The 121,896-nt window shown below is 42.7% G+C and overlaps 1 protein-coding gene across 2 annotated transcripts; it reads right to left on the reverse strand.

The window, feature by feature from the left end:
* Positions 1-41,874: 41,874 nt before the first annotated feature.
* On the reverse strand, positions 41,875-109,670 carry MBD2 (methyl-CpG binding domain protein 2). Of its 2 annotated transcripts, XM_070779093.1 has the most exons (7): positions 108,996-109,616; positions 93,474-93,633; positions 75,441-75,578; positions 51,449-51,539; positions 50,000-50,177; positions 45,072-45,210; positions 41,875-42,344 (listed from the first exon to the last, which is right to left on the reverse strand). In XM_070779093.1, the coding sequence occupies exons 1-6, from the start codon at positions 109,544-109,546 to the stop codon at positions 45,084-45,086; spliced, it is 1,245 nt and encodes a 414-aa protein (XP_070635194.1). In that variant the 5' UTR covers positions 109,547-109,616; the 3' UTR covers positions 41,875-42,344; positions 45,072-45,083. The 2 variants fall into 2 exon arrangements, with proteins under 2 accessions (XP_070635194.1, XP_070635195.1); XM_070779094.1 differs by lacking the exons at positions 41,875-42,344; positions 45,072-45,210; positions 50,000-50,177; positions 51,449-51,539; positions 75,441-75,578 and adding an exon at positions 77,498-91,509 and having other exon boundaries at positions 108,996-109,670.
* Between the last annotated feature and the right edge of the window lie 12,226 nt (positions 109,671-121,896).

Below are 121,896 nucleotides of genomic sequence, written 5' to 3' on the forward strand. Positions count from 1 at the left end.
AAGATCCATCCTGTACCTCGTCTGTGGGCCCCCAGAGCAATCGGGTTAATCAGTATGACAGGACGATTTCATCTGAATCACTCATTAGGCCCTGACACAGCTCCATCATATCAAGTCCTGGCTTCCCAACTTTCATCAACACGCCCCTTTCTTTTTTTAATTCAGCTATTTGCTCTAAAGCTCTCATTTTCCCATTACAAAACAGTGCAGTGCTCATAACAACAATTGTAGCTATAATATTTATTAAATGCTTTCTTGCGTCAGTTTTCAGTTTCAGTTCAGTCGCTCAGTCATGTCCGACTCTGCAACCCCGTGGACTGCGGCACGCCAGGCCTCCCTGTCCATCACCAGCTCCCGGAGTTCACTCAAACTCATGTCCATTGAGTTGGTGATGCCATCCAACCATCTCATCCTCTATCGCCACTATCCTATTTGCTTTACATGTTTTAACTCAAATTTCACAAGTTGATAAAGTAGACAAGGGTAAGATCTAAGAAGTCTGTTTTGTTCACTGCTTTATCACTGTAGATGGTTTCTGGCATACAGTACGTGGTCAGTAAATGTCCCCACTATACAGTTCAGAAAAGTGAGGCATAGACAGTCTCTCGTCCAAGGTCAAAAAGGTATGAAGTAGCAAAGCCCAGATGTAAAATAAGTGTACCTAATGGCTCGTAGTGTTATTCATGGTGACTTCTATTTAGTTATTCTTTGCACGATGCTTTTCAAAACATCCATTTAATTGGGTTTTTCTAACTTAAAATTTCTTTTCATTGAAAAGTTTTAAGATTCTGAAGATATACACAGACAACAACAATAAAAAGATATCCCACTAACTCAATGCTAACCACTGTGAGTGTTTTGGAGGGTTTCAAAATCTCTGATAAATTTCTATGAATGTACTTACTGGATTAAAGGACATGGCCTCCAACGGGACTTCCCTGGTGGTCCAGTGGCTAAGAATCTGCCGTACAATGCAGGGGACGTGGGTTCCATCCCGGATCAGGGAACTAAGATCCCAAATATCTCAGAGCAGCTAAGTCCGAGAGCCACACTACTGAAGCCCATGCTCTGGAGCCTGCAAGTCCATGCACTACAATGAAAGATCCTGCAGGATGCAACAAAGATCTCGCATCTTGCAACTCAAACCCGACGCAAGGCAAATAAATAAATGAATACTTTAAAAAAAGAATATGATCTCCATAATACACATTCTGAGTCTGGAAAATATATGACTCACCAATTTTTATTCAAACATAAAAAAGCGGGGTTACTCTTACCCAGTGATGAAGGAAAAGGTGTGTAGTTGCCAATAATTTACTAAAAGTGCATTATATAAAATGTTATAACAAGATATTACCATTATATAACAATATTACATTGGAGAAGGAAATGGCAACCCACTCCAGTGTTCATGCCTGGAGAATCCCAGGGACGGGGGAGCCTGGTGGGCTGCCGTCTATGGGGTCGCACAGAGTCTGACACGACTGAAGCGACTTAGCAGCAGTAGCAGCAGCAACAATATTACAACTTGTTCTGCCTCACACAAACAAAACTACCTTCCCCTATAGTCAGGACTCAGAGTCTCCCAACAACCATTCATTTATAGGAGCCAGAAAGTTCAGCTGTCAACAGTGACCCACGTAACCAAAAAGACGTGAACTTGGATGGCCAAGTAATTGGGTTCAAGTTACACGGAAATTAAATGGAGGTGTGCCCCCAAATCAAGGAAATACATGAGAATGGCCAAATGAGATAGCCTAAAACAAAATCAGACCAGTGGCCTCCAATTTTTTTTATTTTCACCACAATCAAGAAAGTATTTTAGCATAAGCTTTTAACATAGGGATTTTTATTATAACATATATACATGTATCAATGCATTGACATATTCTAAACCATATGAAAAAATATTTTTAACCAGGTGAAATTAGTTTAAAAAATAAATGTCAATGTTATTTTTCCACACACCAATGGATCACTGCACATCCTGGAATACTTTCACTCTCTTATTTGAAAGCCACTCACGAGTTGACTGAGCAGCCTATGTTTTTAAGGATTGTGCCTGCTTCTTTTCAATTCAAGCCATATCTGTTTTATGATGGTTTTGCTCACCATAGTAAGTAAAGTCTAATCTTTTCTCTGTCCACAATTTTGCCTGACCTAGATCGTTCTTCACACAACAGTAAATAAAAGATGCATAATGCCCACAGTGCTATGCTGAGTCCCACACCACAAACTCATTTCATGTCATTCTCCAAAATCAAGAGAGATTAAGAAATTTCTATTTTCAGATGAATGAGTAAAGAAGATGTGGTGTATGTGTACACCGTCCCCCAACACACACACACACACAATGGAATGCTACTTGGCCATAAAAAAGAATGAAATAACGCCATTTGCAGCAACATACATGAATCTAGAGATTGTCATACTCAATGAAGTCAAAAAGAGAGAGACAAACACTGTATGATATCATTTATATGTGGAATCTAAAATATGACACAGACGAACTTATATACGAAACAGAAACAGGGTCACACAATCATCCTTTCAAAAAAATTGATAAGAATACAAAGTTGTATATGTGAAGATGCCCATCTGAGCATTGTAAGGAAAAAAAATCAGAAGTAATGTAAATGTCCATCAGTTAGGGCATTGTTTTTGGTTAAAACATGTATCCAGAAGAATAATAAGCAGCCATTAAAATTGTTGATGAATACCTATATTTTATTGAAATGGAAAGATGGAGACAATTTATCATTAAGGTTTAAAATAAGGTAGGCATCGCCAGGCCAGATGGGGAACATAAAAAAGGGAAATAAACACCCCAGGAGACTATGCAAGGTGCTCAAGTTGATCTTTGTGCTCCTCTCTGCTTTTTTCATGAGTCAGACCTGGCTGTATACACCTTCCAATATGCTAAAGCTTGATTTTTCTTTTATCAATATTTCCAGGAAGTACATCATGTACTCCAAATAGCTTCCTAGCTGGAAACAATTTGAACATTGAGACCAACAATTATAGACAAATGTAATAATCCCAGATTGGCTGGCAGATTGCCGAAGAACTTGGATGCATGATCAGACAGCTCTTCCAATTATTCTAGCCAATGGCAAGAGGTTCTGTTGTTTGGATAATGGAGATTGATGACCCTAAATTACTGGATAATCCCAAAGATTCTAAATCTGTTTTAGCAAAGGAAATAGTAACAGCCAACATTCTCAACTAAGTGGTGGCAATCCTTTGTGGTATAAAACACAAAAGTCTGAGGAATATTTCCATGTTGGCTCTTAATTAGAACCCTCTAGAGAAAGGGCCTGTCAGATCCAGAGATGTATTTATTCCTGCTGACAAGTTCCCATGGGAAAAGTATCTGTCAATACAAGTCCAGCCTCACCTCCCCCAGATGGTGCAAAAATCAATACCTCTGCTTCCTACCTCCTTCAAGAGAGTGCTGAGAGTATTCAAACAGCCCCTGAAAGATTAGAGATCAACTGTGTTATCGCCGGTCAGCTGCCTGAGCTACATTTCGTAACAATTTGGGTCATCCTCTGACAGCCACCAAAAAAGTTCCCTAGAGGCACAAGCTTATTCTAAAGTCCATGGAATCAAGCAGCTTGGAAGGACCAGAGTAAGAAGATGCTGAGGACCCAGCTGCCCATCTCAGACGCACCCCCTCCCTCCCAAGTCTTAGCCTAGAGCACATGGGCTCATCCTTTACCCACGCATCACGCAAGCAAAAAGGAGACTGACATTCAGGGAATCTATCAAATGTATGTTTAGTTTCACTTCTGAAATGCTCAGTTAAAGGTGGCTTAAAAGTTCTTAAAATCAAAAAAAGAAAAAAGAAACCCAGACCTGAGTAAGGTGAATATTCCCAGTGTCACGTCTTCAAGCGTCAGATTTCCCAAGGGGGAGGAAAAGGACTGCATGTCATATAATTCTAAGAATCACTAATGAAGAAGCCTTACCTTATTATTCTGCTTATTTATTTACTTCTATTATATTTTATCTTGTTCTGTATTCCGTCGTTCCTAATTCTTCTTGCCACCAACTCCATTTCGAAACCCTATGGGATATTGCTTGTTTGCTTGCTCAGTCGCTCAGTTGTGTCCGACCTTTTGTGACCCCATGGACTGTAGACCACCAAGATCCTCAGTCCATAGTATAGAAGAGGCCCCAAAAACCCCAGGCAAGAGTACTGGAGTCAGTTGCCATTTCCCCTTCTAGGGGATCTTCCAGACCCAGGCATCAAATCCTGCGTCTCCTGCCTTGCAGGTGGATTCTTTACTGATTAGGTATGGTATTCACTACTTAGCTGCCACCTTGGGGAGAGGAAGGTATTCATGCTGCCTGGGAAGTACTTGGGGGCCCCTATTTCTACCCAATAGGAGATTCACTTTCAGCTCTACTTATGATCAGAAAGCTAATTTTTCTATCAACAGTAATGAAATATTCTTCTTCCTAGAACTACAGTGAAGATCATAGAAAACACAAGAGCAAATGGCCAAAGCCTTGAGAACACTTGGAGTAGAGGATGAGAAAACTATAGGAACAGACAGCTATTATCTCATTCTTGGGATAATAATAATCAGTAACCAACAGTTTTCTGAAAGTAATATTCATTAGGAATATAGTAGATAAATACTGTAAGTAAAATAATTTGGGACCTCTTCTCAAAAACAGAAACAGTATTTTCTACCAGCAAGGGTCATGATAAAACAAAAGCTCTGGATATACCAATATGGAAAAAGTACAGTATAAAAAATACATTAGAGGATGACCACAGTTGATGTCATAGTGGGAGAGATGTCCAGATTAGACCAGAGCAGGGCCACTTCTCTTCACACTCACTCATCGTTTCCTTTAGAGAAAGAATTAGACCACGGCCCTACTGTATATATACAGGCTTCCCAGGTACCACTAGCAGTAAAGAACCTACCTGTCAATGCAGGAGATGCAAGAGACACGGGTTCGATCCCTGGGTCAGGAAGATACCCCGGAAGAGGGCATGCAACCCACTCCAGTATTCTTGCCTGGAGAATCCCCTGGAGAGAGGAGTCTGGAGGGCTACAGTCCGTAGCGTCATACAGAATCAGACAAAACTGAAGTGACTTAGCATGCCAGATACAACTATATGTATATATATACACTTTTGATTTACTATATATATAATTGTTTTAAGTCTAGAAAACTTGCGTAGCTTTCATCCAAAAGTATAAGTTCAGTATTTATTAATTAATATATCTTCACATATTTATGAATTAATACTACCTCCAGATGGCATGAACAGATATCTTGAATATGGTGGACCCAAATGACTACAGAAGTCAGGATTCTAGTACCTGGTGGGAAAGGTACCAACTACATAAAGAATAATGTTCTAGAATGTCAATGCTTTCTAAAATGTTACCTTGAAAGTGAAAGTGAGAGTCGCTCAGTTGTGTCTGACTCTTTGCGATCCCATGGACTGTAGCTCGCCAGGCTCTTCTGTCCATGGAATTCTTCAGGCCAGAATACTGGAATGGGTAGCAGTTCCCTCCTCTAAGGGATCTTCCCAACTCAGAAATCGAACCCAGGTCTCCCGTACTGCAGGAGGATTCTTTACTGCCTGAGCCACCAGGGTAGCCAAAAAACAGTGGAGTAGGTAGACTAGTCCTTCTCCAGGGGATCTTCCAGACCCAGGTATTGAACTGGGGTTTCCTGCATTGCAGGCAGATTCTTTACCAACTGAGTTACCAGGGAAGCCCATATGTTTCCTTAGCAGGAGTTTAATCTAAGAATCCTCTATGCATTTAGTGAGTTTAATCTAAGAATCCTCTCTGCATTTAGTTTGGTACTTAGATGACAAAGATGAGGTTCTGATTCTTCTTTCTGAGCAAGGCCTAGAAAAAAAGAAATCCTATATTTTAATACCTGATCTGCCTATATGAACAGGTTTTCAGCAAGTGGAGTTCTGTGTACTGGACTAAGAAGTGACTCAGTTCACAAAGGGGATCAGCCCCTGAGATAAACACAGTCTCCAGGAGTAACTGAACAGGCAAAGCTTTTCAATGAAAGAGCCAAAGTTTTCTTCTTCCTCTTCTTCCCCTTCCTCCTCCTCCTCCTTCTTGCCTTTAGTGTCTCCAGTGCTTCACAGTTAGTAATATTCAAATACAGTCACGATTTCTAAGCCAAATACTAATGTTTGTTATCTGATATTTTAGAGGAACCATGTTACTGCTGCCTGTCTGAAAAGAAAGAACCTATCATTGTTTCACTCCCTGGTGTAGAGGCTCTCTCAGATGTCGAATCCCAGCTCCTTTCTAAAGGTATCAATAACTGCAGTTGATTCCCAAATCCTTCATCCAACAAGCTTGTGCCAACTATTACCATGTGCTAGGCACTGGGTGCATAAAGATGAGAAAAATAAAGTTACCATTGCTCAAAACTTTTAAGGAAAAGCATCAAAACCACAGAATGCACTAAAGAAGCGTAAGTACCATAATAGGGGTTTCCCTGGTGGTTCAGATAGTAAAGAATCTCCCTGCAGCCCAGGAGACCCAGGTTCAATTCCTGGGTCAGGAAGATCCCCTGGAGAAGGAAATGCAACCCACTCCAGTCTTCTTGCCTGGAAAATTCCATGGACAGAGGATCCTGGCAGGCTACAGTCCATGGGGTCACAAGGAGTCAGACATGCCTGAGTGACTAACACCATAATAGAGATCTGAACAAAGACATGAGTACACGGAGAAGCTGGTGATCTGAGCAGCTATTCCAATGTGGTTTCCCAATTATAGATAACATTTTTGGGTCTGATAAACAGTTCTGGGCTGTTGCTCATTGTTTTGCAGGAACATATCCACTTTCCCTGTGCAGGATTTTACTACCAGAGAGGATTACAGGCTCAGACCAAGCATAACACCACTATTACTACTCATCGGTATAAAGGGTCATTTTTCTTGGAGTCATCTTTTAGGTGTCTTCTCTGCTAATTCAATCTCAGTGAAGTCTTTGACTTCATAGGGATGTGAAGTGATAGATTTATATGAGTTGGGAGATGAATAAAAAGAAGTCATTCCATACTGTAGACTTAGAGAAATTAAAATAAAATGGTGAAAAGAAATGAGAAGGGTGGTCAAGAGCTCTTTCAGAAATGTATTAATAAGATATCCCCAAACTACTATCTGTGCAATCATGCCTTAATTTATGTATTACATGCCATCTAAGAAATTGGACTGCGAATCAATGTTTGAGTCAAATTCTATTTCAGATGTACCCCCGGGCAATTTAAAGAAATAATTTAGTAAATCTCCTCCTAAAGCAGAGACTGTTTTACAGTGTGAATAATCACTTCCTCATTTTCTGTCTTGTAAGTTGGAGTTCTGTCAAGTCTACCTAATGCAAGGCAATCCACACCTTCTAGTTTATGAGAAAAAAATAATTACTATGAAGGAAATGGTAGCACACTGGCTGACTTTATCTCCAGATGCATTTTAGTCATTAAGTTGGTGAGATCAGCTGTTCTAGTTTTAAATAACTTGCACAAGGTAGACCAGTATCTCAGGACAGAGGCAGACAAGGAAGGGGAAAACTGGGATGCAGACAACCCTGGAAAGAGAGAGAGAGAAGGAAGGAAGAAGATGCAGACAACCCTAGAAAGAGAGAGAGAGAAGGAAGGAAGAAGAGAAGGAGAGAGGGAGGGAGGGAGGAAGAGAGGGAAGGAGGAAGGGAAGAAAGAAAGGCAGAAAGAGGAGCAGAGGAAGGAAAAGGGATGATCTAGCTCATCACTTCTTAAAATGTAATGCATACATGAGTCACCTCACTTCACTTCAGTTCAGTCGCTTAGTCGTGTCCAACTCTTTGCAACCCCACAGACTGCAGCATGCCAGGTCTCCCTGTCCATCACCAACTCCCAGAGGTTCTCAAACTCATGTCCATTGAGTCGGTGATGCCATCCAACCATCTTATCCTCTGTTGTCCCCTTCTCCTCCCACCTTCAATCTTTCGCAGCATCAGGGTCTTTTCCAATGAGTCAATTCTTCGCATGAGGTGGCTAAGGTATTGGAATTTCAGCTTCAGCATCAGTTCTACCAATGAATATTCAGAGCTGATTTCCTTTAGGATGGACTGGCTGGATCTCCTTAGAGTCCAAGGGACTCTCAAGAGTCTTCTCCAACACCACAGTTCAAAAGCATTCTTCAGCATTCAGCTTTCTTTTATAGTCCAACTCTCACATCCATACATGACTACTGGAAAAACCATAGCTTTGACTAGACAGACCTTTGTTGGCAAAGTAATTTCTCTGCTTTTTAATATGCTGTCTATGCTTTTAAATATGAGTTACCTGAATTTTGTTAAAACGTAGATTCTGATTTGGGGGCCTGGGGTGAGACCCAGAGGTTCTGCTTTCTAACAAGTTGCTGGTGATGCCAAGGCTGCTGCTGCCATGAACCACAAGTCAAGCAGCTAGGATATAAGTGAAGTCTCTAAAATAGATGGTTAGAAGCATGCCTTGGAGAAGGCAATGGCACCCCACTCCAGTACTCTTGCCTGGAAAATCCCATGGGTGTAGGAGCCTGGTAGGCTGCAATCCATGGGGTCACTAAGAGTCAGACATGACTGAGAGACTTCACTTTCACTTTTCATTTTCTTGCACTGGAGAAGAAAATGGCAACCCACTCCAGTGTTCTTGCCTGGAGAATCCCAGGGACGGCGGAGCCTGGCGGGCTGCCGTCTCTGGAGTCGCACAGAGTCGGAGACGACTGAAGCAACTTAGCAACAGCAGCAGCAGCATGCCTGATGCTATGCAGTTTATCAGAAACTTGAACCTCCAGGCAAAATGACTTTGAGGTCTTCAAACCATATTAGTGAAGGAAAAAGATCAAGAGAAGAAAGGAACTCACTGTGACAGTATTTCCTGTTCCTCAGGGTTTGTTTTTTCTCTACTGCACTCCCATCCCCACCCTCACTTTGGCTGGGGATGGCTTTATTTGGAGCAGGGAATCTGCTACCATCACATTCTTCTGAAGCATCTTCATGGCTTTTCATAGCAGCCACAAAAAGGCAGGGCACACTGGAGGTGGTCAAAGGTTTTAGCTTTGATCTCACATGATATCATTTCTCTAAGACATCCAATGCTCATCTTTTGAGCAAAATTAATGCAGTGTCTTTCACTCTGGCTCTCTCCCTCTCCTGAGATGTCTCTGGAACAGTAGTGCTGTACATGGTAAGTTTTTCCTTTGAACTGAGGCAAAGGGAGCACGTAAGCCCCAGAACACCTCTGGGCTCTAAGCACAGCATCAACTTGGAAAGGAACGATGAGACTAGAGCTCTATATTTTTTAGAAACACATATTTACTGAAAAAAATTGCAGGTGTGCTACTGCACAAGTTTTTTAAAAGCCCGGGCCCAGAACTTCACTGATGGTGCAGTGGTAAGAAGCCGTGTGCCAATGCAGGGGACGTGGGTTCGATCCCTGGTTGGGGAAGATCCCACACAGGCCACAATTACTGAGCTCGCTTGTCACAACTACTGAAGCCTCTGCACTTAGAGCCAGCGCTCTGGAAAAAGAGAAGCCCATGCACCGCAGTGAAGAGTAGCACCTGCTCACCAGGACTAGAGAAAACCAGAGCGCAGCAAGGCAGATACCAGTGAGCCAACGAACAAACAAACAGAGCCCTGGCCCAAACAAAGGCTTAAAAAGACCCTCCCCTTTCTGGGCCTCAGGATAATTTCTACCCCTTGGTTTCCTCAACTGAGTAAGAGAATTAAACAATTAGATGTGCTTCACATTGCCATTGTAAGGTTTCCATGTGTGCATGGTTTAGAGAATTTCCTAAAGCCACAAAATCAGCCATAACGTTCACCAGGATTTAACGTCCCAGATGGTAGAAGTAAGTTAGCATAAAGGACACTCAAAATCAAAATACTCCCACGTAGAAATGGCACACAAAAATCTTGAGGCAGAAATAAACCAGTATATCAGAACTGTTGCCTCAAATATATATTAAGCAAAAGTATGGATAGGACAGTTGATATTCTTGCAAAATGGCATGCCATACCAGTTAGTTCTACATTCACGTCTTAAAATCTCCTGTGGGATGTATGTTCTATGCTTCAAAGGAAATCTGGGTAACGCAAATCATTATCTATTCCTAAATGCTATTTCCAGATCCATAAAGCCTCTATCAGTGAAAGTACAAGTAAAATCGCCATAAGACTACACACATTCGCTTAGGATAGATATCAGTTTTATATGTATTAATATGCCCTGTGCATGCATGTGCACTAAGCTGCTTCAGTCCTGTCTGACTCTTTCCAATCCTATGGACTATAGCCCGCCAGGCTCCTCTGTCCATGGGATTCTCCAGGCAAGAATATTGGAGTGGGTTGCCAAGCCCTTCTCCAGGGGATCTTCCCAACCCAGGGATTAAACCCGAGTCTCCTGCATTGCAAGAGGCTTCTTTACCGCTGAGCCTCCCGGGAAGCCCGAGAAAGACACAGGAACATAATTTTTATGGTACATTTTGTATTTACCTGGTCTTTCTTTATTGGAAAACATCACCTGAGAGTTTCAATAGCTATGACATACCTGCCATCTGGTGGAAAGGTGGGTTTAGCACGTCAGGCACCACTCTTCCAGATCCCGCCGCAGAAATCTGCCTGCAACAAGAGGGACATCTTTATGGAGCCAGTGGAAGAGTGTGATTCCATCCTGAGTTGATGTCAAAGACACAGCTGGGGATGTCTTTCAGAATAATCGAGTCAGCTCTGCGGAGACAGAGTTAAACAAGAAATGGAAAAATCCTGCATGAGAAACAGCAAATGCTGTGGGAAGCCCACAGGCCCTACACTTGGTCACATGGGGGTGTCCCAATCTGACAGGAGGAAGAACTTTGAGTTCAGCAGAGATCCTTCACTCAGATGGTCTTATGGACCAGGGAGCTCTGGGCTTAGAAAGCGACGTGTTGCTTACAAAAACTGAAGGATCTATTTTCCATATTGTGTGGTGCCGGGAGCTGGCATATTGCATATTGAGTGCATATTGCATATTGAGTGCAGCACTTTCCACAGCATCATCTTTCAGGATCTGGAATAGCTCACCTGGAATTCTATCACTGCTGGGAGCCAGCGTGAGGAACTCCGCCCATGACAAAAGCCATGAGGAAGGAGACTCGGCATACGCAAAGGCGGGATCGAGCCTCAGGAGTCCCCCTGGAAATTCTCAAGCATCTACCCCCAAAACCAGAGTCTGCCTACTTTCTGCTTTGTGCTTTCACCTACACCTCTGACTTTACGGGGGGCTGTCCCCCACTACCTCTCTCTGAAAAAAAGAGTTAGCTTACAGCTCCAGTTAATAATTCCTGGGTGTGACAGTGTTTCAACCTACAAACTCCTTTGGAAATCCTCTAGCCTGCCTGAATAGGTTTTTCTGGCCACATGTGATTGTTCAGAGCCTCCCAACTGTGAGAGGCAGGAGATGTTCTAAACTGTCTAAACACAGATTCCTTTGAGTAGTTAAAAGATTGATTAGAAATTGTATTGGTGAAGGGTTTTTTACTTATTGGGCCAATGTTTGCTGCTAAGTCTCCATACCCCTTACCTACTGTGTCCTTGGCAGTGTATTGATTGATATAATGGGTGTATAGAAATGTAAGTAGTAGCCTCAATGTTTGTAACCTTGGACCCTTGAGTTAATTCTTTTCTTGATTGAGCCCACCTCACCTTTGCCCTATAGGAATGCAACTCTATCCAATGCTTTTTGGAGGCTGGTGCCTGACTTTAGAATAGTCGCCTGACTTTAGAATAATCACCTTTAGAGAAAAATAAGTTTCTTAAAATGTTAACAGGCCTCCGGGCCAGAAGATGATGTAAATCACCTGAACTTTTGCATAGGATAAGTTTGAAAGCCTGGCTTCGATTAGGACCAGGAACTGCTGTCCTTGCATGACTCCACTCCTTCCCCCATTATCCTCTATGCACAACTTAAGGTATAAAAACTACTTTGGAAAATAAAGTGCGGGCCTTGTTCACTGAAACTTGGTCTCCCCATGTCGCTCTCTCTCTCAAATTCTGGCTGAGTCTCCATCTGGAGCGCGGAACCCGCCATGCTTGCTAATTATGCCTGGGCTTCTAAGATCTGACCGGGGAGGCCTCAGTGTCTCCTCTCCTTCGATAGAACGGAAGGACGCCTGCGGCCTACGTGAGTGGTGCAAGCTTCTTGTCTTGAAGTTTTATTGGTCTCCCGCGTAAACCAAGCAACTCAGCCTCTTTTCTCCACTGAATTTTCCTACTGAGCTATCCTCATCCTATTACTCTTTATATCTTTGATAAATATTTAAATAAATAGGTCGCCTATGCCGTCTCTCTTTCGAATACCCTGGATCAGCCGGGGCTGGACCCCGGCAGTGTGGGAAGCAGAAGGTAGCACTGCCTCGGAACCAAGAGGATGTGGCAGGGCGCTAGAGGAAGGTCCTCTCACTTCACCTGTCCAGGCAGCATGGCACCGTCATGTCGAGGGGGCTGGGCATCAAATGGCTTCAGTAGCGTCCGTGCTTTAGCAGAAGGCAACGCTGCAGGGCCCTTTGAAGCTGGCAGAGCACAACTCCAGTCATCAGCAGGTGTTGGTACCCAGAGCAGCCCTGCCAGCAGCAACGCTAGAAACTAGAGCAACACCCGAAGCCTGGGCAGAAAACGTCTGGGTGTGTGTTCAGAGAAGAGACGTGAGGGTGTCTGCAGGGGCTGAAAGGATTCTGCTGCTGTGCTGTGTTTAGCCGCTCTGTTGTGTCTGACTTTTTGCAACCCTCTGGACTATAGCCAGGCTCCTCTGTCCATGGAATTCTCTAGGCCAGAATACTACAGTGGGTTACCATGCCCTCCTCCAGGGGATCTTCCCAACCCAGGTCTCCCGCATTGCAGGCGGATTCTTTACATCTGAGCCACAAGGGAAGCCCAAGAATACTGGAGTGAGTAGACTAGCCCTTCTCCAGGGGACTTTCCTGACCCAGGAATTGAACCAGGGTCTCCTGCATTGCAGGTGGATTCTTTACCAGCTGAGCCACCAGAAAAGCCCAAAAAGGATTCTACTCATGAGCAACATGAGAGTCTCAGAAGACCCCTTGGAATAACTGGCTGTGGGAGATTTTTAAATTGGAGGCTAGGAAAGAGCCAGACGAGTAGTATTTACTACTATCGTCGGCATCTGTTTAAGCTCCAACTGATGTTACATGATAAAGTGACACCAGTCGTGTGCACAATTGAGAACCTTTAGATGATGTCATGGAATTCAGCCTTGTCACGACTCACTGGTGGCCAGCACAAATATTGTTGCTGATAAAACAGAAACAGTTTTGATGAGCGAACCTAGATCAAGAGTGAAGAAGACGGGGACTTCCCTGGTGGTCCAGCAGTTAAGAATTTGCCTGCCAATGCAGAGAAGTGAAGTGAAGTCACTCAGTAGTGTCCGACTCTTTGTGACCCCATGGACTGTAGCCTACCAGGCTCCTCTGTCCATGGAATTCTCCAGGCAAGAATACTGGAGTGGGTTGCCATGTCCTTCTCCAGGAGATCTTCCCGACCCAGGGATTGAACCCAGGTCTCCCGCATTGCAGGCAGACGCTTTACTGTCTGAGCCACCAGGGAAGTCTTAATGCAGAGAACATGAATTCAAATCCCTGGTCTGGGAACCGATATTCCACACGCCTCAGGGCACCTGAGCCCATGTACCATGACTCCTGAAGCTGAACGCCCTAGAGCCCACGCTCTGCAACAAGAAAAGTCCCTGCAACTAGCAAAAGCCCATGAGCAGCAACAGAGAGCCCGTGCACTGCAACAGTGACCCAACACAGCCAAAAATAAATAAATAAGATAAATAAACATCTGCTTTAAAAAAATGAAGGAAACAGAGGCTGGAAGAAACAAGTTTGGTTAAGGATGGAACAACTCAGGCTTCACAGAGGCTAAACCCTAGAGAAACTCCTGTTGCCTAAATCTCAAATACACAAGCAGCCTGTCAGCATCTTCCTTGTATTTAATTGTTCCCACCCCTGGGATTCACGTCTGGTGAGCACATTTCAATAGGACTCTCGGCTCCGGTACCTGATTCTGTAAACTCGATCACCATTCCTGCCTTGCCGGCCCCCACGTTTCCACCTGTAAATCTTCCCATGCTACTTTTAAATGCTGTTTCCTCCGCAGTACCTGGTGCGGAGTCAGGGACCAATACATTTTAAAGAAGCCTATTTTTATGAGTGAAATATTTTTTAAGGCACAGAACGCAAACCATTTGAAAAACTCCCACAGAAATAGGCTTCACCTTCACCCCCACCTCCAGCTGTCCCATCTGTTTCTTTAGAATAAAGAGGCCATCAGGAATATTCCAGGAGTGGGAGCATCAGAATCTCAAAATGCTGACATTTGCCTCCATAACTCCTGCACTATCCAAGTTTTCAAAAGTAAGCATGCAGCTACTATGAACAATGAAAGCAAAAATATTCCAGTTCTCCCAGCTTAATTGTTTTCCCCCAAACCATTTCCATCTCCTTTTTTATTCTCTGTTAACTTGGTGCCACCACCCTCCCAGTCACTTACTGTGGAAACCTTGACTTTGGGTACCTAACGGTTCAGTGGCTAAGACTGCCTGCTCCCAGTGCAGGAGGCCCAGGTTCGATTCAGGGTTGGGGAACTAGATCCCACATGCAGCAGCTAAAGATCCCTCAGGCCACAGCAAACATCAAAAGGTCCAGCATGCCACAACTGAGACCCAGCGCCATCAAAAAACAACACGAAAAAACACTCCTTCCCAAACCTTGACCTTTCCTGGATTCTCCCCATTGCTTGCCTCCCGTATGCAGACAGTCTTCAGATTTCATCTTTTTTTCTCCTCACAAAGTCTGTTGCAAACATCTCTTTCCATTCCTCTGCCTTGTAACACCCTTATGACCTTAGTCTAGACAGTTGCAACTTTGTTTCACCTCTAGCTTAACCCTGCTATATCCTTAAAAAACCACAAAGTTAACCTTAATTTAAATATATACATTTGCTTTGAGCAAATCACTCCACTCAAAACTGTCACCACCTTGAGTAAGTAATCCAGATGTTCTAGTCTGATAGCCCAAGTCCTCCCTCCAACCCGGTTTTCACCTTCCCCTCTGGTTTCTCTGCAGCCCCACTCCACTCCATGCATCACCACCTCCTGGGGACCCTCTGATCCAGACAAATGCACATGCTCCTGGTTCTCTTACACAAACCCCTGGATATTGCACCATCATATTCACACTCACTCCCTCTTCCACACTTCAACATCGTCTCCCACTTCCTCTCCCCTCAGCAAAGCCTCCTCCTGCTTCAAGACCTAAACAAACGGACCCTTTCCAGAGAATCCAAGACCCCCAACCTCCTTATGATTACATCTTCCTCTGAAACTATGACATTTACAGGCCGCATTAAATATCTGACAGGCTTTCTGAGTGTGACCCGGCGTGTGGGGGATGCTCGTGTTTTGCATCTATATTCCTGGTAAAATATTCAATATTTCACTTAATAGTTCTGCCCCCTTTCACGCTCAAAAAAAGTCTCCAACTAGATGATGAAATGTGATCATCCTACTTATCAAACCCACCTTCACAAGAATCTCGCCGAGCAGGACTGTCAGTGACTCAGAGATGAGAATTTTATCACATGCCTCTGAAGTTCAGATGGTAAAGTGTCTGTCTTGTAATGCAGGAGACCTGGGTTCAATCCCTGGGTCAAGAAGATCCCCCTGGAGAAGGAAATGGCAACCACTCCAGTATTCTTGCCTGGAGAATCCCATGGACAGAGGAGCCTGGTAGGCTACAGTCCGTGGGGTCGCAAAGAGTCAGACACGCCTGAGCGATTTCACTTTCACTTTCACCTGACCCCTCTGCAAGTAGGTGCTATCAGATCAGATCAGATCAGATCAGTCGCTCAGTCGTGTCCGACTCTTTGTGACCCCATGAATCTCAGCACGCCAGGCCTCCCTGTCCATCACCAACTCCCAGAGTTCACTCAGACTCACGTCCATCGAGTCAGTGATGCCATCCAGCCATCTCATCCTCTGTCGTCCCCTTCTCCTCCTGCCCTCAATCCCTTCCAGCATCAGAGTCTTTTCCAACGAGTCAACTCTTCTCATGAGGTGGCCAAAGTACTGGAGTTTCAGCTTTAGCATCATTCCTTCCAAAGAAATCCCAGGGCTGATCTCCTTCAGAATGGACTGGTTGGATCTCCTTGCAGTCCAAGGGACTCTCAAGAGTCTTCTCCAACACCACAGTTCAAAAGCATCAATTCTTCGGCACTCAGCCTTCTTCACAGTCCAACTCTCACATCCATACATGACCACAGGAAAAACCATAGCCTTGACTAGACGAACCTTTGTTGGCAAAGTAATGTCTCTGCTTTTCAATATGCTATCTAGGTTGGTCATAACTTTTCTTCCAAGAAGTAAGCGTCTTTTAATTTCATGGCTGCAGTCACCATCTCTAGTGATTTTGGAGCCCAGAAAAATAAAGTCTGACACTGTTTCCACTGTTTCCCCATCTATTTCCCATGAAGAGGTGGGACTGGATGCCATGATCTTCGTTTTCTGAATGTTGAGCTTTAAACCAACTTTTTCACTCTCCACTTTCACTTTCATCAAGAGGCTTTTGAGTTCCTCTTCACTTTCTGCCATAAGGGTGGTGTCATCTGCATATCTGAGGTTATTGATATTTCTCCCGGGAATCTTGATTCCAGCTTGTGTTTCTTCCAGTCCAGCGTTTGTCATAATGTACTCTGCATATAAGTTAAATAAACAGGGTGACAATATACAGCCTTGATGAACTCTTTTTCCTATTTGGAACCAGTCTGTTGTTCCATGTCCAGTTCTAACTGTTGCTTCCTGACCTGCATACAAATTTCTCAAGAGGCACATCAGGTGGTCTGGTATTCCCATCTCTTGAAGAATGTTCCACAGTTTATTGTGATGCACACAGTCAAAGGCTTTGGCATAGTCAATAAAGCAGAAATAGATGTTTTTCTGGAACTCTCTTGCTTTTTCTATGATCCAGTGGATGTTGGCAATTTGATCTCTGATTCCTCTGCCTTTTCTAAAACCAGCTTGAACACCAGGAAGTTCACGGTTCACATATTGCTGAAGCCTGGCTTGGAGAATTTTGAGCATTACTTTACTAGTGTGTGAGATAAATGCAATTGTGCAGTAGTTTGAGCATTCTTTGGCATTGCCTTTCTTTGGGATTGGAATGAAAACTGACCTTTTCCAGTCCTGTGGCCACTGCTGAGTTTTCCCAATTTGCTGGCATATTGAGTGCAGCACTTTCTCAGCATCATCTTTCATTTGCCCCAAGTGGCAGCTCAAACAGCCCTTGAAAATCAGGGTCTAATTGGACAAAGGGCAAACCAGGAATGCCTATTTTGTCACAGACGGTCTGCCCAACAGATCACTCTGTGGGGAATTACCTACTCTACTCACTTCCATACACACACACTCACAGGGACACACACTCACGGTGCGGCTGCAGTACACGTTCCAGCTTCATCCGCAGACCCGTGTTAACGGCACGCCTCCGTCCACGTGGGCGGGGCCAGGGGAGGGGCTCCTATGCGTCCAGGAAAACCTAGGTTTCGATTTTAAATGTCTGTACTAGGGATTGGTCTGAAACCAAATCCTAGCAGTTTGTCACTGATGACGTGTAGTTTCTGTTTTTTAGCACATCCACGGCCTCCTTTGGGCTTCTGTGGTGGCGCTAAGTGGTAAAGAACCCGCCTGACAGTGCATGAGACAAGAGATGCGGGTTCCATCCCTGGGTCGGGAAGATCCCCTGGAGGAGGGCATGGCAACCCACTCCAGTATTCTTGCCTGGAGAATCCCATGGACAGAGGAGCCTGAGTGGCTACGGTCCATAGGGTCACAAAAAGTCAGACAGGACTGAAGCGACTGAGCACACACTGCGTCCTTCATTCGCGAAACAATGGATGAGCATCAGCTCTGTGCAAGGTACCATGCAAGGTGCTATGGACTCAAGAAAAGAAGCAGACCTCCTTCCCTGTAGGAACTTAGAATTCTGGTGGCAGAAAAGACACCCACTCAGGATTCTGTGTGGCGTGTGCTATTGAGAAATGTATTGTGTGCTGGGGGACACAGAGCAGAGAATACCTAATTCTGATTTTGGTCTGCTGGGCTGAGTTGGAGAAGGTTTCACAGAAGTGACATTTGAGCTGAGTAACCAAACAGAGGATTAGGAAGAAAAGCTACACCAGCAGATACTGCAAGAACAATGTCCCGGAAACAGGAACTAACTGAGTGTATAATAAATACTCCAGGCATGAGGGCTGGATATGGAAAGGGGAAGGGCAGAAAACAGGGCTGAAAAAGTGGACTGGAGCCAGGAAAACATGTTCAGAATTTTGGGATTTATCTTATGGGCAAAGAGAAACCAGTAAAGGTTTATTAAGTTGGGGAAAGATGTGATTAGATTTAGGCTTTCCTGTAGAAAACTCAGAAATTCATATACAAGGGGGGCTAAGGGCTGCTTTCCTGTAAGGAGAGGTTGGATATTAAGCATACCAGTAAGTACACTTAGAGTGTATGTTACAGGGGATGGCAGGATGGGAGTGATGGTTTAAGGAGGACTGTGGAGAAGTTAAAGCCCTTCCCCACCACATAATTATCCAAGAGGTAATTATCCACTTGATAATTACCCAAATACCCATTTGCTATTTATCACACATACAGTCTGTGTTACTGGGTGGATTTTGAGAGGACAGCAGTAGGGAACGGGGCAGAGGGCGGGGGGTGAGGATCGAAAAAAACAGAGAAGATTCCAGCTTGGGCTTCCAGGTGGATTACGCTGCTTTTAACAAAGCTGGAGAAGGTAGTAGGCCCAGGTTTGGGGAGGTGTGATGATGCGTTTGGCTTGGGACACGCTGGATGAGAAGTACTTGTAGCATTCCAGATGGGACTATTTAATAGGTTATAGAAATATCAGTGTTAGTGATGGGGGAAGATGTGTTCCAGAGATAGAGTCTGGGGTGTTTTCAGCATCGTGGGAACTGTGGGAAGAGACGGCGTCACCCAGGGAAAGGATGGCTATCAAAATGGAATCAGACTGTAGGAGAGGCAGGACTCAGGCAGGCTGGACGGGAGGTATCACTCATTCTGTCAACTTTGATCAACAGCTGTGGCAGCTGCGAGCCCCACGGGAGGGTGCCAGGACCACAGACAGGAGCTGGCATGGATTCACGAGGCCACCATCCCAGGTTTAGGAGGCTGTGAGACACAGCGGTGCAGAAATCCAATGAGAAAGCCCTTCCGAAAGAAATGTTTGACAGAAGCAAGTCCCCCGGGGAGAGCTCATAGGATCAAGGGCTGAAAAGAGAGCACTAATAGAATCAAGGGCTGAAAAGGGGATGCTGGAGTTCGGACACCTGTGACTTGAGAGCTCTCGGTGATGCAGTGGAGGCAGAACTGAGGAAGGCTGAGGAGGAAATGGAAGGAGTCGTAACTATCTCAGTAAGCAGGGACCACGGCTCAAGATATTCCCAGAATCCTTTGCATGCTGCAGGTTTCCAGGGCTCTCAGCTATCCATCCCCACCTGCCATTCCAGGATGTCCTGTGCATTTCTACCATTCTCTCCCCCATATCCCACACTGCCCCCAGCAGGCCTGAAGACTGAAATATCCTTCAATAAAAAGACAAAAGAAATTAGGACTTTTCAACTTGGAAAGACAAGGGCCCAATTGACAAATGTATACAAAAGAACAGGGCTTCCCTGGTAGCTCAGCTGGTAAACAATCCTCCTGCAAAGCAGGAGACCCTGGTTCAATCCTTGGGTCAGGAAGATCACCTGGAGAAGGGATAGGCTACCCACTCCAGTATTCGTGGGCTTCCCTGGTAGCTCAGACGGTAAAGGGTTCACCTGCAGTGCGAGAGACATGGGTTCCATCCCTGGGTTGGGAAGATCCCCTGGAGGAGGGCATGGCAACCCACTCCAGTATTCTTGCCTGGGGAATCCATGGACAGAGGAGTCCATGGAGTAGCAAGGAGCTGGACACGACTGAGAGACTAAGCACAGCACAGGATACAAAAGGACAGGCTCGCATGCACACACGCACATGCACACACACAAGTTATTTTACTACAAGGTAAAAAGGGGAGTTAAAGTGAGGTGAGAGGACAGCAGGCTTCTGCCCATCCTGGGATGAGGCTTGGAAAGGACAGTGGGCGCAGAGAACCTTCCAGGTCCAAACAGAACAGCTGAAAAGCTCTGACGTCTTTAAAAACAGCACAAATAGTCCTGAAATTCAAATCAGAGCTGCTTTTGATTGCAGATGTTTAAAGTTACATTAAAGGAAAGTGGTCATCAGGAGGACTGTTCTGGAGCCAGGTTAGGCAGGAAGGAATAGGACTTCATTAGGATGGAATAGGGATAAAGCTGTGACTGAAACCTCCAGGTTCAGCTCAGTTGCCAGGCTTGGCCATTTTTTACGCTGCACTGACCCCTAGAGGTTCTTCATTTGCTTCAGAACGCGCTGGGCATTTGGCCCCAGGGGAAAGAAAGAAAGAAAATAAGAGGGAAAGGTTGCTTTACTTTCTTAAAATCAAAAAGGGAGGAGAGAGGAGCGGTAAAGCAGAGAGCCGAACCTCACTGCTAAGAGCCATCAATTCAAATCGCCTTAATAGGAGCAAACTTTGTCAGCGTATTTCTCCTGCCTGGAGCACCAGCAGTTCGGCTGGTCAGACAGATTGGAAACCAGCGTTTGCATTTTAAAAGTGCATCCTTGATTTCCTGCCCCGAGTGGCAGCTGAGACCCCAGGCCGGCTGCTCACCGCGCCAGTCCCTCCCCGCCCAGGGAGGGCGGCGGGGAGCTGCGAACCCGGGAGGGGGCCCCGGGCGGGGTTGGGGGTGACGCAAGCTGTGGCATCGCCACGGGGTGGAGGGAGGCCTGGGGCGTGTCAGGGTCTCCTAAGAATCTTAATGACACACTCTGGCAACTGAAGTTTTAGAATTTTTATTAACACGCAAATCGGCTTCCCCGGTGGCTCAGCAGTGAAGAATATGCCTGCCCAATGCAGGAGACACAGGTTCGATCCCGGAGTCGGGAAGATCCCCTGGAGAAGGGAATGGCAACACACTCCAGTATTTTTGCCTGAGAAATCCTATGGACAGAGGAGCCTGGTGGTCTACCGTCCATGAGGTCGTAAAGAGGTGGACGCGCTGAGCGACTAACACACGTATGGGGAGAAGGACGGAAAGTAAGCACATGGAATATCGAGGGAGCTGAGATCCCAAGTCTGCAGCTCTGAGGGACAGGAGAGCTGGGGGTGGATTGGAAGGTCGCAGAAAGGAATGAACCCCTCTATGGGCAGACAGCCCACACCCATCTTTCCAGAAGGGGATGGGACCCTATGCTAACATTCAAATAATCCTCCGCCAGGGTCAGGACATTTACATAGCATCGCAAATAGGAGCAAAGGAAAAATATAAGGAAGTTTGGAAACAAACAGTTCTGAAACAGTAGTTCCATCACTCTCTAAACATCCTGTACAGCCTCTGAGTCCTTGAAGCAGTGCTGCTGCTGCTGCTGCTGCTACTAAGTCACTTCAGTCGTGTCCGACTCTGTGTGACCCCAGAGATGGCAGCCCACCAGTGTCCCCCGTCCCTGGGATTCTCCAGGCAAGAACACTGGAGTGGGTTGCCATTTCCTTCTCCAATGCATGAAAGTGAAAAGTGAAAGTGAAGTCGCTCAGTCGTGTCCAACTCTTAGCGACCCCATGAACTGCAGCCCACCAGGCTCCTCCGTCCATGGGATTTTCCAGGCAAGAGTACTGGGGTGGGTTGCCATTGCCTCCTCCATGAAGCAGCACAGACCCACCTAAAGGGGCCTTCCCCTTCCAGAACATCCGGGGTTTTTCAAGCAGCTTTGTTTGCACCTGGGCATACTTGGGTGCTCAGGGCCCCCTGATAGGAAGCGGAGGATGCTCCCCAAAGGGCTTGCCAACTAACCTGGACAGGTCATGGCGGTCAGTGAGAGACGCAGCATAGTGTCCACGCCTCGGTCCTCAATTGTCTGGGTCTGAGAAGGCAAGAGTTGGGATGAGGCTTCTAATCGATTTTCTGCTGGGCATAATAGCCTCATCTACAGTATCACTACCCTGAGACTCCTTTCCTCAGCGGTGGTAATCGTTAGCATCTCAAGCAAAGCCAGCCTCTCCAGAGCACACACGGGGGAAGAGGCTGAATTTATTGAAAAACGGTGGGCCTGAGAAATATAATCTCAGATAAATCTCTTTATCCCTACGAATTGTGGAAGAAGGAATTTTAAGCCTGCAAATTACCTGGGTGACTTTTTTCTCTCTTTGAAGAATGAAATACCTGTATAGTATAGCTGAATCACTTTACTGTACAGTAGAAACTAACACATCATCATAAAGCAACTATACTCCAATACATTTTTTAAAATGAGTACCTATGAAGGGGAAGGGGTGACTTCTCTTCTAGACACTTGATTTGACACCAAAAATAGAAACATGGCATGTAATTAAACAATTCATGTTTTCTGGCTAAACCAACTGCCCATTTCCTGAAAATGACAACTGTTAGAATCACTGTCCTTGACACTAGCCATTTGGAATTTCAGGCTTTACTACCAATAGTGTAGTAATTGACCAGGCAGTGATCTGATTTGATGGGTGACTAGCTGAAATAACTGGACTGACAGTTTCCACAGATGACACACCATCTTTTGCACACGAGGATCTCATGCATTTCCTTCAATAGAGTCATACAGCACCGTAATTATTCACAAAATCTTCCAGTCCCCCACCGCAGTTGTCACTCAGAAAGTTATGTCAAGAAGCCAAGCCAAAGAAATACGTAAGTATGTGAGCCTTTGTCAAATGTATCCACCTTCCTGCCAGTCTGAGTTTCTGCCAGTCCCATTTTCATTTACAAGGAGACCTGACACGGTCAGTCCTAAGGTTGATAGCATTAACTGTGCCTTCAGATACATCCCTTTTCCCCATGTGTATTTTGAGTTTTTAAAAAGCATCAGAGCAAGCACCTGCTACCAACTCGTAAGGCTTCATCGCTACATCTATAATTTCTTTAAAAAACTGGGAGAATACTAGTCTTCCCAAGTTACAAGAAGAGGTGATTTATACTTACTTTCCTTTTCCGTTCTTTTTTTTTTTTTTTTTTTTTTAGTTAAGCGCCTTTTGTCCAAGGGAATAAGGCATTTCTAGTTGTTCCCTGGGTTTGGAAGTTTGAGGAAAGTAGAAAATAAAGCTGCCAACAGCGAGGGAAAGCAAGTGTTGGCTGGCTAACTCCTATTCCCATCCCAGCCCAAGGATCCAATTGCTCCTTTAATTTCATCTTTCACCTATAAGTGATAGAATGTCATTTTGTCTGCACCTGGTAGGCTGCAGTCCATGGGATTGCTAAGAGTTGGACACGACTGAGTGACTTCCATTTCACTTTTCACTTTCATGCATTGGAGAAGGAAATGGCAATCCACTCCAGTGTTCTTGCCTGGAGAATCCCAAGGACAGGGGAGCCTGGTGGGCTGCCGTCTATGGGGTCACACAGAGTCGGACATGCCTGGAGCGACTTAGCAGCAGCAGCAGCAGCAGCAGCAGCAATGACAAAACTATTGTTCTTCCACAGCCTATGGGAAAGTAAGAATTCTATTGCAAATGTCTTTCCCTTCACAAAGTTGGGTGAATACCAAATGATTATGAAACAGTAGAAAGCCTGGTAGAGTTTTCAAGATTATTATTTGTATTATTAACACGATCGCTGACTATTGGTCCATTTAGAAGCAATTATCACTGTCTATACATCCTAGTCCAACCAAAGAGTTTAATTTAAAAGATACGAGAATTGCTTGAATACATAATTTCAGAAACACACACAGAACTATTGACTAAATGGTATTAATGCTAAAGGTTGTCCAGAGTGACAGGCATACACTGCAACGCCTTTTATATCACATTCAATTTCCTTCCCACTGTATGTTCTGGGTAGAAATGTAAGTTACCCAGAGGATTGCGAAGATCTCTGGTTTTATGAGTGCAAATAACATGGCTTGGAACTCCCAATGCACAAATGAGACTGGAGGATCAGTGGAGTGTAGCAGTTAGTACTCTCAAACCAGATCACCTGGGTTTGAATCCTGGCCCTGCTGTTTGCTAGATTTATGACCCAAGTTACTTAACCTTTGTGTGCCTTGATTTCTTCATCTATAAATATTACCTTTCTCATAGAGTGCCTGTGAGGATTAACTGAGTTCATAGTGTAAAGTGTTTTATCATTATCAGGGCTGTACAATGTTCTCTGTCTGCATGTTGAATGTGGAGACAGAACATACCGAGCCTGTTACTTAAAGGAAAGGTATTCTGCTGGCAACATTATAGCAGCAAAAACAAACGGCCTTTGGCACATACCAGCCAAACAGGCTCCCAAGGATTATACAATCTTGGTTATTCTTTAGTTGTTACTACTAACAAACACTTGCAGCTGGACTTGTCCTTCACAAAGCCACTTACTCTCTGGCTCCATGTAGATTATACTCTGCAATCGGCATTCTCCACCTACACGCCCTGGTAGGATTCTGCATCTCAAAGCAAAGAAGCTCACAGCAAATAATTTCAGGGATACCAGACCGGGTTGCTGAGCCACATGATCCCAGCTTTTGGCTGTAAACTTGCAGAAAAAAAATATACAACACCTTCCTGAGGCTATATTAATAAACGTCTCCCTAGTCCCCAGGGGAGGGAGACAGTTCTAGCCTGCTGCATACTGCCCTTTGACAGGCAAAGATAAAGCCATTTTTCTATTTCCTCTAAGCTCTGTCTCTGTATTTTTTTTAAATTCAGCTTTGGGGGACAGGGGGTCAAGATTCTGGCAACAACACCCATATGTTAGCCATTAGATCGTAACATTTGTCACGCTACAAATGTGTTAAGAGTCTGATGGAAGTATGCTCATAATATAGGACACAAGTTCTGGCCTAAGATTTCAGCTTGTTTATGAGCCCCACGTAGTTCATGGACTCTAGATAAGAAGCCTTGCCTTAAACTTGAACCAGGTTTACAGTGAAAACATACTGGCACAGTGAACATTAACCTATTTTTTTTAATTTCAAAATCTAAGATGTGTTACTCTTGCCTGGAAAATCCCATGGATGGAGGAGCCTTGTGGGCTGCAGTCCATGGGGTTGCAAAGAGTCGGACACGACTGAGCGTCTTCACTTTCACTTTTCACTTTCATGCATTGGAGAAGGAAATGGCAACCCACTCCAGTGTTCTTGCCTGGAGAATCCCAGAGTCAGGGGAGCCTGGTGGGCTGCCGTCAGTGGGGTCGCACAGAGTTGGACACGACTGAAGTGACTTAGCAGCAGTAGCAGCAGCAAGATGTGTTACCAAGGATTTAGGAAGTCATGGACTCTGTCCCTTTCCCCTAAAATTCACCGGTCCATATGTCTAGACGCAACCCCCTAGTAACCTCAGAATGAACTCATTTGGAGGTAGAGTTTTCAAGAAGTAAATTACTTAAAATGAGGTCATTTGAGCAGACCCTAATCTGATGTGAACTGGTGTCATTATAAGAAGAAATTGGAACTCAGCCATGTCGAGAGGGAAGATTATCGGAAGACACAGGGAGACAGTGGCCATGTGCAGTCAAGGAGGCAAGCCTGAGGAAAAATCAGACCCGCTGACGGCTTGATCATGGATATCTAGCCTCCAGGACTGGGGGAAAAACAACATTCTGTTGCTTAACCACCCTCCCCACAACCCATCTGGAGTGCAGCCCTGGCAAACTGACACATGGGGTAACAGGAACAGGGAGAGCACTGGGGCGTGCCAAACTGGCAAGCTGGAGGGGTTGCAAAGAAAGAGGAAGAATTCTTATTCTCCTACATTTTTTTCTAAAGATTTTGTTTTGATGTGGCTTCCCAGGTGGCGCAGAGTGGTAAAGAATCTGCCCACCAATGCAGAAGACGCAGGTTCAATCCCTGGATGGGGAAGACCCCCTGGAGAAGGACATGGCAACCCACTCTAGTGTTCTTGCCTGGGAAATCCCATGGATAGAGCAGCATGTATCCATGTACTGGATAGACACAGTCCATAGGGTTGCAAAGAGTCAGACACAACTGAGCACACACACACAGAACTTTTTAAAGTCTTTCTTGTATTTGTTACAATATTGCTTCTGTTTTATGTTTGGGTTTTTTGGCCCCAAGGCACGTGGGGTCTTAGCTCCCTGACCAGGGATCCAACCTGTACACCCTGCATTCTTAACCACTGGACCACCAGGGAAGTCCCCCCTTACATTTTGATGTGTGGATATTGAAAAAAGGTAAAGAAAAACAGTTGCTCTTATGAATTCTGCTGAGATCCTGTTTTGAAGCACATCCTTTGGAATTCCTAATCTATCATATCATGTGAGACCCTATGAGACCCTATGTCCAGATAAGCCAGCAGTTAAGTCAGAGCTTTCATATTCAGGTCAATTTAATTATGTAGTAAGAGGAAAAGATTCCATAGGCAGGCAAGTGCATGTAAACATGAATGATGTAGATATAGGTATTCCTGGTTGGGGGACACTGTAGCTGTCCTTTGTCAAAACACTCTTCTTCATGTTTGACCAGAGAGCAGAAATGGAGTCTCCCTGCAGGATAGTTGAACTCTGGCCACACATACTTGAGGGTCACGGGAGAGCTGCTCCCACAGGCAGACAGGACGTGAAGTCACCCCAGATGCTGCTTCTGAGAAAATAACAGCCCAATTCTGTGAGCCAACGCTGGCCATTTTTGTCTCTTTTAGCGCAGGCCCTGAAATGAAACTTTGCATGTTGTGGTGATGACTGATGAGAAGGAAGAGAAAGAGACAGAAAACAAGAGAAAAAGCAAAGAAGGATGAGCAGCCCCATCATGGAATTGCTTCCCTTCGATCCAGCCCGGGCAAGAATTGCTACCAGCTCCGGAGAGGACTCAGGACAAAATTCAGAAAGAATCTGGTCCATAGCACCTCAGAAGAGGTCTCTTGGAAATTCAGCACTTGTCAACACCTGCCTCTTGGAGCACATTTGATTGTAAATGTTTTTTTTTAATTAATTTATTTATTATAATTGGAGACTACAATATCATGGTGGTTCTCGGATGTTGATACATACGCAGGCAATGCTGCTCTTCAGTTTTCTTGAATAAAAACAATTCAGGACCTAGCTTGCATAGATTTTATATATCATTTTTAGGAAGAATGTAGCATTCAGGAAATGTTTTAAATTGAGGACTTATTGCCGAGAGTACAAAAAGCTTCCTATTTACCCTGCCTGGGTCATTACCTCGGCTTGGTCCAACTGAACCTGAGCTATCTCGACAGCCAGTTAAAAATGAAGGTAATGACGCTGCCTCTCCAACCAAAGGCTAGGAAAAGTGAAGCATTAAAGAAATAAAGCAGGCCATTTGAGCGAAGATGCAAAATGCTGAAGAAGCAACATTTTCTACATGGAAACTCTTCTTTCAACATGGAACTCTTCTATTTTTTTCCAGATTTTGACACGGGCTTTTTTCTTTACAATTTTCTTTACCATTCCCTGTTTTAAAACATATACATAAAGTCAGACAGGGAAGGAGAAATATCATAAGACATCCCTTACGTGTGGAATCTAAAAAGAAATGCTACAAATGAACTTATTTATGAAACAGACTTACAGACTCAGAGAATGAACTTACAGTTGCTGGAGGGGAGATATGGGGGGAGGAGATAGTTTGGGATGAACATGTCCACACTGCTGTATTTAAAATGGATAACCAACACGGACCTACGGTATAGTGCCCGGAACGCTGCTCAGTGTTTTGTGGCAGCCTGGATGGGACGGGAGTTTGGGGGAGAAAGAATACGCGTATGTGTATGGTTGAGTCCCTCTGCTGTCCACCTGAGTCTATCACAACATCGCTAATCTGCTATACTCCCATTTAAAATTTAAAAATTTACAAAAAATTAACACAGAAAAAGATAAAGCAAAATATAAGCCTATTTTAATTTCAAGTCATATTTTCTCAACTTTCTCATTCTTCCTTTTCTCATTCCCAGGTCCGCTACTCCACGGAAATCTCCCTGCTTTCAATCGGGTGAGTTCACGCCATTGCTCTCGGTTCAGGGATTTTCACAGGAATGTTGCCGAAAAGAATGTCCTCCCACTTTAACATAATCCATCCCTCTCTAGTATAGGGGCGCTACCTCATGCTTCTTTCTGTGAATAGGCTAACCAGACCCACAGAGACAGAGTGGAGGGGTGAAGGTGGTGACCTCATGGACTCTGGCTCCAGGCTGCCCCCATCTGAGCTCTGGTTGGGATGCTCACCAGCTGGGTGACCTTCATGACTCCTCTAGGACTCCATTTCCCTGTCTGCAGAATGAGGACAGTATCGTCTCTCTCACAGTGGGTACTGTGAGTCTAAAATGAGTATATGAATAGTGAGTGAAAGTTGCTCAGTCGTGTCCGACTCCTTGCGACCCCATAGACTATACAGTCCATGGAATTCTCCAGGCCAAAATACTGGAGTGGGAGACCTTTCCCTTCTCCGGGGGATCTTCCCAACCCAGGAATCGAACCCAGGTCTCCCACACTGCAGGCAGATTCTTTACCAGCTGAGCCACAAGGGAAGGCCGAATATATATATACATCTGTCGTAATGTTTTTGTTTTTATCTTTTGGCCGCCCCGTAGGGCATGCAGGTTACCAGTTCTCCCACCAGGGATGGAACCCCCGCCCCTGGCATTGGCAGCGTGGTGTTTTAACCACTGGACTGCCAGGGAGGTCCCTACATCTGTCATTATTGTGTGCTGTTTCATAAGCTGTTTTCTGAGAGTTCTCCAGCTCAGTAAGAACTGATAAGCCTTTTTCATGGAAATAAAAATGGATTGTAACATGAAAGAAAGTAATGCTTCTCCTGGAAGTGTTTGATCTGTTACTTCCCTCTGTGCCAGCGCAACCACATGGAAAAAGGTCCAGTCTCTGCAAAGCTCATCTCCCTGCTTTCTGCGGCCAGCGAAATCCCCACAGTACGTCGGGTTAGGCCAGAGAATAAAGGGGATATCTAACTCACGCGTTGCTTTTGGAGAGTATTTCATATTTTCATTATTGTATCCAGCACAATCCTGAGCATACAAAGTGCAACTCTCTGAAACAAAACCCCAAATGATTAAAAACAAAAGAATTGTCTCCTGTTGTATTTGACTTACAATGAATTTGGAACCTCACTATATATGCAGAGTAGGAGGCTGCTCTCTTGTGGACTTGTCTCAACCATAAGATGTGTTAAGATGATCAAGTTTTGATACTAAAACATAGTATCAAAAGGAAAGTCCTTCAACAGATGAATGGATAACCAAGGATAAATAGGCATCCATAACAATAAAAGAATGAACTTTCAATATTTATTCTCAAATGCATTATACTAGGTGGAGGGAGCCAGTCCCGTAAGCTTACGCACTGTATGATTCCATTCATGAGATGTTCTGGGAAAGGCAAAAGATTGTGGAGACGGGGAACAGATCAGCGGTTGACAGGTTTGGGGTAGGGACGTGGCTGAGATCAAAGGGACAGCACAAGGAATTCGGAAGGGTGAAGATGACAGCACGTTTCTGCGTCAGCTCTGGTGGTAGGCCTGGGACTTTAGTCCTTTGCCAATTCTCATAGGCCTGCACATCAAAAGGACTGAATATTGGTGTATATAATTTTTAACATAAATAATTTTTTTTAAAAGCAGTGATAATGTAATCTTCCAGGCAAGCAGGAGCACTTTAGAATTCTCTACACACCCACCCATCCACCCACCCCCTTTCACGTCTAGAGAGAGACATTTACCTGAAAGGCAAATTAAAATGCTCAGATATCTCCACATTCTGATGCTCTCTCTTTCCCTCCCTCCCGCTCACCTCGCCATCTCTCTCTTTCTCTCTATAAGGGGAAAACCAAAGACTCTGAGGGGTCTTTGATCTTTGTTACGTCGCGTAAGATCTTTCGTTGCAGCTTGTGTGATCATGTTCCCTGACCAGGGATGGAACCTGTGCCCCCTTCATTGGGAGCATGGAGTCTTAGCCACTGGCTCAGGGAAGTCCCTTGACACTTTATATTTTGGAACCTCAGGACCCCCCAGAGATCGTGACTCTACGGTAGAAATAATATGTGTCAACAGTTGTTCTCCTTTCCTGTACCCTCACTTATTTGGTTTATCTCTTTTACTAGATTTTTATGACCAGCATATAAGATTAGCATCAAGAAAGCACTAATGTGATATAGATAATAGGATAGATTTTGTAAAAGGTCTAAAAATATTAAGGTAGAGGCAGGAAATACCGATGACTTGGTAATTGCTCCAATAATTAAGCATTATTGTTAAAGTTTAATGGAGATTACTGCTTTTTCTTTCCAGGAGGTAAAGTGTTTGCAAGATTACTCAGTCTGTGGCCTTGTTGTTTATTCTTGTGCCATTTATTTGCTCCAGATTAAGAAAAAAGGAAGCAATTACGTCTTAATTACCTTATAACTTGTGGAGAAAAACAACAGAGATACTCCTGCTTATTTTGCATTTGGAGTTCAAGGAAGTATTCCTGTGTCATAAAAGTGGATGGTGCAGTGGTAAGGAATCCGCCTGCCAATGCAGGAGACTTGGGTCCAATCCCTGGATCAGACAGATTCCCTGGAGGAGGAAACGGCAACCCACTCCAGTATTCTTGCCAGGGAAATCCCATGGATAGAGGAGCCTGGTAGGCGATGGTCCATAGGATATCAAAGAGTCAGACACGACTGAAGTGACTTAGCACGTGGATCCTTGTATCAAATTATCAAAACTGAGCATGGTTTCAGGAGCCCCTGAACTTGCAGTTGGTATCAGAAGTGCAGGTGGACTTATGTGGACTGCACCCTCAAACTTTGTAATTAATGCCAGGTACGAAATTGACGAAAGTGAAAGTGAAGTCACTCAGTTGTGTCCGACTCTTTGAGACCCCATGGACTGCAGCCTACCAGGCTCCTCCCTCCATGGGATTCTCCAGGCAAGAGTACTGGAGTGGGTTGCCATTTCCTTCTCCAGGGGATCTTCCTGGATTGAATCTTCCTGGATTGAATCCATGTCTCCCACATTCCAGGCAGACGCTTTAACCTCTGAGCCACCAGGGAAGCCCCAGATTGATGAAACTGACGAACTCACCCCCAAATTCAGTTTGTGAAACTCACTGGTTACATCCAGGAGAAACATCACTTAGTTAAGATGAGAAACACTGGAGGAACACGCCATATGGAGTCACCTACAATGTGTCAGACAGAGTCATGCTACCCAGAAGGGATACATTGGAGCGAGGGAAGTGTTTGGCAAGCATTCTGAAAAGAAATGTGATGTTCTTGGGCTAAAGGAAATACAGGACTTGGACTGACTGTGAAAAAGACAAGCTAGTTTTTACAAAAAAAAAAAATAAGTAAAAATGAAAGCATAAAAGTGGGGAAAGCATGACACAGAAGAATAGCGAGCCATTTGAAGCAGATATTGTGGTTGACCCCTAAGAGCCACATTAGTCCCATATGATTAATCTAAGCCATTTGGGGTAATTCCAACCCCTTTTCTCAGTGACTGGGCTTCCCTTGTGGCTCAGCTAGTAAAGAATCCGCCTGCAATGTGGGAGACCTGAGTTTGATCCCTGGGTTGAGAAGATCCCTGGAGAAGGCAAAGGCTACCCACTCCAGTATTCTGGTCTGGAGAATTCCAGGGACTGTATCATCCATGGGGTCGCAAAAAGTCGGACATGACTGAGCAACTTTCATTTTCTCAGTGACTGGTCTAGAAAAGGGCATATACCCAAATCTAGCCAATGAGGCGTGGAGAAAAGTGTTTGGGGGGCTTTTAAAGTGTAGACATATGGGACTTCCCTGGTGGTCCAGCGGCTGAGACTCCATGCTCTCAGTGCAGGAGGCCGGAGTTCAATCCCTGGTCAGGGGACTGGATTCCACATGCTGCAACCAAGAACCTGCACGCCACAGCAAAGACCTGTGTAGTCAAATAAATAAATAAACATTAAAGAAAAAGAACACACACATAGGAAGCAATAATCTACCTCCTTCCTCTGCCCAGTGTCACATCCAAACAGGTCATCTGGAACAATCCTGCTGCTGAGGGTGAAGATGAAGATGAGGATGAAGCTGACATGTGGACAGGAGACCTGAGTGAGAAGACTACACAGAAGCAGAGCTGGAGCCCTGACGGTCTGCCCTGGGTATCTGTCCTCCACGAGGATTGTCTTTTAGATACCTTTAATGTAATATTTTGTTATTCAAACCACTTAAGACTGACTTTTCTGTTCCTTGCAGCTAACAGTGTGTGACAGACAGAATGACCCCTCCAAAATGTCCATGCTGTCATTGTTAGTAACACCAGTAGATTAGGTTCCATGGTGAATGGGACTTAGCAGATGCAATTAAAGTCGCAGACCTTAAAACAGAAAAAAATTCATCCTCGATTATCTGGGTGGACTCACTCGAATCAAATCATGAAAGCAGAGAACTTTCTCTGGCTGGAGTTGGAGACATGGGGTAAAAAGGGAAATGAGAGAGATCACAGCATAGAATGAATCTGACCTGCTTTTGTTGGCTTTTAAAGAATAGTTATTCATAAACTTTTGGCTGCGCTGGGTCTTCATTGCTGCGCACAGGCTTTCTCCGGTTGCCGCGAGCAGGGGCTCCTCTCTATGCGGTGCCTGGCTGCTCACTGCGGCGGTGTCTCTGGATGTGGAGCCCGGCCTGTACGGCTTACAGGCTCGGTAGTTGTGGGTTTATTTGTCCCACGGCATGTGGAATCTTCCTGGACCAGGGATCAAACCCACGTCCCCTGCATTGGCAGGTGGATTATTAGCCACTGTACCACCAGGGAAGTCCCTTTTGCTAGCTTTAAAGATGAAGGGAGCCATGAGCCAGGGAATGTGGACAGCCTCTGGAAGTTGAAGATAATCCCTGGCTAACAGTCATCAAGGAAAGAGGGACCTCAAGTCCTGTACTCCATGTACCTGAATTCTGTTGACAACCCAAGGGCACCTAGGAGCAAGTCTCTCCTAGAGCTTCCAGACAAAATCCCAGACCAGCCAGCACCTCCATTTCAACCGGTAAGACTCTGAGCAAAGAACCAGCTTGTCACACTGTCCCAGGATTCCTGACCCACAGAACCATGATGTCTGAGCTCATGAAGGGTTTTAGTTGGGAGTATCCTCAGGTAGGGTGTGTAGACTGAGGGCCAGAGGTCATCTGAGGAGTCAGACCTGGTCCAAAAGAATAGAAGCCCACTGTAAACGTGACCAAGAACATCAGATCATCTAAGAGGGACAACCAGTCCATCCTAAAGGAGATCAGTCCTGGGTGTTCATGGGAAGGACTGATGCTGAACCTGAAACTCCAATACTTTGGCCACCTGATGCGAAGAGCTGACTCACTGGAAAAGCCCCCATGCTGGGAAAGGTTGAAGGTGGGAGGAGAAGGGGACGGCAGAGGATGAGATGGTTGGATGGCATCACTGACTCGCTGGGCATGAGTTTGAGTAAACTCTGGGAGTTGCTGATGGACAGGGAGGCCTGGCATGCTGCAGTCCATGAGGTCACAAAGAGTCGGACATGACTGAGCGACTGAACTGAACTGAACTGAAGAGGTATATAAGATCTGGCAGCAACAGCAAAATGGAACAGAACTAGAAAGACAAGAGGCCTACAGAGCAGATAGATGTCACTGTAGGAAACCAGACAGGGCTTCACAAAAGCCTACATATGATTGGCAGCATATGAAACCACGAGAATGAGAAAGAAAACTGGCTGGGGCTTCCAGCGATTAGCTGAATATTAGTGCTCAAAGCTGAGTCTAAAGTCTGGGTGTGCCATGGCTGATTCATGTGCATGTATGGCAAAACCACCACAATACTGAAGCACAAAGGTGGTACCAATACATCTGTTAATGGCCACTGGATTAGCCGAACTTCTCTGTCTGCCCTACAGCACATGTTTAAATAAACAAAAGAGGTTTTCCCTTTTCATTTGAGGATATGAGCCAAGACTGCTATAGACATTTGAATTAATAAACGAGTACTAAGTGGACGTGTTTGTGAGAGGGTACATTTCTTCGTTGTCACATTTATTTCTTCCCCAAATGTCCTCTGAGATATCTCTGTGCCAGGCAGGAATCTCCTCAAGTGTTTCCAGTTATTCTCCATTGTTTAACCCTCACTCATATTTCCTCTTTTCTCTCTATTGGTCTTTCAGGATATGGTGAGGGAGCCTACCAGACCTCACTTTTTAAAATTAATCTTTATTGGAGTACAATTGCTTTACAATGTTGTGTTAGTTTCTGCCGTACAGCAAAGTGAAGATATACGTACACATATTTCCCCTCCTTTCTGGATTTCCTTCCCATTTAGGTCACCACGGAGCACTGAGTCGAGTTCCCTGCGCTGCACAGCAGATTCTCATTCATTGCCTACTTTATACACAGTATCAGTAATGTAAATATGCCAATCCCTATCTTTCATCCCACCCCTCCTGTCCCCGCTTATTAATAGTCCATACGTTTGTTCTCTACATCTGTGGGATTTCATTAAAAGAAAAAAAAATTAGAAGAACAAAGATAGTGACTATTCCCTGAATGAATTTAAAGTTCCAGGAAAGTTGAGTATGTTTTTGACTCTCTGAGTAATACTGCACTTCCCCCCTGCAGTGTCAAGTATTTTTAGGGTTAGGTGACTAATCCATCCTACAGCAGCTTCTGATAAACTAAAATCTGGCCTGTTCCAAAGAGTCACAGTGTTATTTTTTAAAAATAACAGTCATAGCTGTAAGCTTGTGGTTTTCTCATTTACAGCATTTTATCAAGTGACTCTACATTTTGCCAGGAGACAGAGGAAAGAAAGGCTTTAAAATAAGGCATTCAGTCTCATCATAAATAGAATTTCTACCAAGTTGCTATTCATATCTTTAAGTTTCCAAATGTTTCTATTTTCACACAACTGGCTATTGTTGAGTCCAAGGCCCTTGAGTATAAGTCATGCTGTGAGCAACAAGGCACTGACGGCTGGCCCCCAACCTCCCCCGCTCACACACACAAGTCCTCACCTTGGTTCTCTCTAGGTTCAAGAGGTATCTGTCTGGTCACCAAAATTCAAGATAACTACCCCCCAGAGCAGATTCCAATCTCAAAAAAAATCCCCAGGGTGTGTTTAGAGGAAAGGGATTGTTACCATCTATGAAATACAGGCCACATACCAGGCATGTGAAATGTATTTCCCTACTGAGAACTGTTTTACAGAAGCTGTGGATACTAACCCAGGAGAAGAGTACATTGTCACAAAGCTTTGTATTTGATGGCAAGAGATTCCCAGGCTCCTCAAGTCCAGGGTAGGTGAACCCCAGATGAGGAGTCCTGAACTGGAGTACTGGTCTCAAACCTCTTTTAATAAGAAGAATTTAATAATAAACCCTTTTAATAAGCCTGAAATAGTGCAACTCGGACTGGGACTTGAATTCATGGGCTGGGACTCGAACCCATGGGCCGGGACTCGAACCCACGGGCCGGGACTCGAACCCAGCCAAAATCCAGACTGGGATTTGAAGCCACTGTCTTCTGAATGAGATCACACCCCTGATCTCAGGACTTAAGTTCAGGTTCGTTAAGTCTCCTGGCAGAAAGAATTCAGTGTGAGACAAAGTGTAAGAAGTGTAATTTGTAGAGAGATCCACATTCCATAGACAGTGCGGTTTGTCTCAACAGGTGAGCATGGCCTTGGGAGAAACACACTCCATCCACAGACAGAGTGCGGGCCATCTCAGAAGGCAAGAGTTCCAGAACATGGGCTGGTTAGTTTTTCTGAGCTGGGTAACTTCACAGGCTAATGAGCAGGAGGACTGTTCCAACTATTCCGGGGGACGGGCAGGGATTTTTAGGAATTGGGCCACGGTCCACTTTTTGGCCTTTTATGATCAGCCTCAGAACGGTCAAGGCGCAGGTGGGTGTGTCATTTAGACACTGACGTATTACAATAAGCGTATAATGAGGTTCAAGGTCCTCTGGAAGTCACATCTTCTGTCATCTTGGACCTAGTTGGTTCTAACCAGTTTATGTGGTATCCTCAAGGGCTATATGTCATTCTTTCAGAGGTTGTGGCCTGCCCCCTTCCCTCCTGTTTCAAGCCCTTTAAAAAGCATAAGCTCTCAATTTATAGATGTTTACTCACAAATTATATACATGTACTACTCTGATAATATTCAGTTCTTCACTCAGTCGTGTCCGACTCTGCGACCACATGAACTGCTGCACGCCAGGCTTCCCTGTCCATCACCAACTCGTGGAGCTTGCTCAAACTCATGTCTATACTCTGATAATATGTCTTTAATTACTCAAAAATTAAAATCTCAAAAAGATCAGATGGAAACAGCCATGCGGGACCCTATGGAGCCTTCCTGGAAGAGACCCCTCCCCCGTATCCCCTGCTGCAGCTCCTCTCTGAAGGATCTAGATAATAGTATCTGATGCATATTTCCTGAGTTTTTCAGATGCTAAAACCACCACCCAGTGGAAGAAATTAACTACTTAATGATCATGAGCACATAGAGCCCAGATCTACCGGAGCCTAAGGACTGATAACGCTAACCCCTGTGACACAGTCCTGTTAGCTCTGCCAACCAGTCAGAGAACTGTGCACAAGCTGATCACGCGCCCTGGGACATTGCCTTTGAAAATGCTTTGCTGAAACCCACGAGGCATTTGGGTGTTCTGAACACTAGCTCTTCTGGATGACTTGCTTGGCGCCTGCAATAAACGCTGCACTTTGCTTCACCACAACCCAATGTCAACAGATTGGCTTTACTGCCCATGGGTGTGAACGTTGGTTCGGTAACATGCCCACCCCCAGTGAACGCTTATACACAAGCCCTAGAGGCGAGCGCCCCACTTTGCAGCCCCTTCCCCGGGCCCTGCAGTCCAGCTGCATCTCGACGCTGGACTTTTCACAGCAGCAAGCTCAGGAAGCAAAACACTGAAAGTGCTACAGCAGAAGGGAAATGCTAATCCCCTCAGATAAAAATAACTCCCAACATTGTGAGACCGAGAAGCTGCACCCTTTCCACCTCTTATAGAAGATAAATAATAAGTCAAGATTTCTCAGCCGAAGAATTCAATGGAAAAGCTTTGACTGTTCAGTGTGAAAAGAACCAAGCTTCCCCTGAAGAGCCACTCTGCCCTGTTTAAGTTTTCAGGCCACAGTCGTGCTGTACTTGATAAACCAGGCTGTTCTGTTCTCTGTCAGAGAGAGAAAGGCACCTTCAGATGTGAGTGGGGAAGAGTGTTGAAAGGCTGCGTAGCGTTCTAAAAGCAGATCTCTTTCTTCATCTGCTCCCTCTCTGCACCTCACCAGCTTGCGTAAGTCGTTTAACCAGTCTGCTTCTTAAGACTGCTCGACTCTTAAACTGGGGATAGTAGCATGTGTATATGACGTGGTTTATTTGTGCTTTGCAATTCAAACGTGACATTAATGGAGGTAAACCTGTTCCGAACATCATAAATACTGCTCTATAAATGAAAGGAAACAAAAACTTGTGTCCTCCTGCCATAAAAACCAAAGCCAAGTAATTAAGAGAGTCACTTATATGGACTCTTCTGGAATGGCTCAGCTGGGAAAGAATCTGCCTGCAATGTAGGAGACCTGGGTTCAGTCTCCGGGTCGGGAAGATCCCCTGGAGAAGGAAATGACTACCCACTCCAGTATTCTTGCCTGGAGAATTCCATGGACAGCGGAGCCTGGCGGGCTACAGTCCATGGGATTTGCAGAGTCAGACACAGAGCAACTAACACTTTCACTTTTATGGGCCCTTCTGGAAAAATCAGTATGCAACTTGAAATTTTCAAGTCCACCCCAGGGACTTCCCTGGTGGGTCCGGTGGAGGACAGTCTGCCTACCAATGCAGGGGACACGGGTTCGATCCCTGGCCCTGGAGGATTCCACCAGCCTCAGGCAGCTGAGCCCACGTGCCACAACTCCTGAAGGGAAGGCCAGGCTCCGGAACGAGGGGAGTCACTGCAGCGAGAAGGCTGAGCACCGCAACACAGAGTAGCCCCTACTCACCACAGTTAAGAGAAAGCCCACACACAGCAGTGAAGACCCAGGACAGCCAAATAAAAAAATAAATAGAAAAACAAACAAAAAACCACCTCCTTAAAAAAAATAAAGTCCACCCCAGACCTTTCAGATAGGCAGGTTTGATAAGTCATTGCTGCAATTCGCAATCCCGTAGCTAATCCCGTTCTGACGGATGTGACGGCTCCACCTGTGTAGCCACTGAGGCAGATTTCACACTGGGGTCATATATGCAACCCAGCCGTGAAGGCGGGAAGGACAAGGGAGTTGTGACAGTCCCAGTGGAGGACCAGAGGCTATGGCCTCACAAGGTCCAGCGTGGCCACCACCTGATTCTGAGAACCCTTCCAGCTCTTTCTGCTCGCTAGACACGCCGGCCGAATGCTGAGCCAGCGTCTCAGTAACGACGGCAAGCAGGGTCACTGGATAAGCTTGGAAGCTTTGGGGCCCTAACCCCAGTCCGCTGGCCCGCCCCGTGTCCGTGAAACACAGGTCCGAGATTCCTCCATAGATTAAGTCACTGAAGATGACTTACACAAACATTTTTAAAGCTTCGAAATTTATTGCTGTACATTTTCGCATAGCATTGACTATGGAAATACTAATAGTGCAAATATTTATTTTGGACTTTGTAGCATTTGAGGGATCATAAAGCTTTTTGACATCTTTCGCAATCATTAACAAAGATCTACATAGTTCAACTTCAGAAATTCAAACAAGTCATCTTATATTCAAAGAGATTACATAATGCTTTCTTGATCTCCTCTTTAGGACAAAAAAAAAAAAAACTACCCCGGAAGCCAGCAGGGGCATTCCTTTCCATGGTAACACAGACGTCTTGCAGGACTTTTCCAACTGCAAGACTCAGTGTTCACAGATTCATTCAACAAGTATTTACTGACACACTGTTCTGTGCCAGGCACTGACCTGGGCTCTGGGGACACAAACATGGAAAGATGCAGTCTCTGCTTCACGGTGCTTACAGTCTTAAAGTAGAAACAGACATGCAAACAAATTTACAATAAAGTGCTTCCGTGGAGGTATTTACAAAGTGCAGTAGGAGTCTGGAAGAGAGGAAAAGCACATCTGCCTGGAGGGGATGAAGGACAGCTTCACAGAGGAGGTAGACACTGAGCTGCGACGGGACCAGTGCTCGAGAACCGGCCGTGCAGGCAGGTAGGCAGAGGGGACGACAGGGACAAAGACACAGGGGCCCAAGCGGCACTTCGAAGGAGCAGGTGGTGCGGTTTTCCTTGAGCTGAAGGTGCAGCGGGGACAGTGGCAGGATGAGCTAGACAAGCAGGCGGCTATCAGATCCTGAAGAGCCTTTTGATCATTCGTCCGTCTACTCAATGCACCCGTACGGGGTGCTTACTGTGTGCCAGGCACTAGGCTAAGCGCTGGGATTATAACAGGGAACAAGGCAGACACATCCTGGCTCTCAAAGAGCTTACATTCTAAGATAGACAGACCAAACAAAAGTCAACAAATAAATAAAATACAGACTTAGAAGATTTCTACAAAGGAAATGAACAGAGTGCCAAGGTGGAAAATAGAGTATTGGGGGTATTTATAAAGTGGAGGGTAGTTAGGGTTATCAGCAAATGACTCTGGGAAGCTGACACCTGCAGAGCCCGCCACGACACACCAGGTACTGTGCTAACACGTGACAAACAGCATCTCGTTTAGTCCTCACGACGACTCTATGAGGTAGGTATTATTACTATTTCACTGAGGAGGAACAGGCTCAAAGACACTGGGGAAACCTGCCAAGTCACACAAATGGCAAAAGGAGGGTTCAAACACAGGTGCTCTCCATCTCCAAGTGCTCACTAGGTGGGATTCCAAACTGCGTACACAAGACAAGGGGGGATTCTGAGCAGGGACACGGTGAGATCACAGATGCTTCCAGGACCATTACTGATGCCTCCATGGAGGAGGAAAAGGCCAGATGGAGGGAAAGGGGACAGGTGGAAAGCAGAAGGTGCCGAGTGCAGAGGAGAGGAGGGGGGCTGCATGAAGGCGGTGGTTGTGGGAATGGGGAAGACACGCACGGTGACATGTTTGTTTATTGATAAATAGATACGAGAAAGGCGGTTAGTAATGCTAACAGGACTGACAGGTGTTGGCAGCAAGGACAAGAGGGGCCTCTGGGATCACTCCTGGGTGTCTGCCTCGGCGGCGGGATCAGATGATCTGCTATCCCCTGAGTTAAGGGATGCAAGCTGTGGAAGGCTGGGGAAATAAGATGATGAATGTACTTTTGGACATGTCCTGCGGGCGCACTGCGAACACATGGGCTTATGGTTCTCAGCTGGACACCATGGAATGGCTTTCGAACCTTGTTCTCTACCTGAGCAACGCACAGAATAACAAAAATCAACATTTTGTATGTGGGTACATTGTGGTTTTCCTTTGAATACAAAAGTTGCTTATAAAAGCATGTATGTCTTGGTTGGGCTGCTTTGTGAAATGAACCCATGATGGCCAAGGTGAAGTTACCCCAAGCTTAATGACAAATGAAGACTCATGGACTTAGAGGAGTCTAAGAAAAGCCTTCGGGCATTCAGTCTAACTAGTCATGATAGCTTTTAAAAAGAATCAATACTAGCTTCCCACTGTCACCCCAACTGAGGACAGTCAGAAGGGCCTAGGGCAGGGAGCCTCTGCCACCTGTCTTCCCAGAGTCTACAAGTACCTTTATTTATTTGCCAGCAGAAGTACTCTGAGGAAATTGGTGGCCTCAGGCCCAAAGATCAAAGTTGAATGTGAATCAGGAATTCCAAGAAGGTATCATCTATGCAGTCTGGCGTAAGGTCCCGAGAAACAGCAGCTCAAACCTAGCCAGTCACACTGCTTTCACCATTTCCTTTTCTTTCCTCAAGAACTGGAAGGGTGCTGAGGATACTAATTTAAAAACACACACACACACACAGGTGACATTTATAGGCAACTGGTCACATCCTTGATCACATCATTCTGCATCTAATTTTAAAAGAACTCAGAGTTAAGAAGTGCATAAGCCCTTCCTATAGAAAGATATTATTTTTGCTCTTTTTTTCTCAAAATGTACTTAAATTTGCTTAGTTCCATTTCTTGGCATCAGATTACCTTTTTTGTTTTTTAAAACTCATTTCTTAATGCTGTGCCAGTTTGAGCAATTAGATATCAAGGAATTCAAGAAGTAATGAAGTTAATGCTTATGAGTTTCAACAGGAAAAAAAAAAATGTTAAGACTTTGGAGGCTGGGTCGTAATTAGAAAGCGTTACAATCTGGTTCATTTAGCAAGTCTGCCCAGAATGCTGCCTCTCTCTGTGACAAAGGGTCTCACCTGCACCTGTTAACTCTGTAAGCCAGTAGACATTGGAAAATACAAAATGTTCTCAAAAAACAGTCACAGACTTCCAGCAACATCTGAAGGGCACGTGTGTACCTAACTCACACCAGAGGGAAGAAAATGCCTTATTTTTATAGAGGTAACAAAAGTACTCGTTACAGGCAAGGGAAAATAAAAATTACCCACACTACATGACAACTTAGAATTCTGAGCACAATTCTCATGATATTCAGAGGCATATTGCAAACGTATGAACTATTTCCCACCACCTTCATTTCAAACTTAAGGCCCAGGGAAGACAGCTGAATGTCAATCAGAAATCCTAAGAAGGGACTATGCATGGTGTGTGCTCCTTAACAGAAAGAATTCCAATCAGTCTGTGAATATAATCATTTATTTGTCTTTACAGTGATGATGGAAGAATGTACAGGTGTCCTCTTTCAATAAAGTATAAAAATCTGTTTATATACAGTGAAGTCACAATAAGCGCTCATTGGGAAATTTATTTGGTACTCCTGATCTGTTCATATTAAAATTGGGGGGAGAACAAGTATTTCATGGAAGTGCTACATTTCCAGTAGATTGCACCTGGCATCAAAAGCTCAGCTTCATTTTAAGGGTCCTGCTCGATATTACAAAAAGACTAATTTTAAGTCCTGGGACTCAAAATAAACATCATTTTTGAATAATAGATATATACATCAAAAATACATCTAAAAAGGCATTGGTTAGTGCTATTAAAAAGCTCTATGTGCTCAGGTACATTTTTTTCTTACACGCAAAACCCAGTGGAAACGTTTTTGCTCAATTCTAGGAGTTTGCTCTCGGGGAAAGTCGGTCAAAGTTACCTGCAAGAAAAAAAACAAACAGACTTAAGTAATTCAATGATTTCTCAGGTGAGGTCAGCAAAACTTGGAAAAGCAGTGAGAGATCAAATTTCAGGTAGAATAGGATTTTTAAAGCCTTGATAGTATTTAGTTACAGCACTTTGTACATAAAAAGGACTCAACAGCTCCCCTCATTGTTTCAACTTTTTTAATTCTGAAAGAATCTTCACTTCATTTTCAAAGAAATCTTATGGACCCTTTTGTATACTTATGAAAATATTTCTATCATTAAGTAAATCAGCATAAAATGGGAAATCACAGAGCATACAAATGAAAAAAAAATCATAAGATATAGCCAAATCCAAACATATTGAGAAAATTTAGGAAGATTTCTACTAACAATGATTTATTTTATTTCACCATAATTTATTTTACTTCAGAGAATTTATAGATAGAAACACAGTGAAGTCTTATTACTACTTAACTTGGATGAAATTATATTGTACAACTGCCAATTCAATTATTTATGTATTTGATACTCATCTCAATTATAGCTTTAAATCTTAACACTTTTTGTTTTTATAATTATCTTCTTGCAATCACTCCTAAAATGTTCAGCAACCTGGGCCCTCTTCTTGAGTGTAAAATCTTAAGCAACACAGCAAACCTCAACCTGTTACTGACGGGCTGCTTGTGTGTGGGCGCGCATGTGTGTGCACATGCATATGTGTGCATGCATGTGTGTGGTGTGTACATGTGTGTGCATGTGTGTGTGCGTGTGTACATGTGTGTGCATGTGCATGGGTGTGCGTGTGTACGTGTGTGCGTGTGTACATGTGTGTACACGTGTGTGCATGTGCATGGGTGTGCGTGTGCTTGTGTGTGTGTGCAGTCACAAGCTGTGTCCAACTCTTGCGACCCATGGACTTTGTGTGTGAGTATAAAACATCCTGCTAAGAAGGACCATTAGAAAGACCAGCCCTGTCATAATGCAATGAACATACCTAAACAGAACTGCGTGGTACAGAGTGCTGCATGTTACCAGGCATTTGAACATGGCCATGCCCCACCTTTAGTCAAGCTAAGTCCTACCTATTCCACAGTTAATTATGAACCCCTAATTAAGTCATGTGGCCGTGCTCTGGTTTATTAAACACTCTAGGTGTACGTGGAGCTAAATTAATGATTTAGGTAAATTTAGTTTTGATAATTAAGATGTACTTCTAAATCTTCTATAACCCAAAAGTCTAATGGCCTGGTCTAATGCCATTCTCCAGTTTAGAATATGATATATATAATACCAATTTCTCCCTACCCAACATGCTGACGTGTTGGCTATTTTTTAAATGTATATTAACACTTTGATCACTCAGCATTAATTAGTTTGTTTTCCACGTTAACCACCTTTGTGCCAGGCAATGAGCGATGCGCCCTTTATCTGAGCCAAGTACCTAGTCCCTACAACACAAGGTCGCTTACATGAACCAGGGGGCTGCCTTGACAGGGGGTTGACTTTGTCAACCTGCAAAGTAATCTGCAACGTAGGCAAAGGTCTAGTAAAACCTCAACGACAGTACCCTTGATTTTTCCTACATTGTTTTCAGGGGAAAAGTCTGGAAAACAATTAAAAGCTCTGAAGAAGAGGGCTTTCTTGGAATCAGTTCTCAGATTTCCACACTGCGCTGAAGTCTTTGGATAAAAAAAAATACACTTTCAGACTTCCCCCTGAGAGACTTTACACATACAAAGTGTGCTCATCACAGTCCAGAAAACACACCCCTATTGGAACGGCAGACAAGATTCAGCGTCAACACAGCATCATCCTGTCCTCGATACGGAAACCAAAAGCAAACTACTTAAAATAGCACCAAACTGGATTTAAATGGTGCTGCACGGTCAGGAGACTGTGTGGCCAGAGGTCACTGCTGCCGCTGACCAGGTTAATGTAAAAGTTGTCATTATTACCTGATTTCTGTGCCACTGTGGCCTAAGCCACTCTGAATTAAGACAAAAGCACTGAATGGAAGGAAAGACTGAGTGAACAGTGAACTCCTCCCGGCGTGCGACACCTCCAGTCTACCCCTGTCCCAAACAGGACCCTCCCCACCACCCAGCGGGCTCCCGTAAAAACCCTGGGCTTGGTCATCCATCCCACTCTCCCACCCTCCTATCAGTCAGTCACCTGGTCAAGTCAATTCTACCTCCAAATACATCTCAGATTGGCTTTTCCATTTCTCTCTGCATCCCCGACACCAAGACCCTCATGAAGCCACCGTCACCTCTTGCTAAGCTACAAGCTCCTAACTTGGTCTCCCTGCATCAAGTCTGTGCTACAGAGATCAGAGAAGGAGGGGAAAGGGAGGGGTTTTTGCCTACTCTGTGACCATACTTTTATGTAGGGGACAAGAGACCCCTTCACCCCAGAAAGCGACCGTGGCGGAGGCGACGGCTGCTTCACCTCCTGCAGCACCTCTCTCCCTGGCAGAGTCCTTTCCTTCCTCCTCTGCTTTGCTCCAGTGACAAAGAGCCCAGGACCCTCTCAAGCAGCCGCAGGGGGGTGAACATTTTCACATCATGAGAAGAAAAGGATGCACTCTGCTATGGTCCTTAAATACAAAGGGGGCCCGACAACAGCAGTGCACAGGACGCACAGTGGAGCAGGCTCTGCAGGCGCCGCTGAAGCTGGCCGCAAGGGCAGGAGCAAGGAAGCAGAAGCCCGGAGCGCCCCGCGTCCCGGCGTCGCCGTACCTGATGCCAGTCTCAGGCGTCCTCTCCACTGTCCACTTCAAGGTCCACGGCCTCCGCGTCAGCAGCTCGTGACAAGATGTCTGCCATCAGCGCCTCTTCCAATTTCTTACGTACTTGCTGTACTCGCTCTTCCTGTTTCCTTTGTAAAAACAAGAGTAAAAAGACACTAACAGTTTGGCCAGTGTTGGAACAATGATGCTGCCGACGACGTGGTTTATCTTTACTCCAAAGTCAGGAAAATTCCTCAGAAACACACACTTCCTTCTCCTTAGACTTTGCACAAGCGGCCTCTAACCCTCACAAAAACCAGGTCTCGTGGGAGATGAGCTTTGCCCAAAAAGGGGGACATTCGGACAGGAAGGGAAACCCTCATCTCACAGAGAATTCTGGCAGGAGGAGGTTTCTTTCAGGGACCTTTTCTTAAACTTCAAAAACTTCAAATATGTGAAGGTTCAGGGTTATTCCTATAAGGGATAATGTGAAATAAAAGTGGGAAATGATATCGGAAAATAGGAAGGAAAAGAGATGTGCTGGGTGAAGCACTGAGAAGGGCGGAGGAGGTGGAGGCGAGATGGGCCAGTTCAGCCGCTGCCTCTGGTGGCATCGGGGAGGGTAGTCGGAGCTCTCCCCTGGGTCCGCAGCCTGCTGACCACAGGCCGTCACAGAGGAGCCAAGAGCACACAACCCTGTGCACCAAAGGCGGAGGAGGAGCGGACCCTTGAGCTGAGCCGAGTAAGTGAAGAACACGCAAGGTCCTCTGGGTCCTGGGGACTCTCAGGGAACCTCCAAAGTGAGAGTTAAAAACACCACATCACACAGAAGAGGCAGAACCATGACATGAAGAACGGAGCGCACCAATGGTATCACATTTCATCCTTAAAAAGCAGGAAAAAAAATGGAGAACAGCTACCTGACAGGGCAAGGAGAGATTCCTAAAACAGTTCCAGCAAACCAAGATGGCAAACAGAAACTCACCTCCAGAACCCAGTGGGGAGGCAATGGTTGAAGAAACAGGAGAGAAGGGACAAGTGTGGAAGTAAAAGGCTTGGAAAAGAAGCAAGAAAGGAACAGAGGCAAAGGCCCAGGTGGGAGGGCGAGCCTTGACTAGAAACAGGACGAGTCGCCTCCAGAGGCCGCAGGAAAGGTTGGGGGATGGATACAGACTGGAGGGGGAGCAGCCCCGGGATGAGGAAGAGACACAGCGAGGGATCTCGAGGGCTCTGCTGAAGGAAGAAGTGCCAGTTTCTCCATCCATCGTTGAGGAAGACAAATCACGGCACTGCCCCACACCGGGGCAAGCAGAAGGGTAGAGGGGTGATGTTCCAGAAGACTCCACTAAGATGCCCTGGGCATTTGCCCCTTGGGTCCTCAACCAGCTGTGAAGTCACGTTTGCTACAGTCTCATCCCCACGTCTCTTTATCTCAGTAGTCTATGTCCAAGGTAAGCGAAATTAACATGTTGTGTAACCACAAAAACTTTAGATATCATCTTTACCAAACTCTAAAAACAGCACTAAGAGATAAAAGGTTTAGACTTCCACCTTTTAAATGAATGTTTGAAAAGAGGGAAGCAACCACTGAGTCAAGCTCTGTAGCCTCGATCATATTCACAGAAACTAGAGTTGAAGAGATTTTTTTTAAGAGATGTTTTGATCCCTGGTAGCTCAGATGGTAAAGAATCTGCTTGCAATGCAAGAGACTCATATTCGATCCCTGGGTTGGGAAGATGCCCTGGAGAAGAGAATAGGTACCCACTCCAGGATTCTTACCTGGAAAATTACATGGACAGAGGAGCCTGACCGGCTACAGTCCATGGGGTCGCAAAGAGTTGGACACAATTGAGCATCTACCACTTCCGTTTTTACAGTCTTTATTGCAAGTGTTACAATACTGTTTCTGTCTTGTGTTTTGGCCCTGAGGCACGTGGGATCTTAGCTCTTGGACTAGGGATCAAACCCGCACTCCTTGCGTTGGAAGGTGAAGACATAACCACTGCACCGCCAGGGAAGTCCCTGGAGTTCAACAGATTTTCACACAGTGGAGCAGAGTCATGAAAAACAGGATGTTTATTTCTTACAGTCAGTCTTAACATCTGGCTCAGTAACTCCAGGCTTATGATAAATGGCGTTATCGGTCATGGGCAATCTCTCATGCCTCATACCAGAGTGTCTGCACAGCCCCCCTAGCATCACCCCATCGGGAAGATGAAGGAAATGGGAAGAAGAGCGCTTCTGGCTGGAGAAGTGATCTGAAAATCTGACACTGGCCACCGCTGCTCTGCTGTCTTGAGCGCTGCTTCCCCCATTTATGAAAACTGAAAGTAAAGCCTCTGCCGGATGTGGCGAGCAGGACTCTAACACAGCCCCAGGATGTCCCCACGGGCCCCTGGTCACATCCCAGGCAGAATTCTCTCCCCTTAAGGGCAGGAAGGACTTAGGAACACATGATGGGATGTCATTCTATGATCAGGTTACTAATAGCTGACCCTGAGTTAATCGAAAGAGATTATCGTAGAGGGCCTGACCTAATAAGAAAGAAGAGGCTTTCAAAGGGGCTGGGCTCTTCTAGAAAGCAGCAGGAGAGGGAATGTGAAGGGAGCCATGGGGCAAGGAGCTGCTGGCAGCTTCAAGCTGCCACTGAGAACAGCCAACAAGAGAAGAGGGGCTTCATCCCTACTAGAAAGACACGAACTCTGCAACAAGCTTAGGAGGAGCCCAGGCTCCAGAAGGCCACGCAGTTCTACAGACACTCAGATTTCAACTGTGTAAGACCCGGGGCAGGGAATCCAGTCATGCCCACCCGGACTTCCGACCTACAGAACTTAGAGCTACGAACAGCTATTGCTTTAAACGGCGAGGTTTGTGAGAACTTATCACTGGGTATCAGAAAACAAATACGCCTATGAATGAAAATAGTTATCAAGCTGGCTGAAAAAAAACATGTGCTCAATGTTGAGATCCTTAGTTGAAGGTTTAACACAAACACATTATTGGTGACACAACTGGAGAAAAGTGATAATTCCACTTGCAGTCATTTATTTTGAATATGTACTAATTGGAGAAGAAATGTTTGGCTTGATGATTTGTTATGACAATGCAATCAAATGGACAATCTGTCAGACGAGTTTACCCTAAAAGAAAAGTATCCAAATCCGGCTTGGCTGGAGAAGTATACCTGAAAATCTGACACTGGCCACCGCGTCTCTTCTGTCTTGAGTGAGGCTTCCCACATTTATGAAAACCGAGTAAAGCCTCCGCCAGATGTGTTAAGCAGGATTCTAACACAGCCCCAAGATGTCCCCATGGGGCCCTGTCATCAGAAGACCTCAGTCAACACCCTCAGGGACCTAGCAGGACCCGGGCTGATGAACTGGGCACTCATTCCAGGACAGAGGGGGGCTAGCCTCCTGAGTAATTTCCTTCCTCAAGGGTAGGAACAGTCCAAAGAGCAAGCTGATTCCTTTCCTTGATTTCACACTTTTTTTAAAAAAAAAGAAGAATAACACTGATCATAAATTCCACATCATCAAGGCATCCGAATGCAACTGTGAACTGCTCTACATCTTTGCAAAAAGAACTACTTTAAAATTCAGGGAAGGCCTTCCAATTATAAACCTGGCTAGACACAGGCATTTAACAACAGTCTCATACCAACTTTCACGGAATTAGGGAAAAAACAAAAAAACACATGTAATACATATTTTTTGAAATTCAGAAGTGTCATCTGCTGGCTTGGTCTAGGAACAGTAAAGCTTTCGGGTTTACATTCAGAGGACAGAAATAATGAAGTACACATCCTGTCCTGTTCTTAAAGGAAATACAGCATAGTACACAATCATTCTGGGCTTCCCTGGTGGCTCCGTGGTAAAGATCCACTTGCAGTGCAGGAGACAGCCCGCAATGTAGGGGACACGGGTTTGATCCCGGGGTTGGGAAGATCCCCTGGAGGAGGACATGGTAACCCACTCCAGTGTTCTTGCCTGGAGAATCCCATGGACAGAGGAGCCTGGCCAGCTACAGTCCATGGGGTCACAAGAGCTGGACACGACTTAGGGACTAAACCACCACCAAACTACAATCATTCTAAAGAATAATACTGAAATCCATAAATCCCATGTAAGAATTTCTTTGTGGTTTTAGTATCTGGAATAGTTCTGTTTCTCCTGAGCAATGGCTTGCTTATACTCCTTGGGCATTATCTATCTGAGAGATACGGTTCCCCTTCATAATCTGCTGCTATAAACCTAATTCGCGGCCCAGCCGTAGAAAGAGTAAAAGATGTTAATGGATGCAGCTTGTGTCTGCTTCTCATTCTTGGCTGTTTTACATAATAGCTTTACCTTTTGCTTTGTCTTTCTTCTCATTTGCTTCTCATCTGGCTTCACTTGATGTATGTACATATGTGTCTCACTGTGTGTGTGTGTGTGTGTGTGTGTGTGTGTGTGTGTCTCTTCAGAGCCACCTTAAACCTTTACTTGAAACAAAGTGAAGTAGAGATAAATAAATCTCTAAATTGAGTTTATGTGAGATCAATAAAATCAAGATAAGTAAACTGAACTTTGAAAACACAACTGAACTCAAAGCAGCACAGCAATGATCTGCTACTGCAGACAGCAATCAGAACAGGCATAAGTGAATGCACAGACTCTTCAGAGCAGAAAGGCAGAACCCAGATTGCATAAGATACCGCAAAAATCACGTGGAGAGAGTACGACTGCTCTGTCCTTCGGGGATAATCAGGATGATACACCTTATACAATGCTACCTTTTCCAGCATGCATTTGTTTTAAAACATCCTGTATCATCTGTTTTACGCCAGCTTTGCCAAGAAGGGTCATCACTTACTAGGACTGGCACTGAACCTAACAAGCAATAAAAAACGTATCAAGTGTAGGAGACAAGTTTTTTGAAGTCATGTTCTGCTCTCACCTAATGTCTTCATCTGTGACAATGAAAGCCTTGCAGAGGGGTTGAGATGTGTTCAGCCAGACAGCGGGGTTCTTTTCCACAGCAGCAGAGACTTGCCCTGTGATGGGTGCAGAGCTTGTGTGCAAAGCACTGGCGACAGCAGATAAAAGGGTCTCATCGTTACTACCCGGACCAACTCCTGCAATCAGAAACATGCATCAGTTCCAGGACGTTTCTAGCTGTGCTGAGCAAACCTTGTGGAGCCTAAAACAACTGATTATCTTTATATTCATCTGAGATCAGCTATTTAAAACTGACAAGCCAAAGCAGCAAAAGATAACAGCACATTTACTTAGTTATCAAGAACAAAGAATTAACATTAAGGAAATAGTAACCAAATACTTGAGTATTTTAATAAAACTTAAACAGAATTTAAAAATACATTTCCAGGGTATTAAACGTCTTAAAAAGTTGGCTACATTTCCTCATGCAAGGTCAATTATTCTTAATGATCTAAGTCCCTTCTAAAGTCATCTTACATTCAAATATCCCTATTAATGTGTCCCTAGGGTCCTGGAACGTTTCCCCTGTAGCTTGCCATGTCTCAACATTTCTTTCTTGTGCAGGGATTTCAAAGGAAAAGCCAATGCAAGTAGGCTGTACCTACACCTTTAACAGCTTTTTCAACTAACAAAATACCCACATGAATAGGATTAGTAACTGTACCCCTGACTGCACGTTAGGAGGCTGGAACCACAGCTACGTGTAAGTTCACTGCTTCTCATCTGAAACTTGTTAGACCAGCTAAAGCAATCATTTCCAAGGGCACAGAGCGATAAGACACTACTCTAACCAGGAATTAGGAGGGTTTGCAACGTATCAAGATTTGGAAGCCAAAGTTGTAACACTCAAAAACTAATGCTTCTCTAGAACTTGGAGTGAACGTGTGACACCACGAGGCATGCCAGCAGCTGAGTTCTCCACCCCGGATCCCGCTCACTCCTGTTACTGGACCCATGGGCATCTGAGGCTTGCAGCAGCAGGTCACGGAGGGAGAGACAGGATTAGAGATGCTGGCTGTTCTTTTGATAAGAGGAAGGGAGAAAAAAGCAAGTGCTGGGGCCTGACGTGGCTTCGAGCAGGAAGCTGGGGATGGTCTGCCACTTAGGCTACATTTGGGTCTAAACACGTAACATGGATTAATTTACATGACGAGCCTAATTAACCTCAAGCCAAAAGGTACACACAGAAAAAAAAGTTAGGTAAGACACCGCCCGGAAGCGTTCTGCAACCTACAAAGTGTTTCAGGCACACTGCCTCTGGGTTTACTAAAACCCAAGGGGAGCATCACCCATCGAGGCAAACAGTCCCCACAGCAAAGACCTGTCACCCTCATCACGTCTGCCTCCACTGCCTCCGACACAGAGCCTGGCACGCAGCAGGGACTGCTCAACTGAACTCGGAGAATACCTTGAAGACCTTTAGGGAGTTCCATGGTTTTTATAATTTGTTCTGTTACATCTGATGCACTAAGTCCTTGTAGCCTCTTCTCCCAGAAAAGCTGTAAGGCAAAACATCACTGTTAATAGATACATTCTCGGGACAAGAAAGCAGTGCATCGATGCTGCTGGATAATGAAATTGAAATCGTATCAGTAGTTCCCTAATGTCCCCATTTTTTTTTCCTTACAAAGAGCTAAATGATACTTCAAACATGACTTCAACACATCATAATTCTTTCAAGTTATATGACTCAAAAAACTTTGCTTTGTCATTCTAGGCAGCCTATTCACTTGTTACATCTGATAGATTGTTATGTGCTATGCATGAGATACAGTCCTAAATAGATAACAGTCCTTTGGAAGACATAAGGTATCTTCCAAAGAGTATTAACTTGAGTTCTTCAAAGTTTCATTTGGCATGAAAATTTAATGTTACAATTTATCAGGAAAAGGAAAAACTGTATTATGTAATACCTCTTTATCCAAAAGCGTTAGGGAAACAATTTCTCCACCTATGTGGTTTTTCTAAGACACAGAAGTTTAGCCCTTTGGCCTACTTTAAGGGGAACAAACGCCATTTTTTATGGAAACTTTTCTAAAATGTTTTGCATACTTCCCTGCTTTTTAAACAGGATGCCACATTCATGAGTGCCTCTCCTTCCATGGTACAGAGCCTGGGTCTCCTCAGTCACTAGGTGCCCCAGGGCATCATTCTGGCATCAGTGAACACGCTGAAGACTCTTCCTACCCCATGGGTCTAGCGAGATATGCAACTGCTTGTTCATACACTGAGCAGGCCAGGACAGTTCTACTGCTTGATGTTAAATCCCTTCTACACTTAATTCTCTCTCCTAGTCGGCTACTGTGTGCGTGCTTGCTCTATCACTTCAGTTGTGTCCTTCGCTTTGCAACCCTATGGACTGTAGCCCGCCAGGCTCCTCTGTCCATGGTTCTCTCTAGGCAAGAATACTGGAGAGGGTTGCCATGCCCTTCTCCAGGGAATCTTCCCAACCCAGGGATAGAACTTGTGTCTTTTATGTCTCCTGAAGTGGCAGAACTCTTTACTGGGGAAGCCCAGTTGGGTATTACTCGTCATTAATGTCATTCATCCATATGAATGTATTTACTGAGCTCCTACTATGTGCTTTACTTGGCCTGTGAATGCAACAGTGGATAAGATAGAGAGTGTCTTTGTCCTCAAGCCTCATCTCTTTTCTACTCTGTTTCATATTTACTGCAGTCCAAAAAGCAGATAAAGGAATTCCTTAGGAATTTGATAAATCTGTCTTTAATCCTGGATAACCAGGGGCCTGTCATATAGTAAATATTGAAAAAATATTTGTGTGAATGACTGATGTGGGAATAAACGAGCTCAGAGTCAGGATCCTGAGGGACACATGCACCCAAGCTGAAACCCCAGCTATAGACATATGACCTTGGACCAGTTCTGTAACCTCAGATGTTCAATGTCCTCTGTGGAAGAGGCAAGAATGACTGTTACATACAATGATTGTGGAGGTTAAATAAAGCAAAATATACAAACACCTATCACACAGTAGGCATAAGGTTTATTAGGTTTACTTTTAACAGATTTTTGAGCACTCTGAGGGCTTCCAAGCTTATGTTCTAACTTCTGGATACATGAAAAGCGTCAAATAGCATCTTTCCGGACAAATGAGAAGATACAGTAAAATAATTCTATTTATGGCAGAACAGTAATAGCTTAGATTATATAATAACCACAGTGCTAGCACCAAGAGTAACTTCTTTACTGTCCTTTTAAGACCTTTAGTATATGCTAACATCTCCATATACCTCCATATAAATTATATCAGCAGCAGAATATGTGGGCAAGGACATGAATACATTAACCATTAACCATCATGAGGGAGAAGTAGTTAGTTCTTCTAAGTAATAGTTAATGAATGTGATAAATGTCCTGAGAAAGTCTGCCTGCTCTTCTGGGGAAATAAGAATCATCTATGCTTTGAATATCACAACTATAGGGGAGAAAAACCCAACAAAAATTAAAATGCAGTTAATTCCTAATGAAAAAGTGAAGAAGAGAGTCAGTGAGTATGAGATTAGTAAGTGTTTTATATTATATAATTTTATAATTATATAAATTATAATTTTTAAATTATATATATAACTTAGTTTGTAAAATAAATCAACACTACCAAAAACATTATGAAAACTACATACAGAGATGATTAGTAATAAACTACATCTAAAAATCCCAATTCTAGATATCAAAAGTTAAATTTTTTACCTTCTATAATTTTTAATGTTTAAATTTCCATTATTTTGAAGGAAAACACAAATTTGGAATGAAATATTTTGCAAAATAAATCTTGGCTTGAGAAACAAGTATACAGCTCTAGATTGCAAGTCCTGGTATCATCACACATCATCAGACAGCCCTCAACAAAATCTGAAGTTGAGCCTGACAGGTTGATGACCTCTCTGTAAATGAAGCGCTTACACTGTGAAAACGGAGGCACACGTATTTCTGAACGTGTAAGTGTATATACGTGTGTGTGTCTTTCTTCCACCCCCTACTCCCTGGGAAGTGGGAAAGGTCAGAGCAGGAATCCAGGCTGGTTTGAGAAAAGAAGACATTTAACCGGCCAAGGTCGCCACTGCCCTCCCCGCCTCCTCCCCGCCTGGCATTCAGCCCTAACACGCTCAGCCAGGGGAGCTGCTCAGCTGCTCGTCTGACGTTTCAGTGTGTCCCTAACCCACCTTCTCACGTCCATCTTCTCAGGTCCCTATTTGCTCTGTTCTGGAAAGAAGGGGTTCTTCGCACTTTAAAATATGTGTAAAACTTGTATCAAGCAGGCATTAGGCCAAGGGAAGGAAGCCAGTCTTTTACATACCGTATGAATGAATGTGTATGAAAAAGAAGAAAACTGTAAGGGTGGTTGCCAGGAGTCAGGGCTGGGGGGAAGATCCCACTGCAAGGGGTCAGCACAAGGGGATTCCTTGGGGGTGCTGGAACTGTACTTTGGTTTTTTTTTCCATAAATACAAACTTTATCCAGCTGATATAATTACCATTTTCTTTTTTTGTTTTTCCAAGCAAATTGCTCAAAGAACGATCAATTTGCACTATCTCCTTTCTCCCAGGCCCATTTCAACTTTATTATCCTACCCCCTATTCCATGAATTTCCACTACATTTACTCTAAAGGTTAATCAGCCCCTCTCACCAAATGCAGTGACCTTTCCTGATTGTTTCTGGTCACTTTAGAGCTCTGAATGTACTGGAGGGGTTCAGGGAAAGAGAGGGGTGTTCCTCTGCCTGACATTAGAGTCTCAGATCTCCTTGTTTATGTATTACTAGGTAACTGACTGTGGTCATCTGAAGTTCTTCCTATTGCATTAACATTAGAAATTGAGACAGAAATATGGAAAGGACGAGGCTCCCTACATTTGAAAGGAGTCCTCTGTCCAGGACAGTTGTCTTGTCCACCATACTTTCATAAATCCTAACCGAGCCGATGAAAATCTGATTTCACCAGCCACATCCCATGATTTTCTCAGCTTCAGCTTGCTGCCTGGTGTGAGGTCAAATAATCAACGTAATTTAGGGACCAGTGATCTAATATTTGGAGAAACTCTTTAATGTGCTCTCACTCTAAGTGAGTACATCCCTCCCTAAGCCCCACTGATCAGGCCCTCCTCTGATATCACCCTGCAGTAGAGAAGAGAACTGGAGAGCTCCCATATGTACTTTCTAGGGCCAATGGTCTGGGCAACACCCTAACCGGCCAACAAGCTGATGGAGAAGCATAGGATAGGATTAACAATCACACAAAACCAAAAAAGTATCTAAAATGTCACTGACAGGGAAAGTGCAGCTTTGAGGAAACCATCTTAATAGAAAGTGGAGCTCATCTCCACACCTTTGCTCCTCATGACTGTAGGAAGTACCTCTATGACATCGCTGGAAACAACCGCTCTACGTACTTTATCTAAGGGCCCCAGAGGACAAGCGTGACGGTGGACGGTGAAAGCTGCTACTTTGGTGAATGATCAAATCTGCTTCCTGAAAGGACAACCAACCCAGAATACAACTACACCATTTTCTTTTCTTAATGGCTGCATGTTGGACAAATACCTTACAAGTGATATCCAAGATGAAAATGAGGACACAGGGATCTCAAACAACTCATCACAACATACACACACACACACACACACACACACACACACACACACACACGCACGCCCCTGTCTAGGCTGATCGTGTTTATTCAGACCATCTTCCACCACCCTGAGCTTAATAATACATACTCTGAAGGAACCTGTGCTCTTGGGAGGATGTCAGAACAGAATGGTTTACCGGGAAAAAGTAAGTAGAGAATCGATCCAAATTCAGCAGATGCTCTTTTAGTGCCCATTAGATACAAAGCATTTTGCTGGGGATGGTTATTAGGATAGCCGGCAATCACTGTCCACTAGCTGCTTACTGTTTGGTGAAACTGTTTTCTAGAAAAACTCTAGAAGGGAGACGTGTTAACCGCAATAATGAAGATACAATATTAACTTCAATTTGGGAGAATCTGGAAAGGCTTTTAGGAAGAGGCAACTCTGAAAAAATGTGTTAAGAATTCTATAGAAGAGGAAAGACTTCTCCAAGCCAAGGAAACAGCTTAAGCAAAGGCAAGGAGGTGAGACAGAGAGTGTGGGTCAGTCTTTCTAGATGATTTTTACAGATAAGAATAACCAGGGTGGCTTATTGTACAGGCATGTTCTGAGACCTCAGCCCTAAAGATTCTGTTCAGTAGGTCTTGGGTTAGAGAGCTGGTTTTATGTTATTCTACAAGTGTCTTAGGTAACTCTGAGGGACACGGGGGATCTTGGTCTGAGAAAGGCTGGTCTGGTCTGTGCTGAGAGCATGGCAGTGCACACACGAGGCTGTGTACCCCATCACCGAGATCTCCGAGTTATTCCCGATTCTGCTAGATGGAGAAGGCAATAGCAACCCACTCTTGTATTCTTGCCTAGAGAATCCCTTGGACAGAGGAGCCTGGTGGGCTGCTGTCCATGGGGTCTCACAGAGTCGGACACGACTGAAGCGACTCAGCATGCAGCATGCTAGACGATTAAAAAATGTATCACACTATCCTCTTCTAGCAGAGAACTGGAGGAAGATACTTGCTTTTCTGTTTTTCGTTGCAGGAGGATATGTCAAAGCATATTTAAGAGTATACCGAACTGTTCAGGGGTGAGCAGAGACAGGGCTCGCCCGAAGATCTGTTTGTGCCCAGGCGCGTTCCCCTGGCGGAATAAGAGGAGGAGGACGACAACTCCTGCTTACCCATCGAGCCCTTCCCTCCAGCCTGGCACTGTGCTCAGGGCTTCACATACAGAATTCGGTTAGTCTTTCCTACAGTGTTTTGAAGAAGACATTATCAGCACCGACTCGCAGTAACTCATCAAAGGTGCATGACCAGGGGTGCAGCTGGAATTAAAACCCAAGTCAGTGATTAGACAGTCCTCATCTCAATAAATGAAAGCTCTAGAAGAGTATTTACATGCATGGCTCTGTGTTTAACAAGCCCGAGACCCTTCTAGTCATGAAATCAAAGGCAGACGAAAGACCAGTAATTGCTGAGAAAATTATCAGGCTGCTTTTAATCCATTTACCTACGAAGTGATGCTGTGTTAACTGTGCACTGTAGGCGATCCGTGCCGAGGCCACGCTCCTCCTCAAGCAGAATTAAGAAGCCATCTGTGTGATGTTATTTAGGCTAAAGCTGGCATAGACTTTTACAACAATCTCAAAAGAGACGTAGGAGAAGCTCACATGATGAAAACTGAAGAACTGGTATAAAACACATCTTCTACAAATTAGCTTTCTCGGAATTAATTGCGAATATCAATGACATTTGAACACCCCGTTTTGTTTATTTGGTGGATAGAAATTAAAGAGCGAGATTTCTACTCCAAGAAAGCACTTTCTGAGAAGTCACACTAACAATGGAGTGTCAGCAGATGTTTCAAGAAACAGTAGAGATGGAGTGCTTTATGAAGCATATAGAATGGAAGGCTTGAGTTTTTTCTATAATACTGTATAAGGTTACTTTTATGCAAATATTGATTTCTCATAAACACATGGAAAAGCATCTAGATCAAACATACATTTTCATCCACCATTAGATTTCATTTGAAAAGTACTGTGTAGTGTTTTTTAAAAAAAAAATCACCAATGAAAAGAAACTGACTTGCCACGTATGCTCACGACCTCAAGTTCAGAGCCAGCCTGGAGGGCAGAAGACTGAACTTCTGAGAAGCTGAGTGAACTGGGACTGGCCTTCAGAGTCAGACTGACCCTGATTCAAATCCATGCTATGTCACTCACTAGCTTTATAAACTCAGACAACTATCACAATATGCTCTGGCTTCCTGCCCTAGGGAATGGGAGGATAAAAGCAATCTCAATGGTTATGGACAGGACGAGGTTTTATCAATACTTGAAGATAACCATTAGACAGCAAACAGCAGTTTACTACTTGGTTTTTGCCCATGGCATCTAGTACACCGCTGATCACGTCATAGCACCTACTATGCATTAAAATTAATACATATAAACAGAGCAAAGAGAGTTGGCTCTGAAAGGCACGTATCCACAAATGAAGACTGAGGCATGGCCTTTGTTCCGATCTGCTCCTCTGGCCGAGTTTCAGTGGGGGTGCTTTCTTGATACTCTAAGTATCTTAAAACCCTTCCCTTTCCTTTTCTCATGCAAGCCCCTCTGCCTCCCTCTCAGCCTAAGGCTAGCTAGGAGAACGCTATTAAGTAGGAGCAGCTACACAGGTTGCAGGGCTCTGTACAAAATGGAATCAGAAGGTTCTTGTTCAGAAACCCTGATGATCGTTTCACGATGACAGCAGAGCCCCTGAGCAGGCACGGAGCCCTAGGAAGTGAGTGCTTGGGCCACGAGTCCGTGAAGCCAGAAGAGGTGGTAGTACTGAGCAGGCTGGGAAGGAGGCAAGACCAGCAGAGACTGGAGACCCCTGTGCTGCGGAGGGTACCTAGGGAAATGTCGGGGTGTAATCTCATTCTGTGACTTCCTTAAAAGAAGCAGGACAACAGAAAGTCGCTCTGGCCAGATCTACGCAATAACAAATGAACCTTTCCCTCCCTTCTCGTCAAAGCAGCCCAAGGATTTCTCCTCCCCACTGTGGCTCCTCATCTGGACAGCGGAGAGGCCGCCTGCCAGTGACTCAGCAGTTCAGCTGTACGGCAGGAAGAGGGGAAACCCGACGAATGACGAGAATGACGAGACCACAATGGGGAAGGACGGAATCTAAAGACGGATGGGAAGTTTGTTCTATTTAAAGGCCAGTGGATAACATGGAAGCTTTTCCTGAAACTGTAATTTCCTTGTTATTTTTACCCCGTCTACTTCCATGTTGTGATGAGAGCAGAGCCCTTAGAAAAACAGAAAAACTTCAAAAGGGCTCTGAGCTGGTTTCAAGAACAGAAGGTCAGAGAAAACCTGGAAACAAACTACATTTCTGTTCTGCAGTGAAGCAAAAAGGGGGAAAACAAAACCTCAAGCCAGCGGCAGTGGCCTAGAGCGGAGTTTCTCAATCTTGGCATTACTGACATAGGGTTGGGTAATTCTGGGTTCTCGATGTTTAGCGACATCTGGGGTCTATGCCCACCAGATACCAGTAGCACTGTCCCAGTTGTGACAATAAAAAGTGTCTCTGGATGCTGCCAAATTTCCCCAGGGTATTTGTGGTTGGGACAGGGAGGATAAAATCAGGTTTGGCTGAGAACCAGGGGTCCAGAGAAAGAGAAAGGGAACGGGAGAACAGAAGGTCTGCAGTGGCAGGGGCCCAGATCTCACAGCTCAAACAGAAAGGAGACGCCGCCCTTGGTACACAAATCACCCCGGCCAGCTCCTGCCTCCACTTCCGGAGTCTCTGCCCCAGCTCTTGACTCCTGGGCCTTATCACAACCGAACTAAGTGGCCTGGGGCTGAGAGCCCCTTCTGTCACTGCCAGACAGCCAGGGGGTAAGCAAGATAAAGCAGAAGTGGGAGAAACACTTCTTACCGAAAGAGCTGAAATTGAACACGCTTCCTGATAAAAAGATGGCTATAAGCAGTAGTTATTTTTTGCAATAATTCAGACACACTCAGGAAATGCAGGTTCGATCCCTGGATCATCAGGGATGATCCCCTGGAGAGGGGAGTGGCTATCCACTCCACTATTCTTGCATGGAAAATCCCACAGGCAGAGGAGCCTGGGGTCGCAAAGAGTCGGACCTGGCTGAGAGACTAACGCTTTCACTTTCACTTTAGACTTAACGGTCTTTTATGGGCTGGTCTGGGACCCTAGAACCACTTATAATGATCATTTCTACTGGAAGATGTGGAGTTCCAAACGACCGAAACATGATATTTTATATCTCAACCTGTAAGGTGAAAAGCATCTGTGTGTACAGATTTTAGAGGCAGTTCCCTGTTATAACCACAGGATCGGAGAATACACGTGTGTGCAAAGACATCACTGATGACTAAGAACAACACAGCTCCATTCGGAATGACTTCAGATGCTCAAGTATAGGTACAACAAGAGAACAGAGCCATGAGCTGATTTTTACCATTTTAACTTTCGTAAACTCTTAGTATGTAGCTATCCATAGGGCCCAGACAATTCCAAATTAAAAGTCCAGGGAAACAGCATCCTGCCAAACTGAGCCAGATGAAAACTTAAAACTCAGATCTTCATATACGTTTCATATCTTGTCTTAAAACATGACTGTTACCTTTTGAAAGAAACACACCGAGATTTCAATAATGAAACTAAATTCATCTAAAATTGCTAACGAGTCAAACCGCTCTGCCCTGGAGACCACCCCTGGACCACTTCCCCCTTCCGTCACTTCCCTCCTGTCTCCTGGATCCTGCTCTTTCTGAGGCCTTCTCTACACCTGACGCCTCCTTCTGATCCTGCCCATAGATATGCCCAAATCCTTCTCTCACACGTCCCAGTTTACTCCTTCCTCTCCTCGGGCTTCTTCCCCTGATGGGGCAGATACACTGGAACACGGCTAACAGAGAAAGTGTCCTTATTTAACTTATTGTTTTTGCTTGGTCACTAAGTCATGTTCAACTCTTTTTGCAACCCCATGGACTGCAGCCCGCCAGGCTTCTCTCTCCAAGGGATTTTCCAGGCAAGAATACTGGAGTGGGTTGCCATGTCCTTCTCCAGGGGATCTTCCTGACCCAGGGAGAGAACCCATGTCTCTTACATTGGTAGGTGGATTCTTTACCATGGAGTCACCTGGGAAGCCCTTATTTTATTACATCTCCTTCAAACCACCTGTCTTCTTCCTTCCACTAAGGGAGAAACTTTCTTATTTCCTCATCTTCCATTCCTTCCTTCTAACCTGGATTCTACTCCTAATATTATGTTAACTGACCTGCCCAAGGTCACAGTAACCTTCTAATTAACAAACCCAATTCCTGATTCAACCCTCTTCTGCCTTACTTCCCTGCTGCCATCGCCTGCTGTCAGAAAACTTATGGAAGTTTGCCTTTTATGATGGTTTTCTGTATGTTTCTATATTTTCTATCACTGTTAAGCAACAAATTAATACTCCTGATAGTAACTGTCAAAGAAATGGGACTGTAGGCATTTTTTTCTATTGAAAGAAGATACTTAAAATGTGTAAGATGTAATAAACCTTTTAAAGTACTTGAAGACAGAAGTGTTAATACTTTGTAAAGAGGAAACAAAAGTTACCTTTAGAATCTAATCATTACATGAATTTTAACTTGCACAGTCTTCATCTTTGTCAAGAGCATGATGTGAGAACACTCAAATTTTGGGGGATGAATTTATGGCTAAGTATGGGCCTGGGAAGAGCTACCCCACGCTCGAGGTCAGGGGCGGCGGCTGAGAGGAGCAACCCCACGTCCAAGGAGCAGTGGCTGTGCGGGCACAGGAGGGCTGAGGAGCTACTCCATGATCAAGGTCAGGAGGGGCAGTGGTGAGGAGATACCCTTTGTCCAAGGTAAGGACCAGCAGCTGCACTTTGCTGGAGAAGCCCTGAAGAGATACCCCATGTCCAAGGTAAGAGAAACCCAAGTAAGACAGTAGGTGTTGCGAGAGGGCATCAGAGGGCTGCTGCTGCTGCTAAGTCGCTTCAGTCATGTCCAACTCTGTGTGACCCCATCGACGGCAGCCCACCAGGCTTCCCCGTCCCTGGGATTCTCCAGGCAAGAACACTGGAGTGGGTTGCCATTTCCTTCTCCAATGCATGAAAGTGAAAAGTGAAGTCACTCAGTCGTGTCCAACTCTAGCGACCCCATGGACTGCAGCCTACCAGGGTCCTCCGTCCATGGGAGACACACTGAAACCATACTCACAGAAAACTAGTCAATCTAATTGCACGGACCACATCCTTGTCTAACTCAATGAAACTAAGCCATGCCCGTGGGGCCACCCAAGACGGGCGGGTCATGGTGGAGAGTTCTGACAGAATGTGGTCCACTGGAGAAGGGAATGGCAAACCACTTCAGTATTCTTGCCTTGAGAACCCCATGAACAGTATGAAAAGGCAAAATGATAGGATACTGAAAGAGGAACTCCCCAGGTCAGTAGATGCCCAATATGCTACTGGAGATCAGTGGAGAAATAACTCCAGAAAGAATGAAGGGATGGAGCCAAAGCAAAAACAATACCCAGCTGTAGATGTGACTGGTGATAGAAGCAAGGTCTGATGCTGTAAAGAGCAGTATTACATAGGAACCTGGAATGTCAGGTCCATGAATCAAGGCAAATTGGAAGTGGTCAAACAAGAGATGGCAAGAGTGAACGTCGGCATTCTAGGAATCAGTGAACTGAAATGGACTGGAATGGGTGAATTTAACTCAGATGACCATTATATCTACTACTGGAGGCAGGAATCCCTTAGAAGAAATGGAGTAGCCATGATGGTCAACAAGAGTCCAAAATGCAGTACTTGGATGCAATCTCAAAAACGACAGAATGATCTCTGTTCGTTTCCAAGGCAAACCATTCAATATTACAGAAATCCAAGTCTATGCCCCAACCAGTAACGCTGAAGAAGCTGAAGTTGAACGGTTCTATGAAGACCTACAAGACCTTTTAGAACTAACACCCAAAAAAGATGTCCTTTTCATTATAGGGGACTGGAATGCAAAAGTAGGAAGTCAAGAAACACCTGGAGTAACAGGCAAATTTGGCCTTGGAATACAGAATGAAGCAGGGCAAAGGCTAATAGAGTTTTGCCAAGAGAACGCACTGGTCATAGCAAACACCCTCTTCCAACAACACAAGAGAAAACTCTACACATGGACATCACCAGATGGTCAACACTGAAACCAGATTGACTGTATTCTTTGCAGCCAAAGATGGAGAAGCTCTATACAGTCAGCAAAAACAAGACCAGGAGCTGACCATGGCTCAGATCATGAACTTCTTATTGTCAAATTCAGACATAAATTGAAGAAAGTGGGGAAAACCACTAGATTATTCCAGTATGACCTAAATCAAATCCCTTATGATTATACAGTGGAAGTGAGAAATAGATTTAAGGGACTAGATCTGATAGAGTGCCTGATGAACTATGGATGGAGGTTCGTGACACCGTACAGGAGACAGGGATCAAGACCATACCCATGGAAAAGAAATGCAAAAAAGCAAAATGGCTGTCTGCAGAGCACTTACAAATAGCTGTGAAAAGAAGAGAAGCGAAAAGCAAAGGAGAAAAGGAAAGATATAAGCATCTGAATGCAGAGTTCCAAAGAATTGCAAGAAGAGATAAGAAAGCCTTCCTCAGCGATCAGTGCAAAGAAATAGAGGAAAACAACAGAATGGGAAAGACTAGAGATCTCTTCAAGAAAATTAGAGATACCAAGGGAACACTTCATGCAAAGATGGGCTCGATAAAGGACAGAAATGGTATGGACCTAACAGAAGCAGAAGATATTAAAAAGAGGTGGCAAGAATACACAGAAGAACTGTACAAAAAAGATTTTCACGACCAAGATAATCATGATGGTGTGATCAGTCACCTAGAGCCAGACATCCTGGAATGTGAAGTCAAGTGGGCCTTAGAAAGCATCACTACAAACAAAGCTAGTGGAGGTGATGGAATTCCAGTGGAGCTACTTCAAATCCTAAAAGATGATGCTGTGAAAGTGTTGCACTCAATATGCCAGCAAATTTGGAAAACTCAGCAGTGGCCACAGGACTGGAAAAGGTCAGTTTTCATTCCAATCCCAAAGAAAGGCAATGCCAAAGAATGCTCAAACTATCGCACAATTGCACTCATCTCACATGCTAGTAAAGTAATGCTCAAAATTCTCCAAGCCAGGCTTCAGCAATACGTGAACCGTGAACTTCCAGATGTTCAAGCTGGTTTTAGAAAAGGCAGAGAAACCAGAGATCAAATTGCCAACATCTGCTGGATCATGGAAAAAGCAAGAGAGTTCCAGAAAAACATCTATTTCTGCTTTATTGACTATGCCAAAGCCTTTGACTGTGTGGATCACAATAAACTGTGGAAAATTCTGAAAGAGATGGGAATACCAGACCACCTGATCTGCCTCTTGAGAAACCTGTATGCAGGTCAGGAAGCAACAGTTAGAACTGGACATGGAACAACAGACTGGTTCCAAATAGGAAAAGGAGTATGTCCAGGCTATATATTGTCACCCTGCTTATTTAACTTATACTCAGAGTACATCATGAGAAACAATGGGCTGGAAGAAGCACAAGCTGGAATCAAGATCCAGGAGAAATATCAATAACCTCAGATATGCAGATGACACCACCCTTATGGCAGAAAGTGAAGAGGAACTCAAAAGCCTCTTGGTGAAGGTGAAAAAGGAGAGTGAAAAAGTTGGCTTAAAGCTCAACATTCAGAAAACGAAGATCATGGCATCTGGTCCCATCACTTCATGGGAAATAGATGGGGAAACAGTGGAAACAGTGTCAGACTTTATTTTTGGTGGCTCCAAAATCACTGCAGATGGTGACTGCGGCCATGAAATTAAAAGACGCTTACTCCTTGGAAGGAAAAGTTATGACCAACCCAGATAGCATATTCAAAAGCAGAGACATTATTTTGCCAACAAAGGTCCGTCTAGTCAAGGCTATGGTTTTTCCTGTGGTCATGTATGGATGTGAGAGTTGGACTGTGAAGAAAGCTCAGTGCCGAAGAATTGATGCTTTTGAACTGTGGTGTTGGAGAAGACTCTTGAGAGTCCCTTGGACTGCAAGGAGATCCAACCAGTCCATTCTAAAGGAGACCAGTCCTGGGTGTTCTTTGGAAGGACTGATGCTAAAGCTGAAACTCCAGTACTTTGGCCACCTGATGTGAAGAATCAACTCATTGGAAAAGACTCTGATGCTGGAAGGGATTGGGGGCAGGAGGAGAAGGGGACGACAGAGGATGAGATGGCTGGATGGCATCACTGACTCGATGGACTGAGTCTGAGTGAACTCCGGAAGGCCTGGTGTGCTGCGATTCATGAGGTCGCAGAGTCGGACACAACTGAGCGACTGAACTGATACCTCAGAAAATAAACACTGATAAAAAGGGAGGAAGTTCTTTGAAAACATATGCATTTTATTGAATTGCCCGGAGTATTTTCTCATGTTAGGATTTCATAATTTCAATGAATATCTTATTCACTTTTCTAAGGCTCTTGCTAAATCTGATCAAAGAACAAAGGATCTTGTCATGTATTTGCGGACTAAAGCAAAACCCCAAAAATGTTCACTTTATATTCAGTGACTCATGAGAAGCTAAAAATGCAAGACACGGGGTTAGAGCTGCACAGAAGAATGATGCTTCCTGCCCAGAAGGAATTTGCTGTCCAGTTTATAAACCGCTGTATTTCAAACCAACCCTGTATGATATCCAAGTCATCTAGTTTGGGTCAGCAAAAACAGCTTAACTTAAATACCATGGCTTGCAAACATCAAAAGGCAAACATGAGCTACCCTCTTATTTTAGGGGAGTAACCTAGGAAGAAAAGGCCAGATAATGACAAGAAAATTATTACGTAAATCAAGGAAAAGCTTGATTCACGTGGCTGTACAAACTATAGTGAGATCTCTTGCTAAGGCAAACGATAACAATTTGGGCTAAGAGAAGATGGAAGGAGGAAGCAAAAGGCAAAAACGAGGTGAAGAGGATGGAGGTGCAGTAGCTGTCTGCTGCAGCTGCTCATCTCAACTTTGTCATGAACACAACTTACACAAAGTGGGCAGGTAATATACCCGAAAGGGGACTACTGTGCTAAGATGACCATGGAACCAGAATACTCGTTCATAAGGCCCCTAAGCTCTTCATGTGCCACTCCCACAGGAAAAGTTGTAACAATAATCTTATTAATACACAAGAGTTCATATGAGGACACAGGTATGCTCCTTTATTTCTTCTGTGTCACATTTCCACACAGCTCAGATTATCTGCTCAGTGTTTGTCTTCCTTCTTAGATTAGAAGTTTTATAAGGATAGGATACATGACTGAATTACATGTTTGTATCTGCCTGCCAGTGCTGGAGATGCAAGAGACACAGGTTTGATCCCTATCCCCTGGAGGAGGAAATGGTAATCCGCTCCAGTATTCTTGCCTGGAAAAGTCTATGGACAGAGGAGCCTGGTGGACTACAGTCCATGGGGCTGCAAAGAGTCGGACACGACTGCACGACTGAGCACTCACACGCACAGCATCGTAAGAGAAGCAACAATATATGCTGTTGAATAAATGAATTAATGATTTCAAAACCCCATTCAACAACAAGAACTTTGGTCCCTGATAGATAAGGAGCTATCATCAGCTGTTTATCGGAAAAGATGCCCTTCAGAAGAGCTTTCCTGAAACTAATTTCAATAGTACAAATTAATTCCTCATTTTATAGTGGGGCATTAATAGATTCTATTTCCTTTTAAATATCAATAAATCAAGAAATAAAAGTATATACATATTATTTAAAGCATGACATTGAACAACCACTAGAACTAAAATCAGGTTACCAATCCTCAAAATTATCAGAAGAATTTAAATGGAAAGCTCAGACCTGAAAACAAAAATATTGATACCAGAAAATGACAATAAAATACAAAAAACAGTATATAAACATAACGATAGAATCAAGACCAAACATATCTATAAAATAAATAAATGTAATGATCAACTCGGCTATAAAAAAGAAAAAACCATTGGATCAGATAGAAAAAAAATCAACTGCATGTTTTATGCAAAAAAAAAATCTCTAAAGATAAAGGGACTCAAAAAACTGACAATGACAATGAAGAATGAAGAAATAGCAAGCAAATATAGAATGAGAAAACAGAAGTCTCAATATTACTAGAAAATTACTTTAAGGCAATAAGTGGGAAATAAGACAAAGCTTAACCTATTGTGTAACTAGCTTCTATAAAATAAATAGTATCTTAATAAGTTAATTTGGCTTGCTATGGGGAAATAGGCATGTATAGACTGAGTTCAAAACTTGCTAAGAAAGCTCCCCCCAATACTTCATTCCACCTTTCATCTAGATACTACCAACATCAGAGAAAAGATGATACAACAGATACTACAAAACTGAAAAACATTACTAGAAAATATAACACCATTTGAATACTTTGAATAATGGTGAACAACGTATACCATTAATTTGAAAATTATGGAATGCACAAGTTCCTAGAAAAACACATTCTCAAAATCGTTATAAGAAATAGAAACAATGACTATTCACCCATGTACTGATTAAATATATTGAATCTGCAATTTCAAGCCTCCCCATTTAAAAACAATAAGAAATTAGGCTGAGATGACTTCACAATTAAGTCTTCCAAACATTTAAAGAAAAGTAGCAACCTTACACAAACTCTTCCAGAGAATACTGAGAGAGGTCACCTCCCAGCTTATTCTACAAGGCCAATAAAACCTTGATACTAAAGCTTGAGAAGAAAATTGTGAGAAAGGAAAAATGCAAGTCAATCTTGTGACTGTAAATGCAAAAAATCCTAAACAAAATAACAGTAAATCTAAACAGTGATAACACATCATGACTACACTGAGCTTATTAATCCAGCAATTCAAGGTATGTTCTCCAATCAAAAAATCAAGCACTGCAATTTCTCACATCAAGCAATCACTATAATTCACTATGTTAACAGAATAAAGGACATTTTATCATTTAGCTAGGTAGAGAAAATAATTTGATAAAATTCAATATACATTCATGAAAAACATTCTTAGTAAACTAAAGTGAATTTGCTTAATTTGAGGATATTTACCAAAAAAAAAAAAAAAAGCTATAACAAGCATATGTAATGGAGAATCATTCAAAATATTCCGATATTACAATAACCAATGAAGATATCTGCTATCACTTTTATCAAGATTATACTGCCATTTCAAGCCAGTGAAAAGAGACAAGGAAAAAAAAAATCATATGTTTAAGGATTGGCAAGGAAGAAATAAAACTCTTGTGTGTAGATGATATGTTTGCTTGTTCATGAATAAGGCTGGAGAGACTCACTGATTATTTAATAAGTTAATTTAGGAAGATAACTGAACACACATTATATAAAATTTAGCTTATTTCCACATATTAACAACAAACTAGAAAAAATTTTAATGTAATCAGAATAGCATCAAAAAACAACAAATATCAACAAATAAAAGATGTAACAGATCTCTAGACTGAAAACTATAAAATGTTAATCCATATGAGGTTAGTTAATTATAAGACTTAATATTGCAAAAATGCTAATTCACCCCCAAATTGGTCTATAGATTTAAATCCTGGCAGGTTTTAAAGAAGACTACACAAGCTGACGGAGAAGGCAATGGCAACCCATGCCAGTACTCTTGCCTGGGAAATCCCATGGATGGAGGAGCCTGGTGGGCTGCCATCTATGGGGTCTCAAAGAGTCGGACACGACTGAGCAGCTTCACTTTCACTTTTCACTTTCATGCATTGGAGAAGGAAATGGCAACCCACTCCAGTGTTCTTGCCTGGAGAATCCCAGGGATGGGGGAGCCTGGTGGGCTGCCATCTATGGGGTCGGCACAGAGTCGGCCACGACTGAAGTGACTTAGGAGCAGCAGTAGATGAGCTGAGTTTAAAATGTACGTGGAAATGACAATAGCCAAGACTAACCAAGATAATCTCAAATGAAGAATAACAAAGCTAGAAAACTTAGACTATTAGATATCAAGTTCAACAAAACAAACAGACCAATGAAACAGAACAGAGTGTAGAAACAAATTCACATCTACAAACAGACCAAAGGAACAGCATGGACCACAAACAGACTTTCACTTACACGCTTCATACATCACAGAGGTGACAACACAACGCAATGGGAAAAGAATGGTCTTTCAGTAAATGTCAACTGGATATCCATTCAGGAGAAAAGTCAGTCCACCTCGCATCATATACAAAAGTCAATTCCAGATGGATTAAAGACCCAAATGGAAAAGTAAAACAAAGCTTTCAGAAGATGGTATGAGGGATATGTTGCTAACCTTAAGTAGGCAAAAATTTCTTAAACATGTCACAGAAATAAAAGGAACAGACTGATGAAGTATATTCTTTACTTCTTATAACTTGAAGTATTACATATAGAAAAATGTAAAAAAAAAAAAATAAGTTTACAGTTCACTGAAGTTTCACAAAGTAAACACACTCATGTAATGACCACACAGATCAAGAAACAACATCACCAGCAACTTAGAAGCCCCCACTGCCACACTCACCCAGTCTCTAGCCCACCTCCCAAGTCTCTTAAAATCATGAACTTATACTTACTGAAAAAACACTATAAGGGAAGTGGAAAAGGTTAAGCCAAAAACTGGAAGAAGATACGTGTGACAGATCTGAGAAAGTACTGATACTCAGAATATGCAAAGAACTCCCACAAGTCAATGAAGAAAAGAAAAACACCATTAACACAACAATGTGTAAAAGACTTGAGTAGACGCTTCAAAAGAAAGGATACCTATACAGCCAACAGACATACAGAGTGCACAATATCATTAATATCAAGGAAATGCAAGTTAAAACTGAAAGTATCCCTGAACACAAATCAGAATGTTCAAAATTTAAAGACTGATCATATCAAGCGCTAACAAGAACTGGAAGCAAGTGCCACTGCGGGCAGAAGGTGGGAACTCTGTATAACCACTCTGGAAAACCAGACGGTAGCATTTAATAAAGCTGAGCGTACGCATACGCTTATGACCCAAAACCTCTACTCTGGTATAAACCCCAAATCAAAAACACGTACTAGAATATTCACGGAAGCAACATCCATAACAGTCAACAAGACAGACAGAAACTGAAATTAACAACAATAAGAGAATAGTCAATGCAGGGAACAGAGGACAACCAAACACCAAACAAAAAACATCTTTATAATTAATGGATTCAGAGAGGTAAGAGTAGAGGTTGTAGCTATAAAATAAGAATAGCAAAACTTTATGTACAAACCTGCTGCTGGAAATTAAAAATAACATCACCAAAATTAAAAAAAAAATGATAAAAAGTTAAAATCAAGAAACATTCTGGAAAGTAAAACAACAATCATAATAAGAGAGAAAATACAAAAGTAGAAGTATGAAAATTCTAAGATGGCTAATACACAACTTATACAAAGAGAGAATGAAAAGATAAGGGATTCAGCAGAAGAGAGGAAAAAATGACAAGAACATTTTCTATGCAAAGGGTAAACATTTCCCTCTATCGCCTACTAACTGCTCAGTGAATTAAAAAAGGCCTACAAACACATGTCAGTGAATTTTTTTAAAATCATACACATACTAAACATTTTCAGAGAGGAAAAAAAAAAAAGACCATGAAGGAGGAGCAGACATTCTGCAGAGCACTGAACTTCTCTTTGGCAAGACTGAAGACATTCTCAGGGTCAAAATAAATGAATACTAAAGTATCTTACGAATTTTCACATAGAATGTCTTTAAAAATCCATGGCTTTAAAATTTATCTTTCATCTAGAAAGTTTCTTCTAACAATTAAAAACAGTCCCTTTTGATTATTATCAGAAAGATGAGCTCTAAGCACTGACAAGGATGAAGAGAAAAGGGAACCCTCAGGCACTGCTGGTGAGAAGGTAAACTGGTGTAGCCATGATGGAAAACATCATGAAGATTCCTCAAGAAATCAAAAACTGAACCACCATACAATCCAGCAATCCCACCCCAGGTATGTATCCAAAGGAAATGAAATCAGTATCTCAGAGACCTACTGCACCCCCCATATCCACTGCAACTTTATTCACAGTAACCAAGACACGGAAACAAACTAAATGTCCATCAATGGACAAATGAATGATGTATATATAGACACACACTGAAACACTATCATCCTTAAAAGAAGGAAATCTTGCCATTTGTGATAATGCAGACAAACCTTGAGATCGAATGCTAAATGAAATAAGGCAAAAGGAGAAAGCACAAACTGCATAATCTCATTTATATGTGGAATCTCAAAAACTCAAACTCATAGAAATACAGAGCAGAATGGTGGGTTGCCAGGGGCTGAAGAAGGGTAGCGAATGGCGAGATGCTGGTCAGAGGGTACAAACTTCCAGTTAGAAGATGAATAAATCTGGGGGATCTAAAGTACGTCTGGTGACTACAGCTAACAACACTGTACTCTATACCTGGAAGTTGCTAAGAGAGATCTTAAATGTTCTCACTATCACGACCACAACAAAAAAAATGTTAATTGTATCAGGAGATAGATGTATTAACTAACTTTTTTTGTGGTTATCACTTTGCAAAGTATGCTGCTGCTGCTGCTAAGTCGCTCCAGTCGTGTCTGACTCTGTGCAACCCCACAGACGGCAGCGCACAAGGCTACCCCGTCCCTGGGATTCTCCAGGCAAGAACACTGGAGTGGGTTGCCATTGCCTTCTCCAATGCAGGAAAGTGAAAAGTGAAAGTGAAGTTGCTGAGTCTTGTCTGACTCTTAGTGACCCCATGGACTGAGGCCCACCAGGCTCCTCCATCCATGGGATTTTCCAGGCAAGAGTACTGGAGTGGGGTGCCACTGCCTTCTCCGTATTACACCTTAAACTTATATGATGTTACATATCAACTATACCTCAATAAAGCTGGGGGAAAAAAACATTAAAAAAAAAAAAAAAGACATTTCTGGAAGGGAGGAAAGGAAAGTTTCATATCCTTTGAACAAAGAATTAGTTAACAAAATAAAAAGAAAAAAATCTAGGATCAGATGGGAGATTTAAGCCCACTTCTTCAGTGATTTAAATATTTACTTTTGGGTAAAAAAAAAATTAATATTCTGTAAGAAATGTAATTTATATTCAAAGACTATCAGAAACACCTAAAGCCCAGCAAGTTTAATTAAAAGGAAGAAGTAAAAGATGAAGCTCAAAGACGAAATTTCTTTGATTGGTGGGTTAAAAAAAGAGAAAAAGCAAGAGACCAGAAAGTGTCAAAGATGACAGCATTAAAGAAATAAGAAACAGACATATGAGATCTTCATATACTGAAAGAAGGATGCTAGGAAAGACACCCTTAACAACAAAATCACAATTCAATTGGATTAAAAAGAATTTAGGATGAGATTTACATATCTGGCCAGACAAGGATAGTTCACTGATCTTACTGTTTGGAATAACAGTCTTACAGTTGGTAGAGTTCCCTCCATCCCCACCCCAGGTTTCTTTTTAATCTAATAAAAAGACAAGCATGTGCTAGATATGTTTATAGTGTATATAAAACTGGCTAGCTACTTACACTATCATGACCAGGTTTTACGAAAGTTATTTTTACTTTATAATTAATCACAGGCAGAAATCACTGCCGAGTTCTGTTTAATGCACTTTTGTTGTGCCCTAATTTGCGCTTTTAAAATTAAGGCATTTTCAAGGAGTTAATATATTAGAAATCCACAATTCACATATTTTAAAGAATTCAAAATAGACTGCCATATAGATAGACTCAGGCATAGGAGTTTTGTTACAAAAAACAGGAATTATTAATTTCTATGATTGCTTCACATGTAGACTAAACATTTTAAACTGATTCAGGGTAAAAGATCCAAAAATCAAATCCTAATTCTAGGTCTCAAAATTCAAGACTCCAAAAGGAATTACAAGACCACTAGCTTAAATATCCTAAAAGAATGTGGTACAGTTAAGGTAGAGACTCCCCAGGCGGTCCAGTGGCTAACTCTGTGCTCCCAAAGCAACGGGCCCAGGTGTGATCCCTGATCAGGGAACACATCCCTCATGCCACAGCTAAGACCTGGCACAGCCAAATAAATATTTACAGCTAAGATAAAAAACACTTATATCTACAGGAACCTCAAAAAACAGACACCTCACTGGCTAATTTATTTACTCTACAATCAGAATAACTCCTCCAAATGAAATATCTGGCAATTCATATTACTAATCTAGTTCGATGAAGCTATGCAAAAGGTAGCAAAACTGGAAGAATTTTTGCCCATGTATTTTTTTGCCTATCTCCTCAACAATAATAGCTCATTAGCAGTCTTTTGCCATATTAATGTCAAAATATAATTAAAATCAGCATCTTCCTTTACCAAAAGACCCACATCTAAACTGGAACAGTCAGGATGACAAGATCACGATTTCGAAAACACCAAAGCTGCCTCTTTACCATTTCCCTACTTTTACTCAAGGCACAGTCTGATATTTTGAAATCCTACGAGGGGGACAGCAGTCAAATATGACCTCAGTGCTTATGTTCAAGATGAAGGGGGAGAGACAACTAGTGTCTCAGTATAATCAAAAACATCCAGCAGAAACTGTCAAATGACGAGAGGACAATGTGAACAACAGTCCAAGCATCTGAAGAAGTAACCTCCCAAATAATTTTTAACACTTTCTATGAAAGCGCTAAAGTGAAGATAAAACCCTCCAAAAATCTGGGTTAAAAATGACATGTGTTTTTGTATGGGGGCTGGGGGTGGGGATTTGATTTTTTGACAGATCTTTTCACTTGAGCATAATCTCATAAACCTTAATTAAAGAAGGAAAACTTAAAAACTCCTCAATGTACCAAAGAGTAAGGAGCAACTAATCTGGTTACTTCAGCTGTAAACATCTAGGTTGCCAATACCTCTATAACCAGATAAACACCCAGTGAATCTAATAAGTACAGTTTTTAAAATCTGTGACTGAACTTAGGTGCAGAAAACAAACTCCTGTTAAAATGACCATAATTTGCTATTTGGTTTGTCCTTAACGAAAATATTTGTTCAGAGACTACTGAGAATGATTTGACAAGGGCAAAGGGGGTTAGAATTTACTAAATGCTATCTGTTCTCAATGAGACAACTCAAGTTTTCGATATGGAACTAACATTACGCATTATTCCACTTTCTTTATCTTTGTGGCTTTTTGAAGCAAACTGTCTTACCCAATTACATACTCGTGGAGTTTTCAATTAACAAAAAAATCTTTACAAAGAAACAATTTTAAAATCACCAAAAAGCCAAAGGACGAGATGTTCAAGACTTTAGACAGTACCTAAGAAAGAACACAATCAGGGAATGGCTCTGTCAAGGTGGGCCAAGTTCGGAATGGCCGCGTTCCTTCCCTGTTGGAATGAATACACTCAACTGCCCATGGCTGGTGACTAACAGTGGGTGCAGGAGTAAAACAGAAGGGAAAGCCTGGCACAGGAAGCTGAATGGCCCACAGGAAACCTGAGTGGTGACAAGAACCTAAAGGCACATGCAGGTATGCATCTTTTATATTGGATGTGATACACTTACATGGCCCCTGTTGAATCTCTTGGGGACCAACAGTAAAGCAAGTCTAGAACTTCAAATCTTGAGACATCTATAGCAAGATGCTGATCCAATGTGGCTCCAAATATCTTCTGTTTTCCTGGCTCACCTGAAGAGGAAAAAACACTACAGAGGATGTGGGAACTGCATTTCTTTAGGTAGCTTCTTCTAGACCAACTGTCTGAAAGTTTTGGCCCAGTCCTTTATGAAGTCTGCGGATGAGACACTCGAGGGACTAGTGAAAAACAAAATTCAAATGAAAAGGTGGAGTGAGACATCCAAAAGGGGAATACGAGAGGCAAAGATAATGGTCGTAGGTAAATCAGCGTTTCTAATCCGTAAGTGGGAGGAGGAAGAGAAAGGAGAGGAAAAAAATGCACCGAGGTTTCTCCCTCCACTCCCTCACCCCAGTTGCTACTAAAATTTCACCAAGCACCTGAACTTTTTTTACCACAATTAGGGAGTGAGTGCGCAAGATTACTTGGAGAGTTTAAGTGTTTTGCCAAGTCTCCCTCCCCGGGCTGTGTGGCATTATTAAGCGGCAGGGAGGCCTTTCAGTAATACTTATTTTCTGAGAAAAGATTCTGGTGGAATACAGCTTGAAGCAATAAAGAAAGAGAAAAATAAATGCCATTTATACAAAAATGGAAGTCACAGGACAATATACCCTATTGACAAAGTTTATTTACTTCTGTTTTTCCAAAGGGGAGGGACTGCTTTCATGTAATAAGAAATCAGAACAAAAAGTCGTTTTCAAATAATAGAAAATATTTTTAAACTTAGCAACACAAACTGCATGCTTCTTCCCCTTCGGAAATATTCTCCCTGGAAAGATAATCTTTAAAAAAATAGCTAAGATGAGCAGAACCAAGTCTGAGGTACGTTCACACAAAAGCATAAAAAGGTAGTCCATGAAATTAATTTTTTATTTTTTTTAATTAACTTAATTTTTTCTTAAAACATTTTATCTAAATATTGTCTTAGAGCTATTCTCCAGCATTCATGTAATAGCCTAGGATATAAAACAATTTTCTTTCCAAATATATTCCATTTTAGCCAGAGTTAAGTTGAACTATGACTGGTAAAGATACCAGAATTTTCTGAAAAATAAAACTGGAGAACCAACTAGATCCTTACCTGACGTGGCTGTTCATTCATTCGCTGTGGATCGGATTTCACTTTATTACTAGGATGATTTGTGACTTTGGTTACTGGTTGCTTGAAAATAGATGCTGTTTGTCTAATTGGCAATGTTGTATTCAAGTCTGGTTTACCCTGTGGATATAAGTGTTTTAATTAATAAATACTATATATAAATATCATTAATTACTTATTAATTCAGTATCTATTACTTTAACTTGGATTATTACCAACTTCCCAATCTCAGCATTTTAAATACTCTGAAGTATATTTTAAACACTTTATTATGTAAGACTTATGTGAAGTTTCATAATAAAAAGTGTCATGTTCTTTAAAATGTCAAAAAATTCTCTATATAAAATTCATAATTGATTTGATTAACAAGATACTAGCAACTTTTAAGCAAACAAATATATATTTATGGTTGGGTTATACAAGAGGAAGGAGGGCTTTCAGGTCAATAACCAGGAAAGCAATCATTTCTACATTCTGAGAATGGAGGAAGATAATGGCGTTCTTGGCTATTAAAATATAAATTACCTCCTCAACTGTTAGGGGTCCAGGCTTACATAAAACCACAAAGGTTAACCTTCCCTTTTTTATATATATTTTAAAAAAAGGTAATTAGAAAGCTCTAATTCCCACAAACAAAGCTCAATTGAGGAAAATGTAATAAAATATTCTTTATCTTTAATTTTATAACACATTTACTTTTTAAAAAGAAACTTTAAATTGAAGTTTCAGAAAAGCAAGCAACATACTTACGGACTTTTAATCAACCAGTAAAAAAAAAAAAGTAGGATGTAAGATTTTTATTTCTTAATGAAATGAAAATGTGGCACAGAATTTCTATTAAATTTACAGGAAGTACTGTAACATAAGGTGTTGGGGGTGGGGGTGAAGAAAAAGAACAAAATGTGATTTGACTCATTCGGGCTTCCCTGGTGGCCCAGCGGTAAAGAACACGCCTGCAATGCAGGGGACATGAGTCCAAGCCCTGGGTCAGCAAGATTACCTGGAGAAGGAAATAGCAACCGACTCCAGTATTCTTGCCTGGGAAATCCCACGGACAGAGGAATCTGGTGGCCTATAATCCATACGGTCGCAAAGAGTTGGACATGACTTAATGACTAAACAACATCATTCTGATTTGGGCAAAAAAACAGAAAGGGTCAAATATATCCAAAAGCAATATATATTACATTAGGTATTTTTACTATAGAAGTGTACTTGATAAATCATCTACAGGATGTCAATGAACTTTAACTATCTCCAAATAAAAACTTTATCAACTTCCAGACTCCAAAATAGTGTTTCTCAAACTTGAGCATGCATCAGAGTTACCCAGGGGGCTTATGAAAACACAGACTACCCGGTCTCCCTCCTAGAAATGATGATTCAGGAGGCCTGAGGTCGGGCCTGGGAATTTGCATTCCAATTAGGATCCAGGTGATGCCGATGCTGGCCCAGGGACCACACCAGGGCACCACTGCTCTAAAACAAAGGCTGCAAGCCGGAGGCAGGGAGACCAGGTCTAACCCACAGAGGTGTTCTGCTCCAGTTTTTAGTCTCTTGAGTCAATGAAGCTAAGAGCCACAAATAAAATTCACATAAAATCGAGAATTCTAGCTTCTCTTAAAAACTCAAAGATCTAGAAATGGACTGATGTGGCCAAAACAGGCGATGACTGATTAGCAATGGCGGCCACTAGAGGTGTCCAGGGCTGTCGTTTTGCAAAAGGCCTCAGCTCACATGTGTGATACCTGTCTGAGCCCTACAGGTATTGAGTTTGTGACCTCTGCTTAAAGAATATCAGAAATTAATCTGATCATTATTACAGTTATGTTATTTGGGTGCCCTATTCAATGAGTCTGCACTCGCCCCCCCAATCCCACCCCACGCACACTGCTCTTCTGTACATGCTGGGCATGCTGGTCATTCCTTTCTCTCATTCACTTTTCTTCCAACATATGTGCTTACCTTTAAGAGGCACATTCATCTTAAAAAACTCTAACAATACCACTTCCCAGGCATTTCATTTTCTTATCTTTATGTTTTGTTTTTTTTTTTTTAAACTTGATTTACAGGTGTGGAAACTTGGCCAACAGGCTGCAAAATAACTACTTAGGATTCCATCTCTAAAGAGTGTGAGGCCCAGGAATGTGTAGTTTTAAAACTCTCTTGGTAATTCTGTGATGTGCAGAAGGTTTGGATCCCTCTGATTTATGACATCAAGAGCTTTGTAAGACCCTAAGTGAAGCCAACCAACTTGTATCAGTCAGTATTCAGTCCAAAAGACGCTTAACACATAATGGCTTACAAAGAACTCTTCCTGCCACTAATTTGTTATAGGCAGTATCTACCACAAAACAATACCTTGCTTGGTTTTAACGTTTGTGTACTTAAATAAAGAATAATATACTCTGCTGGTATTAGAACAAAGATGGGATCAGTAGACAAAGAAACACAGAGCAACTATTTATATGAACAAACACAGTCGAGCCTGTAAGGTTCTGTTACAAAGAATGACTGGAGGAAGCAGAGACTAGCTTAAACTATTCAAAACTATAAGAGGGAAAAAACTATAAAATCCTGAATCCACACAGACTAGAAGGAAGCCTGAAACATGTAAAACTACTGGTGCTACAATGCTAAGACTAATTTTTTTTTCATTATGTTTGTGATACAATAAAAAATTAATCTATTGGTTAAAAAATGTCACTGTCTGACAATGACAGCTTACTGCCCAGGGGAGCGGAACGAGATTTTTCAAGAGTATGCAGCATTGCTCTTCTGTTGAGCTTATTTATATTTTATTATTTTTTCTCTTTTAAACTGGCCTGAAAGCCCTGAAGAAAGAATTTTTCACTAATTAATTCTTTATTCTACAATAGTAAAGTAGTCGCTCAGTCATGTCCGACTCTTTGCAACCCCATGGACTGTAGGCTACCAGGCTCCTCTGTCCATGGGATTTCCCAGGCAAGAGTACTGGAGTGGGTTGCCATTTCCTTCTCCAGGGGCTCTTCCTGACCCAGATATTCTACAATAGTATCATGTAAAATAACCTGAGAAGCTGGACTAACTGGTTTACCCAGAAACTGTCACAAAAAAAGTAAATTTTATTACCATTCTCTCCTGAGGACTGTCAAAAGAGTCACTGTTAATTCACACCCAGTTGTCTGAGTTTTCCTAAATAACTACCAATCTGCCATGAACCTAGGAGTTATAAAGCAAACATTTTTTTAAACACATGATTATATTTTAATATAAATACAAAACACATTACAAAACATTATAATAGACTGATGGCAATAAAATATGGTATTTCATTTGTACTGCATGACATCCTCAGTCATAAATAAGTTCTTAGAAACCAGTAACACTGGTACACCAAGGGAAATGAAAAAGAAGAACAAAATGAAATAACGCAAGTAACTAGTAAGGATTAAGCATATATGAAGATGACCAAACTGAACAATAACAGAAGCAGAGCGATTTCTTTGTAACACCATATTGCCAAAGATTAAAATCTAACATTTGTAGTTTTAGGAAATATACCCACATAAACACTGGTGGATACAATAATGGTCATTATAGTGGTGGTTATTTTAGCATTCTTTTTGAGACTCTTGCACATGTGTGAGTTCAATACTAAAACATGGTTAATATATCTGTGTATTGCTACATAACAATCTAAAAACGCAAATGTGAATTACTGAATAGAAAGTTGTCTGGAAAATCACAGCAAAATTTTAACCTTACTGTATAAACAGATCAGAAAAGGGACTGCTACTATTTTTTGCCTTTAAAGTACTTTTTTTCAAATCGGACAAGATTAAAGCTATTCGTGTATTTGAAATATTCCCTTTCGATAAAGGAATAAGTGAAACAAAGTTCCTTATATTATAAAACTAAACTGACAGAAACACATATTCTAACAGTTTCTGATCTTTGATATATCTTCTCAGTACACAGGCTAGCACACAAATAAAAGTTCACTGTATTTTATAATAATGTGTATATTAAGTTGTGAAGTTTTCAAATAACTCAAATAATTGTTGACAGTTTATTCTCTCCCCCCTGGGATGAATACAAAAATAAAACTTTCTAAAAATTTTTTAAACTTTTATATCTTTCTAATAAATATCTGAGATGGCTCTTAAAACTTCAAAACACAAATATACAATAAAAATTAATTTTAATCAAGGACAAGGAGAAACAAATTTCCTTTTGAAATGGTTAACAGTGACTGATTCTAGCCTTAACCATCTGATGTGGATCTGAACTTTCTACGGGTGTGGGCAAAAAAAGAAACATTCAATGACGTAGATTTCATACTCAGAAAGGAGGAAGCATACCAATTAAAGAGGAAAACAAAAGCTGGTGTTAAATCTAGAAAAAAAAATAGACATTTAATATCACAACAGATATTAAACAGATTTCAAATGCTTTTTCTTTTTCCAGTGACCTTCCATAAAAGCCAAGAACATATTTAAAGGACAACTCACTGAAGATGACTCTGAAAAGGACTAAAGTAGCGTGGCCTGACTACTGTGTAACCTTTCAATGATTTAATGTGGTTAATCCTAGAAAGGGTTTCTGTGGTAGCTCAGCTGGTAAAGAATCTGCAGGCAATGTGGAGACATGGGTTCAGTCCCTGGGTTGGGAAGATCCCCTGGAGAAGGGAACGGCCACCCACTCCAGTATTCTTGCCTGGAGAATCCCCGTGGACAGAGGAGCCTGGCGGGCTACAGTCCATGGGGTTGCAGAGTCGGACACGACTGAGCGACTAAGCACACAATGCTAGAGAAGAGGAAAACTAAAGCGGTGATGCAGATCACGTGTCTTTAACCTGTACCGTTCAAATACTGTTTCATTGCTACCCTCTAAATTTTTTTGAAAATAGATAAACCCCCACCTACTTCAATTTTTAAAATGGAGAAAAGAAAGAAAACAGGACACTTCCACGTATCATCTTAATTCTGTGGTTTTGCATACCCCAAGAGATATTCATGTCCCAATTTGAGAAGCAAAGACTTTCTTTTTCTAAAGTCGCTTTCCTCATCTGTAAACGAGGTAAATACAGTAACTGCTCTTAAGATTCTTACAAAAATCAAACAAGATACTGCATGTGCGATGCTGCTGCTCAAGCAGCTTTCACTAAGTCAGTTATTGAACAAATACTGAATGCCTACTATCTGCCAGGTACAGACCGTGTGCTGTGTATAGTCATTCACAAATACCAAAATCCTTCAGAGCTTACACTCACAGGGCAGCGAGGAGACAAAACAGTGGTATAGCTTATAGTCATGTTGGCACATAAACTCTGAATAAATAGTAGCTCTCTCTATTATCTGGAGAAGGCAATGGCAACCCACTCCAGTACTCTTGCCTGGAACATCCCATGGACGGAGGAGCCTGGTAGGCTGCAGTCCATGGGGTTGCTAAGAGTTGGACACGACTGAGCGACTTCACTTTCACTTTTCACTTTCATGTATTGGAGAAGGAAATGGCAACCCACTCCAGTGTTCTTGCCTGGAGAATCCCAGGGACGAGGGAGCGTGGTGGGCTGCCATCTATGGGGTCACACAGAGTTGGACACGACTGAAACGACTTAGCAGCAGCAGCAGCAGCATCTTATTGAACATGCTATTGAAATTTAAAACCTTAACCTATTAAGCTTCCCCATAAGGAAAGTCACTTCCTGGTTAATGCAAAGAGGAGCCTGAGCTTTAGGGGGAACCAAGATTATCTTCAAAACCTAATTTTGGATTTGCTCCCGGATATACATGGTAGCCAATGCGTTTCCACAAAAGTCAAAAGCCAACAGAATAAAGTGCTTTACAGTCCTTCAGTTTTTTTATATGATTCACTCAACATAAAATCCACCATTTTATACAATTCAGTGGGTTTTAGTATATTGACATTCAGTGGTTTTTAGTATATTGACAAAGTCGTGCAACTTTGCAAAAAGGTTTTTGCAAAAAGTAAAGAAAATATGTATCTGAGATTTATGATTTTGTAAGGAAAATCCACTTCATGTAATATTGTAAATAAGAGAATACCTTTTTAAGGAGATCAATGGAATATTGAATATGTAGAAGATAATAAAATGGGTGGACTCTACTTTGAGTTCATTAAAAAAGGATGTAGTTAATTGAAGCGGTTTGAAATTCATCACTGAAATCAAGTTTTGAAGAATTTTGTTTGAAAAGTAACTTGGAACTTTAGAAAAGGACTGATGGCTAAAGGCTAATGAGTTTCAAACAGAGCAGCTCTGCTCAAACTAAGGCTTCCACTGCATGGAATTCATCATCTCCTTTACATCTGGGCTGGCCCAAGCTGAGTACACAACCTTAGAATTGTAAGAACAGTCACACAAATCATTTTCTGCAGGGCTTCATTCTCTCATTGACCTAGAGTCTAAAAGTCAGGTAACTCTGCAGGACCTATAAAACTTAAGTGACACTGACAACCACAGACAGAAACTCCAACATCCAAAATAAACGTTGACAAAACCATACCACGGGCAACTATGTCTCTACATCTACTCTCATCATTAGCATAAAGGTCAAGCCCAGAAGCTCTCGGAAGGTCCCGTGCACTCTGATATCTTTGAGGAACTAACTTTTAACAAGCTAAACCTACTCATACTGAACAGACTACTCTCATCAACAAGTCTGTCTGCTAACGTGGCTAAAGTTCTGTTCTCTGTTTGCTTCCTAGAAATCTTTATCCCTCCCATATCTAAACACCTAGCTCAAATTAGCCAAAAAATGGAACAGTGCTGTTAGTTATAATAACTTCTTAGTTATCTTCATTTTTCAGCTGAAGATTTCTGCATATGAGAAAATTAGAAGTTCTCTGGAATGGCCCTTGAACAACGTGGGACTTTGGAGTGTCAACCCTTCACACAAAGAAAGCTTTGATCTGTGGTTTTGCAGCCATGGATTCAACCAACTGCTGACCGCTAGTACTGCAGTTATTTACTATAAAAAAAAAAAATTTGCATATATGTGGATGCGTACAGTTCAAACGTGTTGTTCAAAGGTCAACTTTAGTTACAATGTCTCTTGCTACATCCTACTCCTTCTTTAATTATTCATTAAATGAGCACTGTCCAAGCCACCATCATTCCAGCTTGGGTAAATAGCCTCCTGTTATACCTGGCCCCTGACTTCCACTCCTGCACCTCTATAGTACATTCTCCACACAGCAGCAAAAAAAAAAAAAAATCATATTGCTCCCTACATGAAGTCCACAAGAGCATCCTATACCCTTCCTCATCCTGGTGGGCCAGGTCCAGCGACTAGGTCTGTCTGCTTCCTTGCTCTCACCTAGTACCTCTCTCCCACGCACTGACCTCCAGGCTCCTACCACCTGTCCTCACGTGCTAACCGTATCCTGCCTTAAGGGTTCTGCACTGGCTATTCCCTCTGCTTAGAACACTTTACCCTCTGGTTTTTGTAGAGCTGAATCTTCTCGTTCAGTTCTTGGCCAAAAATCATTCCCTTCTGATCATTTGGCCTAACACAGCCACCAAGTCAGTCTCAACCACTCTTAATTAACTGTGTAGTATTTAATATTTAAATTGTGTTAGTCATCACACTAGAATAATAAGTTCCACAAACACAGAATCTTCCTCTATATTATTTCTAGAATCTGAAATAATGTCTGTGCACACAGAATGTGCTAAAAAAAAATGTTATGGAGTAAATGATGCATAAAAGGTCTGTTACACGTAAGATCTTAAGTTATGCAGCCCTTATTCCTCAATAGTCTCACTGTCAGTCTTAAACGTATGCACGCTATGTTAAGTGGAAGCTACTAAGTCAAGGCGGTCTACAACATCCATGTCAAAGTTACCAGACAGAATCATCTGTACTATATACCTCAAGATTACTAATGGAAAATAACCCCCAGACTTGTTCCATTAATTACTATATAACATGAAGTTATGCTTACAGATACATAGCCAGCCCTACAAAAGTATCCCATGGGAAAATAATCCTCAGATGGTGTTTTTGGCAAAGTCAATTAGAGTGATGTTGTATCATGAAATAATGGGAAATAAAGAGTACAAACAATGTATAACCCAGTAGATGCCAAGATGAGATTAAGACATCAAAACAATCTATGTATGTTGGCAAGAAGCATGCCATACTGCTCTTAGACAGCCATGGTTCAGGAAAAATGTTCATTGTGGATCTGAAAACTTGATCATCTCAGTATAACTTGCTATAACAACTTCTCATCTGTATATTAAAATAACCTAAAATTTAGCAGTGGTTCTAGACAGAGGAGACTGGTATGGAAATTAAAACCTTGGGACAAAATATAAGGTCAATTAATAAGATGTCAACAGATTAAGTAACAGAGATGAGACAGGTAATCACTTGATTGAGTTACACAATTCAACCTGTAAGAATAATATTAACTAGGTGATAAACCAGGTAATATTAACTAGGGGCTTCCATAGGCTCAGTGATAAAAGAATCTGCCTGCCAAGCAGGAGATATGGGTTCGATCCCTGGGTCAGGAAGATCCCCTAGAGAAGGAAATGGCCACCCACTCCAGTATTCTTGCCTGGGAAATCACATGGACAGAGGAGCCTGGTGGGCTATAGTTCATGGGGTCGCAAAGAGTCAGACACGACTGAGTGACTAAATGACAACAAGGAGATAAACGGAGCTAATCAACTTTGGATTCCAAAAACTTTACTGAGAATTCAGCCTGCCCCAAATGGTAAAACTGTTCTCTCAGGAAGCTGAGCAAAGGTGCTTGTTTAAGGAGCCCATACTCCGCTGAGTAGTCCTGTAACACATCAGGCGTGTAGGGGGGCTGAGAACTAAGGCAGGAATAAAGTCAGTTCTTTGGGGGCTCAGAGATCCAAACAAGTCCTACTTGCCTAAGAAAGTGCTTCTAAGTTCATTCATAATACTTATCTGGCAGAGGTACACACACCTCCTTTCTAAAAAATCAGGACAATCATATTCCAAATGTTTGCATACTCTGCTCTAGCAATTATCAAAATGAATCCCATCACACCCCACATCCTATCTTCATAATAACCGAACAGCCAGGCCCCCCAGATCATGCATCATCACGCAGTACTCATCTCTATAATATTCTGTATGTCCACCCTGTAGTTCAGTGGCCCTCAAACCTTTTTGACTTCAACTAAGAGTAGAAATATATACTTTAAATCATGACTCAGTACACACAAGGGTGTATAGATCACAAAAATCACCTAAAATACTTAGCCTTACTAAATGGGATGTGCACTGTTTTCTATCCCATTGTCTCGTATCTTAAAAATGCTAGTCATGGACAAGCGAAACCAAGTGAAAGTCGCTCAGCCGTGTCCGACGCTTTGCCACCCCATGGACTATACAGTCCCTGGAATTCTCCAGGCCAGAATACTGGAGTGGGTAGCCATTCCCTTCTCCAGGGCACCTTCCCCACCCAGGGATCGAACCCAGGTCTCCCACATTGCAGGAGGATTCTTTACCAGCTGAGTTTGAAAACCAACCCCTAACCTTACCCATCACTCCCCCTGCCAGTCCTTGCCCTGTACACTCTTGGGAAGTTGGTCAGCAGAGCGGCTCTCCTATATCCTCAATATTTTCTTTGAACATTCTCTCCAGTTCCTAGACTTCCTTAAACTTGCCATCCCTCAAAGATCCTATGCCCCTAAAGTTCTTCCAGATAGAGGCTTTTCCCCTCTTCCTCTCTGACAACTACACTTCTAAGGCCCAGTAAGTGGTTCTGCTTTCCTCCTTTCTCCCCATTACTTTCTCACATCATTTCTCTATTTTTCCTCCTTCAAAAAGCAGAGCTCCCCTGAAGCTCATAGGGTCTGACTGTATGACTTTCTACCCTCCTCCCTGATTTCTCCTTTACTCACTGAAGACTTTAGTTTCTGTTTCATGTTTTCTTCCCCAACCCAGCTCTTAGTCCTCATTCTTAGAGGCCTCAATACCCACATGGATAATCCACCCAACATCCTGAGTCCTCTGACCTGTTCTACCCAGCCTCACCCACCTAACATTACAGGCACAAGCTTGTCTACTCTGGTAACTATACAGTGTCCAATATCTCAGGCAAGCATCCAACCTTCCAATTTCTACTTCCTGCCCTTATAACTCACTGAGGACTGCCCTCCAGGTTCTTTGAACCCATCAATGTTCCCTGCCCATTGGCTGACTGTTTTCTTACTCTTTAAAACCTCTTCCACGTCCCTCCCCACCTAGTACAGACTCCATGGTCCATCCCTACACTGTCAACGCTCTTAAACTTCTGTGGTTTTCCACTGGTGCAACAGGCCCCATTCTTACCTTTCCACAGTATTTAAAATGGGAAATTCACCAAATCAGCATCCCTTTCATTTACCATCTAGTGATTCTCCTTCCTAGTCAAGAAAATTTACTGAAAGAATTGTCCACCATGAACAATTTTAACTCTCATTCCCTTTCAACCCAATCCAACCTGGCTTCTCTTTCCCCCCAAACCACTGGTATCAAGGTTATTAATGACCTTCCTGCTGCCAAACTCAATGGAAATTTCTGTCTTCCTCCATTCAACGTTTCAGTGGCAATCAATATACCTGACCATTCTCCTTTTTGAAACATTCTCCTCTCCCGTGTCTCTCCTACCTTTCACAATCCACTTTGCTGATTCCTTCTACTCTATTTCAATTTTAATCACTGGATTTTCTCAGAGCTTCATTCTGGATCCTTCTGTCTATAAGCTCCAGGCCCATTACTTGAAAAACTACCTACGTAACTTTCTACCTAATGACTTTCCAGCTCAGACCTCTCAATCAGTATATACATGACATGACAAATCCATTTGGATGTTTAATAAGCATCTCAAACTCTGGCCACTCAAAGTTGAATTCATTGTATTCACCCATATAAATTCTTTCCTAAGGCGATCTCAGTAGATGGCAACCCCATTCACCTAGTCACTCAATCTACCTAAAATCTAAGGGCTCACACTTGAGTACTCTCTTTCACACCCAGTTCATTAGTGAATTCTGTCAATCCCATATTTAGAACAAGACCAGGATCCCTTCACCTCTATTACCACGTATGTCTGCTGCTGCTGCTAAGTCGCTTCAGTCGTGTCCAACTCTGTGCAGCCCCATAGACGGCAGCCCACCAGGCACCCCCATCCCTGGGATTCTCCAGGAAAGAACACTGGAGTGGGTTGCCATTTCCTTCTCCAATGCATGAAAGTGAAAAGTGAAAGTGAAGTCGCTCAGTCATGTGTGACTCTTAGCGACCCCATGGACTGCAGCCTACCAGGGTCCTCGGTCCCTGGGATTTTCCAGGCAAGAGTGCTGGAGTGGGGTGCCATCGCCTTCTCCAGCATGTATGTCTAGACCATCATTATTCCTCACTGTACCATTGTAACAGCTACTCGCTCCTCACTTCTGCTTTTGTCCGTTTCTTTCAACTGAACAAAACCTGTACTTAGGGCGCCCCACACTTAAGTGAGGTGATCCCCTGTAAGGACGTCAAGGCCTAGAAATGCTGGATTCGTCATCTGTGATCTACTCTCTCCCCTTTCCACCCCCAACGTGTCCAACAGAGAGACCAGAAGCCACTCTGTTCCACAAGGCTTAATAAATGATGAAAACAGCACCAGCATCTTTGGAAAAGATTTCAGCTACCTTTCTATCAGCCAGGAATATTTTACGGAAGGAATGGGATCTCTGTCTTCAGTTTAGATGGAAAGATACTAGGAAGGTGGAAGCCAACTTGTAGATGTTACCACAATACCAGGAGCTGGTAATCAGACTGATCCTATCACAGGGCCCTTTAGTTGACAACGGGGTCCCTAGTTCTGAAATAAATCACCCCACTAAGGTGCTACTTCAATAACTGAAAAAATTCCTCATCAGTTAAACAAAGGTCTAATGTGAGCTACAGCAAGTGAGCTGATCCTTAACATTTTTTGCCAAAGCCTTGCTCCCTCTCCTGTTGTAAAACAGTAGTTAACTTTTTCAATTACATTCTCCTTTGAGAAACTGGTAAAGATTCCTTTCTCCTTAGGAAAAAACAATTATACACATTATATTATACACATTTCAAAGGTTCCTGGAGAGCATCCTGAAATGTGGACTCTCAGGTTAGACATCTTCCTGACTCTACTAGCTCCAAGCTGGCCTCTTTCATCTTTTAAAGGAAAAACAACAACAATGATAATGTTCCAGGATCGTGCCTTCTTTTCCAAACGCTGTCCTCTTTGCTCCGTCTCTCATTCAAACTTCGCGAGAGCAGTCTAACCATTTTACGAGGACGGAGGCAGAAATGCACGTATGTATACACGCTCTGGAAGTCCACAGAAGCTCTGAAAGGGTGCACAAACAAACTGGCTGACGGTAATTGCTCTAGGGAAGAGGCTGAGCCTGAGAGACTCGGAGAGGAGGGAGATGCGTCTCACAGAATATCCTTTCCACCATGTGTGCAGGTCGTAATCAAGTAAGATTAAGTGAAAAAATTTACAACTTTTACAATGGCAGGCTACATCTTTGCTCATAATTTCTGGTTTCCCAGGAAGTTTCTGGCATTCTAAATATGACTCCTGGTCCTTCTACCCCTCTGATGCTGGTTATATCTAAGTCATCAGGTAACTTATTTGAAAATCCAGTGAACACTACAAAGTATACTTCTCTATCTGCCCCTACACTGGGCAATGTCAATGTTTCGCAAACCACTATGACAGGAGTTCTCATAGCGCGACCCGGGAATCCCTGGAAGTCTACGAGGTCTTTCAGAGTCCACGAAATAAGAGTATTTTGACTCAGTCTTCCTTACCTACCCTCTCCCCAAACTTGTTCTTCCTGCCCTATTCCCCCCTGACCACTGTCCCAAGGGACTCACCCCAGAACTGAAGTAGGCATCAGCAGTTCCCATGCTCTACAATCATCAGGGACTCATCTACTAACTTGTCTTGATTGAGTCTCACCTCTTTATACCTCCAGGCTACAGTGTTAGTCCAGGCCCTCATTGCTTCTCTAGACTAAACTGCTCTAACTGCTCTTCCTGCTTCCAGACCCCACTTTTCCCAAATGGTACCCATTCTACATCCGACACCCAATCTGATTCCCACCACTACCACCAACTCACTGAAGTTTTCAATGTGCAACGCTACTGCCCCCAAGAAATATTAGCTCTCTTCAAGAATTTGCTATTATTATTTTGCTGAAGATAATTAGAGCAAATCACCTGCTGGATGATTTGATTGAGCACTTGGGACGGGGCCACACAGAATCCAAACTGTGGTCACAGCCACAGGAGTAGACTACACGCACGCTCAGTCGCTCAGTCGTGCCTGACTCTGCAACCCCACGGGCTGTAGCCTGCCAGGATCCTCTGTCTGTGGGACTTCCTAGGCAAGAATACTGGAGTGGGTTGTCATTTCCTTCTCCTGGGGATATTCCTGACCCAGGGATTGAACCTGTGTCTCCTCCTTGGCAGGCAAATTCTTTACCCACTGAACGATCAGGGAAGCCCAGTATACTACCATAAACCAAGGTAATTCATGAGAAGAAATAATGGCAGACTTATACAATTAATTCCTTCAAGGGACCATAATGCTCTTTATTACCAAATACATCCAATTTGTGTGACTAGAGAAATATGATGAAAGAACTGAGTCTTTCCAAGGTATTAGCAGCATTGACAAGTCAGGCTGAAATATAATTTGTTCTATACCAGATCCATATTGTTGAGTGAGCCAGCTGTAAAATATATGTCACATTAACGTTAGGGAAGTTGAATTTTACTAGTTTTGTAGATTTAACTCATAAATGTTTCAGAATTCAGTTTAATATTTACACATCTGAAACATTAAAATAAATTTCTAGCAGGAAAACTAAGCTACTGAAGTTCTTTAAATATATCACGCACTGAGGATCACCATACTCTTCTCTATCCAATCTTAAGACTGTTCTCTAAGTATCTTAAGAAATTAACTTCCTTCTTAAAAGGTTAAGGATCGTTATCTCTTAAAACCTTGAAACATCTCTTTGGAAAAACAAAGCCTGCATAAACACCTAAACAGTATTTAGATTTTAAAGCAAAAATCATTTTTAAGAGGCACACTCCAGAACCATGCAGTCCAATATGGTAACCACTAGGCACATGTGGCTATTTAAACTTAATTAAATAAAACTACAAGTTCAGTTAGTCAACCACACTAGGCACCTTTCAAGCACTCAGCAGCCACGTGTGGCTGGTGGCCGAAACAGCTCCATCGTCACAGAAACCGCCACCGACAGTGCCGCCTCCTCGACCCCACCCTTGAGTGAGCTCCGAGGAAGCCACTCAGGACTTCAAAACACCAGCTCGAGGCTGATGACTTCCAAATCACTCTCTAGTCTTCTTCCATTAGCCAAAGGGACTATGTTCAGTAACAAACTGGTTATTTTAATTTGACTTTATCAACTAAAGAGATGGAAGCAGGGGCTAGAAATAATTATGAGAGTGGCAAGAAAATCAATAAGGTACAATGTAATCTAGAATGGAACAGATTTCCAGAGTGAGTCTGAGACTGAGTTTGAGACAAACAGGAAGAGGTACTGCAAAAGCCTTAGTAAATACCAACTGAAAGACAATCTCCACTCTACTGTACCCACCAATCCTAGAAGAATTAAAAAGCATTTTTAAAGTTCTTCAAAAGGTATCTTTCCAAACGTACTTGAAGATATTCACTCAGTAAATTCCCCTCTGATACAAAAGATATACTAAAATCAATATACCAGTCAATATAAACTATAATTTATACTGTTTATAATTGTATTGCTTATAATTCAAAGTTTATATTGTTCTTTACATTTCTCATTTTTTCAATATAGAGTCTTTAAAAAATATCCCATTCCGGAGTATGTAGCTGAAGAAAATAAAAGCACTAATTTGAAAAGATACATGCACCTCAATGGTCACAGCAGCATTATTTACAGTAAGCAAGACACGGGAGCAACCTAAGTGTCTATCAACAGATAAATGGAGAAAGAAGATCTGATATATAAATGTACACATAGATAGACACACACACCATACACACCACACACCCTCCAGAATACTACGCAGCCACAAAAAAAAAAAAATTAAAAAAAAAAGAATGAAATTTTGGCACTGCAACAATATAGATGTATCTGGAGGGCATTATGCTAAGTTAAAGAAGTGAGACAAACAAAAACTGTTCCACATATCATTTATATGTGGAATCTAAAAAATAAAACTAGTGAATATTAAAAAATATTAATGTAATTAATGAACTTCAGCCAGTTTCACAATCTGACTTCAAAGCCAAACTCTACCTCAGATTCCTGTTTAAATCTCTTTTAATCTCTGTATCTCTCAACTTTCTCTATACTGCATTATTACTTTAGAAAGACCTGGCATAGTTACTATTAATTACCCACAAATATGTTTTCTGCTTTATAGAGATATTTAATGTTGGTGTTACTCCAAAAGGGAACTTACTTAGAAAAAAAGGAAAAACTCCATTTTCTGTCTTAATTAAAATAAAATCAGATGCAAAAATAAGATCAGGGCCCCAAAATTCAGACAGAGCACTTTCCGAAAACGATAACAAAAGGCATTTCCAAAATCCGTATGGTGTATTAATTGATTCAATCAACATTTATGGCCACTATAAACTTCTGGAATGATGTGAAAAATAAACATTCAGCAAACATTCATTAAGTACCTACCGTGTGCCAGGCTTTGGATTATGTATATACACCAAAACAAAGCAACACGAGACACGGGCCTCGCCCTCGCGGAGCTCACAGTCTAGCTGCCGCAGACCGACAGCCAAGGCCTCGTGGCCAAGCACCAGGAGGCCTACGGGAGGAGGGCCTGGCTCCGGGCGAGGGTGCAGGGCAGGCTTCACAGAGACGGAGACAATGGAGCTGGGCCTTGGATGAGGAGCAGGTCACCAGATGGAGGGGAAGGGGGGAAGCACATTCCAAGCAGAGGAAACAGCACATGAGCAAGCAGAGTCTTGAAAGCACATGCCACGGTGCAGGATGACGAGCAGTCCAGCGCAGCTAGAGCGGAAAGGTGCACACAAACTAGAGATGAATTAGTTTTAGGTTTGTAGTGAACCATACCTAGCAGGAGGTGTATCTTCATATTACACTGAGCGTAGCTCAACTGTGATTCTGCTAACAACGGGGTGCTTTGGAAGCATTCCGTTCATTTCATAAATATTTTAGCCCCTTCAAAAGATGTCCAGGACTGTTTAGAGCTTTAAAGGGGCAGTTTCAGAAAAATATATCTTAATTTTCCTCTTATATTTAAAAAGCAAAATAAACCCAGAATCAAGGTTTTCTTAAGCTGAAATCACACAGCTTCACCCCTAGTTACACTAGTGACCTAGTTACTAATGACCCTAGTTGCACTCAAGGTCCTAACTTGAGCACCCTCTACTCCTACCACTACCCTGAACACCTTCAGAACCATCGACACCATAGTTAGGTGGGCAACTCAGAGGCAATTCAAAGCATCCCTTTCCAGCTCTGCCTCTCTAAACGAGGGACCTGCCAACACCACTTTGGAAACCGGGCCAGGTAACTAACACAGTACGTGAGGACAAGTGCATTCTCACCTCCACACGATGCTCTTGGAAATCAAGCTGTTGTTTAAAAAAACAAAAAACTATTAAGCTAAATTCTGAAAAAAAGAGGGATATAAAGCAGAGACCCCATATTCTCCAGAAAAAGTAAAAGGCGAGGAGGGAGGCTGGGTCAGAAAGTTTCCCATCCGGGCCACCAGGCGACACTGTTCACTGAGGCAGCTTGGTGCTTAGGAAGCTATAACGGGAAAAGGAAAAGAACACGCTAGGTGACTTCACGGAAACTCCTGTTTACTGCTCACATCAACGCTAAGGGAAAGCTTTTATGATCCTAAGTTTACAGATGAGAAACCTGAGGCCATCAGAGGTTAATCAAGGTGCCAGTGACTGTGAGCGAGGAAGAGGCAGAGCCAGAGCATGAGCGCATGACTGCCTGGACCCACGGCCCGCCCTGCGACACGTGGGCTCCCGGTCCTCAAGCGAACACAGCGCTCCCAGGGGGCACGCACGCCCACACCAGTCACATCCTAGAAAGAAAGTCCTTCCTTTTCCCTCCACCGCTTTCACGGCCAGTGTGAGACAATCGTGTGGTAACACACGTAACACGTTTCTCTGAAATTTAGAGGAAAAAAAACTGGGTGGGGGGAGGGTATAAGATTAGTTCTTTGGGGAACAGGGGGAGGTGGGCACTTTCTTTGTAAAGATATTGGGGGCTTTAATAAAAACTGGGTGGGGGGAGGTTATAAGATTAGTTCTTTGGGGAACAGGGGGAGGTGGGCACTTTCTTTGTAAAGATATTGGGGGCTTTAATACAATTAAATTAGCATAATTCAAATGCTACTCATGTAAATTCTTATATATCATCAACTAAGCAACTCACTAAGGGTAAAAGCTAATGGAAAAATCTCCAATCACAGTATTAGAATGTGAATATTACTCCTAAAGGAATATTATTCTTCAATACCATCGAAAAGTCAAAATAAAAACTGTTCTTTCTCAAATCCTAATCCTGAAAATTAACAGGGACATATAAATAAACTATGTGGTAAGGGTACTTGCACCACAATAAAATTTTGCCTCTTTATGGGCAACACGAACTATTTTAACGGGGGGCAAAAAGGAGACAATATCAACAGAGAATTTTTTGTCAACAGTCCCAATGGGTCCAGAGTATGATATACATTGGCCTAGGGAGATACTGAAATGTTGTTTTCAACATCATTACTTAGGCTCTCTCTCTTTGTAAGCCAACTACCAGAAAATTAATCAGACTTATTAAGTTAAATTGTTTTGCAGGGGGGAGAAGGAAGGGGAAAAAAAAAAAAAAAAAGCAAAAAACAAAACTGGGGCATTCAGACAACCAAAACTCCAGTGCACAGAACAACGCAAGAGACTCTGGGGAGAGCTTCTGAAACAGCACCCATCTGATTAACCCACCTTATTCTGATTGAGAGGATCATTCCGCAGTCTCTGTTTGTTCTTCTGTAATTTACTAGGCATCATCTTTCCAGTTCTGAAGTCAAAACTGCTGAGGTCAACAGTATTTCCCAGATACCTTGCCAACTGAGGTTTGCTTCTGAACTTCTTACCACTCGGACTAGAAGAAAGATAACATTAATTGTACAAAAGGCAACAACATATACCCCAGATCACTACCTAAACCTTTTCTTCATGCCTGCCTTTCTGCTCCCAATTAGTATCACATCATGGCTTTACAATGTTTATTTTTTTCCAAAGAAATATTAAAAGTTTTAAAGGAACATCTTAACTTCCTAAAGAAAGAGACAGTGAGTCTGCCACCTACCATCCCACCCCTAGACATACTGCTGGAACACACAGCAGATGTGAATACTGGTTATCCTGCTGGCCACTCACCCAGCAGCCACTGACAGAACGCCAACCCAAAGAGCATGCAGAGCACACACTGCAAATGGCTCCTATTTCACCCATTTTCCAGACTGATTTTTGAAATGCTTTTTTTCCTGTATTACATGTACACAATGCCAAGAGTAACTAGAAAGAACTTCAAAACAAATTGTTCTGATGTCAACAATTCCTGTTAAAAGCACACTTAGGGACTTCCCTGGTGGTCCAGCGGTTAAAACTCCATGCTTCCACCGCACGGGAAGGTTCCATCCCTGGTAGAGGACCCAAGATCCCACAAGCCATGGAGCACAGCCAAACACACACACACCACACACACACCACACACACACACATACCACCTGTAATCCATATAACCTTTGGGCTACCGATTTGAACTCAAAGCACAACAGGAAAAAAAAAAACTGAATTCTGACAATAATAAATGCTCCCTAATGTTACTAAAAGGAGAAAAACTAAGGTAAATATTTGCTAATGTGTTTGTATGATGCTGACATGACTTTTGTTAGCCTAACTCCTATCTGAGAGAAGTGTATCAAGAATAACTTACTTTTTGTAAGAAAAACTGTCAAAGCTGGAATATTACAAAAGTGCCAGAATTATACAGAGGCTTGAACTAAACGAATCTTTCCTAAAACAAAAACAAAAAAATTTCCCATGTGGCACTGAACTGTAAGAAAAAATTCAGAGGAAGAACGCCCCAAAGTCTTATCTAATAAACTGTCTGAACCAAAATGTGCTAGAATAAACTTCAGTGAGCTATGGCACCAGAAGAGAATTGTGAGAATTCTAGAAAACCTTTCAAAAAAGCCAACATGTCATATTGAGAACTTAACCTTGCTCCAACTGACCACAATAAAAGAAAAATAATTCAATCCAGAGACAAAAGAGAAAAGGCTGGAAAACCAAGCAATTTACATTTCCCTGGAATAGCAAAAACTTCTCTCGGGGTCACGTCGGAAGCAACACACCCCAGTCTGCCACACACTCCACCAGCCACCACAGACCTCAAGACAGCTGAAGATCGTATCAACGTTCTTTTTCCACAATCACATGACGTGGCTATTCCTGAAACACAATTCAAGGTATAGAATTCAGCCCACAGATGAAGATAACAACCAGTTAAGACCAGTACGTAACAGAATAGAAGGAAGCAAGGAGCAACTAGAACACAGCAGAGGAGAGAATACACAGTTATGTGTAAATGAACTTCAACTCCCATTCTGGGCCAGATCTCCAGACATGGTCAGGATCACGGAATAAAAGAGCACACAACCGTCAATACTGTCTAAATATGAATCACCTCTGGCCACTGCAAACTTCACCCCCAAACCTGATCCTCTGGAGCATTATCTGTCGCAGCATCACTGTCTACCCAGCAATTCATCTTTCGGCTATAAGACCACAAACAGTGTTCAGGGCGCCATCCCTCAGCCCACATGGCCAGTACCAAGTTCTAAATATTCAGAGACTCTTCAATGCTGGCACAACAGATTGGCCTTCTTGGTAAAACATCAAAAGCCTTCCAACTGATCAAGTACTTTTTCCTGACTTTTTCCTACCAGACGTCAAGACACCCACATTCTAAACTCAACAACACCAAAAATATGCCATGTACCTTTGACTTCCAGCTATGTCTTTCCAGGAGGAAGGGTGAACATAAGCAATATTCTGCCTATCATAAAACTATTAAATCCTCCAGGCCCAGGTAGAATGTCACTGCAACTGTGAAGTTATCTGTGATTCTGCAAGCCCAGTTAGAAATAATTCTACTATCCCTCAATTCTACTTTATTACAATCTACACATTTCCTTGATTAGTCAAACAACCCAAAATTACTATGTCCCTTATTAAAACTCTCAAACAAAACTTATATAGGCTAGTATTAAAGTAACTTCTGAGAGCAAAAATGGTGAAACAGGAGAGTGAAAAAGCTGGCTTGAAACACAATGTTCAAAACACTAAAACACTAAGATAGATGGTATCAGTCCCATCACTTCATAGCAAACAGAAGGAGAAAGAGTGGAAGCAGAGACATTTTATTCCCTTGGGCTAAAAAAAAAAAAAAAATCAATGCATACAATGACTGCAGCCATGAAATTAAAAGATGCGTGCTCCTTGGAAGGAAAGCTATGACCAACCTAGACAGCATATTAAAAAGCAGAGACATCACTTTGCCAACAAAGGTCCATGTGGTCAAAGCTATGATTTTTCCAGTAGTCATGTACAGATGTGAGAGTTGGACCATAAAGAAAGCTGAGTGCCAAAGAACTCAAGCTTTCAAACTGTAGTGCTAGAGAAGACTCTGGAGAGTCTCTTTGGACAGGAAGGAGATCAAACCAGTCAATCCTAAAGGAAATCAACCCCGAATAGTCACTGGAAGAACTGATGCTGAAGCTGAAGCTCCAAAGGGCCACCTGATGTGAAAAACAGACTCACTGGAAAAGACCCTGCTGCTGGGAAAGACTGAATGCAAAAGAAGAGGGAGGCAGAGGATGACATAGTTAGATAGCATCACCGACTCCATGGATATGACTTTGAGCAAACTCAGGGGAAGAGCGGAGGACACCGCCTGGCATGCGGCAGTCCATGAGGTTGCGAAGAGTTGGACACGACTCAGTGACTGAACAATATCAGATGAATAGTTAAGAACATGGTTTTGTTTCGCAGACACAATGGGAACAGAAAAGTCTATGCTTATTTAAAACATTAATATATTGCCTGGAATTTAAAATACTGAACTGGAAAATTTTCTCATGGTTAATTTGACACTACGTAACAAAGGAAATACTACTAAAAAAAAAACTTCCAAGTTAAGTGAAAAACTGGTAAAGAGCACCCTGTTAATATGTCACTTTAATATAATTACAATTAATTTTAATTAAGCTGTAACAGCCACACAGTCGTATAACCAGATACTCCAGCTACTGGTAAACAAGATTCTGCTAAACAACTTGACGTACACAGAGGCATGTGTGCTGCACGGCTGTAAGCACTGGCCTCACACACTGCTGTCTTCAGAACACGGTACAGGCTGTTTTCCTGCCTGTAACTACCAGAGCTTGTGCTCGAGGCTTTAAGGAGAGTCAACCTGGCTGCCCCAGCGGATTTCAAGACCAGGGACCTTCCTCTGCAGGAGACGAAGGCAAGCCTAGTAGAAAGGCAAGGCCCATGGGAGCTTAAGGTGAAGCAGAAATTCTGTCCGTCAGGTAGGGGCCGTCTTCACAGCAGCAAAACGACTCTGGAAGTGGCCGAGGAAGTCAGGGCTAGATAAACAAAATGACTGTGGGTCGCTGGAGTGACTAAGTCATCATCTGCCTGCTCTCCAAGATGGCTGCTGTCAGCTAACAGTCAGACACCCCACGACTTAACGTGACTAAGCTTTTATTCTAAAAGCATCAAACTGCAACTCAGGGAAATTACTTTTTTTTTAACTCTAGTAGACTAGTGAAGGATATTAGTCATTTTCAGTTTTCTCTGCCCAAAGCGATTACTTCTAGTCCCAGTAATGAAATACTAGTATTTCACTTTCAACCACAAAAAAATTCCCTACCAACTGCCCCCTTGATCTGCCTATCCTGAACCGACCTGTGATCTCACCTTTACTTGTCCTCCCCACTAAATACCCTGAAGAAAAGTAATTATTAATGAAAATTGAAAGCATGAGTTACATTTTTCCAGTTCATATAAGAACATTCCATCACTAGAATTATGTCTTTGCTTGTTTTCATTTTGATTAAGCTGTTTAAAGCAAGTTTTTTTTTTAACTTTTTCTGTTTTTTACTGAAGTACAGTTGATTTAAAGCACTTCTTAAACCTAATTCTACCTGAGACGTTTCCAACTATAGATTATCAAAAAAAAGAAATTTTATTTGGCATCTGACTTTCAAATCTAAAAAAACTTTACTGGGATCTCAGAAAGACTTAAATAACAGCCACCTTAACTAAACAGTATTCCCAAACTTCCCCGGTGGCGCGGCGGGTAAGAATCCGCCTGCCAATGCAGGGGACACAGGTTTGATCCTGGTTCGGGAGGATTCCACACGCGGTGGACTAATCCTGTGCACTTGAACTTCTGAGCCTGTGCTCCTGGGCCTGGGGGCTGCGATTAGGGCCCATGCACCTCAAGCCTACCCTCTGCAACGGAGCAGCTGCCAATGCTGCAAGCAGGGAAAGCCTGTAGGCAACCATGAAGACCCAGCACAACCAAACTTAATTTTTTTTTTAAAGAATACATTAAAAAAAAAAAAGCTCAGTAGTACTCCCATGATGTCAGTCTACCAACTCATCCACATCACCTTAGACGACTGCCGGTCTATGATTTGAGAATTAACACTTCTGAAGACCCACTTCGGGCACGTGAAACTGCGCTCTGAAAATGAGTGGCAGACCAGAACACGTGTTTTCATGTTACTCTGGAACACGGATAACCATGATGCTTCAGTGAAACCATTGTGAGGAGCCCAGAGGTCTGAGCAAACACAGTATCTCTTCAAACCAGTCCGCACCAGGATGACCTGTGGGGACGGCGGCAACCAGAGCCGAGGAAGACGGACTGGCCTGAGACAGCAAAGGACGCTGTGGATGGTCACGCAGTTAGGTCGGGGCTCAAGACCAAGATCCAAGGCTCGCCACTCTCCAGTAACTTCAGGAAGGGCTTTTCGGAGGATAAGAAGAATCCTATAAGCCACAGCAATGGAAAAGGCTGAGAATAAAGAAATAATCAACTTTCTATGTTTTTTAATCCCTTTAAGTATTCAAGTTTACGTGTTACTTACAAAAGTGTAAGTATTGAAAGAAAGATTTCTCTAACTTGAAACAACAATCGTCTCCAGAAGTCAAATTTTAGCTAATACTAAAACTCTGAAATTAAAATGATCTTTTTGTACCTCGGCACAATCAGAAAACTGCCAAACCAATTAATTTGAAAATATATATACCATTTTTTCCCCAAAAACCACATGACACACACACAGGAAAATCTATCTAAAGTCAGCCCCCAGCCCCCCCTCGACTCCTTTCCTCCCAAACTTTAGGGGTAGGTCTTTCCTAAAATCAACCGTCCTCAGCCCGACTCTACAGTCTGCCCCAGGCAGAAGTTACCTACTTAGTATCCTACTTATCATCTCCTATCTCTGATCAATTACAAAATCCAATTCCTTCGTAATCACCTTTGAATCCATCCTTCCTCTTCCATTTCCACTGCTGCTGCTGCTGCTGCTAAGGCACTTCAGTTGTGTCCGACCCCACAGACGGCAGCCCACCAGGCTCCCCCATCCCTGGGATTCTCCAGGCAAGAACATTGGAGTGGCTTGCCATTTCCTTCTCCATTTCCACTGCCACTGCCTAAATCAAGTCTTCCTCACCTCAAATCTCAACCACTACAATAGGCTGATTTTCTACTCACTGGTCTCTCTGCCTCCTAAACCTTCCAGATTGCTCTTCCTCAAATACCACCATCACCCCAGGTCCAGTTTAAAAGCCTTCAACGGACTTCAACCCAATAGCAAAAGGGAGCCAAACATCTCAGCCCTGCATCTGAGATTCTTTTTCATTTAATCTTCTCCTAACCTTTCAACCCTACTCTGCACTTCTCTTACCCAGTGACTTTTGCCCCTGCCACACTGGTTTATTCAAGTCTGTGCTGAACCAACAGGCTGAATGATCTCGCTCTTCAGCCCTATACAAACCACGTCTTTCGCCTGGTCCAGCATTCACGTCGCCACCCCGAATTCCCAAGAGTCCAGAAACACTAATCCACCTCACTGTTGTTTAGTGGCTGAGTGGTGTCAGACTCTTTTGCAACCCCATGGACTGCAGTCCACCAGGCTCCTCTGCCAATGGGCCTAGGCAAGAATACCAGAGGGGGTTGCCATGTCCTTCTCCAGGGGATCTTCCTGACCCTGGGACTGAACTCTGTCTCATGCACTGGCAAGCGGATTCTTTACCACTGAGCCACCAGGGAAGCCCAGTCCATCCTATGCCTCCTCCATAACACCTTAATAGAACAAAGTATGAACAACAGCAATTACGTAAATAATCATGAATTGCCTGCTGGCATCTCTTGTATTCTAGTTTGAAATACTGAGCTCTGTATAGCTGTAAAACTTCTACAAGTTAAAATTCTATCTTCACAAATAGCATATTGCTGCTGCTGCTAAGTCGCTTCAGTCGTGTCTCACTCTGTGCGACCCCACAGACAGCAGCCCACCAGGCTCCCCCGTCCCTGGGATTCTCCAGGCAAGAACACTGGAGCGGGTTGCCATTTCCTCCTCTGATACATGAAAATGAAAAGTGAAAGTGAAGTCGCTCAGTCGTGTCTGACTCTTCGAGACCCCATGGACTGCACCCTACCAGGCTCCTCTGTCCATGGGATTTTCCAGGCAAGAGTACTGGAGTGGGGTGCCACTGCCTTCTCTAAATAGCATATTGAAGTGTAGTTATTTAACAAATGAAATGACAGAATGTCAAATGTGCTTCAAAACAATGAAGGCTGAGTCAGGGGTAGTAGATTTGAGTATGGATGAAACAAGGGTGACAACTGTTAACTGGATACTTGGTAGTTTTTTATTTAATTCTATTTCTATGTATGTTTGAAATGTTCTATAATAACAATTTTAAAATATAAACATTGAAGAATACAGGCTGAGTAATTCCCCCTAAAAATCAAAAAGCAGTTTTTTAAAAATATGAAAAGCCTAGGCAAGTAAATTTAAGCATGAAATAATTTCCCTAACTGTTGGGGTGGGGTTTTGGGTGGAGAATTAAAGTATCAGTAAGGAAAAAATTTATTATATTAACAATCTGGCTACTCTTAAGATGTGACAACATTCCATGTTTTCCTTCAACTTAAGTAATTAAGGAATAACCACACAATTTTAAATGGTACGAAAGATCTTCAGTAGAATTTGAATTCTGTACCAATCATTCCATAAACTAGTATTTATTTAATAAGAATTATATGCAAAGAGTATATGACTGGTAGCAAATTCTATTATCTCTGTATCATGGTTAAGAAAACAGTTAAAAAGTCAGGGTGGGCCACTAAAAAATTTAAAAAATGAATGAATGGATGTAGAATTCTCCCAAAATCTCATCCCACTGCCATAAGCACTCGCTTTCTGAAAAAGGAAAAACACTGGTTACTTTCTTTAAACTCGGAGAAGGCAATGGCACCCCACTCCAGTACTCTTGCCTGGAAAATCCCATGGATGGAGGAGCCTGGTAGGCTGCAGTCCATGGGGTCACGAAGAGTCGGACACAACTGAGCGACTTGACTTTCACTTTTCACTTTCATGCATTGGAGAAGGAAATGGCAACCCACTCCAATGTTCTTGCCTGGAGAATCCCAGGGATGGGGGAGCCTGGCGAGCTGCCGTCTATGGAGTTGCACAGAGTCAGACACGACTGACGTGACTTAGCAGATAAGAACACCCAAAAAACAAACTATTCTTTTAAAAAGAGGGTAAGGGTCCCTGGGAAAGGCTGTTTAAAAGAAATGCACATACCAGTGTATACGTGTTAAAAAGAATTTTAAGTTCATTTATTCCCTGGTGGCTCGGATGGTAAAGAATCAGCATGCAAAGTGGGAAACCTGGATTTGATCCCTGGGTTGAGAAGATCCCCTGGAGGAGGGCATGACAACCCACCCCAGTATTCCTGCCTGGAGAATTCCGAAGACAGAGAAGCCTGGCAGGCTATACAGTCCACGGGCTCAAAAGAGTCGGAAACAACTAAGCGACTAACACTAACTATCCTTGCTTTAATCTATGGATTCCTCCAAAATGAAAGGAACTATAAAAGAACATAAATACGTGTGTGGGGGTGTGTGTGTGTCTATGTGTGTGCACAGGCAAACATAACCAGGAAGCAGGATGAAAGTCAAAATATTATATCAAAATACTAACAGTGATTCTCTTTAGAACTATATAAAGAGAGTCATTTCTCTTTATATACTCTTCAATATCTTCCCAATTTTCCACACTGAACATGGGTTATTTTTATAATCAGGGGGAACTATGGAATATTTTTTAAAAACTCTTATGAACATGTATAACCTAAGCTCTACCCTGACATTTCAAAATACAATAAAATATTGGGAATCTTCACGTCATCAACAAGCACATACTTCTATTTATGTTGGGTAATTAAGCGAAGAGAAAGGAACTAATATTTTACTGATCTGACCACCTACTATATATGCTGGATGCCTTACACGTATTTTTATTTAATCTCAAAAAATTCCATGAAGCAGAATTCTTATCCCTAATTTATAGATGACGAATTGGAAGCTTACAGAAGTTTAAAAATCTGTCCATGTGAAAACAGTAAAGCAAGACTCAAGTCCCAGTCTTCTGATTCAGAGTCCCTACTTTTCTATTAAGCCAGGCCTATGCAAGTGAGTTTATGGACAGACCTACTTCAAACACAGTATTTAAGTAAGGACGGAAGTGAAAAGAAAGCATTTAGAAACTGCTATGGTAATCTGACATAGTAAATTTACAGTCTGTAGTATCTAAGAGTAAAAAGTTGCAACATGTATTTCATATGTCCACTTTTGTATTATATTGCCCATTTCTGCTAGGGGCCTCCAAAAAAGATCTTTCTTTTTTTTTTAAGAGATACATACATCACTGCATACATGTTAAAAATAATTCTAAGGACATTCATCTTTGTTTTAATCTATGGATCCTTCCAGTATAAAAAGAAAACAATTCCAAGATACATTATTCAAAAATCAAAGAGGATGATGCTTTTCTTTCTAACATTTGTAAATCACTAATAATTGTTCCTGACAAATGATAAGTACTCGATTTTAGGATCTAATTTTAAATTACATTTACTATCATTTGCATTTACTTAAACTGCTTATATATAGTTCAGTTTCCAAACAAATAAGTTTGAATTTATAGTAAGATAAGGCAAAATCAAAAGATACACATATATTATTCAAATTTTACCCTATTTCATAGTTCTATTCTCCTTCCTTGAGAAGTGTTAGTTTTTAGGAAGTAAATTAAGTTAAAATTCATTTTCAATTTCTAGTTATTCCTTAGTGGCAATGGCAAACACCAACAAAAGACCAAGAGACAAGAGCTGCAAGGGGAATTTCTATCAAGTCAAACAGTAAGTGCATGAAAAAAGAGCTGATGATTTATTTCTAATTCATCCTGCAGGTCTGAGAAACCTCAAACACAAGCTAAAGTTTATGAATCTTTATTAGTCCCACTATAAAGTGTAAAACAAAAACAAAACAGTCACCATCAACTTTGCAAATCGCCTGCTTGTTTCACCAATTAAATTATGAAAAAAATCGTGACTAAATCTCCCAAGTGAAATTTTAAAACCAATCTGAAAAAAGATCATATATCAATTTCTGTTAGAGATTTATTTTTAGAATGTATGTGTATCAGTTCCTTTTCAGCTAAGTATTTCCTTCATTACAGGTATTATGAGCCTCCTGGCAGGTGAGACTTTGCATGTCAGACTCTAAAAATCAGATGCAGGACAGATGGTAAGGCTGCAACCTAACAAAAATCCCTCTAGCGCATCACAAAAAGATGTGATGGTACAGCTAAGAAAGAAGTATCCGAGCACAATTTCCACCATACTTAGGCTCTATATTTCTACGTTATTTCTGGATCCAGGCTTCAATCAGAAAAAGCTAACATTAGTTTGATAAGAAGCATTATCAAGAAACTAAAAGCAAGGCAAACTTTCAATTATGCAATAAGCATTTAATAAATATTGCATATTGTTTCTTTCTCCAGCTAAAGGATTTTTTTTTTTTAATCTGTAGTACATTTCAACTGGGTCTCAATTCTGAAAGAAACTAACAAAGCTTTTTGCAGGAACTATATAAAACTACCTCATAAACCACACTGAGCCTGCAAGTTACAATGTGATTTCTTCCAATTTAAGTGAAAGCTTTTAAAAGGCTCCTTAGGTAATGTGTTGCCTATCGGAATATCTGATAACTAAGAGGGGCAATCCTAGGGTGAACAAGAAAAAGAGAAAGAAATATTTCTTAACAAAATGGTCACTTCTATTACCCAAGAAAAAAATGCTTTTTAAAAAAATTGGTCTGTAGTTTATTTCAACTGTGTCTCAACTCTGAAAGAAACAAAGCTTTTTGCTTAATTTATCACAATTTTCCCACTTTTTTCCCCTTCGATATTACATAGAACTTGGAAGATTCTTTTGGTTCAATGGCTTCACTACAAAATAGGATTTAAAATGTACCCCTTGTCAACTTCAGGAAGCAGGCATAACAGTAAATAAATACGTTAGTTTAGTGTACACCAAGCTTAACAAAGTAGATTAAGCATGAGATGTTGCAATACTTGAAAGTGAAAGTGTTAGTTGCTCAGTCCAGTCGGACTCTTTGTGACCCCACGAACTGTAGCCCACTAGACTCCTACCTATGGAATTCTCCATAGAATTCTCCAAGAATACTGGAGTAGGTTGCCATTCCCTTCTCCAGGGGATCTTCCCAACCCAGGGATCGAACTCACATCTCCCTGCATTTCGGGCAGATTCTTTACAGGCTGAGCCACCAGGGAAGCCCAAGTCGCAATGCTTGAGCATACAGCTCGGGATCTCTCGAGGCAGCAGCAGTGCAGGGTGGTTTAGAGTTGTAGGGGGTTGAAGCACCCAGGTCAGGATTCTAACCCTGCACCTTCTAGCAGACCTCAAGCAGCACTTAGCTTCCCTGGCCTAACTCCCCACCTGTAAAATGTAGATAACCGTACAGCATAGTAACAAAGCAAAGGCAAGAAGTCCTTTAAGCCTTGTTTCACAAAGTTTTAAGTGTCACGTCAATGGGTAAACACTTATTTGGCATCTGTGTGTTTAGCACTATGTCTGGGGAGTGGGGAGGAAGACACGTTCTAGGCAAATGAACAAGACAGTAATACAGGAGACGCCACATTTAACTCCATGGTGATGACCAGAAAGAAAACATTACAAATGACAGTGCACTGAACACCAACGAGACTTCAATTAACAACTGTGACCCGTGGTCCACTGAGCTAGTTTTTTCCAAGACTCTTCTACAAAGACTGTGTAGAAGAGTCTATATTTTTAAGACAAAAAAAAAAAAAAAGACAGACAGGCCCTATTTGAACTTTGACATCCTCAATGATTCAGAATTCATGGCTTCAAAGAGCATACCAGCCTTTCACAACAAATGAGATATGCCAACTTTTTAAAACCTATTTATATGTTCAGTCCATACAACTTGAGTTAATGAACTTGAGTTAATGAGTTAATTTTCCTCTAACTAGTCCTTAAATGTTTGCAAAGTTTTAAGAGAGCTATAAATTGACTGCTCTAGAATTGAGCCCACTATTGAGGCACAGGTACAATCACACTATCCACGTCATAAACGGAGAAACCACAGCCCTGGGAAATAAGTGACATGCTCAAGGCTGCGTCGGTAACTGCAGAGGTGGGTACCAACTCCAGACCTCTCCACCCCGGGCCCTGCTGCCTTCCCTAGAGACTCCTACCTTCAATATCTCACTCATGACTTAAAGCTCTCAATTATATTGCCTCTGAGTCCTCTTCTTTCCAGATCAAGGTGAAATCTCTTTAGTCTTTCATCACGCACCTACTCCCTGGTGATTATTTCAAATGTCCTCTGGTTCTATTTTATCTTTTCAGAGAAGTGATCAGGTGTAAATGCATCATAATTTGATACAAGAGTCAAAAACGGTTACTATTTTGTTTCCAATACCCAACTAGATCATACTTTATGGCAGCAGCTGTAGCTGTTTACCCTGACTCTCAGGCCTTTAACCTACTTATAACCAGTAGTCTAGAACCCAACAAGATATTGATACAGAGCTCACAGAAAGACAACTGATTTTCAAAAAGGCATAAGGCAGCTACTAAAAGGTTCCTTTGCCCAGGAAAACGGTATTTCAAAAAATACAAATCTGCAAGTGCACAGAACCAAAAGCTAGAAATGACAGGAATCAAGTGGACCAGTAAGAAAAGTATCATTGAAATAATCGGCTCATATGATGGCAATGAACTTTTTCAGAAACTCTACCAATAGATCCAACACTTGATCAAGCCACACCCTTTTAGAAAACAAACTTTGGATGATAATACACAAACTGCCCCAGCACTACCAGTAATCCTGACAGAAGACATAACTATACTGCTTAACTGGCAACCAGAGGCACACCTTCCTATTAGAACCTGGCAATCTCAGGAAAGAGGGAAAAAAAAAAAAATTCTATCAAAATTTGAGGCTTTCTCAAATGAGCTTAATTTAAGTCCGATTAATAAGTGTAAGACACACCCTCGGTTAACAGGCACAGATTTGTTTAATCTCCCCAGGGGCAAGCTAAATCAGGAGTTAGCATTATTAGAATCTGTGCGAACAACTGTGTGCAGGTGTTCATAGTCACCAACGGGAAGAGTTAACGCAACCTGCATATTAACAGACAATGGCCAGAACTGGGCGAGCTGTTGGCTTTTTAATGAGTGGCGTGTATACAGGGATGCTAATATACAAAGCCCTGACACTGTGGATTGAAAAATAGTGTGTCCGCTGTTTTTTTTATTTGCCACGTCACGCAGCATGTAGGATCTGAGCTCCCCGACCGGGGATGGAAGGCAGGCCACCTGCAGTGGAAGGGCAGTGTCTTAACCACTGGACCGGCAAGGAAGCCCTACGTGTTCACCTTTAACATGAGTAGGTAACTTCCGTCATCCACCATTGAAAGCAGAAGTCAAAGTCAGAGGAAGCACTGTATCACAGGCGTCACATCACACCGTCTGGGTCCTCCTGCCTTGTAACCTCTCAGAAGGAAATCCTATAGTGTAACTGGGCTTTGTAGGCAGACAACCGACGACAGACAACACTCCCTCCAGCCCTGAACTAAGTGCATGGGGCACAAATCTGTCCGATGTGTGTTTTCATTTGGCACAGACAAAAAATAGCACATCATTCTGCACTGTCTCATAAAGAGACTTTCAAATTGATTGTATCAGTTTTTCTATCATAAAATAATCTATTAATATTAAAAACTTAACATCAAAAATTGACGACACACCCATACACAAAGGTGAGCGCTACGGCAATCTGCCTTTTTGAAATAACTTTTCCAGCTGCTGCAAGAACTGCAACAAAAAAAGCTCTACAAGAACCAAGTTAGTTTGAATACATCATCCCAAAACCAAACAAAGCATATCCCAGGAAAAAGTCAAAAGGGGTGAAATTCAAAGCTGAAGATGCTCTACTGAGAACAGACTAGTCACCCATTCCTCAAGGAGGTCAATCCCAGACACGGAATATTCTTGTCAAACATCGCTGGCTACAAGACGTCAAAACAGACTTCCCTGAAGAAGTGTAGGCAAGCTACTCGATCAGAAAGAAAACAAAAGGCACTGTTAACGGAAGACTCGGCAAAGATGAACAATCGTGAAAAGCACGACAGGAGACAAGTGAGCCTGAGACGAGTAGCAATTTGCTCCAAAGTAACAGTATTACCCAAGTATAATTTAATATGTACTGATGGGGAAATACAAACACGATTAGCGCCTTTGTATGTTTAAAATAAGCTTTCTAAGCATCATTTAAGATTTCAAGATGAGTGGTCTCAGATTAAACGTCAAAACAAACTAATAACACCACTTTCATTTTTTTACTTCAATAGGTGAAATAATTCTACTAAAATTCTTCATCCATATATTTGAGCAATCATCAGGAATGTGTTTGTATTTACATTTTATGCCAGTAGTGATACTTGGATGTATGTATACAAGTACACGTATGCACATATACATGTACTGATTTTTTAACCTCTTAAATCTATTTAAGAGTATTCTCAATTCATAAACATGGTATTTTGTGTGTGCATGTGTGTGTGTGTGTGTATTATAATACACACACACACACACTTTTCCCCAAGGGTAATGAATCAAACCTACTTGATGTCAGAAAACAGGAAATCCTTCCTAACACACTCTGATGGTTAAATGGCAGATGACAACTACTCCAACACCTCTGTATAGTCCCTGAAAATGACTCAATGAACCCACAAACGCTGCTCTCCAAGCCACTGAGTATAACATGTTCATGTTCTCTTCTAGAAATGGGACAGTTTATAAGAAAAGTTAGCAAATTTGTTAAGAAAATTCCACTGGTATCAAGAGCCACAGACCCTGTCCTGAGCTTACTGGGTCATCAAACTACCGACACGGACAGCATGACCACAGGATCAAGCTGAAAACCTTTCATCGTTCGGACCAAGATTTCTCAATCCCGCACTTGTGACATTTTGGGCCGGTTAATTCTTTGCAGTGAAGGCTGCCCTGTGTATTACAGAATGTTTAGCAGCATCCCTGGTCTCTACCCATTACATGTCAGCAGCAACCCCCTTCCATGGTGTGACAACCAAAAACGTCCCCAGACAGTGCCAAATGTCCCCTGGGGGGACACACTCTGGTCCAGGAGCCTGAAAACTGACCACAGTTTTCTGCTTCCAAAGGAGAGTCAATTCTGCAACAACAAGGGCGGTTCTAAGAAAACTACCGGCATCCCCAATGGTGACTTTGTATGACACTGCCCCGGGGATCCCAACACAGTAACTAAAACCTGGTTTACTGTCATAGATGGCTCCTTTCTTCCACGTGTGCGTGATTAAACACTCTGCGATGATGAATCTGGGACGGGCTTGGGACGGCAGCCAACAGTGGCTGGTTTTATAGTTTCGATGAATTGCACCTTCTTTTAACCCTTCGGTGGACCAGTCATCCCTGGCAGTATAACCCTGTTTTCCTCCCCCCTCAAACCATCACTCCCCGGGACCCTACCCCATGAAGACGCCCCCCAAGGGGCTCGTATCATTCGGACGCTGTGACTGTCACTGCACTGGGGGGTTGGGGTGGGAGGTCACCTCTCAGCCAAGGGCCCGGGCCCCTCCGATCACCGGGCGGGCCCGCCCGATCACCGGGCGGGCCCGCCCCGGGCCCATCCGCTGTCCTGCTGACACCCCCCTACCCAGGTCAGAGCTCGACTCCCCGACCCCGGGCTGACCCCGCCGCCCCCCAAGGCGGTACCTGAAGTAGTAGACATCGCTCTTGCCGGCGCTGAGCCCAGATTTTCGGATCACTTCCTCCTTCTTCCATCCGGGGGGGAGGGCCGGGCAGTCCATCCTCTTCCCGCTCTCCGCGGCCCGGGGTCCCCGGGGCCCTGGCCCCGCGCTCCCCGACGGGAAAGGGACCGGCTCCCGCCGGGGGGCGCCGCCGCCGCCTCCTCCGCCGCCTCCGCCGCCGCCGCCGTCGCCGCCAAGGCCGCCGCCGCCGCTCGGGGGACGGCCGCGGCCCCGGCCCCGGCCCCGGCCCCGTCCCCGGCCACGGCCCCGGCCCCGGCCACGGCCACAGACGCCGCCGCCGCCGCCGCCCCGGCCCGCCGGCTTCCACCGCCCCCGGCCACGGCCGCCGCCCCGCGCGCCCTCCCTGCGCGCGCCGCTCACCGGGGACGGGGCGAGCGCGCAGCCCGGGCCCCCCTGCTCGATGGCGGAGCCGCCGCCAGCGCCGCTGCCGCCCGCCGCGCTCTCCCCCTCCTCCTGCTCCGGGCAGCAGCGGCCTCCCCCCGGGTGCGCGCGCATCCAGCCCCCTCCCCAGCCGGCGCTGCGCTTCTTCCGTAACCGAGCCCTTGGAATCCCGGAGACCCGCCCCGCCCGCGGCGCGGCGCGCGGGGGACGCGCGCAAGCATCATAGAGCGGGCGCGCACAGAGCGGCCCTCCCGCCGGGGGGCGGGGCCTCCGCCACCGCCTCTCAGGTCCTCCGAGCGGCCCGGGCGGCCATCTTGTCCCCTCCTCCTCGAGGACACGCCCCCTCCAGCGGCTCCGCCCACCGCGCCTCCGGCCGCGCCCTTCCGGCCCCCCGCCCCCACGGGGCGCGTGGTCGGGGCCCGGGGCTGCAGCCGGAGAGACGTCAGGGGGCCTGCGGTTCCTTTGTTTCCAGTGGGTTACCCTCGCTCACGGTGCAAACTCACCTACGTCTGCTTCCCAGTTAATGAGCAACAAAGTGTATCTCTTATTTTATATTTACCACCTCGACTGTTCATTTAATGAACAGGAGATACCTTTTCCTGCCTCGACGTCATAGCTTGCCGGGGAGCTCAGGTTGATGGAGTGAGTTGAGGTGTCCTCATAGCAGAGTATCACTAGCCTCCAGAGTCCGGCTTTCAGAACTTTAGAATTCTGGATTGATTATCATCCCAGAACTTTGTAAGGCCATAGGAAGGGAAATGACAGCCCGGAAAGTTCCCTCCAGTTCCTACAGGATTTACCTCTAATGTCCCCATAAAATGACCAGAATTCCTGAATCCACCTAGAATTGACCAAACTTCTTAGGATCTTTTCTTCAACTTAAACTTCGTTTTCTAATAACCTTTGACAAATATCCATGGCCTTTGGCTTCGTTAATGCACCCTGATGCTAAAAGACCCATTTAACCTAATCACTAGCTTTAAGGAATCTGCATGGAATTCACTTGGACCTGCCAACTATTCAGGAGTGATTTTTAAAGAGTAAAACCAAATTGATTAAGAAAACTGATTTCCATTTCAGAGGAGCACAACTTCTGTTTGTTTAACCTTTTGAATGCATTATGAAATGTTGGGTTACTGAAAATAGTGTTACGCTATCTTCAGATTTTGAAAATACAGGACCTAAAAGTTGAGGGCCAAGTTTAATGGATAGAAAAAAACTGATGAACATAAAGTAGTGGAAAATATATTTATTTGATTTGCTTTTGCAATTTATTAAGACAAACACCAACTCAAACACACAAACTTGCCCCTGAGCCTGACCTTAGACTGCTTTTAATGTCTTTGAGTTGAGATACATTAAGCTATAGCTTCTTCTAAGAAATCTGTCTAGAACTGTGTCTAGCAAAGAGTTGAAAAGTCAAGTTCTCAGGAGAGAGGTCAGTTCTGAAGATCCGCATTTAGAAGTCAACTCGTGAAAGTGATAATTGAAGGGAACCCTGCAAGTAAATAAGATCTCCAAGGAAGAGCATGCATGGTAAATTAATAATTAATTTAAAGATAATTTAAAGAAAAGAAAGAGGAATCAAGAACTGAATCATAAGGAACAGATACATTTATGGCTCAGGTGAAGGAGTTAAAGTCAGAGATTTATGAGATCAAAGTTTGGATAACAGGGAATCCCCTGGCAGCCTGGTGGTTAGGACTCTACTTCCACTGCTAGGGGACAGGATTCGATTCCCAATCATGAACCTAAGATCCCCAAGCCATGTGGTGCGACCAAAAAAAAAAAAGTTTGGATAACAAACACCCTGTAGGAGGAAGGGGTTGACTTTCACACTTAATTATTGAGATAATAGATGGGAAAAGATACACTGTTGAAAATTTTTACCTTTCCATGCTGTGTCTAACAAGGCTGTGGATCAAATGATGCAATGGATGTAAAAACATGTCTAAAAGAGTAAATTACTATCAATTTAAGATAATTGCTCTGACTTCTACTACCAGATTGTATTTGCTAAATCCCACTAGATAAAGTAGGGTGCTCCCTTAGTTAAGAAAAAACTCATTTAGGGCATTTCAAAAGCTTTTCTGGTCAAACTTGAATTTTTCTGCTGTGATACCATAAACCAAAGGATAAAAACAAACAAAAGCATGTAATTATTCTACCACTAAAGGAAGAAAATTATCTAATTAAGAAAACATTAAATTCTTGCAGGGACTAGATTGACACCTAAAAGTATTGAGGATAAATGCTAAACACCTAAGAGATAGATCCTTTTGTTTCCCTTAAAATACTGGACAAATAATAACCCTTTTATAACCCTGGGAGAATGCATTTTCTATCACCCTTTGAAGAATAGCAACATTGTCTTTCTGAGGCAAGAAAGCTGTGACCAAGTTTTTCAATTTTAATCTCTTTAACAGTGGAAAAGTTCTTGCTAACTTCACCTTATGGAAAAAGTGAAAGACAACACCAGAGCGGATTATGTATGAAATCTGGCCAATTAAACAAACAACTGAGATTTAATCACCTTGGCTCTCTTACTCTCAGGTGTAGAAGCAGGTGCTGAAACACCAGCTGTCACCCCTGAAAGACTAGTCTTTAAAATATTCTCCTTGCATTATTTCCAGGGAGAGCTGAGATTAAGCCACTACAGTAATGTAGTTTTCAAGAAAATAGGTGTTAGTTTGCATTTTTATTGAGAAAAATGGAACAAATTCAGGGAATGAAACTTCAAAGAATGTGAAGTAGTGGCTAGTTTTAAAGAAAGAAAGAAAGTGAAGCCGCTCAGTTGTGTCCAACTCTTTGCAACCCCGTGGACTGTAGCCTACCAGGCTCCTCCATCCATGGGATTTTTCCAGTCAAGAGTACTGGAGTGGGGTGCCGTTTCCTTCTCCAGGGGATCTTTCCAACCCAGGGATCAAAGCCAGGTCTCCCACATTACAGGCAGACGCTTTACCATCTGAGCCACCAGGGGAGTCAACAGGCTAGTTTTAAGATCTGTATATTTATTAAAGGTATATAACCTGCGGGCTTCCCAGGTGGCTCAGAGGGTAAAAAATTCACTCTCAGTGCAGGAGATGCAGGAGACTTGAGTTTGATCCCTGGACCAGGAAGATCCCCTGGAGGAGAGCACGACAATCCTCTCCAGCTTTCTTGCTGGAGAATCCCATGGACGAAGGAGCATGGCAGGCTACAATCCATAGGGTTGCAAAGAGTTGGCCACGACTGAAGTAACTGAGCACACACACAAATAACTTGCATTTGAATTTTTGAGTGTGCTAAGATACTCAGTGAAAGAAGGATTTAAATATTGGAAGTCTTTCTATTTCTAATGAGCATATTTGCATCAGGTGATAACGGGGGCATTGCTTTCCCTCTCTTAACAGAGTCCAAACAATAAGGTCAGAATTTATCAAGACGTTAAATACCAGTGAGGGCATAGCCAAAAACCATTTTCCGGCTCCAATTAGCAGCTTTTATGATTCACTGAGTTGGCCCAACTACTGTTCACCTAATTCCCAACTAAAACGAAATGCTGCTGGCATGGCACATCAGGTTGCCAAATGACACTTTCAAGTCCATGCAGTATAAATAAAGGGGTTTTTATTATTATTACCTGCCGCTTGGAATGACTACAGAAGAATCTTACACTGCATAGTTCAGACTCAAAAGAGAAGGGTTAATTACTTGAAAGGCAAGAGACTTAGCAGCAGTAGCCACAACAAGAGAAAACAAGAAGTAAGTTTTGTACCAAGGGAAATTATTTCAGAAGACAGTGTCTTGTATTTTTTTTAAATTTTTCGTGGGTTGTTAACATTAGCCATAGGTAAGTAGCTGGTACCAAGCGTTTAGGATTAAGGGGTTGGAGAGGTGCTTATTTGATTTAACTTCCTAAAAATAGAAAACGCAGTACTAAGAATAGAAAGAAAACCTCACTTAGGTTTCAGACTCCTAAGATGCCATATAACACGCTCCACAATGAGGTTTTTTAACTTAATCCTGGCTGCGAATCACGCTCAAGCCTGAGCTCCCAAATGGCAGCAGCTGCAAGCTCATAGCCTTGCCTGCGTTATGCACCCCAAGCTCCAGAAAACTGCTCATGCCCGCGTTGCCAAACATCTCGGGCCCTGCCAGCCAAAGCCCCAGGCCAAGGCTCAAACCCAAGCAAACTTCAGCTCAGGCTCCAGTTCAGGCTTCCACAGGTGTCCACGTCCCCACAAAGCCTCCAGAGTTGAGGCCTTTGTCTGCCAACATGAGGACGGGAGGGCTGGTATGACCGCTGGGCTGCCGTGTGCAAGGCGCTGGGGTCCTCCTGCACTATTTGTGCAAATAAACCTGAGGCAGAATCTGTCCAAAACAAACACAAAACACCAGAATGCCAGCACAGGTGATCCAGAAGGCCGAGGAGTGGAAACTGAAAACCTCGGAATATGCATCTCGCCAGGAGATCCTGCTATAAGTGGTTTTCCCCATGTCCCAACGTGTGTCTCAGATATAGCAGAGCTAGGACTGGAATCCGGGCCTCCGGAGTCCAGGTTTAGAGCTTTGTCTCCTTAACTGCTTTCAGACTGCCCCATTGTCTCTGATTTTCTCACCCCGGAACATGTCCTGCTTCACAGTGGGAACCTTTGCTTCCACCCTCTCCCCAGCCCAGCACCTTTCTCTGGCTCATTCCTGTTTATCCTTGGGTCTCACCTTAGACATCACTTACCCCTAGAGCCTTCTCCGACTTCCCCTAACCCTCCTCTCCTGCACTCCCCTGGGTGTGTGCTGGATGCCACACTGCCATTAGGTATTTCCCCCGTCCAACCTTTATTATAGGTGGTTATTTAATTGTCTTTCTTCCACTACCAGCCTAAAAGGCCATTCTGAATGTTTACCATTGCATCTGAAATGCCTCTTACCCGGCTTACCTGGAACATGGGGAGAGGTTATTAGATACTTGATGAATAAATCAAATTAACACACTTGGCAAAAATTGTGTACTCTCAAAATAACGAGTGGCATATTCTCAATGGATGCATATAATCACAGACTTATGTAAAATCAGAATACCAACAACTGTTCTGATCTTAGATAATTTGAATAGGCTTCTGTGTCCGAAGAGTTATTTAACAATAAATTTGACTGACTCAAAAATGAGGTTTAAATTCATTTTACAAACATGTTTAATTATAAGACAGTTATAATGTTTTCTTTGGGTAATCACTCCTACATGAATTGAAAGCAGTTATTCATCAGTTTCTCAAAAATTTTGTGTCATATATATTATGGAACCTGCTGTATAGCACAGGGAACTCAGCTTGGTGCTGTGTGATGACCTAGGTGGATGGGATGGGGGGTGGGATGGAGGTTGGGTGACAGCAGCCCCCCCAAGAAGGAGGGGATATATGTATACATATAGCTGATTCCGTTGTTGTGCAGCAGAGACTAACACAACATTATAGCACAATTATATTCCAATAAAATTTAAAAAATTTTAAAAAGACCCTCATCACAAAATAAGACTCCACTTCTAAACAATGGTTCCTGAATTTGTATACTTATCTACACTTATGTTTCTCCTCTTTGACTTCAAATAACTTGACTCCTCCTAATATTCTCTGAAATTATATGTACACATATATTTTAATGTCTTTTTATTTTGGAATCTTTTACAAGGTTCTCAGAATTGTGTTTGTTGGGTTTTTTTTTTTTTTTTTTGCGTTCTTAATTTCTGATTTTCCCCTAATCTGTGGTATTTTTTTTGTTTAGCATAGCTCATGATTCCATTCTGAAATATTCAGACTTCATATTCCAACATTTCAGCTACCCCGACTCTCCGTGTTAATCACAATCATACAGTTAAATTTTAGCACTCATATTGCATATCTCCCAGCATCTATGATTAATGTCACATAATTTCCTGCACAGCTTGGAAGTCTGTCCTCTGAGGTGGAAGGTGGGAACAGCATGATCCAGCAACTGTCACCATCTGTGGCTGACACATTGTTGGTCTAACAATACCTATCACCAGTCTCCCTTGCCTGCCTGCAGTGTGTGCGTGCGTGCTCAGTCACACAGTCCTGTACAACTCTGTGAGCCCATGGACTGTAGCCCACCGGGCTTCTCTGTCCATGGGATCTTCCAGGCAGGAATACCAGAGTGGGTTGCTATTTCCTACTCCTGGGGATCTTCCTGACCCAGGGATTGAACTCCCATCCCTTGCATGTCCATGGGATCTTCCAGGCAAGAATACTGGAGTGGGTTGCCATTTCCTACTCCAGGGATCTTCCTGACTTAGGGATAGAACTCCCATCCCTACATCTTCTGCATTGCAGGCGGACGGATTCTTTACCACTGAGCCACCAGGGAACTAAAGAGACTAAAAAAAAAAAAGTAAATATTAGCTATCCCAGAATAGTTTAGACAAGAACAGGAAAGAGCTAGCAGTGGTTCTGAGAAAGTTTTTACTTCTCTATTAAAGCAAAACAAAAACTTGATTAGCACTACCCTTGTCCCTTTGTTCCTGCCATGGACATGATTTCTGAAGCCTTGACAGCTAATTGCAACTATGAAGCAAAGAGCAGAAAGATAAAGGCACACATCCTAAGAACAGTGGGGCCAGATGATGAAGCCTGAAAGGCATTATTCAGCAGCTGAACCAAGTCTTGCAACTCTTTATCTCCATACTTGTGTGCTAGTTGAGAAATTAGACTTTTTTTTTTTTAAAGACGGCTCTCTCTCTCTTTTAGTCTGTCTGCACCGGGTCTTAGCTGTGGCTTGCAGGATCTTTAGCTGCAGCGTGTGAATTCTCAGCTGTGGCATGTGGGATCTAGTTCCCTAATCAGGGATCAAACCCGAGACCCCTGCGTTGGGAGTGTGGCGTCCTAGCCACTGGACCACCAGGGAAGTCGCTAGACCGTTCTTGGATTAAACTGCTGTTGGGTTTTTGGATAACCAAAGCAAAAAGCATTCTTTACTGAGATATGATTCCTACCCTCAGTGAAATGTGTGTATCTCGCTGGAAATTTGGCAGCTCTCGAGCTTAAGACCCTGGAATGGGATATTGCACAGGGTAAGGAAGAGAGGGAAGGAAAAGGGGAGAGAGAAAGGGAAGGAGAATGGCCGGGAGGCACTCCCCCTGGTAGTAGCAGACCGGGAAAGTCCTCCCTTCCATACTCCGATGGAAGGAAAAGCATTCCAAGAGATTCCTCCTACTTCGGCTCTATTTTTATCCCGTTGCTTCTCACAATGACCCTGGAGAAGGGAAAGGCTACCCACTCCAGTATTCCGGCCTGGAAAATTCCTTGGGGTCACAAAGAGTCGGACACGACTGAGTGACTTTCTCTTCACACAATGACAGGTCCAGCTCCAGAGAATATGGTCCAGTAAACTGTCTTTGAACTTGATCACTTCACTGATATATCATCTGAGCCTCAAGTAGAGGAATAAGCATGGGGAGAAAGAGCCTAATCAATGTTGCTATAGTTGAAAATTCCATTTCAAGAAAATCTTTTATTAAAAAAAAAAATCCGAACATAAGAATAAACAACTGGTATCTGAGTCATGCCGTCTTATTTCACTGCCCAAGGCTGATCTGCTGCTGCTGCTGCTAAGTCACTTCAGTTGTGTCTGTGTGACCCCATAGACGGCAGCCCACCAGGTTCCCCCATCCCTGGGATTCTCCAGGCAAGAACACTGGAGTGGGTTGCCATTTCCTTCTCCAATGCATGAAAGTGAAAAGTGAAAGTGAAGTCACTTAGTCGTGTCCAACTCCTAGCGACCCCATGGACTGTAGCCCACCAGGCTCCTCCATCCATGGGATTTTCCAGGCAAGAATGCTGGAATGGGGTGCCATTGCCTTCTGTGCAAGGCTGATCTAGTTGGTAACAAACAATGCTGTTTTGAATGACATTGACTGATGACAAAGGGACGGACGCCAACTTAATATGTGAGCCATAAGGTTGTGCAACATGAAAACCAAATAACTTCAGAGCACAGCGAATAAGTTTTTCTGTCCTTCAATCAGAGAAAAGTGGTGGGAAAACTTCTTACCTGGAGAATGTAGTGGTGTTCATAGGCCCAAATCCAAATTGTCTGACTATGGTCATTTGTACCACATTCACATGAAATCAGTAATTTGGCTTCGAGGAGGGGGGCATGGGGATTGGAGGGTTTGGGAATCATCTACAATATGAAATTGATTTAATTTGATAATTTTACTTACATTTAACTTACAGATTTGTTCATTTCTATTTACATAAGAACAATAAGCGTAATGAGGTTAAAACAAGCTTCATAGTTTTACATATTTAAGTAACATCAGAACAATAATTTAACTCATCATGGGGGATGGAGGCCCCCAATAATTTTTTCCCCATAAAAGGAATATGTGCATTTCTCAGGGTTAAGAAAAAATGCCCTCAAGGTTAAGAAAAGCTCGCACTCTCCTTGTCATATTCTTTCCCTTAGCAAAGAGATTTCTGAGAGATTGATAATTCATCTTTGGTGACCCCCTCCTTCTTAAAATTCTTTCCTTCCTTGGCCTATGAGACATCATACTCTTCAGATTCTCATTCTATCTACTGCTTTCCACTTGTCTTTGGTATAGCATCTTTCTTTTTTTTAATATCTTTTTCTTTGTCAATAAACATGGACATTACATTTGTTTTTTTAATTTTTAAAAACTTTTAATTTTGTATTGAAATATAGCTGCTTAATAATGTTATGATAGTGTCAAGTGGGCAGCAAAGGGACATACATATACTTGTATCCAATCTCCCCCAGACTCCCCTCCCTTCCAGGCTGCCACATCACATTGGGCAGGGGTCCCTGTGCTATGGTATAGCTTCTTTCTTGAACAGTTTCTTAAATGATGGTGTTCTTCAAGGTTCCCTCTGTAAGTGGCTTGTCTTCTGATTCTACATGCAAGGTAGGTCTTAAAGATGAGTCTGCTAAGGAGGGTCTTAACCAGGAGGCTGCTGAAGGATGTGCTCTACCAGAACAGGAGAGTGAAACAAGATTGAGAAAGCTAGGGAATCCAGGAAAGAGGATTCCAGTAACACTGGTGCAAGGCAAAGGAATGCTCTGGGTGATCGGGAAAAGAGCTCCTAAGAGATGTGCAAGAGGCCCAGGGAGCAATATTCCAGGTTGAGCGAAAGAGACAAAGGTTGTAGGAGGTACATTTCTAGAAAAAAAAAAAAAGAGGACCATTTATCCATGCTAATGCCTATGCAGAAAATACCTTGGCCACCGGATGCAAAGAGCCAACTCACTGGAATAGACCCTGATGCTGGGGAAGATTGAAGACAAAGGAGAAGCGGGCAGAAAAGGACGAGCTGTTTAGATGGCATCACTGACTCAACAGATATGAATGTGAGCAAACTCTAGGAGATAGTGGAGGACGGAGGAGCCTGGCATGCTGCAGTCCATGGGGTCAAAATGAGTTGGAAACGACTTAGCAACTGAACAACAACAAAAATGCAGAAAATTACGTTAAAAAGCTTTTAGAAACTGTGGGGGGAAAATCAATGATAATTACATAGACGACTAAGAACATTTTTAAAAAGTGGTAATCATTTACATCAAGAGAAAAAAACAAATGAAATATAATCATGATGATACTATTGTGATATTATGTAATAGGTAGTAATATTTGAAAATTTAACTAAATATTGAGAAGGTAAGTCTACACTAAAGGAAGCAGCTACTAAAGCAGACATGTGTTAAATATGGAGGGTGAAACAGAGGATGAGAGATGGGGCTGAGCACTGCATATTTTCTGTATATACTTCTTAGTATCATGTAACTGTTTGAACCATGTGCCTGTGTATTTTGGTAAAAATATAACAAGGTTTTAAATTGTCATGTGCCTTTCTTTTAGTACCATCACTCACCACCTCACAAATATGAAGAATAATTACCATTTTCCCCCCAGGTGTTTATTACACACCAGTCTTCATGTTGGATACTTCCTGTGCATCCTATCTAATCTTCGCAACACCATGCAGAGTAAATAGTATTATCTCCAGTTTACACATGAGGAAACTGAGGCACTGAGAGGTTACATTACCCATCAGAGTTTCCCCAACTGGTAAAAAAGAAAGCTAGAGAGTAGCCATGTGGTTTCAAAACCTAGGCTCTTTGAATTACATATTGTGGTGAAATACAGCTTTACCTTTGATTATATATAATTTTAATCTTTGTATGTCTTGCACATGTTTACATAAAGCCCTACCTGGGTTTTATGCATCACCCCTCTTTTTATTCAATTATTTTGGCAGCACTGGGTCTTTGGCAGGCTCAGGTGCCCCTCGGCAGGTACAATCTTAGTTCCCCAGCAGGGATCAAACCTTCATCCCCTGTATTGGAAGGTGGATTCTTAATCACTGGACCAGTAGGGAAGTCCACTCCAAAGGTCTTCTTAAGTTGACATTTTCAGCAAGCTGCATACTTATCTTTCTCAGTTTCCTGGTGTATCCTTTTGGGTAACTCCATATTCTTTCTTTTTTTAGCTGATTTGGATTTCAGAGATTGCTCTCTGCCCTAACTCTGAGCTTAAAGAAATTTTTAGCACTGAATGGTAGGCCTGAGCTGTGGACAGTGTCCATCTGTAAGTTGGATTCCTTGGTGTCGGGTGAAGAAAAGTACTAGTTGAAGAAGATGAGGTATATCTAGAAAGGGAAGGGATTCTGTAGGCTCACTGACTACACAGCCAAGTATTATACAGCAGCAGCCTTGGGAGCAAAAGAGAGCAAAGCTTGCTCTCTCGATGCGGATCATAACCTCATTCCCTTGCCTTATTTACCTCCGTCTAGTAATCAGGACCAGAGAAGGCAATGGCACCCCACTCCAGTACTCTTGCCTGGAAAATCCCATGGACGGAGGGGCCTGGTGGGCTGCAGTCCGTGGGTCGCTAAGAGTCAGACACGACTGAGCGACTTCACTTTCACTTGTCACTTTCATGCATTGGAGAAGGAAATGGCAACCCACTCCAGTGTTCTTGCCTGGAGAATCCCAGGGACGGGGCAGCCTGATGGGCTGCCGTCTCTGGAGTCGCACCGAGTCGGACACGACTGAAGCGACTTAGCAGCAGCTGCAGCAGGAGTTTCATGACAGTGAAAATATATGAAAATACTAAACGTCAAAAAATTTAGTGGGAAGTATTTTTCTTTAAAAGACATGAAACAAAGAAATGTTTACAGACTTTTCTAAATATGTGACTTGTCTCCAGTAATTATACACAAGAAAGCTATTTTTGGAATCGTAGTTCACTATAAAAAGATAGGATTATAAATTGACTTTTTTTAGCCTTTAAAATTAACTCAGAAAGAAATGACTTTCCAGTTGTACACTCTTTATTGTTTACCCTAAAATAACATTTGAACATGTATGGCGGATTTGTTGTTACACCCTACAAGTTGTAGAATACTGTAATTAACTGATTCTAAATAATAAATAGCACTAGAGGATGTATAAGGAAAAAAGACTCCAAACAAAATTACATTTCTGAGAGAAATGGAGAATTAAAGGATGCATGAAAATATAAGAAATTTGTACTTATTTTAGCAAATACCTCCTGCAGATTTTTCAAAGTCTATAATTATATAAATCATGACCTATCACAAAGGAAAAAACAATTAGTGAAACCACAAAAAAGAAAAATGATACGTTTTACAGTTTTTTAAATAAGTAGGAAAGTATATGGTTGCCTTACAGATGAGAGGTAGTTTTATTTCACATTGTGTTATATTTGGAGAAAACAAATCACTGTTTTAAAAAACAGTGCTCCATGAGAAGTACTTCAGGGGGTTGCCCAAGTGCATAATTTCTTGAAAGTCCAAGTGTGTAGTTTTCTGTGTATCTTTAATCTTAAAACAATCTCAGATGTACAAAAAAAATTTAAAGAACATCTTTGTCTTGACTATTTGAAAGTAAATTGCTAACATGATGTCTTATAACCCCCAATACTTTTATGTGTAATTCTTACAAGCAAGGATGTTCTTCTCTAAAACAATTGCAAGTAAAACCTTTCAAACAAGAAATTAAAATTTGTATAGAACCATGATCCCCAGACCCCATTCAAGTTCTGCTGATTGTCCCAGCAATGGTCTTTAGAGCCAATGAATCCAGTCTAGAATAACAGAGCATTCGGTTGTTGTGTCTTTTTGTTTTCTTCAATTGTGGAACAATTCTTCAGTCTCTCATTGATTTTCAGGACCTTGAAGTTTCTGGAGATTACAGGCTGATTATTTTGTAGAATGTCTTTCACTTTCCGTTTGTTTGATGTTGCCTTGTGATGAAATGCAGGGAGCTGTGTAACTTGGGCAGTAATATGGTAGAAGCGGTGTTGTATTCTCATTATACCGTATCAGCAGGCCCAGGATTTCAATTTGTCCCATACCTGGTCATGTAAACTTTGATCACTTGATGCTGGTGTCTGACAAGCTCCTTCCCTGTAAGGTTACATTTTTTAC

This window comes from Bos indicus, chromosome 24 (genome assembly GCF_029378745.1).
Source record: "Bos indicus isolate NIAB-ARS_2022 breed Sahiwal x Tharparkar chromosome 24, NIAB-ARS_B.indTharparkar_mat_pri_1.0, whole genome shotgun sequence".
Taxonomy (NCBI): domain Eukaryota; kingdom Metazoa; phylum Chordata; class Mammalia; order Artiodactyla; family Bovidae; genus Bos; species Bos indicus.

Excerpts from the sequence above, each read along its gene's own strand:
- MBD2 (XM_070779093.1), bottom strand. The coding sequence starts at position 109,546 with ATGCGCGCGCACCCGGGGGGAGGCCGCTGCTGCCCGGAGCAGGAGGAG. Across the intron at positions 93,634-108,995 it reads AGCGATGTCTACTACTTCAG|TCCGAGTGGTAAGAAGTTCA; the intron begins GTACCGCCTTGG and ends TCTTTCTTCTAG. Across the intron at positions 50,178-51,448 it reads ACTCCCTAAAGGTCTTCAAG|GAGTTGGTCCGGGTAGTAAC; the intron begins GTATTCTCCGAG and ends TTCTGATTGCAG.